This window comes from Astatotilapia calliptera, chromosome 10 (assembly GCF_964374335.1).
Source record: "Astatotilapia calliptera chromosome 10, fAstCal68.1, whole genome shotgun sequence".
NCBI lineage: Eukaryota > Metazoa > Chordata > Actinopteri > Cichliformes > Cichlidae > Astatotilapia > Astatotilapia calliptera.
Window position 1 is genome coordinate 21483104 of NC_137431.1, and position 144179 is coordinate 21627282.

The window sequence follows — 144179 nt, forward strand, 5'->3', positions numbered from 1 at the left end:
AATCTCATGTTTAAATTTATATTCAGGCTCAACACGCCTGAGAATGAGATCACTGGGCTAAATGGATATCAGGTTTGGCAAAACATGAGTCTTTATTGGAGGCACTCCTGTAGTCTCTTTGTGGGTGTATTTCTTTCTATGGACAATGAGTGCTGAATAAAGATTGACTGATTGGGAAACATTGAAAAGAGGAGTCTCTAGCCACCTGACAAAAATGATAATGCTGAAAAATACTGCAGAGTGCAGTGGCCAGTGTGAAGAGGACGAGGTTTGCATTTAAGTTATGCATGAAAAGGAACACCAAAACGACCACCAAAAAAAACGATAGCATACCTCCTTGTTTCATCTCCACACAACAAATGAGCTAGGGATCAAAAAGCCCGAGCCAAGGATGCGCTTTTACTGAAGCTTTGGTGGGGGGGTTGGGTTTCTCATTTTTCTCACGACCTGATATAGGCTGCATCGTGGAAAGACAGGATAGCGATGGGAGGAGGGTTTTTTTCTGCCCTGAGTGGGCAGGCCCTTAAAGCACGGCGTGGTTATATTATTGGCGCATAGCTGTTAAATGATGAAGAATTTTAGAGAGGTTGCCGGTGGTCCAACCAATCGCGTACCGAGGTGTGGCCCCGTGAAGGCGTGGTCTAAGCGAAGAGGGGCCGTCCCAGAAGCGGAAGTGTGTCTCGGCTGATCTTTCGCTGTCATTCGGCCACGGTCGGTTCCAGGAGAGAGGGGCAGCCAAGAAGCAAGCAAGCACACACACAGAGGATCGGCTGGCTCTGAAGGAGAGACAGTTAGTGAGAAGAAAAGAAAATAAAGCGAACAATGAAACCGATCGAATAAGGCTTTATGAACGAACCGAGTATAAGTCACACACTGCCACGTTAACAAAGCTCTTCGATGATACGGTCCAGATTACAGGCAGCAGATAGAGAGCTGTGTCATTGAGCAGGCAGGACACGTCAGGAGAAGGGAGAGAGAAAAAAAAGAGCTGACCGACTGCACTGTACGAGTCAGCTACTAAAACCGCCTCTGAAAACCTTTGCCTGCCGCACTCATTGTTTCAAGGACACCGTCTCGCTCTCAGCCCGAGGGAAAGGATCTCGACACAGACGACGCCGAGGTCGAAAGGTGGTGATCAGAAGGTGAGGAGATGTTTTATTCGCTTGCCTTCAACCTGTCCAGCTAGCTAGCATTCGTGCTAACGGTCGTTAGCTAGCAAGCTAATGTTAGCAACGGATGGAAAAGTTAGCTGGTCAGCTAACAGCGATTTAAACTGCTTCTCCGTCGACGCGTGAAACCGATTAATTAACAATAATTTGCCCGACTGATAAAAAAGCCGTATTAATATAAACGTAATTTTGATAGTGGGCTCTTCCCAGGGTGCTGACAGCTGTCAAACAAGGTCGAGTGTTTTATTTTTGACGGTTTTGTTGGTTTTTTGTCAATATTTTCAGCCTTCGTTGATATTTTGTGCTAATGTGCGTTTCTTGGGTGATAATTAGTTGCCTGTCAGTTGGTTTTCGTTAGTAAAACGTCCCCAAATGGAGACTATATGCTCGACACAGCAGTGGTTCTGGCTTTACTGGTGGCTGCCAGCAGCTCAGCTGTAGACAATCTGGCAACGTCACGGGGTTATAATTAGCTAAAGATGTAACGTTAACTGGCTGGCTTTTTTTTAAGGATGAGCTCTAAAGCCACAGTACAGTGAATGTTATATGTGTGTAGGATCTCATTTAGAACCTACACATAAAGAGATTTCCATGCCTCTGTGTCCCCTCACTTCGTTGTTTTTTTTTTTTCTAAATCCCTTGATCTGTTGGTTAATGTGAGTGGGTGACTGCTAACTCAGTGCATGCCATGCTTGTATGCTCTTCTCTCTATAGGACCAAACGATCACGGGATAGCACTTGTCTGTGGGGGGAGAAAACAAATGGGGGATTACGGGTTTGGAGTTCTAGTTCAAAACAACACTGGCAACAAGTCTGCATTCCCGGTCCGAATCCACCCGCATCTGCAGCCCCCTCATCATCACCAAAATGTGTCGCAGAGCCCTGCCGCTTTCATAAACAGCACCACAGCCGCAGGGAATGGCACCACGGGAGGCTCTCCCTGGCTCTTCCCTGCCTCCGCCACCCACAACAGCGTGCAAGACGAAATCCTGGGGGGGCCAGAAAAACCCAAAGCACAGCAGCAACAGGAAATGCAAGAAACGCAAGAAAAGCAGCAGTTGTCTCCTGGGAGTCACCAAGAGGGTGGAAGTGGCGTTGGGATAATTTCAGAATTGGAAAAAGCCAGGTCCGAGGAAGGCAAGACAGAGAATGGCACATCTGACAGCAGTAATGGAAAAGAGAAGCAGCTCCGTCTTGAGTCACCTGTTCTGACAGGCTTTGATTACCAGGAGACATCTGGTCTCGGGGGTACGGGCCCAGTTCAGTCCAGTACAACCTCGTCATCGCTTTCTGGCTTTAACAACTGGTCACCCGCCATCCCACCTGCGCCATCAACAATCATCAACGAGGATGTCAGCTTTTTCAACCCGGCGTCTGCCAGTAACGGGCCTCTGCTGTTCCAGAACTTCTCACACCACGTCAGTCCAGGGTTTGGTGGGAACTTCTCCCCCCAGATCGGACCAGCTGCTGCCTTGTCCCAGCACCACCCGGCTCCCCCACCTCATCCCCATTTCCAGCACCCCCACAGCCAACACCAGCAGCATCGGCGTTCTCCAGCTTCTCCCCACCCACCACCGCCCTTCCCACACAGGAATGCAGCTTTCAGCCAGTTGCCGCATTTGTCCAACAGCCTGAACAAGCCCCCGTCTCCCTGGGGTCCAGCCAGCTACCAGAGTCCCTCTCCCTCCCCCGGCTCCTCCACTTCCTGGAGTCCCGGAGGAGGATATGGTAGTGGTGGCGGCTGGGGAGGATCTCAAGGCAGAGATTATCGACGCGGGCTGAATGGCGGGATGACTCCCATTAACTCTATCTCCCCATTGAAGAAGACCTTCCCTAACAACCATGTGGCATCCCAGAAGTACCCTCGAAACAGTCCCGCAGGCTTTAACCCCAAGTCCTGGATGGATGATGGAGTTGGCCGCAGCGATAACATCTTCCCCTTTCAGGTCAGTTTGCCTCTAAGATGTTTATTCAGATGGTTGAGTGGGAATTTTCACTAACTGTATGGAATTGTCCTCTTTTTCTTCCCAATTATGTTGTATACTAAGCATGAATGTCCAGCGTATATGTCTGGTTCTGAATATTTTTCAGTTGTAGCTGCTCATCACCTGAATTATTAAACAGCAGGATGTCATTTATGTGAACTATTAATATTATAGCATTATGTGGTACAGCTTCTATTTTTAGACACAGCAGGAGGGCACAGATTTACACGATGCTTTTGCTACTGTGTTAAACCTGTTATTGGACTCTGTACTTCTATAGCTGAGCGTCCTTTGCGATGACTAATGTGGCTCTGTCACTGCAGTGGTGTGTGCCATGTGAATTGGGGGGGGGGGCGCATATAGGAATGGGGGAGAAGACGGCATGGACAGAAAAAAAATGATAAGATTTTATAATGGGAGACTGGGAGAGCGAGGTACAAAATGAAGACGGCGATGGAGGGTATAACGACAGACAATAGTGTCAAAAACTATATCTGCATTAAGTGATGAATAACAATACATTATGGTTAGATTGCTTTTGTTCCAGTCGTAAACAACCATTAGCAACAAACGGTGATACTGTAGATCCATGAACCTTGCTCAGTTCTTTATGCTTTGCATATATTAGGCTCTTGACCTATTACACTGTGTAAAAGAGAGCCTGATGATTTATAAGATTTAGAGTTACATTAATCACTTACTGTATGTCATGGCATGGGTGGCCACCCCTTAATAAAAAAAAAAATCCAACCTGTTCATTCATTTTAAAAGCTGGGTCCACATACAATGAAGACTGCTTAAATAATTGTACTGTCACATGTAGAAACCAGCTGTAATGGAAAGAGGTAGAGGGGCCTGGAGATAAATTCATTCTATTGATCTAGCCCGTGATTGATTGTGCTGGTCGTTATAAGGAGGAGGGGAAAGAGACAGAGGTGGCTATAGACCCATCTGGGCCTATCCAGTGAAATGTTTCTTTAAGTACCCTACATATCCTTTACTTTTTACGTTGTGACAAAGTCCCTGCAAGTTGGTGTCAGTCGTAGTCGTCGTCATGGATGAAAATAGATCGTGTTAAATAGTCCTGGTGGCTGCATGTCTTTTTAGATTCAGCAGCCTGTCAACATCATAACTGAACGTATAGATTGCAGATTTCCTGGACACGTTCTTTACCAGTGAATCCAAAATTCTCTAAAGATGCAAAGTAACTTAAAACTGTTAAAAGTGATGCTTGTTGTGACCTTTCTTCTTGTCCATTAGCAGTTAATGACTCAACACTCCACAGGCTCAGCAGCCAGAAGGTTGTGCGGACATGTCTTGACATGTATTAGAGAGGGAGCACATGCTTCTCAGTAGCTATTTAGGATTAATGTTGTTAACAGCTAATTGCTGTAGGTAGTTGTGCGGCCCAGGTTCGTGTCTGACCTGTTCCAGTTTGCTTTGATGAGGAGACTATTTAAAGGGGGCCTGTTATTCTCATTTACAGTTCCATATTTTTATTCTTGGACTCCACTAGACTAGCTTTGCATGATTCAGTTAAGACATCCTCATTTGTCTTGTACAGGGTGTTGGTACAGTTCATCCAACGTTTGAAATGAGCTTTTTTAGCTCCCACCCCATCATTGCTTAAAGCCACTAAATGTCAGTGACCTTCTGTGGTCTCTGATTGTCACCACACTTGCTGTGTGGACTTCCCTTAAGAGGACAATATTAGGAACATCCTCTCTCTTTTAGCTAGTTTTCTGGCAGCATAATTACAAGGATGGTGGCTCACTTATTTAGCATTGTAGTTTAAAAAAAGATAACTAAAATTGTAACAAGGTAGTTAGCTAATTTATAACTTCATCCTATTGCTTCTATTAACAGTTTTTACATGTCAAAAAGATTTAAAAAGCTTAAATTGATTAAATAACTGGGCAAATGTTGTGACCTAGTTCTGTATTACCTGTTCAGCTAATATCCGTCCTCTTAAGTTAATTAGTTACTGTATGCAAAATCATTTGTTGTGATATGTGAACGGGGTCATCAGTGATAGAATACTATAATGATCTTATAGAAGCATCACTTTCGGCTCATGCTGGAAGGAGGGAGGCTCTCCTGTGTCTCACTTTGTCTCCATCCTCCTCCCTGCTTTGTGCAGAGGTGCACATACGCAGCTGTTATGTCTTCATGAGCACAAAATTACAGATTAGCATGGTTGGATGGTACAAAAAAAGCTGTTGGCTTAATAAAAAAAAAAAAAAAGACCAGAAAAAGTATAATGAGAAAGAAGTTCCCAACATGCTTTGTAGATTTAAATGCGTTAAAAGCATTACAACTGGTGTCAAACAGCCTGTAGATCAGATTTGGGTTTCTGCAACAATTTTGAGAAGCCTGACTGTTACATCCCGGTGTTAGAGTTAAGCTAGCTTTCCTGTAGCTGCAGTATGTTGTTCTTCCTTGTGGTTGAATCAGATCAACTAAAGTAGCATTGTCCTCTTGCCCCCTTGATACTGCAAGGGCAGATGGAGGATGGGCGTAGAATGGCCTCCCTGTCGGTGTGCATGTCTGAGAGAGGGAGAGGGACTGATTATGTAAGTGTAACTCCTTTTTTAAAATAACAACACATTTAAAATATAGGTTTCAATAACAAACAAAGGATAACAATGACTGTTAAGAAATTGCTGTGTATATTTATAGTCCTCAAGCTCATTTTGAAACCTGCCGCAATCTCCACTTTTGCTTCTTTTCTTCAAGAACATCTCCTTCGTGAATCTGTACTTTTCAAGCATATGCACGGTGGCGTAATGGCAAGTCGGACACGATCAGTTCACGCAGATTTGTTTTCGCCTCGCTTTGCGTGGATGTGGATCGGTATTGTTTTGCCCGTAGTTACATCTTCCACTCAGATCTGTATCAGTGCTGCTTGTTGCATTGTGTAATGCAGCCGCTTTGGAACATTCACTTCATATGCACTTCATGTGGATATTAGGATTTGTTCCAACTGAGATAGTTTACTACATGTAAATGAGGATTTGCTTATAAGTCTGTCAAATTCTGAATCACATCAGTTGTTTTTCTTCTCTTTTTTCTTTTTGTCAGTTTCGATCCACAACAAAACAACCGAATCTTGAAATGTTTCATTTTGGTGTGAGCATGTACTGTAGGTCATGATGTTGTGGTGAAGTGATTACTGTAGAAACCATTGTTAAATTACTGCACAGCCAACCAAGCGTCACATTTAATTGCCAGTGCCTTCTCTGTATATTTCACTCTTAAATACATCTATCCAAGTGTTGTTTGGCTTTCATTATCCATGCTTGCATATACATGTGACATGAAAATTGCCACATCGGTCTCATCAGTTGCCTTAAGCAGTTTCCTATCCATTTACTCCCGTAGCTACAGAAATACTCCAGAGGAAGTTATGGGAAAGATGGCTTTGTTTTGCTTTCTTTAAAACTGTTTTTAAAATGGTTCTTGTCAATGTTTGTTGAGATCAGGCATTGTTCAGATGACTGATTACACAAGTTGTCTTACACAAGGCACTCCCGGATTTGGTAAATGAAACACTGTAGTTTGTGTAACTGTGAACTAAACAGACCTGTGTCACATCCCTTCTCCTGTAAGCCTCAACTGTTGGAGTTTTAGCACACACAACAGATGAAGGATCAGTTGGGCATTATTCAGGTCTTCTGTGTTTGGTGAAATAACTCCTATTTCATCACAACATCTGCTTCTTTGTGCATTTTTAATGTCGTAAACATGTAATATAGATGATTTCTGTAAGTCAGTACTTTTGTGACCTTTGCACTATAAACTCGCTGCACATAAACACAATAAATCAATAGTATGCAACCAGTCAGATATGTTACAGTGGTTAACTATCCAGACACACTGCTGCTAACTGCTAGCACACAGTTCACTTAGTAAATAACCTTTGACCAGAAATGTGTACTTTTTAAATGTCAGGGAAGTCTTTATTTTCTTCTTCTTCTGTCTGTTATTCTTTCCTTCTTTGTCCTCTAATTCTTCACCCGTGAATTTCAAGGTCAGAAGCCTGCTGCTGTGTCAGGTGTACTGAGTGGTTTCAGACTGGTAAATCTGGCCAGTGACCAGGTCAAGACCTGCAGGGTCTGAGGTAGAGAAGCCAGCACAGGATATTGCCTCAGTAAGCCACCTGGGTAACTGTTGGTTACAGCGCTCCTGACTGTTTGTGCAGCTTAGAAATAATGATGCTGTTATCTGAAGGCACATTATTAAAACTGTCTCTGTGTATGTCCAGAAAATCTTTGCAGAGTGTGGTTTTACATATCGCTTTAACCAAAACAACGCTACTTTTTATGTAAAATCAGACCTGTAAATGACCAGTACACGGGGTTGTAAGCTGGTTTGCGTTACGAATATTAGACTATTAGGCCGTTTGTTTTTACTCGATAAGCCTGTGCTTTAAATATTTGTAGTTGGATGCCCTGCGTCAGCTTACATGGGCTCCAGCTCTTCTGTGACCCTGAATTTGATAAGAGGTTAAGAAAATGGATGCATGTTTGGAAAATACTGTAGCTCTGGAGTGGGCGGCACAGTGGTTAGAGCTGTCGCCTCTCAGCAAGAAGGTCCTGTGTCTGCATGTTTCCCTTTTGCCTCCAGATACTAAATCTTCCTCCTACAGTCCAGTGACATCCATGTTAGGTTAATTGGCTGTCTCTGTGTTAGTGCTGCTATATACTGGCGACTTGTCGAGGGTCTACCTCTCCTCTCACACCATGACAGTTGGGAGAGTCTCCAGACCTCAGACCCCACCCCCAATCCTGAATCAGATTAAGAAAATGGATGGATGTATAACTGGACGGATGGTGCTCAGGAGCCTAAAGATGATATTCAGTATTTACATGAACCTTTGTTGGTTATATTCTACAAAGGCCAAGGGTGGCAGTACATGCGTGAAAACTGCTAACATCTGAATCTTTAATGAAAATATGATGCAGAAAATATTGAGTGTGAACTAGAGGAAGTGCAATTGGGTAAACTCTATCCTGTCCAGAGTTAATTGTCAGTAAAAAAGTTAGACAAACAAAGCCATGGAAGTGGCTGAAAAAGCAAGGCCTGTTGCTTTGTGCCTGATAAAACCGAGAGTAAAATGCAGCTATTTATTATGTCTGGTAATGGCAGACAGAAAACATTGTTTGTAAACTCCGGTTGAGAAGAGATAAGAAAGGTATGTGTGAACATCCGTTCATATATGTACTGTGAACTCCTGAAATAAAACTTTCACTTTACAGCAGAAGTATAAGTTCTGGATTAGCAAGTAAGCAAAGCTAAATGTTATTTTATTATTGCCTGAATTTATTCCGATAAGTAATTTTCTTCTGCTCATTTTTATTTGTTCATAGCTCATTTGTGTCCTGGAGCGATCTGCTTATTCTTAAACTGATATATTTTTGTGGGATCACTAGGATGTCAGGTGTGGCAATGGCAAATGGTTTGCATGGATCAACCCCTTTTTTGGGGGTGAAATGGTAGAATTATTGCTGCGGTTTTTCACAGATGTATTAATAATATATTTCAAACAAGGCAAAAGTACATTTTTAACTCCCTAACCCCAAAGCACACACACGTATATATGAGTATGAATACTCACGTATAGGGCTGCTCAATTAATCGAATTTTAATCACGATTACGATCTGGGCTTTCAACGATCATTAAAAATGACTGAGCCGATTATTAGCCCCTCCCTAATTTATTCGCGACACCTTAAAGGCCGTTCCGTGAAAATATTGTCGGGCATAAACCGGTCCGTGGCGCAAAAAAGGTTGGAGACCGCTGATTAAGAGGACCCGAGGGAAGCTCGGAAAGCTAAGCAGAAGTTATTTGGAGAGTGACTGCCGTTGGTTGAAAAGAGAGTTTAAAAAAAAAAACTTCAGTGGTGTTGCACACTATTTTATATTATTTTTTTAAAGTCATTGTTAACCCTTTAAAGCCGGTCAGAGCAGCACGCTCCGTTTTGCGTAACTATTTTTAAATCCCTGTAGAACCTGAACCGTGTAAGCTAGCGCAATAATTTGTTTTGCATATGAAACCGGAGGAGTTGTACTTACATCTGATTCCATCAGCTTGTCCTCGGTCACGGTTTCGTTCCACATATAGCTTTGCAAAAATTGCATAAAAAGCGCTTGCAGGAACAAAAACATAATATTCCAGAAACATGCTTTGCCGTTCCTATCAGCTGTTCGTAACACTTCCCACAGTGAAATGATGCACATGCTGTTTTCTTTGCAAATCTGCATCATAGGATTGTTTTTTGTTTTTCCTGCAGTATATAAAAATTGGTGTATCTCCAAAATAAAACTATGAAGACACTCAAAATAAATTTCCTGTTGTTGTAAACTATTTTTTGCAACTTTATTGTATTTAAAGTTTTGAGGGATAAGCCTCTTAAATTTCTCCAAGTAGAAATATATGTAAACAAAACAAAAGCGATTTTCAATTTTTTTTGTAGTTTATTGCACTTTTTTGCAATTTATGTAATTACTATGGACTTAATGCATACATATTATTAAAATATGGGCTATAACAGTTGTATTGATGTATAGCAACTTGAAATGCTCCCACAAATGGCACTACAGCATGTAAAAAAAAAAATAATATAAGCTCTGGTGGACTTTGTTCTATAGTAGGTCTTAAAGGGTTAAATAAATATCGTCAAATAATCGTGATCTCAATTTCAGTGAAAATAATCGTGATTATCATTTTTGCCATAATCGAGCAGCCCTACTCACGTATCAGGTAATTGAACTGTAGACCTGCCCATTTTCCTGTGTTAAACACAACACCTTATGGTTCCTGTACACAATCACGCTGACACTGACAAATTTGCTTTAAAGATAAGCCTCAGGCCTTTCAGGTACCCTTCCTTGCCTACCTGTGATGTTCTGCATGAAAACTGTCATGCCATTTCAGACAAATTCTCTCGGTCATTTGAAGCCCAAGGTTAAAACCATTAACACTGGTCCTTGTGACAGTGTTGTTAAATTAGAAAAAAAACTTTCTTTTTTTTTTCTTTTTTTTTTAACTAATGAGCGGTGCACCGGCAAGCACATAACTCTCCTGCTCATACAGCCTCATTGTGCCCTTCTTACGCCCTTGACAGACGCTCTGCAACAGGAAGAAAGGGCACTTGTGTATACGTGTGTGCATAAGCCCTAATTAGTCACTGAAATATGTGTTCAGCAAAATTTGATATAACAAAAAAGAGTTGACAAAGGAAAGTTTATGTTCAGGTGTCTTATAGGGCTGCTCGATTATGGCAAAAATGATAATCACGATTATTTTCACTGAAATTGAGATCACGATTATTTGACGATATTTATTTAACCCTTTAAGACCTACTATAGAACAAAGTCCACCAGAGCTTATATTATTTTTTTTACATGCTGTAGTGCCATTTGTGGGAGCATTTCAAGTTGCTATACATCAATACAACTGTTATAGCCCATATTTTAATAATATGTATGCATTAAGTCCATAGTAATTACATAAATTGCAAAAAAGTGCAATAAACTACAAAAAAAATTGAAAATCGCTTTTGTTTTGTTTACATATATCTCTACTTGGAGAAATTTAAGAGGCTTATCCCTCAAAACTTTAAATACAATAAAGTTGCAAAAAATAGTTTACAACAACAGGAAATTTATTTTGAGTGTCTTCATAGTTTTATTTTGGAGATACACCAATTTTTATATACTGCAGGAAAAACAAAAAACAATCCTATGATGCAGATTTGCAAAGAAAACAGCATGTGCATCATTTCACTGTGGGAAGTGTTACGAACAGCTGATAGGAACGGCAAAGCGTGTTTCTGGAATATTATGTTTTTGTTCCTGCAAGCGCTTTTTATGCAATTTTTGCAAAGCTATATGTGGAACGAAACCGTGACCGAGGACAAGCTGATGGAATCAGATGTAAGTACAACTCCTCCGGTTTCATATGCAAAACAAATTATTGCGCTAGCTTACACGGTTCAGGTTCTACAGGGATTTAAAAATAGTTACGCAAAACGGAGCGTGCTGCTCTGACCGGCTTTAAAGGGTTAACAATGACTTTAAAAAAATAATATAAAATAGTGTGCAACACCACTGAAGTTTTTTTTTTTTAAACTCTCTTTTCAACCAACGGCAGTCACTCTCCAAATAACTTCTGCTTAGCTTTCCGAGCTTCCCTCGGGTCCTCTTAATCAGCGGTCTCCAACCTTTTTTGCGCCACGGACCGGTTTATGCCCGACAATATTTTCACGGACCGGCCTTTAAGGTGTCGCGGATAAATTAGGGAGGGGCTAATAATCGGCTCAGTCATTTTTAATGATCGTTGAAAGCCCAGATCGTAATCGTGATTAAAATTCGATTAATTGAGCAGCCCTAGTGTCTTATTATAGGTAGCTTTGCTGAATGCATACAGTAAGTGAGTTGTTTTAATCTAATCCCCAAGCAGTTCAAATACTGCTTGAACGCCTCCCTTTGTCACTTGTTTTAAAACCCAAACGCACACACTGTTCAGACAACACTGTGTATTTGGTTGTTTTTGGCAGCTGGGAGTAGTTAATATTACTGTTTAGTACAATCACCAGAGCTGAGCAATGTGGAATTTTTTTAATTTTTTTTTATCACAATTCTTTTCTTTAATGTCAGTCTATCGATCAGTATATAATTTTGACTTTTTACTTGTGATGATGTAAGGTTGATTTTGATTTAAATATTTATTTCTGGTCTGCATTTTAAAACAAAATAGGTATATAACAAAGTGACAATCTAATCAGTTAAAGTTCTGTGACAGAAGAACGCAAACAAATGTCTAAATTCTTTGGTCAGTTCCAAATAAATAAAATGGATCCACATTTAAGAATGGAAAATAAATCACTAAAAATGGCATCGATACTTTTCTGTTGATTCAAACCGTTCTGTCCCAGTCTTCTGAGCCTTGGACTGTGTCCTCTGGGGTGTCGTGCTCTGTAATGCATGAGTTTTCGTTAACATTTTCTGGTGTCATTTTGTCCTTTAGCTTGCTCATACTCCTGACGTTCTACTGTACGTGGTTGCAGGAGCCCAGACATTAGCGCATGTGCCACTACCTGCTGCTCTTCCTACGCTTTGCAGGTCACGTTAACCTGATATGGCTCAAACTCTGCTATTCTCATTGTCATTGGACTTTTGTGTTGCCTGTCAAAACATGGATGGAATGAGTTTTATCAACTTTATATTTATTTTGTGATAATTAAATAATCACAAGCGTCAAAAGAACAACTTGTTTCCCTTTCCTGTACTACATTTTTCCTCTTTTTATGATGAATTACCTCACTATTCACTTTTGCTCTCCCCTTTCTTTAACAGCTGTATCTACCTTCCTTCTTTGGCCTTTCTATCTTTTACAAATCTCAGGGATGTAATTAAAAGCTCAACCTTCCGACAATTGAATATAAGCGAACTATTAAATAACCTCCAAATTCTACAGCCTTGACAAATTACACATCACCAGTGTGTAATTTAGTTACTCTTTTTTTGCCTTTATGTTGTGCATCCCTTTACCCTGCCACAGCTTCCATTTTATCTTAACAGCCAGATGACATTGATGATTAATGTTGAGAGTTAATCACCCACAGCATGTTGGATTTAATCATTCTTTGATGACTCTACATGCCATGAAAATCTGTTGGAGGTTGCTCAGTTTGGTGCTGCTAAAGATTAGATTCTGTTTAGAGGGAGCAGTCACACAGTGGTAGCCAGGCCCAGCCCTGGTTTTGTTTGCTTTTTTGTTTTTTTCCAAACATGCTTGACTTGAGCTTTTATGATATTAAAGGCAGCGTGTTGTCGGTGGTCTCTGTTATAGACGGAGCCGATGATAGGCTCTCCTGTCCAAATAAATATCTCCTGTCAAAAATAGACATTGTTTTTTATAGATGTCTAAAATTGATTGGAATTGACTCTGTGTAAATATACCAGGGAGCCCAGAATGGCAAAGCCCAGATCTACCTAGACTACTTTTTCAGTCAGTGTTAAGCAACTAGTGTGTGCTGTGTGCAGCACTTTATGCACTGGTTGTAAAGCTAACCCATATCATAATTTAATGAACCATAGATTGAATGACAGATGAACCAATTTCTGATCATGTGTGACCCAGTACGCTTTTGTCAAGCATTTCAAATAAGCTTCTTAGACAATGCATAGGTCCCAATTTAAACAAAAAAAGAAAGAAAAGGGGGAAAAAAAGGAATTGATTATTAATTTTAGATTGATAAGAATTACTGGCTGAAAAAGTCAAATTATCTGAGAGGTAATTGTAATGGAATAATAAATAATAAGCCCATTTTTGTGTGTTCCATAATCCTTATTCTGGATAATAGTCCAAAATTTTTAAATGATTAGTTTGGTGCATAGTTTTTAATTCAGTGTCAAACAAACAGCAAATGGCACCGGGCCTGGTAGAGTAAGGTTGCCTTGCTGCATACAACCAACAATTCACACCTATCATGCATAGTAAAAGGAAAAAACCCTGCACTGTCACTGTTTACATTATCAGCTTCAAATAGACTGCTTCAGGGTTACACGTTTCTGCAAGAGATGATTTTGCAGTGTGAATGGGCTGCATGCAAATTTAAGTGTATGCATTAGGCCGTGTTCATAGATTACAAGAACTACCATATAAACCGTCATTTTTCTTGCTTGTGGCTAATGTGCGTGCATTTGTGCATGCTTGCAATCTGTCAGGGATAAGCTCTTTGCTGGACAGCTGGCCAGTTGTTGAGAGCGAGTGAGATGCAGAAATCTGATGATTAATCACTCTCCAGGCTAATGCTTAGCAACTGCAGAGAACCAGCCAGGCCTCAAGTCCACCATACTGAGTCCATCTCAGCCACAAAATGAATTTGTATTATCCAGAAACAGTATAATAGAATTACCCTGTCATACTACACCGCCCACATATGATGGTAAATAAACTGATGCCACAAAGCGTGCGAATCCAAAAATGCGTACAGCATTGTCCGCTTCCTATTTGTATGCATTTGTCGTCATGTTGGAATATACTCATTACCCTTGTATACTTAAGGCAGAAACCAAACCTGGACTCTGTTTCTGCTTCCCTTGCCTTGGAGTGTTTGACTTATTTGTCCTTAGGCAATAGCGCAAGTGCACATATTATACTGAAGCGGATATGAGAAAATGGTGGACACAATCTGGCCTGTATCCCCATGTTGATATTTGTTTTGAGGGAGAGAGAGTTAGTGCATTGGGTGTGTTCTGCCACAGTGTTGTTTCTGTTGTAGTCAGCTCAAATGCTGGTAAGAAATTTGGCTACAGCTGGGAAGTTTGGCTGTTTTACCAGCCAAGTGTGCCAGATACCCAACCACGCTCTTCAAGCCGATCAGATAGTAGATATTGAATTTTGGTGAACAACTCCAGACACCGGACGGTAGATTAATGAGGAAAAAGAGAAAAGGTGTGTTGCCCTCCTAGTCAACCCTTGAAGTGTAGTTCACTTGGATAGGTGTGTTTCTTCTGAGCCTTTTAGCATGGTAACACAAAGGACAATGAACATTTCTTAGTCTTTTCTGACACTGCCTGCAGTTTGCCGTTAGGCTTTGAATTGGTTGCTGGTTTAACAACAGAGATCTTTGCATAGCTGCTGCTGAAGAAACAACATAGTAAATTTAAAGAGTGACTGATAATGCAGCCTTAGTGACATGATGGGTAATTCTCTGCCCATTATCAGTCAGGCCCAGGGCAGAGCTGACTATGTAGTGTTGTTGTCAGGATGTTTTCTCTGTTTTGTCTGAAACGGTGAACTTGTTTCTGTGTCATGCTTTATTTCAGTTATTTAACACTTTTCTCTTCCGTTTTTCTCGAGGCAGAAGTTTTCTGACCAACATTCGAACTGTTGCTACACCTGAACTGTATGAGTTTACTGCTTACTTTGCTTATAGTTTTTAAATTTGGATTTAGAGTTTTCCACATTTCATCTGAACTGTCCGCCGATTAGGTTTAAAAAGAAACAGACCACATTGTTTCACACTGATGCTTTTGTTATTTTAACACTGCGTTGCTGACATGGTTTGGAAGTCTGATCTGTCAATCATCCTGTCAGGTTCAATTGCTTCGAAGTGGATGTTTTTACAGCGTTAAACCTGAACACATCAGGTGTGTTCTGGCATTGTTATTTTAGAAGCATGACAGTTAGTAGTTAGGCAGCCATTCCTTCTCCTGTCTTTTTTTTTTTTTTTTTTTTTTTGTTAAATTGTAATAATCTATTTTATGTTTTTACATATTTACACAAAATGCTAACGGTTGATTTTCTTTGAGTGCCGCTCTACAAATTAGTTGGAGATTGTTTCTCATTTAAAAAATCCCTTAAATAATCAAGTAGTCGATGGACTAGATACCAAACTGAAAGTAGGACATGCATATTCAGTCGTGACCAAGTTTTGAGAGAATAAACATGACTAAACTTTTTAGTCATAGGGTACAGCCTATGAACAACAACTTCTAGCTAGAACAATTGCTGCCTTTGTCAAGTATGAGATCTCTGACACATGCATGAGGAATATAAAAGGTTTTTTAAGGCATTTCTACTTTTGAAGTTGGTATTTGTTAGAGAATGGCTTGGAAAATGGTGAAGGAGGAGGAAGGAAGCAATGAGACATTGAAAAGCGAGATGCGAATAATAATTATTTCATATTTAACTTTTGGTTCTTTCAGAGGAAGGGAAACCCAAAGAGTTGATCACTTTCTTTAGAAGTTGTTGACAAAGACTGCATATTTTGTCTGGCTGAGGTGGAGTCTGCACTGAAACCTTATCAGCATGCCACTTGGAGTGTGTGTGTTTGTTTATGGGTACATGTTTTTAGTGTGAGAATATTTTGTATATACACATCGTATGGGTGTGTGCGTGTTAACACGTATTTGTGTGTGCATACAATTATATCCAGTGTGGCTGGCTGATATGCCAAGGATGCCCTTGTTGTAGGTGACGAAGCTTTTGCCCAGGAATTTGCTTGGCTCATGCTCCATTTGACTGCTTGTTTTTCTCTTGACTTTCATTATGTTGCCTCATTGAACGAGTCTGTTTATTGCTTGTGTTTACTTTGCAAGTTGCACAGCAGGAAAAGCACACAAAAACATGCAAGAAAAGAAATTAGGGTTGAATTAAACACATAGTAATTAAGCACATAACAGCATCTTATAAGATGAGAGAAATCAACTGCTGAGAGCAAAAGCTAGATTTAATAAAAGAAAAGAACAACATTTAATTCTTCTTCCCATTGGTAGATACACACCTACAGATAATTTTTAAGCTACTTTGGGATGAGTCCTTCTGGACCCACACAATAAAGCTGAACACAACGTGAGCCAAGAAAATGCTATAACTTTTTTTATTTCTCATTTCTTACTTTTAAAACGATTTAAACCAATACTAAGTCTATGTGTACCTGTACAGTCTCTCACATTGAGAGAAACAAAGCTTTCTGTCAAGTCTTTTCTTTGAAACAAGCTCAAGTGAGGTGAGAAGAAACAGGAAAGCATGTGACTGTTCCCCTTTTTTAACTCTTTTTGGTCAAAAGTCTTTAAGTATTGCGGGAAGTTTTCACCATTGTGTAAATTTTCTAAGTTAAGAGTGAACATGTCTGTCTTGTGGCAAGACAGTCTTTGGCAAGCTTAGATATTAACCAAGTCATTGTCGCATTAATAAGGCAATTTCTTCATTGCTCCGCTTTAACAGTTAACACCATTGGTTACCACATTTCTTTTTATAGTTGTGTTAACTGCATGTCTTTGAAGCAGGCTAAAAATGTGACACAGTGTTTCTTTTTTCTCTCCTCTGTTTAGGAGCGCACCAGGTCATTTGACAGCTTCAACATGAACACTCTGGAGAGCTCCCTGATTGACATCATGAGAGCTGAGCAGGACAGTCTGAAAGGTAAAGATGCCAGTTGTCAATCAAGATCATGAAACACTAAGCAGACCAGTAGCATTTTTTTTTCTTCCTTTTTTCTGTTTTTAATTTGACATTGCGTTAACAGCAGAGCTGTTTTTTCATAGAAGGCCACAGGCCTAGACACTGGTTGGTGAATGTCTGACAACCACCAGTCGCTAGCAAAAAGTGAGTCTCCAGCATAAAGGTTTCGCCTTTTGAAATGTGTTGGTTGCGGCAATATGTTTCAATCTGTTTGTGACCAACGAGGAGGTTTTTGGTGCGACAGATGTCTCCCAGCATCAGCCTACAACTTCCAGCAACCATACATTTTTCCCTATTCTATAGGCAGGGAATTTTCTTTTTTTACTATGGATTCGGTACAGGAAATGAGTGTATATGCTGAAAGTGTATGCTTCCCATTTAGCATGTCTGTATTTTTAGAAAACCTGTGATGCGCTGGAGGTAGTTGTATGGACCTTTATCTTTAGATGCATCATATTTTCCCACAGATGGCACACATACTATGATACTGATCTTGTCATTATTTGTCCAGTAAATGGCTGGTGTGCAATAGTTATTCAGTGCATGTCAACTGATCTCGCTGAAAATGAGTTTCACAATATAACATGCAAACACTTTGCAGTACACTCGTTATTTTGCATTTGGCAGTTTTCCTCATATAAGGTGTGCAATACAAGAGGGGAAAAAAATGTTAATGTGCAAGCAGGCTTTACCTTTAAACACTTGTCTTTGTTATGGATTGTAGCTTATTTGGCCGCACAAAGGAACAACAGCTCACACACAATAATTTATCAGTTAACGCCTCAGTTTTTAGCAGAGAGGTTTCACCTCCTCCACAGGTCAGCCATGTAGAGGCTTTGTCTTCTTTTTGTGCTATCATCGGCGATATTATGAAAGGCCACAGTGTGTAGCAGTCAGCTCACACCTCTGTCTTCCTTTTCCTTCTTTCTTCTTCCCACTCATCATAAAAAACACAAACCAAGACAAACAAAAACAAAATTCTCCTTGTGGCTTCTATTCTTCTTCTTTACATTTTCTGTCATATCCATATATGCGATTATTCTGGGTGCGACAAATGCAGCTGGGTGAGACTATGTTGCATTCTGGCTTATGCCAGAGCTGACGGCAGTGGATTTCACAAGCAGCTCTAGGCAAGGCAAGGCAAATTTATTTGTATAGCACAATTCAACAACAAGGTGATTCAAAGTGCTTTACAGAGACATTAGAAACAAAAACAAATAAAAAGCATGATTTAAAATTGATTAAAACAAGCAAACAAACTAACTAAACACACACATTTCACACCTGTACGCGCGATCTGAACCCTTATCGTAAGGGGAGCTACCAGTCCTTCTGTGGACGAGCTACTTTCTATTTTAAATTCCCTGAATTTAAAATGGCATTGCTTGAAACTGTGTCTAATAGTCTGTTTTTGCTTGGAAGCCATATCAGGCTGTACAGAGCAGGTCAGGAGGAGACAAAACCACACATGTAAATGACAGAGAATCTGGTCATTTATCAAAATAAAAGACTAAACCTTTTGAAATGCTCTCAGTGTGATTCGAAGCATGCATAAAACTGCATCAGAGAGGTGCCTTTCCTGTGCAGCTGTTAATATTCTACTTGCTGTGTTACATATGGTATTCCCTGATGGCAGATGTTTTCCACGTCAGTTAGCGTTTTCTTATGCAAGTTGATTCCCATGGACCTGTATAGCAATAGTTGACTGACCTGCTTTTCCACTGTTATATAACACAATAAGGAGTTAATGAATTTAATATTTACAAAACACAGACGCCCAGCCATAGCCATCGTTGCTGCACATATTTGTGGTGTCCACAAGTTGCAGTTTTCAAAAGCACTTTTACCCACTATTGTTTTGAATCTGATGGTTTTTATATTGACAGATGACTGCACGATCAGCATAAAGTGAGCCTTTAGGAAGAGGGGTCCATTTAAGTGAGCTTGTTTCATAGAAACGGTGATGAACTGAGGGGCAATGCAAAAAGAACCATAAGATAAATACTGTCAGTTGTTTTAAATGTAATTCTCATCATCATTTTTATACTATTTTATTATTGTTTTTGCTATTTGTGCTAATTTTATTATTTTAAATGTTATTTTAATAATCATCTTATTTATTTATTTTTTAAATTAATTTATTTTATATTATTTTTTTATTTATTTTTTAACATGTTCAATGTATCGTTTCTGGCATGTCAAGTGTACAGCACTTTGTGTTCAACTGGGGGCTGATCTGAAAGTGCTATATAAATAAATTACTTGCTTGCTTCAATCAAAGCTACTTCTGTGGCATCCCAGATTTAAAAACACAAAGTGTACAAACTGAACTGAAGGATAGCTGAGCATGGTGCAATAGGTATAACCTCTTTCTCATGAATTTTAAGAAGCAGATGCAGAGAGATTCATGAGGGCTTAGGCTTTATTTAAATGGGAATTATGAGAGATGGGAGAGCCCTCGCTGAACTGAACTGACACTGTCGTTGTTTTCTAATGATCGCTGCTGCTAAGCTTTTCATGCAAAATAGTGTTGTGAAATAGTTTTGGTCCAAAATGTGTGAAGAAGTTGCATGCTAATTTTTTAACATGTTGGTGTAGACGTTGCCAAGAACAATGATACTTTTTAACATACAGTATTGGTCTTAGCATTAAAAGGAAACATTTATTTGATAGCAAACAGTGCTGCTGACCGGTTATCATAACCCAGAAATTGAATATTAAATTAATTCTACAGGAGTCTAATGATCATTGTTTTAAAGGGTGACGCTCACAGAAATAATCTGACTACAGAAAAGTTAGTCAGTGGCCAATAGTGAGTGTTGGCTAAGAGGATAGAGCTGAAGTTCTTAGTAATGATCATTGTTTGAAAGGAAGCACATTTGATTTCTCAAGGCTTAGGCTAAGTGTAAAAGGTAACTAACTATACAGTTAAAGTTGACTGTTATATTTGATAGTAGTTTAATAGGACAGAGGACTTAGATAATGATTATGTTGTTTTTGTTAGGTTGTACAAGTTTTAAGTCAAGGACCAGAAATTGATAGGAGTCTTCTTATGAGGTAAAAATGTGGTATAAAAAATCTCTAAATGGGAGCGATGTCGTGCGTAATATATGCATAGCTTTATGTTCCATAAAAACGCTTACTATGCACATCAGTTTATTAGCAGAATAAATACAAAATAAAAGTTTTAAATAAATTTTTAAGTATGGGATGCTACAGTAAGATCACTTCTTTAAACCTCGGACCTATCGGGCTCAGTGGCGGTATAATGTTGTGCTGTCAAATCTTAGTAAATGTTTCTTCAGTATTAGCAGAAGAAAACTAGAAGTCTGCCTCATTAAACATGTTTTGGTGCTTTAGCTCCACTGATGGATCCAAGAAAACACAGGAAGAGAAGTCAAAATTCTCTTCTAAAAACCACAAAGCTTCTGCTTTACACAACTTCATCACAATTTCAAAATACTGCATAGTCTGGTTTGCAGAAGTGATTTTTAAGCCCAACTTCCTATGAATATGATAGAATATGATATGTATACATCCTATAATACATGTAAAGTAGATGTTCTCTGCTTCGTTGATGCTAATATTAGCTCAGTGGTAGGGATGGGTACCGGTGTCCGGTGCCATGATGGTACCGGTGTCCGGTGCCATGATGGTACCGGTGTCCGGTGCCATGATGGTACCGGTGTCCGGTGCCATGATGGTACCGGTGTTCTGACATAAACGGTAGTAACCAGACCGAAAAGCAGCGCACATTTCGGTGCTTTATTTCGGTGCTTTTTTTTCCTGAGCTGTGATACACTTCTAGCCAATCATTTTACGTTTCCCAGGATAGTAGGCGGGTCCAGGTACATACGTTCTTTTAGAGCGGAGCTACAGATTAAAATGCCCAAGGCGAAGCGGTCAAAAGTCTGGCTGTACTTCACAGCAAAATATGCAAACTCAGCAGCCTGCAACAAGTGCTTTAAGCTGATACTGTGATACTGTCAAAGGAGGTAACACCTCAAATCCGATGAAACACCTGGCGACGCATAACGTTTTTTTTTAAAAGCCCAGAAATGCGCCGTATGATAGCTTGCTGCGAGACCTCACACCGAGCGCATCTACTGTGCGTGGGTTGCCTGTTATCTGACCCGGAGTTAGCAATATCCCCCAAAAACCCCGAAGAGGAGAGTCCTGGCCCCTAGCCCTGCCAGTGTATCAGAAATGATGAGGATGATGATGCAGCAGCAGCCGTTCTTCTCTGCGTGAGTAGCTTAATGTTCGTGTGTAATTTACGTTGAGTAGGCTAACCATGTTATTACATTAATGCAGGTAAGGTGAACTAGCAAACATCATCATAGCTACATGCAGCTGTCTTCTTGTTTGATGGCAGATACTCCCTTCACCCTGGCCAAAAAGGCTAAAATGACCAAAGAAAAAGTGGAAAACAGTTAAACATGAGAGGTTTTGGATAAAGTTTGTGTTTTTTCCATTGATTAAGCACTGCTTCCAGCCAAGAGTGATACCATATATGCCCCATAGCTGCAGAAAAGGCTAACATTGTTATCTTTTTACAAAAAACCAGCTGAACATGAGAGGTTTTTGGACCAATTTTGTGTTCTCCATTCTTTAAGCACCGGTTTGAGCACCGTTTGAGCACCGGCACAGTTTCAAAAGTACTGATTTGGCACCGGTATCGGATAAAACCTAAACGATACCTATCCCTACTCAGTGGCATTCTCAGAACCTTTTTCTGTGTGGTCAGGTATGTTTACATTTTTCCGTTGTCTGCAAAGCTTGTCTGAAGAAAGATGACAAAAAGTAAATAATTTTAGACAATAATTTGATGCATAACAAATATTATATTATAATTACAGCGACTCTTCTCCGGGCCAGTTTTTGCTCTTTCTCTCCGTCACATGCATACATGCATCTACATAACAAACTGTGGCAGAATTCATACACAAGCACATTTAGATGCACATAAGCAGGGCAGCAATTTCTCATTCCGGCTTAACATATTGCACAAAGTGAGAGCAATGAAGCAAGGGAGCGGGCGAGACAAAATGTCTACAGTACAAGGAGCTTTGAATCCCTTCCAGCATTGTCCTGACTGACAGAAAGGATCCCTCTGTTCACCCGCCCCATGCATGCACACCCCCCCCCCCCCCCCCCCCCCGTCTTTTGTGTGCTCTGCATGCATGTGCTTTAACTGTTACAGTACTGTACTCACATGTAGCCAGGAGCATGCAAATCAGGTTCACAGAGCGGGCATGCACAGTCCTGCAGACACACAGGGATATGGTGATCCTCGGAGACCATTATAGCCCTTTAAAATTCAGAATAGCAGGTGGTGCTCAGATGGACTTTTACCTTAGTGTCATCACATCACTAAGGTCTGAATTGTAGTCCAGAGGATTTTAGTTTGGTTTGGTTGCCACCTTTGAGCTTATTTTGATTAAACTGAACTCATTTTATTGCATTTTTATTCAGATAATGATGATGGGTGCGCTACACAGTCGAATATTATCATCGAGCGGCGTGTTTCAAAGCTGCAGGTGGTCTGTCCTGATTTCTCTGCTCTGTGAGTCGGGGTTCTGTTTTTTTTCTGTTCCCCCCCCATAGTTCTAGGCAAACTATGGGGGGAGGAGCCAACACATTTCCATGTGACCAAGGCGTTGGAATGCACCAATCACAGGGCACTCATTACCCACTCAACAATGGTCGTACTATTTGAGCTCTTTCATGTCATTATCCCTCTGCAGCAAGTGGGCCTTGCATAACTTCGAAGCTTGTTTGGAATCATAACATGTTTGTGTAGGCGCGGGTGTGTGCATATGCAAGAGGGTCTTGCCAAATGGCTAAAATCTATAGCATGAGGCTTGGAGAATAACGAGGTGATAAGAGGGAAAGAGATAGTTGATGTCCCATAGATGTAGGAGAAACATGCAGCGAGCGGTAACAAAGGTTGTGGTCATAGTTGTCCCAGCTAAAGTCTGCTCTGGATTAACACTTTAAAAAAAACTTATAACAAAGTAAAGTCACCAACTGTTCCTATATTATGCGCAGAATAGATCAAATAGTGCCCCTCGGCAATTTAATTAGTGCACTGCTGTAATTGTCAAGAGGATTATTATGGTAACAGCCCTTTTCCAAATACAAAGTACTGATTGATAGTGTTAGTGGTGCTGTCTTGCCTCACATTGTTTTTAGCTGGCTGTAGCTGGTGTGGAGGGCAGACATCGCATTAGTGACAGCCATTTTATTACTATATCTTTCATATTCTTAATAAAATACAGATTTTTCTTTCAACTGGTCAGTGAAAATATAATAATAGCTTTATAGGAAGGTTTATATGATATAACAAAAGATTTTTTTGTTGTGTTTCCCTATGTAGGTCGTCTTGGTTTTCCTCACCCAGGAGGGGACAACCCTCTTCCCCTCAATGGTACGTATGGTAACCTAAACACTCAAGAGTCTGCTAAAATGACAAACTGGGCAATAACAAACTAATTAAAAAATTAAATCATAAAATGCTGATATCTCTGATAAATTTATTTATTGCAAGCTGGCATTCATTTTATTTATTTATTTATTTTAAAAAAAGGGCCTTTATCGCTTAAAAACGCCCAATAAGTTAAAATGGACAAGTGGACAGTAGATCGACGTGAAGAAGAGTCAGATGTTTCAGATGGTTTTTTTGGAGACGTAACAAGGTGGGCTTCATCAGTCTGAGGAAATGGCAGTAATCTCTCATTCAGACATGGGATGCTTTTCCATTAACGTCCCTCATAGCTTCCCAGCCAGTGCCATGATGGAGGGAGAGAGTGATGGCATGCCTGTATTGTATCGACTCTAGCGAAGCGTAACTGCACTTGAAGGTTTAGTTGTTTGCCGCTGTTGTTGCTAAGAGCGGTGTTTCTGTCTGTGTACTGTTCATTGCAGCAGCTGCTCCTGCCCCTTGCATGCAGGATCAGAAAGTAGGCGATCTCCCTGATAGACTGAGAGAAGCAGGAATACATATTTTATGATTGGAAAATAAGTTAGTTAGACACAAGACACTTGTGCAGTTGTAATCTTGAGTGTGTAACCATTAGTGTGACTGGTTTCAGTTAAAAACTTGTTGGTAAGAGTGCCATTGTGACTCTTAGAGGAAGTAGCCACGATATTTATGCAGACACAAAGGTAGGGTGTTTAGATGCCGTCAGATTCTTGGAGAAGAGTGCACATCTTAAAGGAGGGAGGTAGGCTAAATATAGCAGGTGGAGATGCAGATCTTTCTGTTCGTCTTACCTGAAGTTAAATACAAGCACATCCCCACATGCCTGCTTGAAATTAAACTAACAAGCATATATTTTTGTGCCCTTTCTCCTAGCTTGAAACTAATGTGGGGCTCTTCCCTTTCTACCTGTTACTGTTGAGATTGCTTAGTCCCCAAAGCCAAGCGGTAAAGAATGGATTGAGAAATGTGGACAAGTGGAGGGAGCGAAATGGTGTTTTTTCACCACTCTTTAATAAGTGGATAGAAAGCAGCAATGAAAGGGAAACTGCCTTTGGTTTGAATAATTTGCTAAATACCAGAAATAGTTTGATAGGTAGTTACACTAAAGATGAACCTCTTTGCTGTTCTCATGCTTCTTAAGGAGGCTCTTTCATCTTATGTTTGTTTTGCTTTTAAATGCATTCTTTAATCCTGGTGCTTCTCAAAAATAAGATATGGAGCTCGAAATTAGAATTGGCTTTATACTTTATTTCTTTCCTCAGCGGGTAGGAAAAAACCAAACCATTCATGTCCACATGATATGTGGAATTTAGTGGCTTCTACTTTGCCCTTGTACGCTACAGTTTCCTTTATTGTCCTTTTAGCTTTTTGCTTCTGGGCTTGGGGCTAAGATGTAAAACATGAAAGGCCAGCAGTTTCTTCAAAAGATTGCCGAGTCACATGGCAAGATCACATGATCAGGAGCTGTCATCAAGCCCCGAGACAGATGGTGCCAGCGGATAGGCAGCAGATAGAGGATGCACACTAGCCAAACCCTCCCTTCCATCCCTCTACCCCCACCTCATAAGAACACAAAGATTGCATTCCTATCTCCTGTTCTTTCACCCTTTCATTTTCTTTGACCATTTTTTCTTTTTCTCCTGTTCACGCACTTCTTATAGCTCTGTGTGCTTCCTTTTAGTCTGCTTTCTTGACTCTCTTGGGCTCTATTGCTAGCCTTTGTAGCCCCCCCCCCCCCCCCCCCCCCCCCCCCGGTTGATGTCCATCTGGGTTGGAAAATCCACTGAGGGAGGCCAGGATTGTTGCTCATGCGCTCTTCTCCATGTTGCTCTTTTACATGGGTTGAGGCCTGGTTCACTCCAGTGTGCACATTTGAACATTTGTCACTTTAGCTCAAGGCCAGTATAGTCCCCCCCCCCCCCCCCCCCCGCAATGATGTCAGCATCAGAGAAACCACTGCCCTGGGTAAAGTTTGGATAATGACACACTGGATACATTTTCTTTCTGTTAATGAGGCTAGATTGAAACTGCTGTTGTCAGGGGTAGTGCTGCTTGACCTTCAGTGATGCATTTGATGTCTTGGAGAGTTCAGATTTAGTCACTAAATTACTGAGGTCATGCTTATAGTAGAGGTCTCAATTTTATTTATTTTTTAAATAAATAAACGTCTTTTACACTTATTGAGCCTAAGGCAATATTTATCTATTTGCAGCATTACATTCCTGGAAAACATTCTAGTGCAAACTAACATTTTCTTCAGCTCAATGAAGAAAAAAAGGTTGTAAATTGACTTTTATTATGAAAGAGTCACACAGGAAGTGCAGTGCATTTATCAGTGAACTTGTATCTTAATGCCATTATTCACTGTGATGTTTTTTTTTAAATTTTATTTTGGATAACAGATGGGTTTGAAATATTGCAGGGAGTAATGAAACAAGCAGGAGCAGCCACTGTGAACCATTAGATAAAGAGCTGCAGGCAAAAGGCTGTAACTTCCCAGCAAAGTAACCAACTCACTCTGCCATGCTGTTTGCAGGTTCATGCTGTGTGGAGCACACATGCAGGTCAAATATGACCTACAGTTTTAAAGCACATTTGCTGTTAGCTATAGGTCTTGCTAAATTAGACCTGAAATCCAGTTTAAGGTTCAGCCCTGGGATCAAGTCTTCGTCATCGTCTTTCCGTTTGCATAATTATGCAGACTTGCTTAATTTTGGTACTTTGCAGTCAAGCTAGGTGAACTGGATAATTCACACGGCTGTTTGGCTGGCATTGAACATATAATTATATCTGGCACTTAACTTCACACAAAGCTGCAGTTGTTCCGAAACTGGTTTCTATTCATGCTTTTATTATTTTCTTTTTCCTCCTTCCTCCTCTTTCATTTTCTTCCCCTCTTTTAATTGAAGGCTTCATTTGATTTTGATAGATGTTCCTGATGTGCTTCACTTTCAAGTTTCAATTTTTCTGCCATTTCTGTCAATATTCCTATTCAGAGCATCCATACATGTAGCGTAACACTTCATGTTATCCTTCAGTTTCTTTGTTAAAGGTTATCCCAGGGCTTGTATTGAATTACAGAAATGTTTTGCTGTTGAACTGAGATGTCCTTTTTTAGCTGTGCGCCTTTAGATTGTCTCCTTTATCCCCTTCTCATAATGAGTCAGCATTTTATTTTGAAAGTGCTATATTAATAGCGAGGTGACCTTTACAGCGTGTCTATATAAAGTGTCCTTTATAAAAAATACAGCAAGTTTAAAATGATTGTCTGCAACCTTTCAAAATGCACAGTTCCACAATTAAAAAACACAAAACAAAAACCTGCTTGATAGTCGGTGTGCTGACAAAACCACAGGGTGTTTATGATTCATCGGTGATTAATAAAATCAAGGGCCCGCAGGCTGAAAGTGGATCGTCTCTCCATTGTCGTGCACCACCTGGCACTTTTATTGGTATTATGTGTATTATGGGACTTTTGTGAACATCCTCTTCTTTGATTTGTCCTTATTCCACATGCAGCCAGGAATTATAGCAGGAGACGAGGTAAAATGCAATCACAAATACATCATGTCTCGTTTTCAGCATATTTTCCAGCCCTATAAGCCTCAGTGTTTAACTAATCTTGTAATGTTAAGCAGTGTTATGATTTTATTGACTGTGGTCTGCTTGTTTGTTGTTACATTAACGGGCACGTGCATTTAGTTTTGGAATGGCCCTGTGCTTTTTTAAAACTTGTTTTCTTTTTTTTTTATACGTGCAGTGATGTGACGAGTTTGTCTGCATGATTGTCTTTAGTCTCAAGCCTTGTTACTCGTCGTCAAGTGATCTTGTGCATCTTTTATCCTCAAGTTTTTGTTTCTCTCATTATGCTTCACTCTGCTCGCTTTTCTCCATCTTTGCTTGCATATTGCAAGATTAACTCAGACAATACAAGACGGTGTCACACTTAGCTACAAGTTAATGAGGCAGGGAGACGCGCAAAGTGTAATTCCTGATTTACACTCATTGCAAGAGGAGCCCGACACATGGCGAGGCACACACACTGTCAGTTAAGGCTAACGTCCTTGCATAAATCTTCATAAATCTTCATAAAGCAGCTCAGGGCAGGTTGTATAGGAGCAGGGATAGAGCAGGGAGAGCTTAACCTTTACCACACACAGTGCACTCTGAAAGTGTTTATACTTTCTCACTGATGGGACTAATGTGTGCGCGATAACCTTTATGTTCACAGGCAGCACAGTTCCATGTGTGATTCATGGAAGCTAATTAGGAATAAAGAACAACACATCAAGGACATTTAATTCGGTCAGACTGTGATGTGGTCCTTTCAGGCTCTAATATCTCCATTCTGCATGCACATGTTTAACTGATTCTCTTCCAATTTGAATCAAATAGTTATATTTTAGTAAGTAAGATAAAAAGGTTAATGGTTTGTTTACTGTTGTTAGATCAAGAAAATTAAAGTAGTAGGAATTGAGGTCAGATAGACAAAGGGATGAAATTAAAGTGCTCATTTACGGCCATCTTTATTGTAGTGCCATTACCATGATTTACTGTTTTCTTTAAAAAACAAAACAAATGTCTAGTTTTCTCTTCAAAAGATAAATCTTTTCCACCTTCTTCTTCTTTCTCAGGCCACTCTTCTCTCTTCCCCATAGAGGATGGTTTCCCTGATGATGAACGTGGAGACCAGGGTCTCGCAGGCCTAGGTTCCCCACACTGCTTTCCGCACCAGAACGGAGAGCGCGTGGAACGCTACTCGCGCAAGGTCTTTGTTGGAGGACTGCCCCCAGATATAGATGAAGGTGCAGTAGTAACATGATTAATATCAAAAGGATTGAATTCCTGGGTTACTTTTAGCCTTTTATGTAATCAAACTTAGAACAAGGGAACTTGAGGGAAAATGTAAAAAGTTAAAAATAAATAAATAAAGCAATCATGCCTGAAACACACAGGGCTTCTTACAGTACACCCCCCTGTAATTTACTGTGAAATCTGAGCAGGGCCTCTGCTCTAAATCTCCCCTGGTGTTTTCTTTGAAAAAGCTATGGGCTGACGATGAGGACGCATTATTATTATTTTTTCATTTCAGATGAGATAACAGCCAGTTTCAGACGCTTTGGACACCTGTTTGTGGACTGGCCTCACAAAGCTGAGAGCAAATCCTATTTTCCTCCCAAAGGTATCTTAAATTCCTTAAATTCACAGCTTGTTCACACTATGCTGTTTTTTTTTTGTTTGTTTGTTTTTTTTGGCAACTGACTTCAGTATTCCTGGGTAAAGCAATGAGTGATAATCTGCTACAATCGATATCTATACATCTGAGCAATCTGGTTTTGTCTTCAGGCTGTTATCTGAAGCATTTGTCATCTCTGCTCAGATTGTTTGTATGTTTGTAAAAGCTTATGCCTTCCTGCTGTGCGAGCAGAGTGTCGTGATCAGACATGCTTTCACAGTAATCAGCAAACTAAATTCCAGCACAATCCTCTGTCAGTACTCTGCGGCCCCAGCAGCGAGAATAACCCTCTTGTGTTCTGTGCAGGCTATGCCTTCCTGCTGTTCCAGGACGAGAGCTCAGTGCAGGCTTTGATCGATGCCTGCATCGAGGAGGATGGCAAGCTGTACCTCTGCGTGTCCAGCCCCACCATCAAAGACAAGCCGGTCAGTGGGAACACACACACACACACACACACACACACACACACACACACACACACACACACACACACACACACACACACACACCAATATGCTTAAATCTATTGGTAGTCCCTTAGTAGACTAGAGCTAAAAAAACCCAAAACCCACTTGTTGGTTTTGTGTGTGACAGGTCCAGATCCGCCCATGGAACCTGAATGACAGCGACTTTGTGATGGATGGATCTCAACCTCTTGACCCAAGGAAAACCATCTTTGTGGGAGGAGTTCCTCGCCCACTCCGTGCAGGTATCCTTCTTTTTTATGCTGGTATTTTTCCGCCAGCTGAATTAACAACAAATGAGTGTTTATAATACAAACATCTGAGGAGTATTCTGTGCATATGCTTTGCATCTCAAGTGTTTTTTTGTCAAAAGCCTTTTAAAGGTTCTTATTTCCCTTCCCTTTGATTCAGTAGTCTAAATATTTTTATAGCATAAATGACCAAATGAGAACAATAAGTAGTAGTCTTCTCTTACTTCCTTTTCTTTCCCAACTGTTGAAATATCAGCCGTAAGCAAAATGCTTCCTTCTGTGAGACAAAATGTGATCAGCTTGTGCTTATAAAATTAGACCCGCTACAGGGTGAGGCTAAAGAGACACTGACCTACACTGGTTATTTCAGGAAGTAGTCTCTATGACACACTGTGCAGTGTTAAAAAAAATAAATATTTTTTTTCCCTTGATAATAATGTCACGTGTACTGTGTGTTCAAGTTTATGCCACCTTTGTGTAACTGTGTCTTAAACCTCTGTGCTGCCGTTTTAGAAAGGAACAAAGACATTAGGCCCAGCAGTGCATTAAATATTTTATGACCGTGTGTAATAACTGGGTTTAGATTTGCATTTTAAGAAAATCCACATATTAAAAAGGACGTTCAGACTTTTTAATGTCGTAATAAGTAAAGCTGAAATGTAAACTTGCAGGGATTTTTTTCCACAAACTGCATGCTTGTTAAAAAAACTGAAAAACAGTCATAAGGACGGTCAGTAAATTCAGGGCACTGCTTTCATATTTACCCCGTGAAACTCTGCAGGACTTTAATCCGTCCACGTTAATGGTTTAAACTCTCAGATGAACAGTTCTCATAAAGTATGTGTTTGTGTTTTCTGGTTACACTGGCATGAGTTTATGTGAACCTCTGTATCCACACAGGTAATTGCTGGATTTCTGTGTCCTGCAATCTTTGTGTCTGTGTGCTGTCTCCATCTGTGCATCAAACTTGTTTTTGTGAATGTTTTGTTGATCTGCTTGTGTGCGTCTTCCTCACCCTCCCTCTTTGCAGTGGAGTTGGCCATGATAATGGACCGCCTGTACGGTGGAGTTTGCTACGCTGGCATCGACACAGACCCCGAGCTGAAGTACCCCAAGGGAGCGGGGCGGGTCGCCTTCTCTAATCAGCAGAGCTACATTGCTGCTATCAGTGCTCGCTTTGTACAGCTGCAGCATGGAGAAATCGATAAACGGGTGAGTGGAAAGAGGAGAGAAAAAAAAAGCTCAGTGTTTTTCTGTCTTCCCCCTCAGCCCCCTCCTTTCTTCAGCTTGCTTCCTGCTCTTACTCGTGGTGTTTCTTTCAGTTGCGCAAAGGTGATGCAAAGTTTTAACAGTTTTTCCTGGAGTAATATAGTCATACTATACTGCATTTTATACAGAAATCATCTAGCATATGAACAGAAGAGTATAAATGACTGCTGTTAAATTTAGCTTCAGATTTTACATCCATTTTAACCTTTATCCAGGCAGAGTAGTTATAATAGGCGTGCTGTGTTTGTGATGTAACTGGAGCAGAGAGTGATTTGTGTAACAGAATAATGTAGGTTCACCAGAAATGATTGGATGTTTTTAGCTGAAATATATCTTGGTGTGGTTGAACTGGGCTTAAGATTTTCATGTCTTCGCAAGCTGTAAAACTGCTCTAATGACGACTCTCCTGTTAAAGCAATAATTGAGATTTTTACTTGTAGAACTGCCTGAAATTCAGACTTTGTAACTGAGTGGACTGTTTTTTTGGTCAGCAGTTAAAACAGCTATTTTGACCAGTTTCAGTAGTAAGAGTACAAATTTGTTAACAAGTGCTTTTTTTTTTTTACATTCATACTGTATGTGTCAGTGAACCAGCATGCATAATACCAAAAACCCTGAAAGTGAAGCATCTAAATGGAATTTGGCTTTCATTGAGTTCATTTATCAGTGCTATACCTACTGTGACCTGAAAACTATTCTCTATAAAAAGGCTATGAACTCCAGAGCCTCACTCTTTCAGTATCAGGAACCCTACAGATGGTGCACAGTCTATTATTTATTACATTTTTTTTATTAGCCTTAATTCATAAGAATACTGTCAGTAACTTAGCCAGCGCTGTCAGCAGCAGAAGAATTACAGTAATCTCTACAGGCATGCTAATGAACTGTATATGACACAAATTCTACTGACAATAGGTGAGTTAAGATAACGTGAGACTCAGCAGATGCATGTAAAGTATAGGTAACATTATAAGATAAGACACTGGAGTAATGGTATGCTCTTTTAAGATTTGCATAATTGTGATGTTGTGCAAATTTTGTGTAATGACTGCCTTGGTAACGTTCACCTCCCAATACTACAGTCATTCATCAGTGAGCAGGAAAGATAAAGAAGCAAGAGGTGTTCCAAAAGGTCATAAACAGGAAGTTTAAAATGCAGAAAATTTTTAGTATTTTAATAACGGTGAAGTCAGCAGTGCGATATTAACAACTTTAAACATTCTTTTGAATACTGATCAGGAATAGGAGATTATTCGGCTTTTTATTCATTCTGCTTTTTATAAACAAAAACAAGTGAAACACATTTATGCAACAAAACAAATGTCAAGTGCTCAGATCATTTTCCAACATGTTTAAAAATTCACCAGACAACAGGACATCAACAATTTATTTATTTATTCCTCCCCCCCCCCCCATCTGACTTCACAATTTTCCTCATAACTGCTTACATCCTTTGCTCATACTGAGGCTGTTAGCTTGGATAGCTTTAGCATTTACCACTTTGGCTTTGTTAGCTTCTTTCATCTGATTAGTTTTGTTGTTAAAAATGTTTGTGTGGTCATTCCCGTTCTCATGGGTCACTTTGGCTAAATTTGCGTATTTACTCACAGTGAAGAGCTTTCATGCTAACGACATGTTTGCGTGTGACACTGAGTAAACCTGCAACTATTTGCATGTGCCACTGTGTGCATGTTGCACATGCATGGACTGGGCCTGCTCGTTGCTAGTCAGGGCCACAAACAATAAAAATGGTCCAGTTCCTGTCACTAGATGGTCAATCAGTGCATCTTTAGTTTAATTTGTGTATGTTGAAGCATAGACTGAATAAAGAAAGCACACTGTGTGGGGTGCTAAGTTAACAGCAAATCCTGGCTAGCTTGGTTAGGAGGAGGAAAGCTCATACAAACACCTGCTTCCTTATTCACAAGGGATCGCGATGCCCTTCCTGAGACAAGCCCACAGGGATTTGTGTCTCCTCCCAGTCTCGAACTCTGGATTTCTTTTTTTTGTCTCTCAGGCCACCACAGTATGGAGCCTCTCACACACACACATCTGCTAATCACTGGTAAATAACGGATTGAGAAGATACTACAGTCTTCCTCACCAAAAGTGAAGCTTCGGCTATTCCACTCAGCACGTCATATTATTTGTCAGCTAAATCAAGATAATGTTTTTCCAATAAAAATGGTAGAAAAGGCAAACAGCCTAATCGTAGCAGATTGTTAATCAGCTATAATGAAAATAAACTGTGCATTGTGGCCAAAATTGAGGTCTGTGGCGTCTGCAGTGAATGAAAGTTCAATTTTGAGCCCAGGCTGATTCTGTGACACTTGAGATTGCTTGTCATAAAAACAAATGTGGTTAAGAAATGCTGAACAAGTGCAAAAAAAGAGACCTTTTTTTCCCTTTGTGGAAATATTTTTAATGACCAATTGCTGAAAAGAATTACAGCAGTAGGGCACCCGGGATTTTTTTATTCACATTAACTTAAAACAACGTGATGCAACAGTAGGAAAGGGAAAAGTAAACGGTGAGACTCGTATCAGAAAGATGGAATTACAAAGTAACAGTAAGCTGGGTTATAGACATACACTCTCCCCTGTGCATCACTCATGCGTGTGGAATAGCAGACCCCTCAAATAACAATGAAGGCTGTTACATAGAGGTGTAAATGCAGTGAATTATTGATTGGATTAATTCACGGTATTAAAAACAATATTTTCTTTCCTGCTTACTGTAATGATTCCAATAATAAAAGCAGCACCTGTTGTGGCTCACGTTGCACCCTGCTCGTAGTATGTATGGATTTATTTATTTATTTCTACCTCTTTTGCAGGTGGAAGTGAAGCCATATGTGCTGGATGACCAGCTGTGCGATGAGTGCCAGGGAACTCGCTGCGGTGGGAAGTTTGCGCCGTTCTTCTGCGCCAATGTCACCTGCCTACAATATTATTGCGAGTACTGCTGGGCGGCCATCCATTCGCGCGCCGGCCGCGAGTTTCACAAACCCCTGGTGAAAGAGGGAGGTGACCGACCCCGTCACATCTCCTTCCGCTGGAACTGAGCGGAAATTAGAGAGGGAGAGGCAACAGAGGAGCAGGAGGGCAGGTAGTGCAGGAGTCGCAAAATCATTGTACAAATAAATGCACTTTTCTGTTGCTGGTTCCTTTTTGCTCCACTTTCACCCGACATTTTTTGCAATTTTTTTGTTAAATTAATATTTAAAGACGGAAAAGAAAGATTGGATTTATATCCAGATATGTCAAGGAAGCAAAAAAAAAAAAGATGTGTAATATGATTTTATTTATGTTTGATTTTTAAAATATTTTTATTAGTTCTAAAAAAAAAAAAAAACTTATATAGAAAAGTTTGAGGTGTGATATGGTACTCTGCTATTTTAATTGGGATATTTTTCTAAACAGTGTATTTTATTTTAATTTTGATACAAGAGGCCCCGAAACAAATACTTGTCATTTGACATTCAGCTGACTTGTTTTGTAGCAGAGCTCTTACATTTTATTTTGTATCGAGTCTCCAGAGCAAATGCTGTTTGAACAGAATATGATTGGCTATTTATTTCTGAGAGGTAGGATTAAAGTGCCCCTATTTTGCATATTTGCATATGTTTAAAGTCTCAGTGTTTCATGTGAGGGAGGCGAGTGTTCACTCAAATAGATTTCGTGAAGTCCAAAAACAAGATTTGGGTCATACTGTTCACTGCTGCAGTGCCTGTCTTTAACCCTCTGTGTGAAACTCTCCGTTTTGCCTCCTGTCTCTTTAAGCCCCCCCCCCCCCCCTGACATAAGTCACAAAACAAAAACCTTTGACAGTTTCAAACAGTACAGCAGTATTTTATATATAGTTAATATATAAAAAATCAACACACACACACACACACACACACACACCAGACTAAAGGATATGGAAGAACCCAAAAGGCATAATAGGGGCACTTTAAGTTTGCTATTGATAGCTGAGGCTCCAGAGCAAATGTGAATTAAAAAGGGTGTTGCTAAAGAAGAGTGCACTTATTTCCAGTTTAAGTACTGAAGATACACAGTACGTAAGACCCTTAGTAGTTACCAAAGCTGAATCTTAATTCACTCTGACGAGCAGAAAGAGCCCACTGCAGAACGAAATGGATTCGTTTTCCCTTCCCAGATCAAAAACGTTCGAACCTCTCGTTATGATTTCCAGGACCATACAAACATTTTGATGTTACTTGAAAATCTAAACAAAATTTTAGCAACACTGATTAGGGTTTCGATCTCCATTTTGACATGCAAAAACTAATACCTCAAACTCCGCTGCTAATGTGCCGAATACAGAGAGAGAGAGAGAGAGAGAGAAAAAAGAAACCAAGAAAGAAAACATCATCGCTCTCTGGTGTTCTCCTTTCCTCAGAACTATAATCAGAGGGAAGTGATACAACAGGCAGAGAGTGATGTAACTGGCACAGTTTTCTACTCAACTTGCTTCATCACCTCCTTATTTTTGTAATCAAACCCAGGGTTGTGCTAGTGACAGAGCATCGTAAAATATACAGTGTATTATTGGAATGTATGGTAAAGGGAGGCTACAGGAGAGACAGGCTTAGTGGTGAAGAGAGAAATTCAGCCCCAGATCCCCTCCTCGTGTCTGCCTGCGGCCTCTGCTGCTAAGCTTACAGCTAACAAACAGAAGGCCTCATTCGTGGATCACAACCTGCTCGAGGCTTGAATCCACGTCCTCCAGGACCGAGGTTAAGGCAACGTGTCACTGAAGGACGGTATTGCAGTTTTTAATGGGGCTACCACCAAACAGGAAATACCTGTCTGTGTTAGTTTTGTTTTAATGCATTTGTGCAATTCTCCCAAGTCTTTAATGGAAAAAAAAAAGTTTTACTTTGCATCCAAGGGTTAGTTACATTTAATGAAAGAAGCAATTAAAAGTTTATCTGACTTTGGAATCGTCATCACATGTAGGGATCTGCCCTTGAAGCCAGGTCCCTGCCAAGCTAATCCAACTCAGCATCCAGTGTTTTTGAAGCATAAATGAAGATAGTCTCTGAAGTGTGCTCTACTACTGCACACTTGTGACCCACATGCAGTTTGCTCTCCATAACGAGATTGCAGGTCCAGTCGACTGTAGCCAGCGGCTTTTGGGAACCAAAGATGGCTGTGCAGTAGTGGGTCATACTGTAGCTTGTTACTTGTGTGGAAGTTTTGGTTTTTCTTTTTCATTTTCTTCAAGGACGTTTTGCATATATATATTTTTTGTTTTCCTAAATCTGTGATTTCTACCCAGTTTTGCTTAACTGTCAAGCCCTGATAGACTCCAGCGAACCAAAGATTGGCCTTGAACATCGTCTTTACAGAATGCATTATGCATATGAACGATAGTGCCGTGAAAACCATCAGAACATCAGTATGGGGGGGGGGGGGACAAAACAGGGCTTGCGAGACATGCAAACAAGGCCTCACACTCCCTCCGTAGCTCAAAATGGAGGTGTGTGCTGTCAGTTAGGCGCTAGTTATTTTTATCTGAAATGGATTTGTGCGTTTGGGAAAAGTAACACAAAAAGTACACCTTCCCACGGCGAAAGTAAAACTAATCCTTACCTTTGTTTGAGTCACTCAGTGGTAACCTTATTAGCCGAGCATTTAAATGTCAGGGAGTTAGTACAGAAACTTGATTATTACACACACTAGTGAGAATCCTCATATCGGCGCGGTGTTGTCGGCACCAGTTTTGCACCCTGGACATTAGTTTTGTGGGTGTGGTGGGTGAGCATTTTAGAAGTTAAAACACTTTGTGAAGAATTTGCTGTTAAATGAGATGAAAAAAAAAGATTATTTTATACATGGCCTGCTGATTTTTGGTACAGTGTTTTCTAGCTAAATTATTTTGTCATGCACATATAAACATTTATTATGCACTACTTTTCTAAATATTTTTTGTTTCTTTTTCCAACAGTCATTTTAGGCACATTTTTCACAAATGGGGAAACTCCTTTTTGCAATACCTCAATTTTTCACATTGTGAAAGGTAGCTTTTGTACTTTTGTTACTGAAAGATCTGCATATATGGAAATGTTCATTTTAGGAAAAACAAAAAAAGTTGAGTGATTTCAATATATATTATTTTCAATTATGCTTTTTATACATTTCAGTGCTGAGGAATCTTTACAACTAAGTGCGCACTTGTGTTGATGCGACTTCAGATGTGCAGAGGAGAGACCAAAGTGTATCGCTCTCTTGGTCTTAGCTTTTCTTACACTAGATGTTTTCCAGTCGATCTGGTCAATAAGAGCATGGCGAGAAAAAGAAAGAAAGAAAGACATATAATTTGGGATTGATGTTAATGTGTCTAAAAATGGCTATACTAGTTGGAAATGGTAACTTCTGTCTTGGTTTCCTCTCCATAGATGGAGCATAACTTATTATATAAGGAGAATGCAAAATTTGGTTCACGCTTAACGCTGAATCTCGTATCACAAGAATGGATGTTTGGTGTTTAGATATTTTAATATTTGAAAAAAAAGTATATATATATATTCTTGAACTTGCCAACTAGCACCTATTGTAATCCTTAGCATGCATGACGAAAAAAAAAAAGAAAAAGAAAATGACAAGTACAATGAATTAGCTATTACAATTAATTGTTGTGGTGTGCACCAAATGTTTCTCAACTATTCAGTTAAGGACACCCCGAACCCGCTCTCACCTCACCCTCTTCCCATGTTCCCGCCCCACGTGTCGATTTCCTCGCTTCCCCATTCGCAGACCTCTGCAGGATGCACGTGACAGAGAGATAAAAGAAACCTACCTTTGAATTGATTTGGCAGTGCAGGACTTTGAGCATCCTTTATATAGAGAACACTGTTTAAAAAGACTTGAGAACCTGTCCCCGCTGTCTGTCGAGGTGATCTTACATAGACCTATCTGGAGGAAAGGGGAGCTTAAAGACTTGAATGTGGTAAATGTTGCAAGTTAACTTCAAGTTGTTATGTGCAATACTTCTTTTGAACCTTTTTCCAGATAAAGACTCTTTGCAATGTAATTCTTTAATGCCATTTTTAATTGCAGACATTTAATTAAAGAAGATGTTAATATGTTTTTCACAGTCATTTTCTACTGTTATTGTAATCCTTTTCATGCTGGTGTTTGTAAAAAAGAAAAGAAATCAAACTATTTGTACTAATATAAATAATTGAAGTTATTTTTAAAACATTAAAGGTTTTGTGCTCATTTGCTTATTTTGTTTATTTTAAGCTACTGTGATTGATTGCATTGTAATTATTAGGTCAACAATGTATTTAGCTGTTTATTGGTATATTTTTAATTGGAATGTATAATTGATTTTTATAATTTTGATCAGATTTTTGTTATATTTTTGAGGTGAAGCTTTTAATATGTTAAAGTGTCTAGTTTTTACTAATTGCTATATTGTGCTCCACAATATATGGTTCACATTTTCTGAAGGAAAATAAATATTTAAATATTTGTCTGTTAATGATGTTACTTAATGGCAAGATTTCAATAGTTTTTAACTGTGTATGGGAAGGTTGTTGTATTTATTAATAGCATTTTTTTACTTAAGATATCACCTTAATTTTTATTGTCATTTCACTTTATAAGTTCCTATTTTTGTATTTTCCTTTCTAATTAAGTTATGTAATACGGATATGTCCATATTTCTAGGAGTTGGTCTGTAGAAGTGCTAGTGAAACGAAAAAGAAAAATCTAATGTTATTTAATTGTTTGCAGCCAACTATTTATAACAGTATGCATAATTTTTAAATATTTGTAATGTGAAATGTTGAATGAAATAAATCTTAACTGTGATGAAAGCCTGTGTGTGATGTGATTATTTATGACTGTTGTGTTGTCACAGCTTTAAACCTTCAGCTCCTTAATCGGTGTTCAAATCTGGCTGAAAGTTGAATAATTAAAGAGGAGTGTCGATGCCTTGTCTGGCTAAAGGCATCCGCTGTCCGCCTGATCTTCTACAATTCACAAGAATTCCCACTCCTAGAGAAAACTGCACACGACAGTCATCTGATGGCTCAAGGTCGTATTTGTTGTTTTATGGGATTTTTCTCGATGACGAGAAAACTTTGACGTTCCTTCAGTTTTTCACGCATTCAACAACTGAGAAGAAGAATGAGCTGAATGAAAGAATATTTTCCTTCTTATTTTATTTTATTTTTTATATCAAACAACGATAACCGGAGAAATTCAACATGCAGGATTTTAAATTGTTAAGGGAGCAAAGTTGTCTAAACCTACCTGGCTCTGTGTGATAAAGTAATAGATGGTTGTGCCTTGGCAACATGAACTGCAATCATGGCTTTCAGTAACTGGTAATTAGTCTTTCACATCACTGTGGAGGAATTTTGGTCCACTTTTTTTTTTTTAATTTTTTTTTTTTAAATTCAGCCACATTGGAGGGTTTTCCGGCATAAATGGTTTTCACACCAGATGTAACTGGTGTAAAAGTTATACTTTTGTCCCATCAGTCCATGGAATTCTTTCTCCAGAGTCTTGAGGATCATGAAGACGTTGTTTTTGTTTTTTTTATATATATTTATTCATACAAGACGAGCCTTTGTGCTCTTTTTGGTCAGCAGTGATTTATTTCAAACTCTCCCATGGAGGCCATTTTTGCCCAGTCTCTTTCTTATTGTTGAATCATGAACTCCTTAACTGAGGAAAGTGAGGGCTGCAGTGCTTTAGATGTTGAACTGGCTCCTTAGTGATCTCCTGGATGAGCCACTAGTGCTCTCCTGGAGTAATTTTGGTAGGTCGGACACTCCTGGGAAGAGATGGGCAGTAACGCCTTACTGTAATCTGATTACTTTTTTCAAGTAACGAGTAAAGTAAGGGATTACTATTGCAAAAACGGTAATTAGATTACCGTTACTTTCCCGTAGGAACGCTGCGTTACTGCGTTACTAAAACCGTGATTTTTTGCGAGAATGTCTCATGACAGTGACGTAAGCGAGTGCGACCTTAGTGACAACAGCTGTGTGCAGATCAACAATGGATAATATATCGAGTGCGGGAGAGAGTATGAGCGTGCAGCGTTTAAAGCGTGGAAGTACTGACCTTACTTTAAGTTTGATTCCATAAAAAGTGACAAAAACATTAGCGTCCGCTGCTCACGTGGGAAGAAAACTTCTTTTTACAGCGAAAAAAAACCCCCCTAAACTTCCGAGCAAGCACCGAGTAGCTACGACGTAATGGGAAATTCACAGAGAAACTGCCGTATCCTTCCACTGACCGCTGCGGCACACCTGCACCAGGGTAAACCTCCGCCTACCCCACTCCTGCTTTACAGGTGAAAATAGAGCAACAGGACCGCTGAGTCTTTGACTTTATTTATTTTCTGCTGTGTTTTACTTGCATCGATTTGAAAGAGTGAGTGTAAACACAAAAAAAAAAAATTATTATTTTATGTGCTGGAATGTGCAGAAAATAGGTTTAAATATTAAACAAATTTCTTCCAGTCAGAGAATGTTGCATATAATTAAATTTTTGCTTGATGCATAAAGTTAAAAGATTAAAACTGATAAAACAAGTTAAAAAAAGAGACTTTTCCATTTGATTACATTTTGTATGATGGATTATGCAGAAAAAGTAGAATTGGGCTGAAAGATCTTTCGCTTTATCACCTATTCAGGTTGTAAATCGTGTTTTTAAAAAGTAACTAAGTAACTAAGTAATTACCTTTTAGTTCATGTTTGAGTATAAAAGGAGCTGTCTACACTTTTTCTTTGTGAGTTCATTACTACCTATCTAATAACCCAGACACGACCTGTTCTTTTGTTTTCTGAACATGTGTGACAGCTCGGTAACACCACCAGCTGGCTGCATCTTATTTGTAACAGAAGTCCTCTTTCCATGTAAAGTGTGATTTTTAGTCAAAGAAATGTAAATTTTGTAGAGATGTTTGATACAGTTAGGCCATAAATATTTGCACAGAGACAACTTTTTCTATTTTTGGTTCTGTACATTACCACAATTAATTTTAAATGAAACGACTCAGATGCAGTTGAAATGCAGACTTTCAGCTTTAATTCAGTGAGTTGAACAAAAAGATTGCATAAAAATGTGAGGAACGAAGACATTTTTAACACAATCCCTTCATTTCAGGGGCTCGGCGTAATTGGACAAATTAAATAACTAAAAATAAAATGTTCATCTCTAATACTTTGTTGAAAGCCCTTTGCTGGCAATGACAGCCTGAAGTCTTGAACATGGACATCACCAGATGCTGGGTTTCCTCCTTTTTAATGCTCTGCTAGGCCTTTACTGCAGCGGCTTTCAGTTGCTGTTTGTTTGTGGGCGTTGCTGTCCAAAGTTTAGTCTTCAATAAATGAAATGCATACCCAACTGGGTTACGGTTAGGTGACTGACTTGGCCAGTCAAGAATATTCAATTTCGTTGCATTAATAAACTCCTGGGTTGCTTTGCTGTATGTGTTGGGTCATTGTCCATCTGTATTATGAAACGCTGCCCAATCAATTTGACTGCATTAGCTGGATCTGAAAAGAGTGTATGTCTCCGTCTCATTTGGCTTTTGTCCTGTGTCACATCATCAACAAACAGTAGTGTCCCAGTGCCGCTGGCAGCCATGCACACCCAAGCCATCGCACTGCCCCTGTCCTGCTTCACAGATGATGTGGTATTATTTGGATCATGAGCTGTTCCACAGCTTCTCCATACTCTTCTCCTTTTTCTTGCCATCATTCTGGTAGAGGTTGATTTTGGTTTCATCTGTCGAAATATTTTTTTTCCAGAACTGTGCTGGGGTTTGGCTTTTTTTTTAGACGTTTTTATTTACTTATTTATTTTTTGAGCAAAGTCCAATCTAGCCTTTTTATTCTTGAGGCTTATGAGCGGTTTGCACTTTGCAGTGAACTCTCTGTATTTACTTTCATGCAGTCTTCTTGGATATTGATACGCATACCTCCTGGAGAGTGTTGTTCACTTGGTTGATGTTGTGAGGTGGTTTCTCTTCACTGTGGAAATGATACTGCGATCATCCACAATTGTTGTCTTCCATGGACGTCCATCTTTTTTTGCGTTGCTGAGTTCACCAGTGCTTTCTTTCCTTGGATGTACCAAACAGTAGATTTTGCCACTCCTGTTATTGTAGCAGATGTTTTTTTTTTCTGTTTTCATAGCTTAAGGATAGCTTTGTTCACCTTCATGGAAAACTCCTTTAACCACATGTTGTCTTTTCACAGCAAAATCTTCTAAATGCAAGCACCACACCTCAAATCAACCCCAGGCCTTTTGTCTGCATTACTGATAATGACTTTGAGTTAATTGTCCAATTACTTTTGGTCCCCTTTCTCCAATTTGAATGTGGATACCCTCAAATGAAAGCTGAGAGACTACACATTCTGTCCATTATATAATTATAAATGGAAAGTGTTTGGATAAGCAGGTAAAAAAACAAAACTTGTGTCAATGTCCAAATATATATGGACCTAGCTGTAGTTGTTAGTGTGATACAGCCTACCTTTTCAGGTGAGGGGAGGGAAGAACATGTTGTTATCAGGAAGACAAGTTTAGAATAACATAAAACATATCTCGTCCACACCCAGTAATATGAATATAACAAGATGACTGCAGTATTAAACTATCCTGGTGCTCGGCTTATAGGCTGAAAATCAATACGTCATCATCTGATTCCCATGGACAAACAAACGGAGCTTGTTAGATTGTGTCAGGAAATTGTATGAAGAAATAATTTGTATTACCTCATACCACAGGGCAGCTGGAGGATGATATTTCTCCACTGCAAACAGAGCTCCATCTTTGAGGTTCTCACAAAAGGAGATGATGCAATGGCTGAAAAAAAAATGTCTGCAAAATCACTTTAGGTGTATTGTGTCTCGCTTACAGTCAATTATCCCATTTTAGTCGGTTCCCTGAGAACCATAAAGGAGCTAATTCCTAAACCTGAGAGGACGCAGTAGGAACATTACAGTAAGTATACAGAAACAGGCATCAGATTATATCTCTGTTCAGCTGCTGAATAATCAGGTAATCACCCGTCACAAAAGGATGAAGGGTGGTCATGCTCAGCTAAACTTCTAAATACTTTCAATACGTTTGACGGCAGGGAAATAAATGGAAGCTCATCTTTAATCATCTGATGTGCTATAAAAAATATTATATTTGATCCATGGAGGAGTTAGGTGTTTATGTCAGCTGACTTGATAACCTCAGGAAGATCTGCAAGCACAGCAATGAAGCAGAAAAGTGCATAAAAGATTACGTTTCCCCTGTTGTGCCTCTATGGAAATGCGCTTCCTGGCCAGGAGGGTAGAGAAGGTGGTTAAACCACGGAGAAGGTGAAAAAGCATGAAAAAGTCACCACCTCTGTGAAATATGGCTGCCTACATACCGACTCTTGGGCTCCAAATGTCCCGTTAATGCTGCATACAGGTTACACGTCCCCACAAACTTGTGAAATATGATTATGATTATTATTAATAATATTAATGATTAAATAATAATGAATACCATTATCATTAGTTGTATTATTTGCAGCATTTGTACCTTTCAAATTGTCTCCAGCAGCATTAGTAGTCATATTATTATTTTCACTCATTAGTAGAAGCAGTGATTATTTGAATAATGCTAGTTTTAGTAGTAATCGTATTAGTAAGCAATAGTAGTAATAAGTCAGATTAAGTAATAGTAATACCTTTTGCAGTATTTGTACCCTGCCAATTGTCTCTAGCAGTAATGCTAGTAGTATTGGTATTTTCATTGGTAGGATTAGTAGAAGCAGTGATAATTTACAGTAATGCTAGTTTTAGTAGTAACAGGATAGAATGGCGCTTTATTGTTATTGTATATGTACAATGAAATTAGTAGTATTACTTGCAGTATTTGTAGGTTGCCAGTTGTCTCCAGCAGTATTAGTATTATTCATATGATAAGCAACTGTATTTGATGTAGTGTTAGTTTTAGTAGTTTTAGCAGTAGTAGTGTTTCTACCTTGTGCAGCCTCCATTACGGACACGCCCTCTTTTGAAATATCAGCTGCACTGTTACACTGGCTGCGTGTCACTTGTTAAACCACCAGGTGGCGCTGTAGGACCAAAGAAACCAGTTTGAGTCCCGCATGTTTCATGCTGCCTTCACGTGATGCGTGTAATGTTGCTTCTTTATGGAAAATGTCAGTTTTAAAACTGGGGAAATGAGAATATTAAGCAACTTCTAAGTGATCGGGATGTCATATTCAGGGTGGAGAGCAAAATCAATCCGCTCCAAGCAGTCCACTTTTATTCTTCGGGTTAGATCTGTGTATTCACAACGCTAGATCCGGACCCGCTTTAATTCATTTAACAAACAAAAGTGACCAAAATGCTCTAAAATATGTTGGTGAAAAATCGGACTTTACCAGGTAACTTGAAAGGCAACGACAGTCCAGTTTCCACTTTGGCAAAACAAACGAGACTCTTAGAGGAGGAAAAAAACCCCAAACATCCCCCTAGTGGCAACTCCAGCGGCTTGGCGTTAGCAGCTCGGAGAGGAAGAGGCTGTTTGGATTAAGGGGGTTGGGCTGCCTGCTGGTAGGAAACCTGCCGCCAGACATCCAGTTTGTCTCCGGCGGTGCAGCGCAGCTTTCCCGCAGCATCAGCAGCAGCGACGCCGCAGAGCATCCTCCAGCCTCACCTGCTCCTCATCTGCGCTCCCTCCGCCTCTGTCCACACAAACAGTGCCGCAGCACGGAGGAACCGGGCGGACAAGGACGAGCAGCTGTAAGTATCAGCCTATTTTTTTTTTACGCGTTATTCGTTCATTTTCTGATGGTTTTGTTGTGATAGAAAGAAGGTGCTGAAGACAGAATGCATATTTCCTCCTCCCCCCCCCCCCCCCCCCCCACCTTGTTTTTCGGTAGTTTTCACTCAGATACATGTTTCAGTGTAAACGAAAAAAATTCCCCTCCCTCCGATTTCCTGTTTTTACTCTAATCATTCACCAATCAATCATTCAGGCATTATTTGAGCACCTTTTTGTGCGTAAGCTGCCTCACAGCTACACTCCGCTTAATTCAACATTTTTATTCACCGTTTCATTAAAAATCGTCCCCATCAATCAACCAGCGTTTGCCAGCTTTCATTGACCTGAGAGGCTGTAAAGGTGCAAAACTTCCTCTTTTCAGAAGTAGGCTTCGGGGAAATAAAGGAATACTAAAGGCTGAAGATGGTGAAACTGGGGAGTAATCTGCAGGACAAAGGCGCCAAACCTGTGAGCGTGGAGGACGGCTTTCAGAATGTGCCCCTCATCACTCCACTGGATGTTGGCAGCCTCCAGAGCCAAGCACCTGACAAGGTGAGAGACTGCCCACCAGCTTCTGTGCATCTTCTTCTCAAATCTGCCTTCGCTGCCATTGCCTCAGTGCTTTTGACCTGTGCCATCCTCCCACACACAGACAAACACAGCAAAGGGAAAAAAAAAGGTGATATGATGGCTCTGTTAAGCTGTGGGAGGCATTTTGCTGTTATTGTTTGAAACCACTTGCCCCCCCACCCTCTTGAGGGGAGGATCATTGCAGATCAATACAAAGTTGATGTGAGTGTTCACCTTTATCTGGTGAGGAAGTATTTCACTCCTGATGGAGGTGATCTCCTGTTATCCCAGGATTGCAGGACCTCATATTTGTAGTTCACAATGGGTCACTAAATGTCTCAAAATCACGTTGATTTATATTATGTCGATTTTTACTTTTATTTGCCATCCGTGTGTGTGTGTGTGTGTATTATGTTTTCTTTCTCCATTTATTCACACATTCATTCATCTTATCTGTCTCCCAGCCATGTCCTTTGTCTTCCAGCTGAGATTAGGAGACAGATTTGGTGCCAGACAGACTGTCATTTGTCATCTTGACATCCCATAGTAACTGCGCCGCCGCTCGTTAATCCAGTTACCATGGTGGCAGTGCAGCGCCGATTGGTGTATGTGCCGGGTTGGAAGAGAGAGCAGCACTGATTGCGCATTATAAGAATTAATGGAATTAGGCAGCAAGGCGAGCTCATTGTCACTTTTTGCACACATGAAAGCTTTATTGTGGATTGTTTGTTTCGCTGTTTGGATGTAAGGATGAACATTTTTCAGCTATATTAATCCATATTTCTCCTCTCACCAAGTGACCAATGACTTGTAGAAGTAAAAACAAATCAAATTAGATACATTTTGAGAAATAAATCCATAACTTTGGACTGTAACGCCATATTTTTGTATTTTATTGGAGTTGGTAAACCAACAGAGAGCTATCAGCTTCATGTGTAGCTGTAAGAAGCTTTATGGCATGATTAATCCCCCCTATTTAGTTGCTGTTTAGCCATTTTTAGTGAAAAGCCTCTAACAACCAAATGTACTTTATTCACATCACTGAATGACAGACACGAAGCAACTAACTGGTGGTAGAGTGGAGCATTTAGGAGCTGGATATTTCCCTCTGGAGAACATCTGAGCTCAGAGAGAGTCAATATTGGAGCTACACAGCCAGCAATGGCCAGAAATACGATGACAAATGAGTGAAAATGTTGCTGCATAACAGCTGACGATGTTAATAAGTGTCTGGCTTCCATAGCTGGAATATTCCCATTAAGGGAGATGTCATTTCTCCGGACGTTTATACTGTATGTGGCAAATTTAAGAGGCTTATGCTGTGTGTTTAAATTTGAAGTTTAGCTGTGCTTGTGTTCTTCATATCATGGTCACCCCGTTTTTTGAAAAATGCGTTAACAAAGGGTTTAAATTTTTGAGCGTACACACACAAAACTCCACCGTATGAAACGAGCTCCCGTTTGGCCTGCTGCGAGGCGAAACAGATAGCACAGCCTGAACCCCACAGCGCGGATTCTGCTGAGGGAAGCACAGTCGCTTTCCATTTCATTTACCTGTTAACTCAGGAGACCTGCCATTCACTGTGCTAACACACACACATGCGCACACACTTGCAATTTCATTCACGGTTGTGCTTGCGGGAATTCTAGCAGCGCATACTTACAACAAAGGCGGCGCGTGCGTGCACGTGTGCGTGAGTGACAGGTCGTCTCTGTCACCAGTTTGTGAAACGGCGTTCTTAGTAGAGCTGTCAGTCATTTTACTCTGATTAAATCAGTCCCAGCAGATTCACCAACACTGCTACGTACTGTAGATGAAGCTGCCTTTGCACACACACACACACACACACACACACACACACACACACACACACACACACACACACACACACTCACTCATTGCTGTATTACTGTACTGTGTGACTACACAAATATGTCTTATATTGATTACCTGAAAAGGGAGACTGACAGAGAGAATAACCTGAGTTGAGTATAAGTCCCCATCCAGTGACTTATTGCTGTTGACATTTAAGAGGAAAAGAGGTCAAACAGGATGGCTTGCAGTTTTTTGTTTTTTTTAATGTAATTTTTTTTCTGTTTGGCTTTGTTTTTGAGTTTTTACATGCCTCAGGAGATGCATCCACAAAGATTGCATTTGCTTGCTGCTTTTGGATAAATCTGCTGACAGCTGATGCAGATTTTGCCGGCTTGCTCCCAGGACTGGGAAATTGTTAGTTCAGCCCCTCCGTGTGCTCATTTATTTTGTGCTCATTTGTGCATTCGGACACTAAGCAAACAAAACCGTGGCAAGTTTTTTTTTGTGTGTGTGTGTTGCTTTTAATCTATCACTATGCAAACGAAAGTGGATCCGTTTGTTAACAGTCAGGACAGTGTGGGAGTCGGAAAGGTCAATTTGCTGCTTAATCTTAGCATTTGTTTGGAGCTGTAAGTGTGAGAATTTTCCTCCTGGTAAGTGATGCATGAATGCAAGAGAGGCCAAGAAATAATGAAATATTTAATTAGACATCAGATTTTATGAAATCTCTAGAAAATTCATCTGTTTATATTTTAAGCTCTTATGCAACAACTTTATAATTCATTTGGAGTCCCTTTTCTTTGGAGTTCCTGATTTGAATAAAGCCACCAATCTTGCACATGAGACCCAAAGCAGTCAAACTGTGGGTCAGACTGATAACATTAAGCTGAATCTATGCTATTCAGCTCTGGAAAGCACAGAGGACCAGACAGCTTGTTTCTCGTTGTTATCACCAGTGTCGGGTGTAATAGATTACAAAGTAATCACATTGCTATTTTTTTCAGTACCACACGTTGATTAAATAACATTACGTTATTTCACCATTTGCACACAAATACATAAAATGTGCCCTTTTCTTCCTGCACACCTGCACTATAATAGGCTGTTTTCAGTTTAGCAGGGAGGAAGAAAATGGTGGAGCAGTGTTTGACTTTTGAGGAGTATAGGTCTGAGAATTACCTTCATTTTCATTGTATAAAAATACCAGAGCATGATGGTAAAATGTAAGCTGCACCCAGGAAAGAAACAGCGGCACTGTACTGCTAACACAGCGTTGGCTCTTTGCAAGCATTTGCACGGCATGCTAACACAAAGCTAGCAAAGAACCCAAAGTGACATTAAAGCTGAGGGTATGCAGAGTCTAGCCCAGCAGCCAGAGCTTGATCATAAACAACAACAGTGATGAGCAGTCTGACTTGTAGCCATGTAGCATCCATTTCTACCTTTTTTTGGACAGAGTCACTGTAGCAATCACTTAAAAGTCCCTTTAGGCTGATTTTCAATGTTGTGTCAATGACTTTGGTTTAAAAGTTAAACAATCAAAGACAGACCATGTGTATGTCCTCATTAGGATAGGGATTTGTACCAGCATGTCATGCTGTAATCGACAGTTTATATTGTTAACACACCAAGTGTGCTGCAAAAAAGCAACATAAAATTAAACATAAAACAAGAAAAGGAAGAAACCGAGATTCTGGGTTCATTTAATTCTCATGAGAAGGCAGCAGCATTGAGAATTTCATGGTTTTCTCCAAGAGTTGAAGCCGAAACACGGTTGCTTTCATGCATATTTCAGGATGTCAGTGGGGCAGTTTGAACTCTTGTTGGCAGAGCTGAGACCACATTTTAGGAGGGAGAAAATTTTTTTCAGAGAGCTGATTGACCCGGAGCAACGTCCAGCTATGAGTCTGTGGCAAAACTGTGTTATTTTACTATTTCCATGTCGCCAAGTCTGAGGCCATGGTCTTCAGCCGGAAAAGGCTAGAGTGCCGACTCTATGTCAGGTACGAGTTACTGCTCCAAGTGGACCCTAACGTAACTCAGAGTCTTGTTCACGAGCAAGGGGAGCAGGAGATCTCGATTTAACAGTCGTTCTACGTTCTTACCTTCACCTATGGTCACGAGCTTTGGGTAGTGACTGAAAGAACGAGGTCGTAGATACAAGTGGTAGAAATGAGCTTTCTCCAAAGGGTGGCTGGCCTCGCCCTTAGAGACAGGGTGTGGAGTTCGGCCATCCAACACTCAGATTAGAGGCGCTACTGCGCCACATCAAAAGGAGCCAGTTGAGGTGGTTTGAGCATCTGACAAGGTGTTCCGGGCATGTCCCAGTCAGAGGAGGTACTGAGGCAGACCCAGGACACGCTGGAGAGATTATATCTCTTGGCTGGCCTGGGAGTGCCTTGGTCTTGGAGTTGCTGGAGGATGTGGCTAGGGAGAGGGAGGTCTGGGCTTCTCTGCTTAGGCTGCTGCCCATGCGAATAAGCAAAAGAAAATAGATGGATGGATGAATATTCAATACTGGTGTCATGAGGTATGAATACACATGTTCCCAAATGCAGTGGTCTGATTGGTCAGATCTGTTTATTTTGATCTGAAAAATTGAGCTACAAATGCTGTAAATTTGTGCTGCAGATTTATGCAGTTGATGTGAATGACTTCATTAATAATAAAATATTCACAAAGATTTAAAAGCCTTAATCCACAGTAATGCAACAAGTAGTGTAAAGAATTACATTATTCAGGGAGTCATTAAGTAATGTAAAGTTTAAAAAATGACAGGAAGTGTAATACATTACCTTTTTTGAGTAAGGAACCTATACTGGTAATCATTTTGTTATTTGACGTTGATTGTGTCTGTAGGAAAACATTCCTTTGTCTAAATCAGAAACTGTAGACTCGTTGCGGCGACAGGCTTCATAATCTCACTGAATACTGGGTTGCTGTTTTTGCCACTTGCCCTATCCAGAAAGAGATCACTGGTAATCAGCTTTTATCATTCTCTCAAAATCTGATCTGAGACCAGTTTTGTTCTCTTTGTCCTTTAAAGCCAAAGCGAGGTTTTAGTAGGCCATGTGACCCGACTAGTACCCCACATCAGCGGTGCGGTTGTGAGCGGCTTTACAAATACGAGTCCAGCTGTTTTCTCCCTGATCCCTGTCTGATGAGTATGTGACCTTGCCGGCTACAGGGTTACTCGGGGATATTTGCAGATTTTTGCAGGGGTGGGGTAACTTTATGACAGTAAAGTTCATACACTTACAGGCACACCAACGCATGGAAGGAAAATGCTGCTGAGGCATTAGAAAAGCATTAGATTTGATTTCATTTGGGCAGAGATGCATCACGGCCTCTGCTGCGCCACCAATATCTTGATTGGATTTCTGGTAGTTTGAAAGAAAATCAACAACAACAACCAGAGGAGGGTGGCAAGAGGTGGACTGCCTCTGAGAGAGACACGCAGATCGTTTCTGTTTATCATTCCTCTAAGAACAAAGCTAAGCTACCAAGACTTGCTTCAAAGGCAGTAAGAGACTTACAATCACTCTCGTCCTGTTTAACACACATCCTCATTCTTTTATTGTTCTCACTTCCCTCAGTTACTTCAGAGACGCTTTCAAGTCTTGTTCTTTCTTTTTGCGATTCTTTGTTCTTATCCTCATAAATTAAAGAGGAATTCCTAGTATTGAGAACCCTCCATCAGGCAGTCAAATCAGTAATGGATCAGCGGATGATTTCTTATGCGTTGTGACGGCTTTGGGCCTCCTAACCAGATGAACCATCGCTCATGTTAATTTGCCAAATCGCCACAGATTCTAAATATATTTTTTATACGTTTATCTGGCTGGATGTGCACAGAGGCTGTAGGCCAGATCAGATGAAACGCAAAGCCTACACAGTCTGTTTTTTGTTTAACAGTTTGAATAGCGAGCTTTAGCGGGGGATCATTTAGATAACTTTTTTTGTTTATGATTAGATTTAGATTCCATATAGAGTATTTCCCAAATGAAGAAATTAATCGTTTTGTCAATCATCTGTCATAACATGTTGGGAAACATGCATAAAAAAGGATAACAGTGAGTTTACCATCACTATAGAGCGAACAGCTGGTATTGCTTTGACTGAACACTAGTTAGTTGATGAATACCTTAAGGAGACCTAAGGACCATTAAATTCATGCAAAATAATAGACAGTGTCAGTTTATCTTCAGTATTTAAATGAATGAAATACATGTATGCATGTTCAGCCTTCAACAGTTTTGTGTTTATTTTATACTGTAGCAGCCATTCAGGGCTCATGCTTTCTTTCCACTGTGTAATCCAACAGTACTGCAGTGCTGCTGGTTGGTTGGAGTGTTGCACCTTTGGATTTAAAGCCCTGCTGGTTTATATTCTGTCTGTGTAGCCACAGATTGATTTCTACCTCAGATGCTGGGGAATGCAAATAGCTGCTCTTACTTTCCTGATAAGAGGACCAGCAGTACTCACTCTGACAGGCTAACAGAGACTTTCAGGATTGAGCCCCAGTAATTGTTGGGTCATGGTAATGGTGCAAAGCTTTTCTTTCATAGGTCGCCATGATTAAGATTTTTATTTTCATATGAACTAAACAGCTGTGGTGATAAAAGGGTGGATACGGTCCGCAATAATGCTCAGGTAGGCTGTGGTGTTAAAACCATGCTCAGTTGGTAGTAAGTTTGCCAAGAACATATCCCCCCATGCCATTACACCACGAGCCTGAATTAGGGCTGTTCGATATAACAATATATATCGGATGACGATATAAAAACGTCTATCGTTTCATTTTACGCTATCGTTTGTTTCGTGGTGTCGCAAAATAAACTGTTTACGGCAATATTTTTTCATCCTTTTGATGGTCACTGTAGTGGCTATATTAATTTCTTCTTTCTCTCTTTCTCTTATATTTTATATAACCACACTACTGACGGGCAAGCGCCTGTTTTTATGCGTTGTGGTTAGCAACAACGACGGTAACAGCATCACGTGTCAGCTTGTTTATGTTCCACATAAACCTTTCACAATAAAGCTCAAGATCCTGTTGAGACTTTTCAAAATAAACTGAATCACGTGAAAGAGCAGATTATTTATGGATGAGAAGCAAAAAAAAAATAAACCTTAGACTCAAACTTTAGAACAGGCTTTTCCCCGCAGCACGCTGTGTAATAAATACTCACAAAGAAAACGGCGGTCGTTACAACTTATGTCTAAAAATGTATCGTTTCATGCATCTGTTAAAACACTCGACTCCAGCTACATGACGCGCAGCTGGAAACACTTCACGCAAGTCGAGCTGCCCGAGATTCACAGAATTTACAGAAAATGTTACATTTTTGTGATTTATATCGTTATCGGAACGATAGAATTCTTATATCGGGATATGAGATTTTGTTCATATCGCACAGCCTTAGCCTGAATTGTTTATAAAAAGCATGATCCATGCTCGTTACCCGCCAATTCAGATGACCCCACCATCGTCACAGCAGAAACTGTGACTCCTTAAACCAGGCAACATTTTTACATTCTTCTGTTTTTTAACTTTGATGAGGCTGTGTGAATTGTAGCCTCAGTTTTCTGTTTTAAGCTGACAGGAACAGCACCTGGTGTGATCTTGCCCTTCCGCTTCAGGGTTCAGTATGTCGTGCGTTCATAGACGTTCCTCTGCATATCTTGGTTGTAGGGTCACAATACCAGAAATTGAATAGTTAGTACCAGTAGTTGAATTAATGGACAGCCAATTCGATATCAAAACAAAATTTGTATCCCACATACTTAAAGATGAACTTCTTGAAGTTCTTTTAAAAACACTAACATGATGGCGGGTCATTTATTTAAAATCTTAACATTACATTTTGTTGACAAGACACTGACTGAAATATTAGAATATTTGCCATGTAACCTACTAATGTTAGAGTTACATCACGTTATTATAAGCATTTAATATCGCATCGCACAAAGCTGATTTCACAATGTTAGCTGTCAATCTAAATAGCAGCGTGCATTTCAGGATAACAAAAAAAAGATAACACTTAAAAGTATCCAAACTTTTAATTTAAACTGAAACTCACTCACCTTCAATTCTCTGAACAGATCTGGATGTTCTGCTGCCTCTGTACCTCCAGTGCCAAATAAAAACAAATGCAGTCACATTTAAAGAATTTTACTCTTAAGTTCTGATGACATCTCTACATGGATGTAACAAGCGGTTATTTGAGTTTCTATTGGCTTTTTATTAACTTGAAGTAATCTGGCTATTCTCTGTTGACCTTGGACATCAATAAGGCTTTTTCACCCAGAGAACTACTGCTCACTTTTTCTCTTTTAATGGATCGTTCTCCATAAACCTTCGAGATGGTCGTGTAGGAAAATCCCTAACAATCACAAATTTCTGAAAAACTCAGCCAAGCCTGTTAAGTACCAACAACCATGCTATGTTTACAGTCACTTAAATCACCTTTGTTCCCTATTAATTCCCTTAATTCAGTTAAAATTTCAGTAGGTTGTCTTAACCATGTCTGGAATTCTTATATACTTGAATTCCTGCCATTTGATTCGCTGAATACATTTTTGCATTAGCCAGGACTTGGACAGGTTTAAGTAATGAAGTGCATTGTAGTATGAAGTACTCAGATTAGATTTGCAGAGATCCCCGTATTTATGTGTTGAAGACCATTATTTAAAAAAATTTTTTAATAGATTTAAAGATAATATAGGCTGATCCAGCAGGTAAAAAACAAAAGTAACGTTATAACAGATTTACCTTATTTTAACTACCGTATTTCCTGGACTACAAAGCGCACCTGAATATTAGCCGCACAAGCTAAAATCAGGGGAAAATCCTGTTTTGTACATACATTAGCCGCACCTGACTAAAAGCCGCAGGTGTTTCAATGTTGACTTATCATATGTAAGAGAATATGCACAAAGCTAATTGTCCGGAAAGAGATGGCTGTTTGTACCCATAACTTGAAAAACAAGTTATGGGTACATATTTGCACATGTAGTACATAACAGTAACCTACAGCACACCAGAAAAATAGATTCGGACTACCTTTTAGGCTCAGGTGCAGTGACACGGCTTTAACAAGAAGAAAAGTCAGTCATTCACCACCATCTTTCTCTTCTTCCTGCGCACTAAAACCACCAAAGTCCTCTTCTCCAGTGTCGGATACAAACAGGCTCAGGATGGCTTCGTCATCCACTCTCCGCTTCTCTCCTTTGTTGTCACTTTCAAAACCAAAGAAATCCTCATTGTCAGTGTCAGAGTCCTCCTCTCCATCATGCAGCAGTCCAGCCCTTCAAAATCCGGTGGTGATCGTGGATGTTTTCACACTTTTCCACGCTGTCAGAATCCACCGGTGGAGTTGAGCATAACTTGCTTTTCGCAAGTTTATCGCCGCTCATCATCCACGACTCCCGCTGAACGCGTAGCGCTACTTTGAAGTTTGTTTTTCGCGCTACTTCGTACGGCACTACGTTGCCTGGCGGATGGACATGTGACTAACATACCACTCTTGAACCCCGATCCTTCCGCCAGGCAACGTAGTGCCGTACAACAGCGGAACAAACAAAACAAATCGTCTTACGATATGACAAAAATCATGGACAATCCATAGAAAAGCCGCACCTGACTAAAAGCCGCAGGGTTCAAAGCTTGTGCAAAAAGTAGCGGCTTATAGCCCGACAATTACGGTAGTTAAGATAAAAAATGTGCCAACGTGAATGTCTGCTGTCATTTAAATTAAATATTAATTGTCTTGATTTTAACATCAGTTCATCCTGTTATAACTCATGTTGTACAAATGTTCTTCTCTATTTTTAATGGTTTTCATTAATTATTTTTATCACAAGGAATCCCGAAGAATCAAAGGTGTCAAAAATGTATCTACAGCTGCTTTCCACGCTAAACTTCACCAAAGACCAACTCTCTCCCACAGCTCAGTTCTTAGGGATGAAAAACGAAACAGCATTCACTGCGATAACAGGTCTCACATACTGGGAAGATGGGCAAAGAAGAAATGTTCTGACAGCTTTTCCACAGGGGATATCAAATCTGAAAAAAAGAAAAAAATAATAATACTGTCACGGTCCGGGGCAGTGGCCGTGTGGAGAGTGGAAGGAGGACTCAAAACGCAGCACTTATTCAGGTGTGAGGGTGATTTATTGATAATATCAAATATAAAGTGGGGATGGTAAAACAGAACTAAGGATGAACTAACTGGGAGAAACTACACAAAGAAATAGCAAACCTGAACATGAAGGGAGAACAGCAGGGAGAGCACGCAGGGGATTTCACAGGGTATGAACACAGACAACGCGACGAGGAGCAGAGGAAATCACACACTATAAGTACACAAAGAGACACTGGGAAATCACACACAGGTGGGGGAAACAGCTGGACCTGATTAACCTGACGAGACAGGGGAACACTAACACCAGGGACCAACAGAGGGAGCACAAACCCAGAACCCAGTGTCTAAAATCCCAAACACAAACCATCCCAAAACAGCCATGAATAATAATGAAAGTAATAACAATAAAGAACATAAACATAAAGTCACTGAGTCATGGTCGCAGGACCATGACAAATACTGTGACTGGAGATGGAACGATGGAGAGACACAAAGAGAGAATGGCAGGCTGAGATTGATGAGCTTAAGCCATCTTTTCTGAAATGCACTTCATATACTTCTTCATGCCTTATTCAATCACTTGCTCCTTCACTCAAATATAGAAACGTGTGTTTTCAAAAAAACCCACATATCTATAAATTCTGTTGGCAACCAAAGTGTCCATCGTCACATTGTGAGGCAATCATCAGCTTACTGCACAGAGATATATTACAGATCTAAAAGTGACTCTTGAGTCAGACACAGAAGTATTAAAAGGTCACAGTGAAACAGGATGTTTACATAAAATATACATGACTAATTTGATATCTGTAAATAGACTCTCAAAGGAAATTGCTGGAGAGGCTGTACCCATGTAGGTGGGGGAATCATTAACCCGCCTCTTTCAGATGTAGAAGCGCTTGCCAGTAATATATTAAAGCAGCTACAGAAAACTCATGGTGATGTATTTTTAATACGGGTGGTTTAATTTGAAATTTTATTCACAGATGCAGTAGAAGGAATGAAATATTAATAGCTAAAATAAATATTTTTTATATACAAACTGATAAATATGACTCAAAATTTAGATAAAACGGTGTTAACGTGCAACGCTGGTATTCTGGAAATTAAAATTGTGTTTTCACACTTACAGGAATATGTTACCAAAACTGCAGGATGTGCTGCACCACTGCTGAGACAGAGAAGTACCACCATGAACAGTAATAATAGTACAATAGTACAACTACAGGGGACTAAATGGGTTGTGTAATCTCCCACTGAATACGTTTTTTCATGTACCAGCTACCTGTACCAAATATTTGACCCCTTCCTGATTTCTAAGTCACACTTAAATGTTTAAGATAATAAAAGAATAATAATAATAGAGGTTAATCTGAGTGAATACAAAAAATCCTGGCCATATGTGGAAAAAGTAATTGCCCTCTCTTGTCAGTTCAATGTTATGAGCCATGTCCAACTCTGATTATTGCCAGACCTGTTCAATCAAGAAATCCCTTAAATAGGCTAAAAGAGCAACAGATCGTACTATGATTTAAAGAAACAAAGTAATGACTTCTATTATTCTGGAAAGGGTTTCAGGGGACTCTATAGTGAAAGCCTTTATCTACAAAAGGAGACAACTTGGAACAGTGAACACCTTCCCAAAACAGCCTATCAAGTCATGTAAAAGGCCTCACTTGCCTCAGTTAAGGTCAGCGTTCTTAGTTTAATATAAGAAAGAGACTGGGCAAAAATGTCATAAATGGAAGAGATCCAAGGCAAAAACCACTGCTGACCAAAAAAGACTTCAGGACCTGGAAGTCTTGTTGCAAGTGATGAAACCATTAATTCCACTCTCTACCAGTAACTCCTGAAGGACAATGTCTGATCATCAGTTCGTGCCCTGATGCTATAGTTCACTTGGGTTATGCAGCAGGACAGTCCACCTCTGAATGGTTCTTTGCTTGTTGAAAGATCTTCTGATAAGCATCCCTACAGCATTTTGCGGTGTTCCACTTTATAGCTGTCATATTTATTTCTTCAAATGGAAAAAAAAGAAAAAGTCAAGGCTTCACCAAAGCCACATTGGTTTATGTGCTGGGTAACTAAAATAGCTTTAGCAGCCTTTCATGAAAATCTGATATTTGCTGAGATATTTAATTTTGGCCACCTACCTGACTTTCACTGCTATCGCAAACACTTCACTGCAGGCTTTGCCAAAAAAGTGCACAATCATACTACTAACATAAAGAAATAAAAGGCTGCTCATGCACAATGATAATAATGCAAGCTGCAATTGCTTTTTTTTCAGTCTTCATATCACATCTGCATTATTTATACACATTTACATCCAGTGTTAGTAATAAGAGTTTTCTGTTCATAAATTTAAGGTTTCCCAGAGAGTATTTAGACCTGTCTGATCAGAGATGGTGCCACTTTGTTCAGGGGATATCTACGAGCTGGCTGACAGCTAACAGCTGTGTAAATGAGGCAATGTTGACTGATGGCCACTTCATTAGGTAATATGAAATAAAGGAGTGAGATTTAGAGAAGGGGAAAGAGTAATGAAGCAAAATAAAGCGCTGGTGTGTTTGAGCCTAGAGGCTGCGAGCATGTTATTGTGAAATGAGTTGGAGAATGGGAAAGTTGAGCCAAAATTGAGACATTAGTTACAACTATGGCAAGCCTGACGTCTGGTGTTACTGCGCGGAAAGCCTTGGGGCACCAGCGCCTCAGGGGTCCAATCAAATGCGCAGTATTCAGTACACCTACTGCGGCCTTCAACTGTTAGATAAGAGGTTTCTACAGCCAACTGACAGCTTTGTTATTCATATAGTGGAGCCAGTTTGTGTGCGCAGCAGTTTCTGGCTTTGTCTCAAAGTGACGGAGAGCCGCTCAGAGGCAGCACAATTAGCCTCAAGGACACTGAGACATTGTTCTTCTTTTTTTTCCTCTCCATCCAGCTCTCCTCTGCTCTGTCATTTGTACTCTATTCCCTGCCCTGTCTTCTGTGCATTAGTATACAGGAAACGCACAAAAACAGTAGGGACACTTTGTCTTTTTAGTAATTGCAGTGGTGAAGTGCACGCAACCTGGTAAAAAGCACCTCTTTTGTTGTTCATTTACACCAGGGCCACAAAAAGCACCACAGAGGAATCAAAACTAGCAAGAGGGGACTGTGCAAATATAGCCTCCAGACAATCTTAAGAACTGCTTATACATGTGCGTGCAGCCAGACACTACTGCAGAAGTGTGACTTGCAATGCAAACTGTTTTTATGTTTGAGTGTGCGTGGGTTGATATCTTCATCAAGAGAAGCTCAGCTGTAATTCCTATGTTACTAAGGAAATCCCATCTGCTTTCTCCTCCCACGTGTTTTGAACGTGGACCTCCTACAACACAACTGGAAGTCGGAAAGCAAACCAGAGCTTTGAAGACTCTGTGTTTGGACTACAGCTCCAAACCTGTTTGCTTGAGGAGTGCAAAATTGACACTACTGGGACAGTTTTTTGCTTCTTTTGTTTTGCTCTAGCTGCCAGCAGAAAATAGCAAGACAGCTTAGTAAGCGGTAACAGGTGTCTGATATGAGCTTTCCAAATCCAAGGTTTAATTCAGCGCCAAAATAAGAGAGCTAACATTGTTGCCTTAGAATATAATTATTGAAAAGTTGACTGATGTGCTGTAATCTCATACACTGTCTAATATCAGCTGACACTCTTGACCCCAACTGGTCACAGCAGATGGCCCCGCCCCTCCCTGAGCCTGGTTCTGCTGGAGGTTTCTTCCTGTTAAAAGGGAGTTTTTCCTTCCCACTATCACCAAAGTGCTTGCTCATAGGGAGTCATATCATTGTTGGGTTTTTCTCTGTATGTATTATTGTAGGATCTAGCTTACAATATAAAGCGCATTGAGGTGACTGTTGTGTTGGTGCTGAATAAATAAAATTGAACTGAATCGAATTTTCTAACCCTTAAACCTGCTGCTGGTTAGAAAGATGTGCCTTTGTCCAAACTTCCTATGACAATTATGCCTTTTACAGAGGAAACATAACTTGGGGTGAGGGGTGACTTCTTTGTCATATCTTTATACAGGAATAGGATTTGTTTGTAGAGGAAGCGCTAAGCACAATATTATAATGTTATTACCATAAGATTTGTTACTTTATGACCAAGAAAATGTCTCCTGAGAAATAACTGCACGATGCATCAACGCAGCCCCCAACTACTGTGATTGGCCTGTTCAGCACAGTTGATTCCTCATGTGCATTTCTGACTACTCGCCACAGTTTTTGAATTTATCAGTGAGAGAATAACAATCATCAGCCCAGTATAAGGAATAAAAACCACAGCATCAATATAAGGACTCACAAATGTCTGTAGATTCCTGGAGGGAGATTGCTGAAACTATCAGAATGGATGTGAGGGACTGAACAAAAACGTGGAAAAAAAAACGAGGGACAAATATCTTTACCCCTAAAAGAAAAAGAAAACTGACCACAACAAACAGTAAGGACCCAGCATTTTATTTTTGTCTGTTGGCTGGCACCACGTATGAAGCATCAGGACATGACCACATGGTAATGAACATGTAACGAACCTGCGCAAGCATAGACAACGTCGACCACTTACAGAGGTTACATTGTAGACTCTACAAAGATTCCCCACAGAAGTCTGAATCAGGCTTCAGTCTGCAGCAATATTGAAGGGGGTGCTACGTGTCCTGTTAATATGCAGATGATTTTCAGGACCACAGACAGGTACAACACTGCATTGTAATTAGATGATCAATGATATTCACGCCATCTGTCAGCTGTTTGCTCATGCGGCCAAAGGACTGATGAACTTTTGCTATGTCAAGGCATCACCACTCCTCCTACAGCGTTGGTCGTATTTTAGTGAAGTGACATTAATTTAATAGCATTGATCCTCGACTTTTCAAGTCTCCTTGACTTCTTTAATTCTCAATAGTTTGTGCAACAAAACCAACCACTAGTAAGAAAACACAACTTTCTTTCTGCACGTTACATTAACCTTTGAATTCAGCTACAATGTTACTGAGCTTCTGGTTTCAATTGGTTTTTATTTTGAAGGCAGTGGGAAACAAACAGAATATTAGTAAATGAATGTTTCCTACTGGCTATTGCACATTTTTTCTGGACAAAATATTTCATAATGTACATTACAGTCTACTGAATGTGGATATGTTTTGATACAGATTGTTAACCAAGGATGATTCTGCACTTTGGCCCAGTTTTTATTAAGCCAACATGTTTCCTCCGTCACCTTTTTTTTGCACTTGACCTGAATGAACTGATTTTGTCAGGTGAAACCTCCTGCCATTTAATGCAGTTTGTAAGACCTTTGTGGCAACACGCTAAACGTAAATTAACCTTTCCCTTCCACGGTAATACCCATCAATCCTTCGCTGCCTTCAGCATCTTTGAGTATTTAACTGCTTTAATTTCGACTCTTCTTCTGCTTCCAGGTGGTGGTGAAAACTCGCACGGAGTACCAGACAGAGAAGAAGCGGCTGAAGGTGCCCAAAGTGGAGGAGTTCACCATCAGTTTTACTGATGGAGTGTCTGAGAGACTTAAGGTAAGAATTTACATAATAGAAACTCACAGTGTGCTTAATTATCTTCGGGGTCTGTGATGCAGAAATAACAATTCTAATAATGGGTGTCCGGTGGGTTCTTTATCATTGCAGCTATAATTGCATGAAGAATATTGATTCATCTAACATGTTCCCCTTTGGCCTACCCAAATGAAATCCATGTGACCAGTTTGAACTGCTCATTACATTTAGAAATGCAGCTGCAGTTGTAGTGTAAATACTCAGGAAGTAGACAAACAAATGAATGAATCTGGGTTATGATCAGCTCATGCAGACATGAGACTCCTGCTCTTTCTATAACAATCTTTCTCACTCACTGGCATGCAAACTCACAGTCTTCCCCGGTGACTGAAATAACAAGTTAGGTTCTATAAGCCAGAGTTTAAAAAGAAATTGTGTGTATCATGCAACAAGCTATACAGGCTTCATACAGTACATTAACATGAAATTGATTTAGCCACAGTTGCATCCGTGCTATTCACAACACTCAGGATAGTCATTTATTTCTTGCTTGTATAGCTGTAACTCTGCCTAGCAACCACTACACAAACACACAAATGTTCCAGGACAATAAAGTTAGTCAGGTTAGCTGTCCTGGGGAAGTTTACAGTAGTAACACGATGCAATCCCTGTTCTGTCATTAATCTTTGCCAATACTAGTATTTGGTGAATTTGCGTTTATTATTATATTTGCAAAATACCACCATATGTCTTGGTCATATTATTTTATTTAGTTGTATTTATCTGCGACACCTTAATGGCCGGTCTGTGAAGATATTGTCGGACATTAAACTCCGTGGTCCATGGCGCAAAAAAGGTTGGGGACCGCTGCTTTAAAGTATTCGTATGTCATTTATTGTCTTTGCAGAGTAGGCACTTCTGGATTATTTTTGGAAAAGTGTCTCTTCCTGCAGGGCATTGCACCACCAAACCAAACTAAGGGATGTTTACAGACACTCTAATTGTGGAATAATTATAAACTTAGCACAAAAAGTAAGGACATTTGTGTTTGGTTGATTATTTTTTGTATCTTATACTGCTGGAAAGTCTCTTTATTCCGCTTAAATTGTGCCACATTTTTCAGGAAAATGTATTTGTGGGTTGAGCAGCAGAGTAGAGTGTGTGGGTTGTGCCCATGAAAGTCTTCTCTGCCGATGCCAGACAGCTTATTCTGCTACTGATTAGAGCAGGGCAATATGGCCAAAAATATTTATCACGATATATATTTGAAAATTTGCAATAATGATATAACTGACAATATAATTGACACTGGACAAAATATTTTACAACGCCACAACTTTATAAGTGAAAAAAACCCCCATCAATGTATTTTTACTTAAACAAGCAGCTGTTTTTTATGTGCATTAAAGCTATATAAAAATTTAACAGTGCAAATGCAAATTCCTTGCTGACAGTTTAACCAAAAGGCATTTCCTGTCATGGTGAATGGATTAAAGGACTCAGGTGCGAGACTCCTTGCAGAATAACAGTGGATTTATTTACAGTGAAAAAGGTGAGTTAATAGTTCAAGTCTATAATCCAAGAAGGGCAGTGCAGTGATTCGGCGATCTCTCCTCACGGTGACAGTGCAATAATAATCCACAACAACTCCTGGTGCCGGCTCCTCCTCCAATCCCTGAATCCTGGAGGCAGATGAGAAAAAATACACGCACAGTAACGAAAACGTTCTCTCCTTCACAAACCGAGTATGCTGATCACGACTACGCTACCCGGTTTAGTTCAACGTTCCAGCGTTGGTTGTGACTCAACCGCCCCGTTAAATAGGTCTGAGCTGGCAAGGTAATTCTGCACAGGTGCGATGATTCTAGCTCAGGACACTCCCCTCCGGTCAACTGCCGTTCCGTGCCACGGCTTCCGGAAGTACATGTTCCAGCAGAAAAACACATGCACAGGATGGAGAGGAGAACACGACACAGTACACACAAACACCACAACAAATTGGCAAGACGATCAGTGAGGACCGTCTAGCCATGACAGTACCCCCCCATTAACGGGAGCCTCCCGGCGACCGACCAAATTTGTCAGGGTGCCGGCGGCGGAATTCCTTCACCATAGCATCATCCAGAATCGCAGACCGCGGCACCCAAGCACGCTCTTCCGGACCATACCCCTCCCAATCCACCAAAAACTGGAAGCCCCTACCGCGACGCCTGGCATCCATAATCCGCGTGATGGCATAAGCAGGAGCGCCGGCAACAACCCGGACGGGCGGCGGGGGCCTGGAAGGCGGGCACAAAGGGCTGGTCCGGACCGGTTTCACCTGGGAAACATGAAACACATTATGAATCCTCATGTTGCGAGGAAGGGCCAAACGAACAGACACCGGATTCAACACAGCTTGGATCGAAAAGGGCCCAATAAAACGCGGGGCCAACTTCTTGGATTCAGTTCGTAAGGGAATATACCTGGAAGAGAGCCACACCTGCTGTCCAACACGATAGGCAGGGGCCGGAGTGCGGCGACGATCGGCCAACCTCTTATTCTGCGCCGTCGTCCTCAACAGAGCCGCCCTGGTGGCGCGCCACGCCCGCCTGCAGCGTCTCATATGATGCTGAACAGAGGGAACGGCCAGCTCACCTTCAGTGATGGCAAGTAATGGTGGCTGGTACCCCAGCGACGCTTCAAACGGAGACACACCAGTGGCCGCCGACGTGCTGGAATTGTGGGCGTACTCAATCCAAGCCAACTGGTCACTCCAGGTGGATTGGTTCGAGGAAACCACACAGCGTAACATGGTTTCCAACTCCTGATTCGCCCTCTCCGCCTGACCGTTCGTCTGAGGATGAAAACCTGAAGACAAACTCACACGGGCCCCTAGTCCTGAACAAAACGCCCTCCAGACCCGGGAAGTAAACTGGGGGCCCCGATCAGAAACAATGTCTTGCGGAATCCCATGTAACCGAAAAACATGCTCGGTAAGGAGCCGAGCCGTCTCTAAGGCAGTCGGGAGTTTGGGCAACGCCACAAAGTGCGCCGCCTTGGAAAAACGATCTACAACAGTTAGTATGGTCGTGTTACCTGATGACGACGGTAGACCAGTGACAAAATCCAAAGCAACATGCGACCAGGGGCGCTTGGGGACTGGCAGAGGGTGCAAGAGACCGGCCTGGGGGGCACTGGGGGTCTTATTGCGAGCGCAGGTAGGGCAGGCCGCAACGTAGTCCCGAACATCCCTGAGAAGAGAGGGCCACCAAAACAAACGTCGCAGGAAACTCACGGTGCGGTTCTTACCAGGGTGGCAGGAGAACTTTGCTGTATGGGCCCAGTGTATAACCTTGCCCCGGACCGTTGTGGGGACGAACAGTCGTCCGTCAGGGCCCGTCCCTGGGTCCGGCTCCTGTTGCTGGGCCTCTTTAACCATCCTCTCGATCTCCCACGTGATAGCTCCCACGATGCATGTGGCGGGCAGAATGGGTCTCTGCTTCTCTCCGTCATCCGTGTGTGGTGCAAATTGGCATGAGAGAGCATCGGGTTTCGTGTTGCGTGATCCTGGTCTGTAGGTTCTAGTGATATTGAAACGTGTAAAGAACAGGGCCCACCTGGCTTGACGTGCGTTAAGACGCTTAGCTGCCTGGATATACGCCAAGTTCTTATGGTCCGTCCAAACCACAACGGGGTGTTCACTTCCCTCCAACCAGTGCCTCCATTCCTCCAGGGCCAGCTTGATGGCGAGGAGCTCCCGATCGCCCACGTCGTAATTCTGTTCCGCTTGGGTCAGCCGTCGAGAGAAGTAGGCACATGGATGCAGCTTGCCACCCACCCGCTGGGAGAGAACGGCCCCCACCCCCGAATCCGATGCGTCCACTTCCACCACAAATGGTCGGGTGAGGTAAGCCTGGATCAAAATGGGAGCAGAGGAAAACAGTTGTTTCAAACGAGCAAATGCCTGCTGCGCGGAACTAGACCATAGAAAGGGCAGTTTGGGAGAAGTGAGTTGTGTGAGGGGAGAAACCACCTGGCTAAAGTTCGTGATGAACCTCCTGTAAAAGTTGGCGAACCCAATAAACCTTTGCAGTTCTCGACGCGTCTTGGGTTCGGGCCACTCCACCACTGCCTTCACCTTAGCAGGATCGGCTCGTAGCCGCCCCTCCTCCACAATAAACCCCAAAAACGGCACAGACTGAACATGAAACTGGCATTTCTCACCCTTGACGATAAGTCGATTTTCCAGCAGACGCTGCAGCACCAGTCGCACCTGTTTCACATGTTCGGCTCGAGTCTTAGAGAAGATGAGAATGTCGTCTAAATAGACAAACACAAAATGATTAAGAAAGTCACGCAGCACATCATTAACCATTGCTTGGAAGACAGCGGGGGCGTTGGTGAGTCCGAATGGCATGACCAGATATTCGAAGTGCCCCAAATGGGTGCTAAACGCCGTCTTCCATTCATCCCCCTCACGAACACGAACCAGGTGGTATGCATTACGGAGATCGAGTTTGGAGAAGATAGTCGCCCCTTGGAGTAGTTCAAACGCTGAGACAAGAAGAGGGAGGGGATATCTGTTCTTTTTTTTTTTTTTTTTTTTTTTTTTTTTTTTTTTTTGGCCTGTCCCGTTTGGCTCTTTTGCCCTCAGAATTGTTGTCTAAAGGCAAAGAAAGATGCCCAACGGATTTACTTTACCAAACTGACCATCCCAGCCTTGCCGTAATGGTCCATTTGATTCACCTTTTATTGTTTATTTTATTTTCACTCACTGAATACGGGACAGACTTGACTGGGGGAAAGAAGGGGAGAAAGAAAGAGGGAAAGAGAAACAGCTGAGAAGAGGGACGGGGGAGAAGGGCAAAAGACAAAAACCAACAGAACGGGCAGAGAAAAAAAAATGCATATATCAATCACCTGGGTCACCTGCTGAGAAAGAAAAAAGAAAGCAAGCAGAAGAGAACAAGAGTAATAGAATAAACAACATCACAATGATATATGGGAATATGACAGTAAATACTAAATGTTAAACATTATTGTGCAGCACATAAGATCAACAGAACACAGTGTGCTTTGAGGTAGGAGCCAAAAAGGGTGTAGTTTGTGGGTGTGATCACCCGTGTGTACACCTGTGAGCATGGACGCGCTTGTTTTTTGTTTTTTAAAAGGTTCCTTCATGTAATAATCTGCTAGAGGGTGTGGGGGGGCCACAGCCCCGTCCTCCAGGGCATGAAGCAGGTGTGGAGGAGATCAAAACTCCAGACATCCAGAGGCCCCCAGAACACAAGAGACCAAGGAAGACCAACAGAGGGGCAGCTGCGCCACTGTCCCGGAAAGAGCTGAGGAGAGTCCCAGATGAGGGCTCACTCAGCAGCCGCGGAGCAGAAGCCAGGGGGAGTTGCAGTGACGCGCCCGTGAGCTCCGCCGGCAGCCAGCTGCGCCTGAGTGACCGAGCCCCAGGCCGAGAGGCCGGGGGCACCCCACCTCCGAAGTGGCCCGAGCGAGCCCCAGGCTCCAGGCCCCGATAAGCGGCCGCCAAGGAGTGAGCCGGTGTGTACCTGGACGCCCATCCCCGGACACAAAGAACCACCAACGCACCGATGTCTGAGGGGGTCCGCCACTGGCAGGGGAAGTGGTGGTAGGGGGAGATAGGCCTCCAAACCTTGGAGGGCCTGAGATGTCCCCAGAGAGGTGGCGCCTGACACCCAACCTGACATATAGACACAGACATACAGGCACACACAGATACAAACATCCATTCCCACCCTCATGCTCTCATATGCACTTACTCCACACTCAACCAACGTGGAGACAGACATAAAGAGACGTTGTACACACGATCACACTCCCCAAGCGTACTCTACAAACCGGGTCTAGGTGCCCCCGCCCCTGGAGGGGGGAACTGCACCCAGACCCAGGTGGTGTTTCCCTTTTCCCTGCGGTGGGGGGAGGCAGACCGCCCCCACTCCGTAGCAGCAGGAAGGCTCCACACTCCAGACCGCAGTCGGACGGCCAACTCCTCCTCCTAGCCCCCCTGCTCCAGCAGGTCGCAGAGAATGGGGGTGAGAGAAGACTCCAAACCTCCCTCCACCCGCTCATTGTAGTGTTGATGCATGTGTGTTTTAAGGTGCATTTAAAACCCAGGAGGGCTTGGAGCTACCTGCCAGAGAGCAGCAGGTAAGCGCATGGTCCCTCCTGCTAGCCCTCAATGTCTATGTGTATTTAAAATTGAGAGGTGGGCAACGATGCCAGGGGTGGGGTGTACACCCTGATGGTACTTTGGACTCCGTGTATCGTGCCCACCCCCAAGATCCTATATGTATGTGTAATGAGAGTGTGAGTAATGTGAATGTCTAAGTTGTGGGATAAAATTGAGGCAGAGGCAGCCAGAAGGGGACAGAGGGGGGGGGGGGGTAGCCTCCTCTGCACCCTGGTGACATACCCCTACTCCAAGGCCCTGCATGTGTGGGTGGTTGTGGTGGAGCGGGAAGAGGGAGGCAGCTGGAGATGGGGAGGGAAGGAAGGGAGGGGCAAGTGACCCCTCCCTGGGGCCAGCTCCCCCGCTGACCCCAGTAGGCACCCCCACACTCCGCGACCCGCCAGGGAAAGGGGGCCCAGGCCCATCCAGACCGGGGCCCAGTGCAGGAGTGCCGCCCGGCCCCACAGAGCCCGGGACAGTCCACCCAACCCCACCACAGAGAAAACTGCACCCACCCCACCATCCACTCATCTTCCAGACTACATAAGACAATAAACACCCAGGCTGAGATCTTCCTCCACCTCTCCTGTATCTCCCCCTCCTGCAGAGGGAGCTCCTGAGGAGAGGAAAGCTCCTGCAAGATGTGACAATCTCCCCCACCAGTTGAAGAGCCCCCCAGGTGGCTCGATGCACCGGCGGCACCCTGCTCCAGGGGGATATCTGTTCTTGACGGTGATCTTGTTCAGGCCCCGAAAATCAATACAGGGGCGGAGAGACCTGTCCTTCTTCTGTACAAAGAAGAATCCAGCCCCCAGAGGGGACGTAGATGGGCGAATTAGGCCGGCAGCGAGAGAGTCTGTAATGTAGCGCTCCATCGTCTCCCATTCAGGCTTTGAGATGCTGTAAAGCCGGCTGGTGGGTAATGGGGCGCCAGGGTGCAGATCTATCCCGCAATCATAAGGGCGATGAAGCGGGAGAGACACTGCTAGGTCTTTGCTGAATACTTGAGCCAGGTCATGGTACTCCGGAGGGACGGCTGAGAGATCGGGTGCCTTCACCTGAGCCGCCGGATTCAGGGGCACTACACTAGGCACCGCTGCACGTAAACAATGTTCATGGCACCACTCGCTCCAGCCTGTCACGCGTCCCTGAGCCCAGTCGATCTGCGGATTGTGCTGTTTAAGCCATGGGAACCCCAAGACCAATGGGGTGCCGGGGGCTTTAAACAGAAACAGGGAAACTCTCTCAACATGGTTACCAGAAAGAACTAAAGTCAGATCGACAGAGCGATGGGTTATTGCCGCTAACGGGCTGCCGTTAAGAGCTGAAACCTGAAGAGGCTCCTGGAGAGGAACCGCGGGGAAGCCCAACTGCCTAGCGAGCGATTCATCCAAAAAATTTTGTTCAGCTCCAGAGTCCACTAATGCACGGCACTGGTGAGTGTGAGATTGAAAAACCAACTTAGCAGAACAACTCAGATGGGGAGCAATGTTCATGGTCGCACCCGTCAGTACTCCCACAGCTACTGACGGGCCTGGTCGTTTCCCCGAGAGGGGCATGCGTCAGCAAAATGTCCCTTCTTTCCACATGCAAAACACTCACCCGTCTGGCGTTTCTTCCTCCAATCTGTGGAGCTCAACCGTGCTCCGCCTAACTGCATCGGCTGCTCCTCCTCTCCTGCTGACCGCGGGTCCGTCCCCTTCCACTCCAGGGCCGGTAATCCAGTCCGCCACCCAGCGCCTCCCAGTGTCCGCTTGCTGAACTCCCGAAGGTGATCGTCCAACTTAATACATAAATTAATCAATGCACACAAGGTCTTAGGCAATTCTTTGGAAGCCAACTCACGCTTCAGTCCCTCGTTCAGACTGTTCAAGAAAGCTCCCCGGAGCGCCATTTCCTCCCAACCAGTCTCCTCAGCAAGAATCCAGAAATCCACCGAAAAGTCAGCGACACTCCTCCGGCCCTGTTTCAAAACAAACATCCTATGTGCCGCACTGTCAGGGTTAGTTCCTTTATCAAAAACACTTCGAAATTTGCTCAAAAAATCAGTGTAGGAAATCTGAGGCTGGGAGTTTAGGACCGCTTGTGCCCACTGCAAGGCTCGACCTGTCAACAGCTCCACCATCAGGGTGATTTTAGAACAATCAGTGGCATAAGCCTGAGGCTGCTGCCTAAACGTGAGGGCACACTGCATTAAAAATCCCCTACTCTTGTCCAAATCTCCAGAAAATTTTTCTGGGACTGGCAACAAATGTTCACGCCGTGGCGGAGGAGGGGAGGGGGGCAGTGGGCAAGCAGCAGCGACGTTGATCGGAGGTGGTACTGGTAAAGGCCCCCCAGCAGCTCCAGGTGGAGATAGCAACATACCTTTTAGCTCGGTCACAACCTGGATTAGCGCTGATTGCTCCTTGGAGAAATGTTGTAACATATTCTCATGGCGTTCTAGTAGCGCCGCCTGAAGTGACAGCTCGCGCCGCCAATGCGCCGAGTCCGCTGAGTCCACTTGGCTGGAACGTTCTGTCATGGTGAATGGATTAAAGGACTCAGGTGCGAGACTCCTTGCAGAATAACAGTGGATTTATTTACAGTGAAAAAGGTGAGTTAATAGTTCAAGTCTATAATCCAAGAAGGGCAGTGCAGTGATTCGGCGATCTCTCCTCACGGTGACAGTGCAATAATAATCCACAACAACTCCTGGTGCCGGCTCCTCCTCCAATCCCTGAATCCTGGAGGCAGATGAGAAAAAACACACGCACAGTAACGAAAACGTTCTCTCCTTCACAAACCGAGTATGCTGATCACGACTACGCTACCCGGTTTAGTTCAACGTTCCAGCGTTGGTTGTGACTCAACCGCCCCGTTAAATAGGTCTGAGCTGGCAATGTAATTCTGCACAGGTGCGATGATTCTAGCTCAGGACACTCCCCTCCGGTCAACTGCCGTTCCATGCCACGGCTTCCGGAAGTACATGTTCCAGCAGAAAAACACATGCACAGGATGGAGAGGAGAACACGACACAGTACACACAAACACCACAACAAATTGGCAAGACGATCAGTGAGGACCGTCTAGCCATGACATTTCCAGTGGAAATTGGCTGACATATCCTCAGCATAACCAGGTATAATATCCACAAAACTTAAAAAGAGGTTATACACACACAATACAGTAATATTATGTTGAAGCACAGTACGTATCACTCCATGAGGCTCCTGACTACGGTAGCTGTAATGCTCAGACAATCCATTAAGCGGTGCGGCTTCGTAGCTTACCAAAGTTGTACTAAAACATTTTTGACAGATTTTTTAACCGTGTATCACATAAAATCGGTTCAACGTCAGTAAGCACAACAAGAATTCATACATAAGGCGCACCGGATTATAAGGGGCCCTGTCGATTTTTCATCAAATCAAAGGATTGATTTTAAGTGTGCCTTATTTTCCGAAAAACACGCTAATAACGACGGCCTGCTAGCATGCTCTACCAAAAATTGTGCTTTGTTGTGTATCTGACGGACGAAAACCAAACCAGTTCCACACCACTGAAGTTGCAGCATTTTTACAAACCAATGTTAGTTCATTCAACGATCCACTTTCGGCCTTCTCGTTCTCCATTACCGCCATGCTTTTTCCGCCATGTTCGTATAAAAATAAATGCATTGCACATGCACGTTTTACCCATATTCTATCGCGATATTTCACTTTCTTATCATTGCCTAACATTATACTGGTGTTACCGTGAACGGTATGATATGGCCCAGCCCTACTACTGACTCTTGTTTTAAGATGGTTGAAGAATGGGATGCCATGCCACAGCATTGTGTGACCAAGCTGGTGACCACCATGAGTAGGATGTGCCAGGCTGTTGTGGTTGTGTTTGGTTTTTTCATGTATTTCTGAGGCCCCTGTTTGTTAAATAAATGAATAGTGAAATTACCAACATGTCTTGTTTCTTTAGACTTCGATCATCCAGTCCAGTAACGACACCTAAAAAGAGTCAAAAACAGAATAAGCTTTTTGGCATTGGCAGAGATGATTTACCACATTTTCATGAGTGCAGCCCACATGCTCAACTCTGCTGCTCAACCCACAAATTCATTTTCCTTACACATGTGGCACCATTTAAGGGGGAATAAACAGGTTTTCCGGTAGTATAAGATTTATTGTCAAGAAGCATTGTTACAAGAAAGAAGTAATCGACCAAACCCAAATTTCCTTATGCACATAAGCTTAGAATTGGAAGGCCAAAGTCTACAGTAATAGGTAGATCTTTGAAAAGATGACAGTATAGCCATCTCACTATGCTGATGTTATATCCTAGCCAAGTCTTAAATCCAGTGCTTCTGGTCGGGGCTTTATGTCACGTTTCTATAGGTGTCAGCATTTATAACAAAAACAGACTTACTTTCCATCCCAGAGAAGATTTGTCTTCATTTACATTTATCAATAATCTAATAATCCAGACGATTTATTGAAGTTGGTAACCACTAGACAAACTGCCTGGCTGTTTGCATTTTTTCCCCTTTAATCTATACAGTGGGGCAAAAAAGTATTTAGTCAGCCACCGATTGTGCAAGTTCCCCCACCTAAAATGATGACAGAGGTCAGTAATCTGCACCAGAGGTACACTTCAACTGTGAGAGACAGAATGTGAAAAAAAAATCCATGAATCCACATGGTAGGATTTGTAAAGAATTTATTCGTAAATCAGGGTGGAAAATAAGTATTTGGTCAATAAGAAAAATACAACTCAATACTTTGTAACATAACCTTTGTTGGCAATAACAGAGGTCAAACGTTTACTATAGGTCTTTACCAGGTTTGCACACACAGTAGCAGGTATTTTGGCCCATTCCTCCATGCAGATCTTCTCGAGAGCAGTGATGTTTTGGGGCTGTCGCCGAGCAACACGGACTTTCAACTCCCGCCACAGATTTTCTATGGGGTTGAGGTCTGGAGACTGGCTAGGCCACTCCAGGACTTTCAAATGCTTCTTACGGAGCCACTCCTTTGTTGCCCGTGCGGTGTGTTTTGGATCATTGTCATGTTGGAAGACCCAGCCTTGTTTCATCTTCAAAGTTCTCACTGATGGAAGGAGGTTTTGGCTCAAAATCTCACGATACATGGCCCCATTCATTCTGTCCTTAACACGGATCAGTCGTCCTGTCCCCTTGGCAGAAAAACAGCCCCATAGCATGATGTTTCCACCCCCATGCTTCACAGTAGGTATGGTGTTCTTGGGATGCAACTCAGTATTCTTCTTCCTCCAAACACGACGAGTGGAGTTTATACCAAAAAGTTCTACTTTGGTTTCATCTGACCACATGACATTCTCCCAATCCTCTGCTGTATCATCCATGTGCTCTCTGGCAAACTTCAGACGGGCCTGGACATGCACTGGCTTCAGCAGCGGAACACGTCTGGCACTGCGGGATTTGATTCCCTGCCGTTGTAGTGTGTTACTGATGGTGACCTTTGTTACTTTGGTCCCAGCTCTCTGCAGGTCATTCACCAGGTCCCCCCGTGTGGTTCTGGGATCTTTGCTCACCGTTCTCATGATCATTTTGACCCCACGGGATGAGATCTTGCGTGGAGCCCCAGATCGAGGGAGATTATCAGTGGTCTTGTATGTCTTCCATTTTCTGATGATTGCTCCCACAGTTGATTTTTTCACACCAAGCTGCTTGCCTATTGTAGATTCACTCTTCCCAGTCTGGTGCAGGTCTACAATACTTTTCCTGGTGTCCTTCGAAAGCTCTTTGGTCTTGGCCATGGCGGAGTTTGGAGTCTGACTGTTTGAGGCTGTGGACAGGTGTCTTTTATACAGATGATGAGTTCAAACAGGTGCCATTCATACAGGTAACGAGTGGGGGACAGAAAAGCTTCTTACAGAAGACGTTACAGGTCTGTGAGAGCCAGAGATTTTCCATGTTTGAGGTGACCAAATACTTATTTTCCACCCTGATTTACGAATAAATTCTTTACAAATCCTACCATGTGGATTCATGGATTTTTTTTTCACATTCTGTCTCTCACAGTTGAAGTGTACCTCTGGTGCAAATTACTGACCTCTGTCATCATTTTAGGTGGGGGAACTTGCACAATCGGTGGCTGACTAAATACTTTTTTGCCCCACTGTATATACCAGTGCACAGTCAGAAGGCAGAAAGCACACTATTTCATACAGTAATGACATGACATATGAAATCCTCAACAAAAACAACAATTGCCTTGTTGAAAGAAAAACAACCACATGCAAATTATTCCACTGAAAAGCAGCTCTTTGAAGGTGGAAGCTACCCGAGCTGACAGGTACAGGGGTTCGATTTACCCAGTAATGCTTTACAAGTATAGATATTATATTCACTGTCAATATAACTAGCTACAGCATAGCAGTCTACAGTGCCTACACAGTGTGGATTAAAATCTAATAGGACACATTTTCTGGCAAAGCGAGGACCTTTACTTGAATATTCAAGTACAAATAATTGATAATTCTTCATCTTCGGTTTTATTGGCATTTTAATCTAAGCAAGGGAGCTGTGTGCATCTTCCAACACCACCCTTCTTTGCCACAGGGTAGAACAGGTGACTTGAGCAGCACGAGTGTGGATCACAGCGCTCCAAAATCATCCACGGGCGCTGTCTGCTCTGTTTCGCTGTCGTTAGGGGAGACCAGAGAGATCTCACGTTGTCATGGCAGCAAAGAAAACCTCCCTCCATGGCAACCCTGACAGGGAGCAAGAGAGGAGGAAAAAGTGCACGAGCAGAGGTGTGTGCATGTTTAGGTGTAGGTGAGGGTGTGTAAATGAGGTGTAATACTGGTCTGAGATGTCCTTCGAAGCAGGAGAGAAGAGAATCGGATCCTGGAAAACATGAGATGTGCTGTGTGTTCGGACTGTACTGAAGCTGTGAAGTTTGAGCAGAAAAATGTGTCTTTAGATTATCCCATAGCACATGGGGTGAGCTCGGTGCCTTGGTAGAACATCAGACATAAGTTTTGTTCATGATATCGACGGAGTGCAGCTGCCTCTGGGTTCCCTTACTAGTTCCCAAGAAGCCAATTAAAGGGCTTGATCCCTTTTGTGAGTCCCGTTTTAAGTGCTTATTGGCTAAGCATGTTTAGGAGGTGGTTTGAATAAATTTTGTGTGTCAATATAGTCTATACAGGATGCCATTTTTGTTAAAATGTTCTCTATCTACATATAGCATACAGCACATTTTAGGAATTTCATTGAGAAACATTTTAAATGTGAGACGACCAAACAGACCCATCTAAGTATCTTTCAATTACAAGTAATTACCTTCCTTAACAACTCTTTGAGGAGGGAAGTTTTTAGGGCTCGAAATACATTACAATTGAATGTTGTATAAAAAGGTTAAGGAGTGTTTTTATTGCACCACTGGTAACAAAAAAACGTTTTTAGCATGGTTGTCCATTGATTTTCCTACACTTATCCAATTCACGGTTGCGAGTGGGGGCCTGAGCCTATCCCAGCTGCCATAGGTTGAGATCCTGGGCGGGTCACCAGTCTATCACAGGACTAACACAGAGAAACAGACGATTATGGCAATTTAGATTTAGCAATCGGGCTAATTCCCTACTAAATTTGTGTTTTTGGCCTGTTGGAGGAAGCCGGAGTACTGGGCGAGAAAGCCATAAAGACACAGGGGCAACATGCAAACTCCACACGGAGAGGCCCAGCCAGATGTTGGAGTCAAATCCAGAACCTTCTTGCTGTGAGGCAACAGTGTTAACCACCATACTGGACTTTTTCCATATTCCAAAATCATAGTTTAACCATGGCAGACCTACAAAAATAACATCTATAGTTACATAATTAAGCAGCCTAGTGAAATTCCCTGAACAGTCCTGTTTTATTTTCATTTGGAATTCCTTGGAATTCTCATTCACAGCTTTCCTTGACCTTATATCTTTTATCAAGTACAAGGAAAAGTGTGGATTTAATATCACACTGGATAGGTCTTTTGCACACGTTCCAATGTGTGGCCCCTTGTCGTATAGAGGAAACTCAAAAATGTACACAGTGAGAGTGTTGCTCCTCTGAGCTGGCCAGAATGCTGCGGCAGACTCTACAGTCATCCCTGGCTTACCACACTACGTCAGCTTTTGTTAGCTAGATATGCGTTTCAGTCCGTGGGATTTTTATGGTATGTCGGGTAGTTTTGGGTGCTCAACTGAACCGACTCGCTTTGTTTGACTGACAGAGCCGATCCTGCAGCCGGGCACACATGCATATATGCAGAACAGAGTGCTGCACGCTGTGCAGTGCAGACATTTCTAGATGAAAAGCTTGCACATCTCTTCCCCCTTTAAAGCTCTGCAGATTTTGTTGATGGATGAAGAGCTCAGAGTGTAAAATGCTCTCTAATCTGTCCCCCCCCACCGCCTTGTTTCTGCTTACCACTCACCATCCTGCTTCTTTATTTCCTCTCCTTGCCTCTTTCTGCTCGCAGCACTGATGTTGTTTTCTGGGTGGATTTAAAAAAGCTTTTATTTATTTTAGAAATTTGAAAGTGTTACTTGCCTGGACAGTGAATGAAGGATAGTCGATCTGAAAAAGTGAGTCGAAAGAATAGTTGATTCTTTTGTTACCTAAAAGGGAAAAAAAGCATAAAATAAATTTCATTATTTTTTGTGTCATGAGCATTACAGCAGATACATTTAGTAATTACTTTATTCTCCCATTATTCTTTCTCCTTGTCTGTGTCGTTCAATCCTCCTTTTTCTTAAACATCCATCACTTTAGAACGGGTTAATGTGACATTGATTCCTGTTTCCTCGCCTTCTTCCCTCCCTCCTACTCTTGTTCTGTCCCTCACCGTCTGTCTTTTACCCTCCTCCCTCCCTCATTTTTCCTGTCCTCCTGATTACTCACAGTACAGATGAGCTGCAGTGTATTCCCTGTAGTTGTTTTGTTCCATGAATGAACCGAGGAGTGCACCTTTCCCACCTCATTAGCTATAATGAAGACGGACAATAAGTTTCTGAATTTCACTGCATGCCCCTGATAGGTAGAGAAGGAAGATTAAAGTTGATACTGCAGGCAGAGAAAGAGCTCATCATATTTTAGTATATCCAAGTATATTCCAAAAAATAAAACATACAAAGTACAAGTAAAGTATTGGGCCACACCTTTAATTTTAAGTGTTTTAGGTATATAAAATATCAAGCACCTAGCCAGCTTCTGTCGGTGTAATGTATAGGTGGCCCAGTATACATATTTCTCCCTATAGTAAGGAAGCCAGCTCCTGTATTGTGTTATGGTATATTGCAATATATTTCGTGTCTTTTTTTAATCATTTAAGCAACATCAATCATCAAGTACTAATTGATACTGTCTTAAAGGCTCCTGTGCAATCACTTTAAAGAAAGAACTTTAAAAAAAAAAGTTAAAATTCTTAGTTAATAGTGTTTTACTTTGGTTGCTGTGGATCTTTGGTCTGGCTTCCAGTTTTCCTACTTACTCTCAGAATGACTGTGGAAAATTATGACATCCAACCAGTCTGTTTAGCATATTTGTTCAAATTAGAATCCAATAATGGAAATTTTCTCAGGAAGTGATTTTGTCTCAGTTCAAAACAGACACTGGATTTTATATGCATGAGGAATGGTAGTTTATTAAAGCCTAATGTTTTAAGATCATCTTTTGTGTGAGTTATTTCTATATATTACTCTTCTTAAATGCATTTTTAAATCATTTTCACATTAGCTCCCAGTATACTAATTAGGAGTTGTACATTTTATGGTAATATACTGTCTATGGAGATTAGTAGGTACATAACAGCTGATCAGACACTATTACTATGGGCTGTTGTTCTTGCTATGCTTTGCAATAGAATATCTGTGCAATACTATACCTGTGTGACATCACCTAAGATAGTGGATTTAAACGTGTAGTGAAATATCTCATCTGATGCACAGTTTTAAGTAAAAGTGATGATTGACGGGATCATACAGCCTTAGACAGGGCTTCTTTTATAGCACATGACACAGTAACATGACCACACGAACAGAGATTTGTACACAGAAACAAACACCTGTGGTCAAGAGGGTGGTTTGCGAATTTAAAAATGTATTTACAGCGTTTTGGATTTGAATTCACCTTACAGCCCTTGCTCCAAAAGATCTATCATTCTCAGCCACAAGACTGTCTCATAAAATGATAGTACGGAGATCATCTCTGGCACTGTGGATTGGAAGAGGGGGGAAAGATTAGTCTAGCACAGCAGGGCAGGGATTGAGAGATACAGGTGTATAGATTGATGAAGGGGAGAGTTGTGTTGTCCAGCTTGGTTTCTGGCTCGCTTGTTATTCAGAAAACATGGTGTAGTTGGCCAGCTTTTTTCCTCTTTACACACACTTCAAACCCACTCACATACATCAAGTGCTGACACACTCACACACCCAGATAAATGCCAACACAAACTCGCTCGTGCGCAAACATACACATGCATAGACACGGGTAACATGACGGTGCCACGACTGCCAAGCCGAACACGCTCGGTGCCAGCAGAATTTAGCAGGTAGCAGTGGGAGAGGCAGCTATCGTCCAGAACAATTATCCCGTTATTACCTCCATTTCGCCTTCAGATAAAAGCTTTGCTGCATTCTGCCGCCTCCACAGAAGGCCTTCACTGTTTGTCAGGTTGGAAGTAATTACTGCTGTGGTTTGACGCCTTACATGGCCTCCTGTTCCACGTATTGCTCTTCCTTGTTTTGTACGGATGACTAATAGTGCACTGATTGTAGGGAGTATTTGCAGCCTTCTTTTGATTAAACACCCACACTCATGCACTCGCGCACATTTGAACGCCAAACCTTGAACGCCGGACCTTTAGTACTGTTTAAGCAAAAAAAAAAAAAAAAAAAAACAAGAGGGAGGCAGGCCAGATGCTTTTTTGTTGATTAGGGAGAAATTTTCCAAAGCACACATAATATTGTATAGAATCATCAAAAATATCTGCAGTACAGCTGAGGCCAGAAGTTCACATGCACTTGACATGGGCATGAATTTCTTGGTCATTTGGGGCTTTTAAGGATTTTTTTTCATGATTGTGCAGCGTACACCTTTAAATGAATTTAAAAAACACGAGTCAAGTGCACAAATTTGAATTTATTTTCGATTGTCTCCAATCCGCATGGAGTCAAACATATACAAACACTCTCTTAAATATTTTAAGCGAGTAAGTAGTGCTGAAGTTTTGCAGTGTCTTTTAACTTCACAAGGCCTGTTAACGTCTGGTTAGTGATCACGATTGATCGATTAGAACAACGGGAAAGTCCAAGGAGGTCAGTAAAGATCTATGATGAAGAATTAAGTAATTGTCAGGTACACAGTTCCTCCCCTCGCTGACACCTGAAGTAGTTAACATGACACTGAAGGACACTTTAGGAGGAATTTAAAGAAGGTCACTGACGTCTTAAACAGTTAGAAATCTTACCTTGGCCAGCGTACACGTTAGCATTAGCAACTTAATTATTAGCACGTACCCGTTAGCCGCCTTAGCCACCTGTTATCATAAACCTAGCGGCTAGCGGACTGACCGCACATGGAATATTGAGCTGCAACGGAGCAAACTATGGACACATGGAGAACCGGGCGGGTTGCTGGCTGTGCAGAGCCAACTACTTTTTCTACTATTACAATAATTTATTTTTAATAATTTGTTTCTTATTTTGTTGTTGTTTGCTGCTCCGTTTTTCTTTATTTTAGCAAAACTATACCACACATTATCCAAAGTTCATTTTTAACATTTCCATAATGGTCTTCTGTATTAATTAAACTATTTATTTTGTTTATTTATTAGGAGGTAATAAGCTGTTTGGCATTGGCAGAGAAGATTTGGCAAGTTTTTCATGGGTGCAATTCAAATACTCTGCTGCTCACACACATTTTACTTACAACTGTGGCACCACGTAAGGGGAAATAAACAGGCTTTCCAAAAGTATTTATTACAAAGGAGCATTGTTTTAAAACCAAACATATATTTCCTTAGTTTCTGGGCTAAGTTTATATGATACAGATGGGTCTAGTCATCCTTGCTAAGTCGGGACTCCGCTACTGGCTCCACATTTAGGCTCCAAAAAACCCTCAGAATTTCTTTTTCTTTTTCTTTTCTTTTACATATATATATATATATATATATATATATATATATATATACACATATATATATGTATAGAGGCAGACTAGGAGTTTGTGCTCTTGTCCTCCATTTGCCTCGATACACCAACTTCCTCTTTTTTCTCCCCTTTCCATCGTTTCATAGCTAACCAACCACTGGCACCAGTGTGCTCACACTCTCAGCAAACTATGCTGGGAAGTAATTTTCACCAGTTCTAACACAATCACACTCACACTTCTAACTGTGCCAGTTCCCACTGGCAGATTATCACAGACACATTATTATTTCAAAACTGGCTTCTGATAAAATAAGCCAGATGTGATACCTAGATCTTTAGTAGACACACATACACACACACCTGAAGTACTTACACTCTGTCATTGTTAAATTATGAATTGGATCATGCTGTTGTATTCACTTTGGACCTGAAATGAATGTGTGATGGTTGTATTAGGTTAATGTGAGCTGAAAAGTCAGTTATTAGTGTAAAATAGTTTGGATACCTCTTTATGTCTAACCTTTGCACAGCTCCACGGGGGTGTACGTAAGTCTTCATATGCCACTGATCAGGTCAGTCTGCTGTCTCAAAGGCCTCAAAGTTGACTTGAGTATGAGTTAGTTGTCACTGCAAATACTGTAGGTCCCCTGTGCCAGCTACCATATAAAAGACTGACAAACAGGCTGGACAGACAGACAACTCCACGTCTGAAAGGCAGCAGCAACGAAAGCCACGTAATGGACAGACATCGCTGCCCTGTGAGTGGTATTTAGGATGATTTAGAGGTCCAGATGGCTTCCCTTGTGCTCTACTTCTAGTTTCAGTTCCCATATCAATCAGTACCTCAAGGGAAGGTATACTTCAAATGCTGTCTCCCTATCAATTTCAGCAGATATAAGTATATATATGCATAAATCATCTCTCTTATTTAATCAGTATACAAGGAAAAATTCAAAGTGCGTGCCCTTTTTTATCTTAAAGGTCAAGGCGAAGAATCAATCCAATTTGAGACTACAGAAAGCAAAAGTGAATCCTGAATCCATCCAACCTTGACCATCCTGTCTTGTTTTTATTCAAGGCTGCAGAGGCAGCTGCATTCATACTCTGTTGTTGGACATAATAACTCAGTTGTAAGGGGATGCCAAGACGAAAAAGGATGTCTGAGGCTGATCGATGGCCAAGTGCATGCAGTCTGACACTAATAAATCTCTTGGCATTCATATTGCGGTTTCAGCCTGACTTGTTTAAATGTTCTGTATCAGTTGGTTTTGTTTTTTAAGTCCACCGTGGTACAAAACGGAAATCCACGAGTTCATTGCTATGAAATCTGATTCAGTTTTAGATGTAAAATTAAGTTTCTTTAGGCTTAATTGGTTGGTTAGAGATTGCCTGCGAATGCAATTATCATCTATCTCTTTTGTTTTGATAAATGGGAAAATGTGTCAGAGTATTATAACAAAATTTGGCTGAAAATGTTTCCATTGCCCCAGGAAAAGTCCTCAGTGTTTAGCGCTGATCGAGTGGCTTAAAAGGATTTCTTTGTATGGCAAAGAAGATGACATTCTTTTAAAACCATGAATCTAAATCTGCATCTGAGTGTAAAATTTAAGATTAGTAAGTCAGATTTTTAACTGCCAGTGCAGACAGCCGCTAATGCCTCGGGACTATGCAAAAGCAATTAAAGGTGAGCATCAAATAAATTTGTAATGTATCAGATTTGTCCCCAAAAGAGTAATTTGATGAGGATACACAGTTGTTCCTAAAGGATTTGCTCACAACCCTGGCTTTCTCTTACCGAGACCATGTTATTTTGGTGCTTAAATTTAACCACACATTTACCATAATGATATCAGATCAGAAAATCTTTTAAATTAGCTGCAGGAATTTGTTTGAGTTCTTGTCTTTCACAAGAAATGCCAGATTTTAATGTAATCTTTACAACCAGGAATACAAGGCCTGTAAGACTCCTCCAGCGATCGCATTTCTGCTGCCTCTTAACTTCTCAGTGGCAGCTGATCGAGTTCACGGGCTGCCAATTTCTGCAAATTGTGCAGCGTTAAAAACTTAAAAAAGATTAAATTGGAGAAAAAGCCAAGCTTTGATGTTTCCATGTTGGGGAGGCAAAAAAAAAAAAATCAAGTGGAGGAAAAAAGTGAGTGGCCAGTGTGCTCCCTGTCCTCAGCCTGAGTTGTCCTCCTGGCTGCTGGTGTTCTGACAAGCTGAGCCATGGGAGCAATTAGGAGACAGACAGACTGCGGATGACTAATCTGACCCTTCACTTTATACTTCTCTGTTGCTTCCTCTCACTTTAACATCTGTCCTCCAAATTGATCCACCTCTCACTTCCCTATGTCTTCCTCGTGGTGTTTTCAGACTACAGACACCAGTGGTATCACTCTTATCCGGTTGTTAAGTGATGATGTGACGAATCCTACTTCCGGGCCTAAAGTAGTCTGCGTTTAATATGGCTTTTGTGTTGTTAATAGGGCTGCTCGATTATGGCAAAAATGATAATCACGATTATTTTCACTGAAATTGAGATCACGATTATTTGACGATATTTATTTCGTCCGCCAGAGCTTATATATATATTTTTTTACATGCTGTAGTGCCATTTGTGGGAGCATTTCACGTTGCTATACATCAATACAACTGTTATAGCCCATATTTTTTAAATGTGTATGTATTAAGTCCATAGTAACTACATTAATTGCAAAAAAGTGCAATAAACTACAAAAAAAAATTGAAAATCGTTTTTGTTTTGTTTTGTTTACATATATTTCTACTTGGAGAAATTTAAGAGGTTTATCCCTCAAAACTTTAAATACAAAAAAGTTGCAAAAAATAGTTTACAACAACAGGAAATTTATTTTGAGTGTCTTCATAGTTTTATTTTTGGAGATACAGCAATTTTTATATACTGCAGGAAAAACAAAAAAACAATCCTATGATGCAAATTTGCAAAGAATGTGCATGTGCATCAAAATAAACTATTTCCAGCAGTGCAATTCGAGTTCTAAGGCCTACAAGTAAAAAAAACTACATTTTCCGCAAAAATGACGTCACTTGCGATAGTTCGCGTTGACGTCTTTTTCAATGTGGGAAGTGTTATGAACAGCTGATCGGATCGGCAAAGCGTGTTTCTGGAATATTATGTTTTTGTTCCTGCAAGCGCTTTTTATGCAATTTTTGCAAAGCTATATGTGGAAGGAAACCGTGACCTAGGACAAGCTGATGGCATAAGATGTAACTCCTCTGGTTTCATATGGAAAAAAATTTATTGTGCTAGCTTAGCGGTTCAGGTTCTACAGGGATTTAAAAATAGTTATACAAAACGAGCATGCTGCTCTGACCGGCTTTAAAGGGTTAAGAATAACAATGTATTGAATAATGACTTTAAAAAAATAATATAAAATAGTGTGCAAATACTGATAACAGTGCAAATGTTTGCAATATAAGAAATAAATGAAAAATGTGAACTTTGCAGTGTTGCTCTGTGGTGCAGCTACGACACCATAGCAAAGTTTACACACTGTGTCTACTTGATCCACATCTGACTCCGCGAACCCATAATGTTTCCACACCACTGAAGTTTTTTTTCTTTACCTTTCTTTTCAACCAACGGCAGTCACTCTCCTCTCCAAATAACTTCTGCTTAGCTTTCCGAGCTTCCCTCGGGTCCTCTTAATTGTTGTGACCCGTGTTCGAAATGCAGAGCAGTGCGCTTGATTTGCCACACGGAGCAGCGCGAGAGTAAAGCATGAGGGAGGGGCTAATAATCGGCTCAGTCATTTTTAATGATCGTTGAAAGCCCAGATCGTAATCGTGATTAAAATTCGATTAATTGAGCAGCCCTAGTTGTTAACATGTTTAATGTTTTGTATTTTCTTCTATTTAATCTCAAAAAGCTCCTAAAACAGTCAGTGATCACTGTTGATCTCCCTCGGCTTTTATTACTGCTAATCATTTATTTAAGCTCAGTTTTTAAAACCTTAGGATGTAACTACAGCCCAGCCCATGCAGCAGTATATGAATGACTAACCTCGTATTGTGGATGGATTATCTCAGTTGTTCTCCTGGCTGAAGTTTGGTCCTTTTACAGCATCCTGCCATGCGATTACATTTGCTCCTGACCACCGAGAACACTCACGTTAACTGTTATCGAGTGGAAAAAAAGTTAGCTTGTTTATATTATGCTAACATAGCTGTGTCGCTAGCGGTCACGTAGCACATCATTAAATACCAGCTAGCCAACTTCAGTAACACTATACAAACGTCACTGCTGCTGCTTTAGTTTTCTGTCTTCATTTATGTTGGAAGTGATAGCAGAGCTGTACGTTTTAATTTGTTTCCAAAACCCTGCAGTCAGGACATGCTATATTGCATTTAGATAGAAGCTAGCGAGCTAACTTCCTGCTAACTTCTAACTCCGTTAAATGTCATAAATTCCGTTTTCATGGATGCCTGGATGTTAAACTCAATTGTCACACCTGGTAGAGCAGAACGCTGATCATTTTTATTAAAGATGAAAGACTTTAGACAGTTTTTCAACTCTCAGTAATGCCATAGTGATCGTTTGATATATGGACCTGCAGCGGAGTTTAGGCCCAGACACAGCTAGTGATGTCAGACCTAATGACCGGATTGCATGATCACTGTAGGACACACAGGACTGTAAACTACAAGTGAGGAAGTAATTATTTGCTATTATTCTCTGGTAAAAATTTCTTAAGATAAGATAAGCAGAGCTCTGTGTAATAACAAAATTATTATAGTATGGGAGATATATAATAAAAATACTACTGCTACTACAGCTCATAGATTTATATACTGCTACTGAAAAATTAGGACAGTGACTTTTTACAAGAGATGTAGAGAATTCAATTTAGGTTTATTTATGTGGCACTAAATTGTAACAGCAGTCACCTTAAGGCACACTATATATCACCAGGTAAAGACCTAAAGTATTCTGGAGAAAACCCTTTAAGTCAAACTGTTGTCTATGAGCAAGCATTTTGTGATGTGGGAAGGAAAAACTCCCTTTTAAAAGGAAGAAACCACGCTCATCGATGGGAAGCCATCTGCTGTGACCGGTGTGTGGGATGAGGGGAAGGAGAAAAGAAAATAGAGAACATAGAGATGGAAACAAAACACTATGGGAGAGTTTCACTGTGATGCAAAGCATTGAAAGAGAAAGCAAGCAAGTACTTTAGGAAAGTAATCTCTAATAGAAGATAGAAATTTACATACAAAACAAGAATGGGCTAATGACTTGTGATTGACAGCTAGTTAGCTAATCAGCATGCAGTTTCATACCACAGATAATCCTTGATTTTGAAATCGGGTAGATGTAATTTTAATTCAGTGTTGCCCAAAATGTGGGTGTGAGACCATAAACCCAGCAGGAAAACGTTTACAGAGGACAAACCAGAAAGGCTCGATTAATGTTTAAGCCACTTCTGCACTGGCTTCATTTTTCCTTTCTCAGAAGCTACGTCCACATTTTATATTGTTGTACTCAACAATACAAATAAATATATACTCAACTCCATTTTCAGTACTAAGAGGGGCAAAAATTGCAAAAAAAAAATGAAGGCAATATTTGCTTGCTCATAGGGGGTTTTGTGATTGTCGGGGTTTTTTCACCTTGATGTGACTGTTAATAAATAGAATTGATCATAATGCTGATTATCTTTCATGCCTAGCACCACGTTACCATTTGATTTATAGCCATAGCTACTAACCACTACCATAACCATATCAGGCTGTTAACGTGGCTTTTGAGTAATTTAAGCGTGTTTAATTTTCGTACCAGACGTGAACGACTCTACAACTTTGTGTCATGGCTGAACGGGTCGTCCTCAATGTTTTCTGCTTCTGTTGGGGTCCCGTCAGTGCGTAGGTAAAGCATGTAAATCACACCCAAAGATCTCAAATAAATTACTACAATTAAAACTGTTTGAGTTACTGTATGAAATCCCAAACTAAATCAAAATTAAAATTTCTTTGGGTGAACATTTTCCAAAGATGAAAAATCCCAGGACACATGGATACATTTTACTTTCACTGTGTTACACGTACACACAAACGCGTTCATGCACACACATCCGTGCGCATGCTGAACAAATGCAGGAACATAAAACGTACCCAGGAGACTGAGAGCTGGGGATACATTAGAGTAATGGACCTTGTCTTGCGAGGTAAACAGCTGTTTAGAGGTGCGCTGTGTGTTAGCAGGCAGGTCCCATCATTAATAATATCTCCTCTCCTGCAGCATCTTCATCTAGCAGAGTAGGAGCTGATTAGCAAACCTAATCGAGAATTTCAGTCTCCTCAGGGATTTACTACGGATTCATGATTAGCATTTAAGTGTTTTTGTGTGTTCATATTATTGAGGGTGCATTCAGATTTGTTATCATTACTGATTAGTGGCTCTCTTTCCGGTGGACTGTAGACTCACATTTTAGGGAAAACAGGTTTCTGGACTTTTATTCAGTTGTTTTTTACGTTGTGGGTTTGTTTGTTTTTTTTGGCCTCTTTCACCCTTTCTGTCCATTTTTATTTCTGTCATTTCTTTTTATTCTAACCCACCTGCTATTTGATTTGGACTCTATACTCTAAGAACCTTCTCCTCCGTGTAACATCTCTAACTAATACGCAGTGCATACAGGCAAAACCTTTGAAGTTCTGTCTCCATAGAGACCTCGCCTAATTGGGATGCATTATCATAATTAGCACTCATCTCCCGCTGAACATGCACTGTCACACTCGCTGCTGAGCTTGTGGATTCTGAGTGAGAAAAGTTTGATGCTCTCTAATGACACATCTTACAGCAAACAGACGAGGAGGTGAAAAATTAACAATGACATTGTCTATAGACACACATCCAAAAAGAATAACAGATTAGTCCTGAGAAAGGGCTTTATCATCGCTAAAGTTAGCTTGCTATAATCCTAAATGTCCCATTTAAATACCAGTGTGTAAAGACGCTGTGCTTGTCTCCATAAAAATGGGCTGTGGACACTGCTACGTTATCTTTTAGTGAGCAGAACATAAGTCTTCGAACACAGCATGAGAGCTGTTGGATCCTTTGAGATTACATCAGAAATCTTTGATTATTATGAGTGGAAATGACTAATATGCAAGTGTGTCCTGTGGTTTAACATGATTAAAAGATGAAAATTTCAAACTGTGATGACTACAATCTGCATAAAGCAGTTGTTACACATGTGATGTTCTTTTCATGGGCGAGGAGGGGGGGGGGTTAGGATTTTAAAAGACTGCTAGTCTGTGCTTGGCTTGTGTACTTTCCTTTCAGCACATAATCCGAGGGATGCAAAGCCTTCTTCATCGTGTTCCTGCAATCCGTTGCAACCGCCAACCTGGTTCAGTTAAAAAGAAAATTCAGCAACTCTTGCTGTGCTTTAATGCAGGAGGCCGCAGAGGACATTGCAAGTGCAAGATGTTTGCAGCTCATTCACCCCCGGATATGCACAGTCAGAAAGAGGGAGATTATATTTGTTCATACCAGACAGAATGCAGGTTTTAATCAGCGCCGTTTTTGCCATATATTTCTGTAAAACTTGAGTTTGGTGATCAAAGACTGCTGTCATGAATATACAGAATAAATAAAGTGACCTTTATTTAAAATTTGTAAGAAATTCACCTCACATGCAGAGAAAAACAGCAGGTTTTCTGCATGAATAATCACAACGCAGATGTTCTAGTCATTGTTTTTGAGAAAGAGCGAACAAGTGTAACTTGTTGACCTCCCTCAAGGAATCTGGGTGCTCTGGGTAGGGGGACTTGCTCCTCTGTGCAAACCTCAGCTGACCTCAATTCAGGGCAAAATCGTGCGTTTTCTCAGGTTGGCATTTTAATAGTTTGTGTTTTCGTCTGAGACATGATGCAACTCGACAGTGGAGTGTTTGGGCTCTGCTGCTGAAGCTGCGCTCGTCTCAACCGGATAACCAGTTCTCGAGAGCCCAAATCCGCCTACATGGTCTCCTTGACATCCCGCTGCCCTGTCTCAGATACTCCCCAAACAGAGCTGGCTTTGAGGCTTGCCTTTGTTGTATATACTAAAAACAAAGTGAATTTTTCACCCGAGTTTTTTTGGAGAGAAAAACAGCGTGCAGGATTAGAAGGCACAATTGCCAAAATCCAAGTAGAAGAAAATCCATGAAAGAAGAGCTGTTCTTCCTAAATACTGCACAACATGGCTCGACTGTAGTTGGAAAAAGAGTTTTAACAAAACCTTAAAAGTAGAGTGGAAGAAAGAAAGTGAGGATTTATCCATCCATCCTGTTCCACTTATCCTTATCAGGCTCACTTGGGGGCGGGGGATACTGTAGCCTGTCACACCTTCCATAGAGCAAGAGCCAGGGTACAGCCTGGATACATCGCTGGTCTATCGCAGGGCTAACACAGATTGTGTCTGTGGTGCTGATAGTATTACTTTATATATGATTAAAAACAGTATTTACCTTAAAGTTTAATAAAATGGCCTGAAGACTAGACGTCCGCTCCTATTTTTTCTTTTTCAATGATTTTAACCACATCACCTACCATCCTTGAAGTGACAAAGTATTCCGGTAATTTTCTGTCATCATTGTAATAATGGCCATGTCCACATTTATATCGCATACAGTGAAAGAGTATGTTTGAGTGGTGTATTTTGCATGAGGGTCCAACCTGTGATCTTTCAGTTATCAGTGATAGCTTCCAACCAAATGCCTTAAAAGGTATCCGTTCACACATTTCATTAGTTTCTGCCTTACTGAACTGCCTTAAGAGGATAAGAGAATATTTAATTTAAAATTATATGTAGCTAGCTGATCCATGGCTTAAAGCATTGTGCATGTGACATATAGGTGAGGGTTTTATTCTGGATTAGGCACATGTTCATCTCTGCTCTTATATCTTTAGGCTGGATTGGATCGTATGTTTCCAAAGACGGCTGAAATGTTAATATATGAAAAAATATAAAAATAAAAGATTAGCTTTGCTAAATTGTGTATTTTTACATTCTTAACGTACTTACTTATCAACGGAGCATGATCAATAAACAACAAAAATTCAGCCCTCATTGCAAAAATACCGTTTTTCTTTTCCACTTTGTTGCCACGAGTCAGTGTTAGAAGTCCAGTTCCAGTCGCACTTGTTCTGACCTTACTCATAAACAAAATGTTACTAAAGTTCCGATGATTCTGGATTTAATCTGAAAATTCTGTAAAGATTTGCATTGTGATTTTAGCTTTGTAATAAACTTTTAGTCACCGAGGTGATAAAACTTCAAGTCTAGAAGGATTTGGACAAAGACTACCTGTACTTAAATCCTATTAGTTGTGCCGCATGTGTGACAAGAACACCACATCAAATAGGAAGAGCAAGCCGAGTTTCAAAGAGGATTTTGATCTGGAAACTTTCATGGATATTTATATTTGACATTTAAGTCGTCTAATTGCTCTTTTTTTGCCTCATCTGATTTCTTTCTAGTGATGTAGTTTCAGAATTTAACCCACGGGCTGCGTTACGATGGATAAAAAGCACTGCTCAAGTTTATAGTCAGACTTTTAAAGGGTCCTTCCCCACATCCTTTATTTTTGGATGTTGAGTCTGATTGACATACTGGCATTTGCCGCTGACCAGTGACCTTTAAGCTTTTTAAAAAAAAATAATTTATTTTTGTAGGGGAGGCTTTCACTCTGCACTAACTCAGCCTGTCAACAACATAATTAATCTCATTAATCAACAAAATTTCCCTTGGGGCGTTTGAGATATTACAGCTAAGGTGAAACTTTTTAGCATTCGAACAGTCCTCATTCGATAGCGTGGCTGTTTTTAATGCTTGTAGCGCCACATGCCCGTGCGAGCGCAGATTCATTCAGCTCACTGCTGAACGGAAAATAATAGTTGAAAATTTAAGAGATTGAGCTTCCTTTGTGCTGCTCTTGAGAAGATGTCAGAGGGGTAATAGGAAGATGAATGAAAAGCAGTTATTCATGCTTTCTTCAGCACTGTATTGATCGATGCAACAACTGATATCCCATTGCGTTTGCTGCCCTCCCGCCTGCCTCTCTGTGTGTCTGTCTGTCCCTGCCACCTGCTACCAAAACAGGGAACAAGATTCTCCATCTGCCCCTGGATCTCTGTCATTCGCTGTCTGCCTTTTGCCTGCTGCTTTATTGCCTTTGTCATCTCTTTCTTTATTTCTCGCTTTGCTCCCTCTGTCACTTAGTTATCTGTTTTATCAGCGCCGTTTCTCTCTCCTGTCACACACCCACCTTTCTTTTCTCTCCTGCTTAGACGCGCACTTACATATTCTCCTCTGTTCCTCGAATGTGAGGAGGTGTCTGCTCCCCCCATATGGCCTGTCAACTTACAGCAGAGAGTGTGGGTGGTGTGTTGCATTTTAACCTAGCACGGCGTCGGGAAAAAAAAAAAAAAAAAGGAGAGAAATCATATGTCAAATGGTGGGAAAACACACTGTGAAGAAGCACATCTATTTAGAAAACTCACTGCCTTTGAACTTGTGATGCACCGTGCAGCCATAAATAATAAAAGAGAAATGTATTTTGTGGAAAATATCTCACTCGCAATCAATTATTTTCTACAATCCAAAGGGAGTTTGAGAAAATAAGCATGTGGTGTGTGTGTGTGTGTGTGTGTGTTATGAAAGATGTGGTAAACAACAGGTAAACTGTAGATGTGTAATCTGCAGTCAGTGATGAGAAAGCCGGGGAGCAGAGGAACAATCCTAATGGATCTTTTATAATCTGCTTTGTTTTTTGTCTTTCTCTGAAATTCACAACTGTCGACAGCTGCCTGTTGTAGAGAAGAATAAAAGGCAGATAGGGAAGTACAAGATTATAGATATATAAATATAAATATCTTTAAGCCTGATTGAAAGAAAAATGACCTGCAGGCCATTTTGAGCAAAAATGCCAAACAGGTCAACAGATTGAGGAAACTATCTCAAGTGGATGGTCTTAAACTACATTCTAGTTTATTCTTTATAATAACGTTTTTACCCCTCTGCCATAAAGGCTGATGAGGTATTGTCGTCACCCAACTGGGATGACAGGTGGGCAGGCACCCAAGTTTGTGAACACAGTAACCCCAGAAGAACGAGGCGATGAGTTGAAATCTCAGTGACTTTGTCAAGGTCAGAGGTCAAATTTTCTGAAAATCACCTATAGGATTTTAAAATAACTATCACAGGCCGTCAGTATTTTTGAAATAGATTTACCAAGAAGATGATGCCGATAGCCTTCGCTGAGTAGTTCCATAGTTTCTGACTTCATTCGTTTGATTTGATTTTGAATGAACAAATTAAATCTTTATTTAAACATGTAAGTTGCAAATGCTAATAAACATGAAAAAAGTCATCTCAAACTGGGTGATGAGCATGACATGAGTTCAATGTACTCAAATGGCCTCCACAGTCACCAGATCTCAGTCTAATAGAGCAACTCTGTGGTGGAGGTCCGTCAGGTAAGTCTACAGCAACTTTTTTTTTTTTTTGTTTTGTTTTTTTTTTGTTTGTTTTTCTCAACATTGTTGTACTTACTTTACTCATGAGTTCTTATTAGTCTTTCATGTGAGCAAACAGTGTGGATCCACAGGAAGCCTGTGATGCTTGTCAAATCTATTTTTATTTATTTATTTTGCTTTGTGTGGTTTTAAATGCAGACAGTTTGAGGTCTTTTTCCCTCGGCCCCACCCCCACGGTGGATTAGGTGAAGTGATTAAAGCCCCAGCAGGCACGGTTACCTGTAGCCACCCAGCCTCTGCTCATGAAGCCAATCCTTGTTAAAGACACGCTGTTCTTTATTCAAAGCGCAACAACATGCTGCGCCTCTACCTGCATCCAAGACAAACAAGCGTTTGTCTGTTATCTGTGTTGCACAGCAAACGGGATGGTGGTTGTGTTGGTGGTGATAGTAGTGTAGTATGACACATACTGAAGTGCTAGTGACAAAACAGTCACATTGAGTATACTGAGAAGAAAATGGGATGACGCTGATGTGGGTGCCTTGCTAGAATAATTATAGTTTTGTAGTGATCAAATCAAAAAAAGCCTTTCTCTGCTCTGTTATGTTCTGGTGTAGCTTGTTCTGTTCCATAAATGCGCATTTTGTTACGCTCAGATCAGATACATGAGTACAGTAGTGTCATCCTATAGCAGCGAAATATTACAGTAAGACAGTAAATAGAAGTTTGAAGCCATTACATGCATGGAGGGAGTCGACTTCCCTCAGCTGAACCTTCTAAGGTTTACTGCAGAGTTCAGCCAGATTATGAATAATGGAGAAAGGTCAGGATAGATTTTTAATGGATTTGCACACCACATGGCCACAGCAGCTGCATCAACAGGGATTTTAGGGCGATCATTTCTGTCACCGAGGGTGGGCTAAATTCCTGCTTGAGTCATCACTCCAACAACAATTAACATCAGAGAGAGACTGAACATAAACATCAACGCTACACACTCGGTGCAAGGGTTAATCCCGCTAATCTGTTTTACGTATGTAATATGTCACGACCTAATTTTAAAAGTGTCATTTAGTAAATAATCCCCTAAATGACTATTTCAGACAAACGGTTCCAGCGCGTGGATGAAGACTCTTTAAATTCCCTCCATTTTTAGCAGCACACAGAAGTGCAGATCTCTTCAGACTCCAGCCTTCTTTTCATGCTTCAGAGTTTTTAAATTTTAAAGCCCACATGCATGAGCAACTCACATTGCTTTCTTCATGATATGAGGAGCTTTACAGTAATCCTTCTTCTTAATAAGCCCGTTTCATGTGCATCGCTATTCAGGACTTCAAAAAAAGGGGGTGGGTCCTTCGTCAGTCATTCCACGTCTGCCGCTGCTCCCTAAATACGAGTTAGCTATGACTTTCAGCGCATTCTTTTCACGTTTAGCAGTGCGGGAGATGTAATTTACAAAAAGTGTCAGCAGCAACCGAGGCTGAGAGTCGTGTCCCCCGGTTGACACCAAGTAAACAGTCACTTAGCTTGCGTGTCACTGTCCACCCGCATAACGCTGATGGAGACTGATGATTACAACCGCGCGTAATTGCTCTGACATCTCGCTGTGACAGATTGTATACACAGCAGTAAATCGGGCTTTAACATTGGTCTAGAAATGAAAAGAGAAAATTAGATACGTTCATCCATTATGGAAGAGTCCATATTTCAGCTGACTCCCTGGGATAACTCTGACTTTTAATATTAACGTTTTTCTTTTTTTTTTAGGAGATACAGCTATGTTCATTCAGCTCACACTTACCTACAGCTATCCTTTGTACTCCATTTGCATAATTCTAATTAAATGTTCACTCAGAAGCACCCAATCAGGGTGTCAAGTAGAAAGTAGGAGGAAACAAATCCTTTTATATGTTAATCTACTTTACTACAACATTGTCTAGCCTGCCAGGGAAATGAATATTTCACACATCAAACTACACATTTGCATCAGCATGCAGAAATAAATGCATTACTTCCATCATTTTCGATTAGCTCTGCTTTGGGCTGATATTTGGGCATTTTTCACACTGCATAATGTTTTTGATTCCATACAAGTGCTTGTCCAGGCTGATAACATTTCATTGGCCCTTGTTATTGAAACTGACCCAAACATTATGCTTTGTTTCATTTCTTTTCTTTTAAATTATATTTCATTGAGATCAAGAATATGCAATTTATAATTCTCTTTTGTGCACCCTGTTATTTACAGTGAAAAATGAAGGGCACTTTTCTTTCTTCTGCTTTTGGCAGTGAGCAGCTGGAGAATTTCAGAAATTAAATGGTGGGCAAATTCACTAACTCAAGTGCGCTGACAATTAGCGCAGGTTTGGTGGCAGGAAGGATTCTGATTGATTCACGTGGATGACTCACTGACAAGACGTCCAAAAACCAATCGATAGCATTTTTAACAACAGAGTGACTGCAGCATATCTCCATGGATAAAAACAAAACAAGCAAACAGAAAAAAACAATACTGTTCTACTTTAGAAAAATGGAAAATCTGGTGTAAAGAACATGAAAGCATGGATCCATCCTGCCCTGTTAAGCAATTCAGGCTGCTAGTGGTGATGTAATGGCATGGAGGAGGTTTTCTTGGCACACTTTGGGCCCTTTAGTACCAGCTAAGCATTGTTTAACCCTGGCTCTTTTTACAGGTGCTCTTTAACTAACTGTCATTCTTTTACTGTTTGTGCTACAGATTAAATTAAAATGGCTTCAGAAAGAAGAAAAGACGAGCTTTACAGGGATTTTTGATGTATCACAGTAGCATAAAGCATTCATTAGGTTCTGCCGTCTGAACACAGACGGAAAAATCAGCTCTGCCTAGATTTTACCATGTGCACTTCACATTACCGTAACTCCTCAACTATTCTGGGCTGAGGAAAACATTCAAATGGTTCCTAAAAGATTAGATTTTTAAAATAGTTTTACAGCCAAAATTACTTATACTAAGTGTAAGTCCTGGGTGATAGAGGGTGAAATGCCACAGCCTACCTGAGTGTTGTTTCTGACAATGTACAGTCCTTTATGACCACAGTGTACCCATCTTCTGATGTCTTAAACTAACTTAGAATAGTTTCTTGAACATAGCAATAGTTCACTGTAATCAAATGTTTTTCACAGTCACCAGAGGCCACCTTTTTGGTGAAATACACAATTTGTATAAGGGTTGTACAGCAACTGCGTGATGCCGTCAGGCCTGTTAGGAATGTTTCCAGCACCTTGTTCGATCTATGAAATAAGAATTCATAGATACGTATCTTTCAGGACCAATTTAATGCCATATCATTGTGGGCTAATTTGCTTCACATACAGCAGTCTAAAACAACATATACAATACATCATGCACAAACAGAACAAATCTAAATCTTCTACCCCCAACTGGGGGTGGATGGAGGAAGACAGGAAAAAGACAATGAATTCAGATGATGACAAAAATTGAAGGGGTCATTATCCCCAAATCAATTTTACCTGCTTTTCCTTTTATCTGTAACACTGTTTACCCATCTAAATTACCCTGTTGTGGGTTGACTGCCAAGTAAAACAAGCATCCAGCTCACTAACATTATACTGTAGTTCTGCAGTGTGTGGTCACTTATATTTACATCCTGTCATGAACACAGCCTCTCGCCGTGGGTAGATATTCGCTTTTTGCTATGCACTGATACAACTGGTGGGTGTAGTTTGTTAGAAATAGTTCCCACATGAAATTGCTCTCAGCATGGATTGTGGGTTTATAAACCAAGTGCCAGTTTCATTACAACCAAGAGAGGGCAGACATTTCTACAGCAAGGTCTTCGAAGGTGGGTAATTCACACCAAAGCGATCTAGATGGATATGTAGCACGACAGGCCAGGGATGGTATGTGGAGGCTCGCTGTCACACCTGTCACAGCTTACTGGGATGCTTGAACAGAAAAGAGCTTTGATTCAAACTGAGTTTTTGAAAGAAAAAAAAAAGAGACCTTTTAGTGACAAAGGTGTTGGTGCAAAATATGCATGTACTGTATCAGAGAAACACACATATATACCTGAACAAAGGTAAACAGAACAGTGATTTACCTCGCTCACTTAATGTCTTATCTTTGCAGCATTGTCACCGTGGAAACAAGGTACTTTTTAATAGTGTCACCACTTGAGTCATTCATCACACATTTCAACAGGAACACCTTGCCTTGAGGAGCTTTTGACCTCAGTCAACAACATCTTACCATTTGTCATGACTACACACACACATGTAGACACGCACTGGTGCACACGCTCAATCTTTCTCGCTGTCTAACCCTAAACCTCCCTCACGAAAACTACAATCGTCCATTATTGCTCTGACCAGTGTTTGTCCTCCCTGCAGGTGACGATTCTGATCATCCTGGCCTTGGCCTTCCTTGCCTGCATTGTGTTCCTGGTGGTTTATAAAGCCTTCACCTACGACCACGCCTGCCCAGATGGATTCATTTATAAGGTAATACCCATAAACGGCCAGTGTTTCATTTTATTGCTCAGCAGCACATTTATTAGGAGAGGTGTTTAACACAGTAGCTGGTTTGTGCTGGAATGTGGGTTGTAGATTAGCCTCTTCAGTGCTGAGCAAGCCTGCAGCACACGATAACTTATTATTATTGAGCCATTTCTTAGCATTTTTTTTTTATTAATATGTCTATCTTAATTTTTGCACCTTCATGCCTTTTGTGAATACTTGGACTACCTTCTTCCTTTTCTCCAAAACAACATATTTGAGGGTTATCAGTATTCTACAGTAGATATTTTCCTGTCTTGGAGATTTCCAGGTAATATATCAAGTGGAAACACATCTGTCACATCTTAAATAGGATCATGTCAAGAAGAGATGAATAATCTCAATAGCACTGTGGTTTTTCACTACTTCTATAGCACTTGTCTGAATTAATCTGGTTGGTCTCAAAAGGAGACACAGAGTCAAGTAAAAGCCCCACATAATATAATGTCATTTGGTTTATCATGCCTATCGAGGTGCACTTCTTCAAACTGCCCATTCATTCCTCTGTGAATATTGTAATATTTTGGATAACCTAATATCAGGTTTTAGCCTACTACAGGTAAATGAGTCCTTGTATAAAAAAAAACCCCCAAAACAATCCCTGTATCATATTATCTAAATACTTTTGAGTTTCTGAACTAATTTCTAAATAGTTAATGCAATATGTTTGTTAAACCCCTTGAATTTAGGCTTTGAACTGGAAGTCATGCTCACAGGATGTCAAGTGGGATGTACAAAATGATCTGATGTTTAATCAATCAATAAAGAGCGAGATTTTAACCATAATTCGATTAAATTTGTATTATATTGACATCTTTTTGCTGCAGTGCATTGTCATAAGAATACACTGATCAAAATATGCAGCACGTGCTCAGTCAGAGGTACCTGAAAACTCTACCTAAGTAAAATATAGAAGTATCTGTACTTCGGTACTTCCCACCTCTGTGTTCAGTTAATTAGTAAGGCACATCAGCATACCTCCAAAACTCTTCCATTGTTTAGACATTCACTCCTATTAATTATGCATGCACTAAGAAAAAAAGTACTTGCAGTGTTCAAAGCATGGTCTTCAAGTCTTAAGCATACAGAAAATTAAACCTTTTAGTAATAAAGAACAGCATGGGAGCCACTTGACAGTAAGAACAGGCCTATAATCTATGTCCTTCTTAAGATTTGGGTCCAAAGTGTCTCCCATCACCTCACATACAGTCGCTTAATTTTCTTTTAGTCCACAAAGACGCATCCAGATGTAAATAGTAGGTAACACACAAATGATGAAGCTCTGCTGTGTTTTCTTCAGTAGCAGATGTCTTGCTCTAAGTGAAATTCTCACAAGGTTTCCAAAGCCTTTTTGTTTAGCCACGTTCTTTGTTTGGATCCTGGTGTGTACTGCTTAAAAGCTTGTCTCCTATGGATGGTGCATTACCGAGTGTAGTCATGGGTGGATTGGGAAAGATTTAAGTAAGTGACGTTTGTTTATGTAGCACTTTTCAAGAATAAATGTTGCAAAGTGTGTGGCAATATAAACAACAATTAAAATGCTATGAATGGATAAAAGTAGATAGAAGCAATCCTGCATAGGTGGGTCATAAGCTTCTTTTTAAAGGTGTAGACAGTGTCCACAGAGCTGAAGTCGAATTAAATCGAGTTCTACAACTTGGGAGCCACAAACCAAAAAGCGCCGTCTGAGTTTGTCCTTGACCTAGATCGAGGTACCACCAAATGCACTGATTAGCTGACCTCAGAGGCTTATTAGTTACGCGTGGATGGAGAAGTTCACTAGGGGAAGCGTCTGACCATGAAGCGCTCTGAAAGTGATTACCAAAGTCTCACACTGAGCCCCAAACTTTACAGGGAGTCAGTGTAAAGACCACAGAATTACTGTCACACGGGACCTTTACAGGACCTGGTGAGAAGCCTCACAGTAGATGGTTTGCTCAGGCAAAGGAGTAATGATATATTTAACCTCAGACCACCCAGGGTTATCAGATAGGGTTCAATTAAATGATTTGCTTAATCGAACTGAGACGTGAGTATTTTTAGTTGCACATTGCTTTCTAAACACATCCTAGCTATTGCAGCCTCGGTTTATGCTCATAGGTACAAAATCTGGATGTTATTTCTTGAACCTGCTTTTCCAAATCTCTCATCAGCACAAAATCTTCTTAAACACTCAGCTATCCATGAGGTATATTGATTTTAAGCCCCCATTAAAAGAAACTGTGAGCCCTCAGCAAAGATTTTCTGGTTTATTGATGTGTGAAAGCTTTTTTTTTAATGTGCAAAGATAGCCAAGTGGAGAAAGTTGATGTGCTTGTTTGAGGAGTGAGAACATAAAAATGTGTGATGATGTTAATGCATCACACATTAACACTGTAAAACATTTTGGATTTAGCAATGGTAAGCTATGGATCCAGGTCTTTAAGGAAGAGATTTTAGTTATTTTTGTGATGATTGTGTGGTTTATGTCGTCTTTGTGTGTTACTGTTGTTTAAATCAATATATGTGCTGTTCTTTAACACCAAAATGTTCAATACTCTGCGGTGTCACATGTGTGGTTCTCATTTATCATTTTTTCCTCTTTGTTTGGTCGTTGCTGTTGTTTTTGAGCATCTGTGTAACTGAAAGATATCTCAGCGTGTGCAAAATCAATAGGCTCATAGGATCAAATTGTTTTGGAGGTGGAGCAGCTGTTGTTTGATTATATGCTCGCGTGCTCATGCCTCTCCTGTACATACATCCCCTTCAGCTCATTCGTGCTACATCCTGAAGAAGGCATGAGCTGTGAAGAATATTTTAAGGTCCAGCTACGACATGTCACCGTAATGAGATTTTCTTTCCATTCCTTTTTTTGTTTTTCTGTTGTTCCTCCCCTGACAGCAGGAGAAACTGGAGCATCCAAGTATTTTTCTAAAATTTCACAATAAATTTCTCTGTCATTGGCCATTCGTGTTGGCAAATATTTGCTCTGCCATATAAACTGCAGAATCCTGTCCGCTCTTCTCTAACGTCCCACCTATCTAAATCAGGAAATAGAGGTGAGCGCAGTCTCCCCTGGGTGAAGAAAAAAAACTTCTGCCCTACTTTTATTCATTTCTGAGTTCATGTTAACCGAAGAGGCTGATGAGGCTTATCTGACAGGCAATAATCCATCAATGGCGTCAATGATTTTGTTATGACCGGTGTAATTTTCTGCTTTTATTCTTTGACACAGAAGCCAAAAAGACACTTAATTTAGTCCTCTATCATATGTTAATAGCTTGGTTGACAATTAGATGAAAATTAGAAAAATCAGACATGCTGAATATTTTATGGTAATTACCACATTATGACTGACTCCTGATCATTACGGCTGAGGTCGTAAAAGAAAATGTTTCACACTGATGTCCTTATGCAACAGTCTGTTTTAGGTTTTACAGTGTATGGATACAGACAGCCTCTTTTCTGCTGATTTCTACTGCCCTCTACTTATAAGTTTTACTCTACCTTGTAAGAGGTCACCTTGCAAGTCTGTGTCTCTAGACAGATGTAGTCTTTAAGGTGGAATAAATCTAGTTTGAGGCCCACAACCTCTGCAGGGGCTCTGACTGCAGTCTGCTGAGGTATTATTAGCAGTGTCACATCCACATTCACAAGGTGGAAAGGTGTCAATAGAAAGACACGCCTGCTCACACAGTGTGCCACACACAGCACAACTATGTGAGGCTTTAAATGGGTACACACTGGAGCACACTGACCTATAAATCTTATGCAGAGCTTTAGGCGTCTTCTTGTGTCTTCTGACTTTACCTCCTTATTACAACTAATATTAGAATCAGAAATAGAAGCCTTTTATTGACATTTTACAATGTATAATGAAAGCTGTAGCTGGTCGGCTACACCATCAGATAACAGAGCAAACATACAGTTATTTACATAGAAAATATAAAAAGGTAACTGCTTAATAAATAAGGTATTTCAATGAGGTAATGTGGTAACTAAAAAATCATTAATGTGACAGAGTACACACAATTTCACTGTGACTTACCTAATAAGAGACAATATTACTGTGTGTGTTCAGTGTTCTAACAAAAAGTATTAGAAAACATGAGATAATTACCTTGTTCTTATTATATATTACAGTGGGTTTCTCATCCTTTCATAAGACCCTGATTGTATTATGTCAAATGCCACCAGAAGATTTATGTTGTGGCAATATTATTAATCTTTTTTTCTGTCTCTTCTGCACAAACTTAGTACAAATAGAGAAGAGTATACTTAAAATTTGTGGGGAGAAAGTTGTGTATATTGTCTAAGGGGCTTGGAAAGAAAAGTGTCTGGATTTCTTTAAGTTGCTTGAAGACATTTCACATCTCATCCAAGAAGCTTCTTCAGTTCTAAGAGCAACTGGTGAAGAGTCCCAGATTTTAAACCCTATGGGATTGTCCCCAAGAGTGTCAAGCCAAGGTGTGAAAACGGGTGTAGGTCACAATCAGCCAAATTTTCGGCTGAACTCATTGAGCCCCACCCTATCATGTGATTTCCTGAGGTCAATTGGCCCAGGGTGTGAGTGGGCGTTAAGGCGTCTGGAAAGGGATCTCAAAACTGGATTTTAGATGGCAGACAGTTGGTGTTGTAAACCACCGCCTCTGTTCAAGGAGGGTCGTTCACAGTGGACATAGATGGCTGCTTTCACTCCTCTTTCAAACCACCTGTCTTCTCTGTCCCATACCCATTTTCACACCTTGGTTAGTGTGATTAGGTAGAGGATCAATAGGAGGTCCATGACCCACTTGGGGACCCTCCCATAGGGCTTAAAATCTGGGACTCTCCACCAATTTCCCTTAGAACTGAAAAAGCTTCTCAGATGAGAGGTGAAACGGCTTCAAGTAACTTAAAGAAGTCCAGATGCTTTTCTTTCCAAGCTTCTGGGACAAAAGATACACCCTCTGAGAGAAAACCAGAGTTAAACAACTAGCTATAAGCTTTAAGAGGAAAGAGGAAAGCTTTAAGTCTTGTCTTAAAAGCAGAGCTGTCTCCCAGACCCAAACTGGGAGTCGGGTCCACTTTTAGATTGGGAGGCAGAGCTGTCAGCTCGTTTAGAATGTGCTATTAGGATAAAATGGGACTATGAGGTCTTTACTGGACCTGGTTATTTAAAACCTTTGCTTGTGAGCAGAAGGATTTAACGCTAATATGCTAGAAGCTAATATGGGACATCTCTGTTTCTAGTCTCTGTCAGAACTGGAGCACAAGTGATTATAGTACAGTAGCAGCACCGTACCTGTTTTTCCTTGATGTAGTGTTATCTTTGAATATTTCTGATGTGGCCAATGCTAAGTATACAATCAGTGTAAAAACTTAATAAATGTGGTATAAACACATTTTGCCTGGATTGTAATTGAAGTTGGGATTTTAATGTTTTCCTTCAGGTTTCATTGCTTTAACTCTGTAAATGATTCAGTATTTAATTCAGAGTTTTTAATTAGCATGTTACTCTCCTGCTAAATCACACCAACCTCACTGTTGTTCCCCCTACAGCACAAGCGGTGTATCCCAGCCTCTCTTGAGGCCTACTACGCTGCCCAGGATGCCAACTCCAGGGGCCGTTTCTATACAGTGATCAGCCACTACAGCATGGCCAAGCAGACCACCTCGCACTCTGTCTCCCCCTGGCTGCCTGGAGGGTCAGGAGGGCGCGACGCCAAACCCCCGAGTGGCGGTGAGGGCCACTGAGTTAGCTGAATGGTTAAAGGATGTAAAGACACACATGCAGACATGAAGACGTACATGCAGACACAGGCCGACAACATGTCAGTGAATATTTAGACTTGTAGACAAAAGAGACAGATTCACACAAGAGTACATATATAGAGTGAAATCGTGCATGCAGACATTAAACCCCACAAGCACATTTGTATTCAGATTAACTTGTCTGCTCTTTTATGTGCTCATTCTTATCGAGGGGCATCCGATCTCTTACTCTGTTGAGGTTATCATCATCTGCTGACGTACACCCACATCCACCTGCAGTCTGCTCTCTTGTTATCTTGTTTACTCCCTTCCTCAAAATGATTATTCATTGACTATCATGGTTATTTATTTTTTACTGTAATCTATGGATGTTTTGTATGTGATTACCAGGTAACTCTTTGTACGAAGGCACGAGTTGACGCTGAGATTCACGCTTCTTTGTGCGAGTCTCTGAAGTTTGAAGTCATATTTTCCCCAGTGTGTATACTGTAGTTACTGTATAGTCATTCTCAGCCCCTCTTCTTTCTAGCTTTTTTTGTGCAGACTAGGCAACCTCAGGCATACCTGTCAAAAACTACACAGGCGTATCACCCAAAATGTGTCAAAGCTTCAGCTGGTCTGTCTGAGGCCAAGGCCCGCGTCAGTTCTGACTTGACCGAACGACTTTCCCCCCCCTTCATTGCTGTTTAATCGCTCATACACAAGAAGAAGAACATTTTAAATGTGATGTGCCATACATTTTAAATCCTGAGATCCTGCAGTGAGCTAAGCTGTACATAAAGATGTGCATTCAGGCTAGGTTGTGTGTATGCATTGTAGTAGCTTTAGGGAGTTTTTCTTCTTCTCCTTTTTTTTAAAATTAGTACAATTCCTTTATGTGAACTACATATTGCTTCAGTTGCCAGTCTTGTAGCTTCATTAAACACAATGTTGCAGATGGGAAACAAGATATTGTGCATACAACTGTCTCTTGCCAAAACTCTTTATTTGCCACTGTGTATTGTTCTGTTTATGGATGGGCTTCAGCTGCAGCCAAGTTATCCTCCTGCACTCTTATTATTATTAATTTTTTTTCAATTTGGTAATGTTGGATCTGTTGTCAAGAGCGCTTTAATGAGATGTTGTGATGTTGTTAGTTGATATGTAGCGATACCTGGTGTAATTTATCCGTGTGCATCCTTGTCCCTCTTCTCTTGGTTCGAATTCAAAATAAAACAAGCTGTGACCTGTGCCGAGTGTGTCTGTCAGTCCCGCTCACCGCCGCGTCTCTTTAGCGCTCACACGGCGTCTAATGTGGGCCCGAGGCAGAGCATCGTGAAAGAGAGCGACGGCTTTTTTGCACCATGTTATGTTATTGAGATGTACATACTCAGATTCAAACCACGTTGTTAAAGTTTCCAGAGCTGTGGGGCAAATTTGTCTGCTATAATAATGAGCACCTGTGATTGACAGTAAAATAAAATTATTAGGAAAAAAATACCTGTATGAATAATAACTACTGGATATATTACATGTCTCTATAGTCTTGTAAATGGCAGATAAGGCATTTCAGTGACATGAATAGCTGACTGTCCTAATCGGAAATGTGTATTCTAATGAATCTGTCAGCTGTTTATCACTTGTGCAGAGTGAAAATGGTCCTGAATTCAACAGCTTTTTGAGAGCAAAGAAAGCTATGTAGGATTTAAAGCAGAATAAACAAAGAAATAATACATTTGGTGTTTAAAATATCCATGAAGTTTCAATACTTCAAATAGCACTGGGTTCATTTGATGATGCAAATCATGCAGGGGCCATGGTTCATTATGTAAGAGGAGAAACTTGCCATTGGACCATGTTGATGCCCAGGGAGAAAAAGGGTGGTTTGTGAAGGGAAGTGGAATAAATGTAATTTATTTAGAGGAAATAAACAAGTGCCGACTGTCACTTAAATTAATTTCTCATTTTTGTTAATAGTAAATACAGAGTTGTGGGGTGCGGGGATGTGAACTTTCTTTGCAAGGAAGGCATGCGAGTAAAAGTTTGAGAAAACTCCATTAGCATAACAGGAATTAATTACTGTTGTTGATAGTGCTGTGGGATACCAAGTAAATACAGGACCAATATTGCCTATACTGATACTTTTAACCTATAAAGGCAGCTTATGCAGGGGGAAGCAAATCAACAGGGACTATAAGCAGAATACAAACAATTGGCAATCAGTCCTCTATTGCAAAGAGATGTGTCAGAGGAGTGGCGCTCTTGGGGGCAGTTTGTTTTTAAATTAGACAGCGATTATTTGCAAATCATTCTGAGAGTGATTGCTGTCAGTGTTAGTTGTTTTGTGGCGACAGGTTTCCTGTCACCAGCTGACCTGTGAAATCGATAGTGGTCGCCCAGAGGTTGAGGGTGTTGCACGCTTAACCTCTGGGTGACCAGTTGAATGGCAGAGCTGCTTGCAGTCAGTCGCTGAATCCCAAAATATTCAATGCAGTCACCTAGCAACCACAGATTTTCCTTAGTTATAGGGAGGTTACTTTTATTCTAAATCATGAGTCAACCATTTTATACCATCATTAATAATGCAAAGTGTTTCCTCTTGATTTTTGAAGACCAAGATTAAAATTGGACATTTTCCCATTTAGAGCGAAAAATGAAGCTCTTTACAACGCAGGTCACAGGTCCTTCTTTGTCCTGTGTTCACACTACATAACTTATAATGCAAAGAGTACACAGACATACTGCCAAACACAACACTGCTTGTTGATCTAAAGAAACTGATAATTCAACCTTTCTTAATCCTCCTGTTAAACTGAAAACATATCTGTGTATTTAAAGAATTGCCCAGTGTGCATGTGCGTGCTGCCGGTCAAAATAACAGATTAACACGACTCCTCACGGTCCAACACGCAGCGTTTTTTGTTTTGCATCTTTTTCGAAGTCAATAAATAAAAGAACAGCCACCCGTTTCCAGATGAAAACAAATGGAACTTAATTAAATGGTTTGCAGGTATCACTGTCGCTCACACAGAAAGAAAGAGGGAGGTAACAGAATCATGAAATAATCCAACACAAAAAAGAACAAAACAAACAGAACAATAGGATGAAGAACGAACAACCAGGAAACGAAAAGAAACTGATAAAAGGGAGGGAAATCAGCAACACAGCAGTACTGACTCAGACATACGCATGGACAGATGTTCTTTTATGCCGTGCTTACACAACCCTGACATGTTATAAATTGAAGGGTTAAGTGAAGAGGAGCAGCTGATGACCTAACGTGTCCAAGAGACAGTAAGTGGCAATCTGTTTCCTTCACAGATCAACAAGGGTCAGGGACTAGACCAAGGTACGCCTCTGAATGACTAAGCAAGTCGGAAAAGAAGAAGTAACTGACAAGGGTAAACACAAAGAGAAAATACAGAAAGCCTAAGGGGCTGATGATCTTTTGTCACAAGAACATTTGAAGAACTGTAAACCTTGCTGACATGAGCTCAGATACGTTTGCTGCCTATCAAACTTTCCTAGATCATTAATTTCAAGCCTTGTGGTCCTGATTATTTTTAAAATGAGCAGCTGGCATCGAGATATGGGAATAAACGGTTCTTAATAATATCTCTTGCTTTTCTATTGTAACTGCAAATATCTACAATTCATCTTCCCGTGGTACAGGATGTTGGTGTTACAAAGAAATGATAGATGAGACAGGTCATATTTTTTGCGAAGGGAGAAATTGTCTGTTATAACTGATGCTGATAAAAATCAAGCTTCGCTCTGATCGTTCATAAGAAACAGGATCCAAATGAAACACGCCCAACATACAGAGGTTTAAAATCCACAACCTTCTTATAGAAGGAGGGGGTAAAAAAAGAGACAGGAGGTCATAAATGAGTAACTTACAAACTGCAATGCATGGGAAATAAAACTGACATCTGCACCGCAGACTCAAATTTGATCATCTTGTTGTCCTTCAGCACAGAGAAGAGAGACACTGAACTTCACTGAATACAGTGGATCTGTATCCACTACAGATCAGCTCAACTACTGTCATTGGATACATTATAGTAAAAAAATAGACTCTTTTTCTCACATTTAAGACAGCTGGAAGTATGCAGAGAGCTTCTGGCTGATAATATTGGGTTGAAAAATCAAAGGATGTAGTTACATGTATTTCCCAGCCATAAAAAAGAAATCAAACTGACATATTTTGTTGGATCACTTTTTTGATTTGATGATGGCATACATTCTGCATGGCACCATTTCGATGAGCTTATGCAATTTTTTATTTATTTCTATCCAGAGTTGCATTACTTTTCTGTCAGAACACTGATTTGTTGAAGAGGTCTAGTGCGCTCATTGATGTATTCCCCTTTGCTGGACAAAACTAAACAGAATGGCAGGCTATGTATGAAGCAGCTAACCAGATAACTGAGCTCAAATTTGCTCTTAAGCCCTACTGCCACTGCTGTCTTTGCCAGGGGTTTAAGACAAAACATATTTAAAGAGCATCAACAAACAAATGGGGGTCTCAGGTGTCTGCCGGACTTCTAGAAATCAAGCCGCAAGTCTATCCCCTCTTGCAAAACTAAGAAACCTCAGTGCCTGTGCTGAATAACTGTTTGTAAAGCACTGCCCAGACTCGTTATATATTCGAATAGCTGCTGCTTGCCTTTTCACATTACACATTACAGCCTCTGGAACAGGCAGAACAAAGACGCACACATATTTTTGAAATTATTATTATCACACGTAAGTTGTACTTGCAGAATTTATTCCAAACTGTCTCATTTTAAAAATCTCTAACAAAAACGTTCATTGTTGTTTTTAAATGTTGTTCAAAGCTACCGACGATCAAAAAGTCGCACACACATCCGGCCATCTGTGTAATTTTCCCCACACCTCCATCTCTCCCATCAGCCGCCTCCCCTGCTGTCACAGAAAGGCTGCCTCTCAGTAGTTGTCCCTTAGAAGTGGAGGAGGAAAACAGAAGGAAGGGAATGAGAAAAATAGTAGAGGAGGGGGAACAGAACCACGGGGAATTGCAAGAGGAGGAGAAAAGTCAGGTAAATGGTGGGGGAGTAGCAGCGCGGAGTTTCATCAAAGCTGCACTCTGGCAGATGTTGACAGCTTTCTATTCAGCCTTTAAGGTTGATCTGTCGCTTACTGCATCTTTAGGGAGAAGCAGGATGTGTTTTTACAGAAAGTAAGTTAGATACTTTTTTTGCGTCTCTGTATCCCCAAGAGACATTCATTATTTTCATTGACTTAGAGTTAAGTATTTGCTGTGACAGTATTTTAACAACCTCTCCCTGGGTTGTCTTTCAGTCAAGCCAATAAATTTGAAATTTTATTCTTTTACTCTACTGCCGTAGGTTTGCATAATTCACAGTTTATAAATCCTTATACGCTTTAAAAAAAATAAGACACCGGGTCCTAAAAGAATAGATGAAATGGAGAATCGCCCTCAGAATGTAACATGCCGGCGAGTGAAATGAATCTATAAAGGAAAAGAAAGACTTCATTTCAGTCTGCCGTGGTGATCAAAGGTCAGACAGCTTCGAGTCTCTGCCTCTCCACTCGTCCTTCAGACTCGAGGACCTTGATTTCGAAATGAAATGCAAATTTTACTTTCATCTAAAAGGACGACTTCGAATCGCTGAGAAAGTCTCCGCTTCTTTTTCTGCTTACACCAGGTAAGACGTCTCTGACGTTGTCTCTGGTTCAGGAGTGGCTTTATATTAAGAATGCAACAGTTGAAGGGGGCATGTGTGTGTGGTGGCTCTTGATCCACTGATGCCAAGTTTTTGGATGGACTTTTCTTGAGAATCCTCTCAAAAGGTGGCTCTCATCCTTGTTTCTTGTGCATATTTTTTCTATTAGACTCTGTCCTTTCATTCAACTTTCCATTACTGCACTCTGTGAACAACCAGCCTTTTCAGCAATGGGATTTTGTGGATTATCCTGTTTTTGTAGGCTGTCGATTATCTGTAAAATCAGCAGCCTTCCTTGTGATTGTGGTTCCATGAACTGAACTAGACTGAAAGATACTCAGCTGGTATTTACACTATGTAAATAGTAATTTGCTCAAACTAAAAGTAAAACATTTAAATAATTTGAGATACTGGATTTCTAATTTTAATGAGCAATGAGCTACAGGGCTAATACTTCTTTGGCCAAAAAGTATGTAGAGCAACAGATAACCCATCTGTTGCTCCAACTCAGGTGGGATTACATCTTGTTTGCGATGGAGATGGACAGACTGACAGATGAGGTCAAGCAGGAATCTCTGTGCACTATGATGTTCACAGACAACACTGTGATCAGTAGTGGAAGAAATGTGCAGGTTGCAGAGAACGTGGAGGTCTGTACTGGAGAGAAGAGGAATGGAAATCAGTAGAAACAACACAGAATACACGTGTGTGAATGTGAGGCAAGCTGGTTGAAATGTGAAGATGCAAAGAGCAGAGGTAGTGAAGATGGATGAGTTTAAATACCTGGGGTCAACCATCCAGTGCACAAGAGAGATGAAGAAGAGAGCACAGGAAGGGTGGACTGACTGGAGTCAAGTATGAGGGATGAAAGGGAAGGTTTACATGAGGGACGGCTCAGGTTGAGCAGTTAGACATGTAAAAGGTCAAATAGTGGAAGTACTGGACAAAGGATGCTGAAGATGGAGCTGCCAGGCAGGAGGAAAAGAGGAAGACTACAAGGGAGGTTCATGGATGAAGTGAAGGAGGACAGGGAGAGAGTCTGGTGTGACAAAAGTGGATGGTGGTAAAGGTAAGGATGCACTCTGTGGTGAACCCTAAAAATAAGCAGCCAAAAGAAGAAAAAGAAGATGAGCAGAAGTTACGAAAATAAAAAATAAGAACAAAACAAAACAAAAAGTCCTGAAATATTTCACTGTAATAGTTATACAATGAAAATAGAATATATAGAGAGATGCGACTGTACATGAGTATGCAGCACTCTTGGTTTAGATCACAGCAGTCCTTAAACTTAAGTGACTGCATCCTGCTGCAATCCTATGAGAGACAAACTCATAAACAGCGGTCAAAGTTCTTGGTACAGTATCTTAGGAACCACATTTAGCTGTGATGACACAAACATGCTCACCAGGTGAAATCAATATCAAGCCACTGCATCAAACCAGGTAAAAATATATTCTTCCATCTGAATCAACTGGTATCTTCAAACTGAACACAAAAGCCATGAAATACACAGACACTGTTTGCATTATAGGTTACGCCCACAAAAAACTCTGAAACCTTTTCCTGCTCAGAAGAGTTCTACATGTTTAGCAACCACAGGATACTAAAGAACAAAAGCAGAGTTATCTCGACCCCCTGAAAATGAGTCACATAACTTTTAAAAAACTATTTTTAACTGTTGGAATATAAACTGTGAATTAAAGTCTCTAGTTTTAACGTCTAAATGCAAAAAAGATATGTCATGACGACAAAAGATCACCATGAGGAATATAATTTATGTTATTTTGAGCATTTAGTCACGTTCATTCATAAAAACACTTCATGCTGTGTCTGTACACCGCAGCATATTGTACGAAGGGTGCTCTCTTTTCCTGTTTTGCTTTTATTCAGATGTTGCAGCAGAGATAGACAGCAAATGCAGGAAAGAACGAGGCGGAGCACAAACTCAGCTGCTAAGGGCATTTAAGCCCATGTGGTACGTGCCCCAACCTATCGTCTTTTTAATCTGAAATCTGTGGTGCATGTGTTGTTTTGTCTGGCTGTGTGACCTTCTGAAAAATGAAATCGAAAATCAGCTGCAGGTGGTTCCTCTGAACCGCCGGATGTGTTGGCGAGCAGCTTGAACAGCCGGCCACAATTAATTCGAAAAATATACAGTGCTTAAGAAGATCATAAAATATTTAACAGTCCACATTTGCATTAAAAATGTAAGGCTCATCCTCATGAATGCTGCGCACATAATACCGTACTAGTGCGAGTGGATAATATTTTATTTTAAAGCACCGGAAATCTCAAAGGAACATAAATTTGTGTCTCATTTGAAAGCATTATGAGACTCACCGGGCGAGCAGTCCCCTGCGTCTCATGTGTGTGTGTGACTATTATATATCTGTATATGTACTTTGCCTGGACAGCAGTCTAATTAGCTAAATCAACATATTAAAATTCAAATATCAGAGCATCTAAGTTTGTGTTTCTCTATATGAGAGCACTTTGTTCTGGCCTAGTTTCCCCTCACCCATTTAGGAGATGTCAGTTAAGTCCACAAGCCTTCATTGCTGCTGGGGTGCTCCTGCTGAGCTTAGTACATATAATATTCAAAATACCGAGCACAGTTCAATTATTTAGAAAAAAATGTCTGGGTTAAGGGATGCGTCTCTCGCTCCCTCTCTCAGGGAGCGGCTACAGAGGAAGCATAATAATCAGGCTTTCTCCACAAAACAGAAAATATGACTCAATCGTGTCCTGACCTTGAGTTTTCATTATTTACATTATTTCAGGACCTCATTAGGTCATAAGCTTACAAATAAATTTATCAACGTCTGCTTTGTTTACCCTGCCAGTATTTTAACATTGTGGACACCCACTGAGCCAAAGCAGACAGCGGCTTATGACTCCTAAGCATAAAAACATATGCGCACAGACTAACGTGAATATGTGTGGACGTTCATGCTTGAGCACATTTAAAAAAAACATGCACAGATTTGAATTGATTCAGGCATTCAGATGGTCAAACACACACACACACACACACACACACACACACACACACACACACACACACACACACACACACACACACACACACACACACTCCGATCTTTGTCTGTGCAGAATATTTACGACAAGGCACTCTCTGTTTGGCTGTCCCAGTGAAACTGGGGCAATGGGATAATCCCTGGTCAGATGTCAGTCATATTTAGGAATGGATGCCAACACACTGTGTGCTGCAGACAGCAAATTGTACTCTTTGAGAGCAGGGATTAGTGAGAGATGATGATAAATACCAGCCTGGATCTGTTACATGTGCACTTGCTGCCTGCAAATGTGTTAATTTCATGTCTTCGTGATTTGGTTTCCTTTATGGTCTGAAGCTGCCAGCATTGGCAGGATTGAGTTTAACTGTCGTTCGCAGCTCTCTGATCACTGAAAGGAGAAATTTAAGAAGTTAGCTCGAAGGGTAGCGGCGTCTGCCCATTGAATCAGATTAATACTTAGAACAGAGCAGTAGGTCTTATCTAATCAATTAATCCAATAACACCTTCACTACATCAACATCATTTTCTGTTGGATTTATTTTGGCTCATGTAACATTTAATACAACCAAGAATAATATAAAATATTAAATTTAATTGTCATTTTTCATCAAATTGGGAAAGTTGACACTAGCCTCAAACACTTTTTCATGTTATTTAAATCTCTACTCTGGGCTCGGCCCTCATTAAAAGTCAGATCAGCAGTGGTCTGAGATAATACTCATGACTTTCCACACCCATCCATTGTCCTCTTCTTCCTCTAATTATCCTATAATTGGGTCTTTATTCATCAGCATACAAGTCTCCTCGCATTATCACTTCACCTGGTAATGAAGCCCAATCAGGGAGGAAGAGGGACAGAGGTGAAGTAATTTCTCTGTCGTGATATAGTGTGAAAGACCCACAGTGGGGAAGTAAAAATGAGCAAACAGTAAGCAGACAACAATCCAAAAAACAGTACTCCAAAATGAGCACAAACAGTGAGAATATATCTTAAAGACAGAATAGACTATATATACACAAAGGGGACTGATTAGGGGCAGGAACAAGATACAAATGAAAGCAATTATCACAGGCAGAGGTGGGAAAAGTACAGTCATTTGTCACTTACAGATACATACAGATGCTTGAGAAACTGCACAGAAGCTGTTTGTGGGTTTGCTGATATTTAACTGTTTGAAATGTTGCACTTGAAATGACCTCCCACTTAAAAAATCTATGCTGTCTTTATGCTTATTCCGCTTCAGTAGTGTTACCTAGATACTGACGTGCTACGACCACAACATCTTGACATCTGCACTTTGAACACCATTGTGCAATATACATAAATTATATGCTTGGGTTTTTTGGCAGCTTTTTCATCTCTACATCTTTTAGATGCACCAATGCGATTGCTTTTTACAGTATTGTTGCTTTTATTTAAATGGGCTTGATGTCGGGAAGGCACACAGTGATACAAAATGACAACTCCCCTCAAACGTGTTAACTCTAAAGTAACAAAGCTGTTTTGAAAATGTATGAAGTAGGGAGTACTGTAGTTATGTGTTGTGTTAAAATGTACGCAGCAAAAGTAGAAAGTTGTAGGAAAAATAAATATTAAAATCAATTAAAGATACCTGAAAATTCTCCTTGATTATAGCAACAATGTATCTGTATCGTTTTACTTCCTATCTCACACAGGTGAAGACAATCAGGGCGTGGCACACATTTACACAGAGGGGAACAAACAGGAAGTAAAACTAACTTATAATTATAACTTATAACTCGTTGTTTTTTATAATGTTGGTTTTTTTTGTCAATGTTTGTTTTTACAAAGTCAGCCATGTGTTACAATATGCTTTTCTCCCATGTGAAAAAAGCATCTTCTACTTGGTTCAAATGCATTTATTCACATAGCCATAAAAGCTCTCCTACACAAACAGCACAATTTTCCCACTTCATTTGACATTCGTTGTTGTTTTAGTGATTTAGTGCATTTTTCACTTACCATTTCTTCCACCCTTGAAGATAAATAAATTCAGTGCAAGGAAGAAGCCAGACTGAATTAAAGAAAAAACAACAACACATGGATCAAAAGAGGGCAAAATGAGGGCAGGGTGAGTCATAGAAGACTTTATCTCTGAGAAGGGAGGTGGTTACAGAGTGAAAAGGTGCTCGAGTTTTACTAAAGAAAAAAGGAGAGGGGAAACTTTAAAAATTTATCACTGAGGATAGCTGTAGTTGGACTGAAATCGTGTGCGCATGAATTCGAATACGTTGTTGGGGTTTTCAAGTGTCCTTACACCAGCTACAGTCAGTATTTTTATAATAAAGTATAGTATTAAGTGAATATTTCAAGCCATGTTGTTGGACTTACTTTCATCAGTTGAATGCATATCAAAAAATAAAAAATCGTTTTATGTACAGAAAATAACCAAAAACTTTGCCGTGTTTTACCTCTTCCAAGGAGGGAAAAGGCAAAAACTGTAAAAAATAATAAAATGGCAGGTCAAAATACAAATTCACACTTATGTTATTGGATGCAGTTTCAAAAAAGTTGTGAATATTCTTGTTGCCAGGATTTAGGATGATTCATATACTTAACTGTAACGTGCTGGAGCTGCTGCTTTTTATCTCAAGATCACATATTTATTATTTTGCAAGCCTAACACTTCAACAATTTATCTGAACAAAACAACGTTTTTTCAACTTTTTCACAAATCATGAGATAATTATATACAAGCATGACAAGGTAGTCTTCTGTCTTATGCCATCTGTCTATGCTGTCATGCAATGTGTCTGCAATCCACAAAGAAAAGAAAAGATACACTTGGTTTAGCTTTTGTTAATATTTCATCCTGTGAATGAGATAAGAAATAAAATCCATCAATTTTGAGGTTCATCATCAAGCCCAAGGACACTTCCACGTGTGGACTGGAGGCAACGATGGTAAGTGGACTGGTACTTGTGCTTTTCTAGTCTATTTGAACACTCAAAGCACTTTCTTACCACAAGGCTGCCGTGGCTTTACCTCCAGAGTCTCTGCAGGCTGAGAAACTCTAGCTCAACACCAAGGCATTTTCTGAAGATAGTAGGACATCTCCTTTGGTCCATGTTTATCTTTGAACTATGCTGAATTTGTACAGCATATTTACACATAATTAAATAAAAAAAACTATGTGCATTTAAAATTATTTTTTAACCTCCTAGGACCTGGCATCCACATATGTGGACATCACATTTTGGGTTATTTAGACCAAAATACTCAATTTTGCTCTACAGGGGCCTGATATCCACTTACGAGGACATTATACTGCTACTGTTCTATCACAATTTTAAATGAATATCCTCAAATGTGACTCTTTATTTTTCTTAAAAACAAAAATAAGATAAAAAAAAATCTGGTAATTCTTTGTTTTTACATACATCGGGTCCCAATCAGCCCAAATATCAAAGAGAAATTAAAAATGCATGCTGTGGAAGAGTTCAGGTTTTAGGAGGTTAAAATAGAATTATTGTGGTTACCAAGATATTTTCAAATTTACTGTTTCACAAAAAAGCTGACAAAATACTAAAGCACATTATTATGTTTTGATTAAGATGCCACATTTTAGTTATTTACAATCATTCATGAGCTTAAAAATTAGTTTCAGTATCTGAATGTCACGGTTGGTTAATTTCTCAATGCATGCTAGCTAAAATGTGGGCAACGTGAATTCAGTTTGTTCAATAAGTTACAATTTCATTTAGTTTCAAACAAGCTTTTGACAGATTTGTGTTTTTTCGTTTTTGTGACAGATGGTCTAATAAATGAGTAAAGCACTGCAAATGAAAGAAAAACATTCTCACTCATAACCTTCCACTTTTTTGCCCCACCCACTCTGACCTGTGCCTCCACATTTCACCATCAGTTTGTAACATGAATATGACCCCCTATGAGCAAGTGCTTGGAAGGAAAAACTCCCTTTTAGCTGAAAGAAACCTTCAGCAGAACCAGGCTCAGGAAGGGGCGGCCATCTGCCACAACCGGTACGGTGAGGTTTTAAGCCTAATCTTAAAAGTAGAGATAGTGTCTGTCTCCCAAATCCAAACTAGAAGCTGGTTTCATGGAAGAGGGGCCTGAAAACTGAAGGCTTTGCCTCCCATTCTACTTTTAAATACTCTAGGAACAACAAGTAAACCTGCAGTGTGAGGGTGATATGGTACTACAAGATCATTAAGATTGTTTAAAACCTTGTATGTGAGGAGCAGGATTTTAAATTTGATTCTGGGTTTAACAGGAAGCTAATACAGGAGAAATCTGCTCTCTCTTTCTAGTCCCTGTCTTGCTGCAGCATTTTGGATTAACTGAAGGCTTTTTAGGGAGTTTTTAGGACATCCTGATAATAATGAATTGCAGTAGTCCAGCCTGGAAGTAATAAATGCATGAACTAGTTTTTCAGCATCACTCTGAGACAGGATATTTCTAATTTTAGAGATATTGCACAAATGGAAGTAAGCCATCATATTTGTTTAATAAGTGCATGGAAGGACATAACCTGGTCAAAAATGACTCCAAGTTCCTCACAGTGTTACCAAAGTCATCCAGGTCTTTATATTGTTATGAGAGCGCAACATAAACTTTGGGTCCTTTACTGTAGTTAGCGATCAGCGCAGCACATGCCGCGTCCTATGTGAAAGAGCCTTAAGCAGAAGAAAACAGATAAATGAAGTTTAATACTTACCAAAGGGAAGGTCACATATGAACAGACAAGAATTGTCAAGAATTTTACACAACATGCACAGAATTTTAAACAATGGAGCAAATTAGAGAATTTGCTAAGTACTATTATGAATATAATAGAAAATGTACAGTATATTAGCAATTGTATAAACAGCTGATATTTCAGTTTCAAGTCATAGTTATCCACTAATAAGGTAACATAGCTCTTGCTACTGACAAACATTCAGAAAAATATGTTTTCATCAAGTAAGAAAAATGATGGAGGCAGTTAATTAATGCCCAGCAGGCTTTGACGAAATGTGCTCTGACAGAAAATATCAACATCTCAGGCACGCCGGCTATCACCGTGTTCACACCTAGCAAAAGGAGACTATTTATATATTACACAGATCATTCAGAACTTATCTCTGGCATTACTTTTCACCACACTCGACTCATCAAATTATGTGATGAAAAACATTTGCGGCATTTAATTCCTTCTGAAAATAATTTATGTTCATTCATATTCAAAACTGCAGCTCTGAGAACAAACAGCTGAACTGCACTTTGAAATTAGCAGACATTTCTACTACTGTTTTTTTTTTTTTGAGAGCTTCTTAACATATCAAGTAATTTGTGGCATTTAATCACATCTGCCTTGAGGAGCTGTTCTTTTCTGATCCAATTGCCTCACTTGTTAAGTAAGCCCAAATGACCTAAATTTAGCTGAAAAGGTCTACGTTAGCGGGAAACGTCTGTGTCACTCAACTGGAAAAGCTGTAATTCAGCAGGGTAAATGATTAGTCATTGATAGGATGACTTTTGTAATTAGTTTACATTCATATTTGTGTATACTGTAGTTGTGCGTCATGTATTTTTAGCAGCTTACATTATATGATCTGGAATGGTGCACTGGGATCTGTATGTTGATGCAGCAAGATTTATGACTCAGCCAGCAGGTCTCGCGTGATAGGAGGTCATGAGAGATGCATTCTTTGATGTGAGCTGCATGACAGCTCGGTCCATCGAATAAGGACATTTTTCTGACAGCGAAAGCAGCATGCAGTGGATACAGACATGTCCTGATTTACACGCCAGGCACATGCAGGACCTTCTTTGACAGACTGCCTCTGTCTCCTGTTAACACACATACACAAGAGAGGAAAAAACCCAACAGAGGGATGAAGTGCTCTCATCAGTCCAACGGTCCTGAGGCTGACGTGACTGACTGTCTGGATGCATCCAAATAAAAACTTAAATTCACTCAGTCCTCTGCTGGAGAGTCTTGGAGGACAGCTGTATGTGACTGTTTTGTGGTACTGTTGCCCTTTCTTCACATTAATAAGTTCCAATGTGTGCTTATCTTTGCTCTTATTCTGGGAATAAAACAAAAACATAGAAGATAAAATGGTCCTGCATACCAAACAGCAGTCCGGACATGTTTTCTCTCTCTTACCGTAAAAATCCGATGTGACTGGTGCCACACGCCTGGAGTGACTGGTACAGTCAGACTCTGATGCAGAAGTTCACCGTATTTCTTCCTTCGCAAATACTTTTCATGTTACGTGAAATGTCACAGAAACGAGCACGGACAATCTCGCAGAGGTCAAGACATTTTTAAAAACTAATACTTCCTATCAGTTCTTCTGGCACAAGAGGAAATCTCTTCCCATTCCTCTGAAAATGTCAAGAAACTACAGGATATGCTCGCCCATTTCTCCTGACACACAAGCCAGCAGCTGAGGCCACTCGACAAAGTACATCTTAATTGGTTTCACTTGGCTTCACTATTAAAACGGCATGAATGCATTGTGAGGTGGTTCCTCACTCAATTCTGTGTGAGTGTCTTAAGAAAATCATTTACGCCGAATTTGCAGCTGTGTGTCTTCTTAAGGTCAGCATGTGCTATGAACTCAAGTACTCAGGGTACACCCTGAGTCTCTCTCTTTCTCTCACACACACACACACACACACACACTGAGGACTCTGGTGTCTGCCTGACCTCCTGAGGCTGACACAGTCTGCAGACTCTGAATTGGATGGGTGCATCCAAGGAGAAACTGCAGTGCAAACATTCTTGTGCTGACATGAGTGATACTGGAGAAATCACTGTCCTTCCATTCATTTATTTGTGTTATTTATTCTGTTGACATTTTCCTTTGCTGGAACAGATTCATTTATTCCACCAAAGCATGTATCAATTGATCAACAATTAACGTTATATTAAGACAAACAATTATACTCACTTGACAGTGTATCGCAGTTGCTTTGAGCCGTTTAATGCATTAATCCTTTAAACCTTATTATATGGAAATTTTGATCGCACACGGCACATATAGTGTCTGGTGTTAACAGAAAAATCAATAGAATTCTGGGACACAATGATCATCACCAATAATCCTTTTTATTTTCATTTCTAAATAAAAAAGGGATATTATTTGCAAGAGATCATGTGTAAGAATTAACATGGATGTCAAGTGGCAGTTTTTTCCCATGATGCAGATCTTAAAACTGAGATTTGTATCCTTTTTCATGCTAACATATAAAGTGAATACACTTGATTTCACTCTATCAAAGAGAAGGTGAAGAGAATTTTCTTGCTTTTGTTTTTACGACCGAAGGTGATGAAAAGGAAGCGTTACGAAGCCAGATTAATGACTCACTGATCAAAGTCAAAGTGGCTTTCATTTTACCTGGAGAAATCACCATGGTAACTTATACTAAACACATAACGTGGTCGGGAGTGGTATTCAGAGTTTTAAGTCCTGAAGTGCCACGTTTCCACATTGTTATAGAAATGTATAAATATTATTGTACTCTAATATGTTGCTAAGTCACTTTCACACTGCTATAACCCATATGGAAAAGATATATATAAATCTTATAAAGTTTGTATCTGTCTTGTATGAAACTTGTATGAAAAGCATACAGGAGTGAAAACACATATAAGATCCCTTGAAAAATTATATAATGAAACTTGTATGTTTTGTATACTTACTAAAAAAATATATGAAAGTAATGAGAAAGTGGTCACTTTCATGAGTAAATCATATATGTTTTTACTATTTCTTTTCCATATGGGAAGTGCAGCTACCTGAACACACGACATGAATACCTACGTATTATTTTCACTTTATAGTCAGCGCTCTAATGTGCAGCCGTCATCTTAGTAACAACAGCAGCATAGAGAGTGCACTCAATGATTAAATAATGAACTGGAATTAAAACATTTATTTTACCACTTTGTGATAAATCCCAAGATTAAAGATTTTCTGCAGCATTAATCTTTTGTTTTATTTGCAACAGTGTTGCATTTACAATCATCGTCTGATAAAGACTCTGATTGAAGTAGGGGGCACTCATAGGGATCAGTTTGTGTCTGCGTATAGGAATGATGATTTCCCAGGAACTGAGATGCTATTTTTCAGATAATTGACTGGTCATTTTGTACCTCTTGATGTCTACTCAGTAACCTAACCTCTGAAGCACATTAGGTTTGCAGGAACTTAATCAAGCAAGAACTGAACTGCCTTTATAGTACAGAAAACACAGGACTAACCCTGAAGTTACCTGGATAAAATGAATCCTGCTTTGTGGTACAGCCATCTGAGTAACTACTTGATGTCTTTTCTAGTTTTTATAAGACTCTCAGCAGTGAATTTTAAATTGTGCTTGAAAGGATGGAAGATTAGATGGTAAACATTCAGTTTTGTTGTATTATCTGGATTGTGGAAAATCATGTTGTTTTTGATAAACATAACCTCCATCAAGGGCATTGTGTTTTTGGTAGTGTTTGCAGGCATGTGTGTCATCATTCTGTGAGTAAACACAAAAAACAAAAAAAAGTCCCCTAAAATAAAAAAAAAGACCCTATATCATCTTACATTTGATCTCTGACCTGTCCTTCAAGGTCAATAGACTTAGTGAAGGTAATAATAATGCTGTATAGAGCTATTGAAAACTATGTTTTGTACTGCTATTGTTTGTATTGACGACATATATGCATACAGGAAATGAGCTATGAGGGTTCTAATTTGGACATCTGACCTCTTCTTCAAAGTCAAATAAGATAAAATTTTCACAAAATGTCTTTTATTTTTAAAACTATGCTTGAAATTCCACTTTCTTTGTTTGTCTTGATAAATGATTGTGGTATATGGAAGTTCTTAATATCACATTGTAGTTTGCATCCAAATATCTGGTCACATTTGCCCTCTGACCTCGCTTTTATATTTCACATCTGCCCTTTTTTTCCAAGTTAACTCTAAAATGTGTTTTATCTTTGAATAAAGTATTGTCAAGTGAAAGAGAAGGGGTTACCTAGTTAGTTAGAAATGAATTATGTAATAAGTCATGTCCCGCTATTCATAGTCAGTATCATTTATGCTCCTACATAATGTTTGTGTAAGCAGAGCAAACATCTATCTACCCTTATCAGGATTTTACTGCACTAGAAACTTAGAAAACACTGGAAAAGTAAAGTGCTTCTTGTTGTTGCTCTCTAAAATCTTGATGTGTTTCAGGTTTAACTCTATTTCCTGGAATTTCCATTGATCCATTTACTAGGGTTATAAAATACAGGATCAGGGGTTATACATGGGACAGATCACCAGAGTGTTGCACAGCTAACAGAGACAACCTGCATGTCTTTGGACTGTGGAAGGAACCCAGAGAGAACTTGTGCAGGTACATCTGAACCCATGACCTTCTTGCTGTAAGACTTGAATGTGTTTTACTCTTTGCTGGTTTTGCACCTGGTCTGTGGGAACGAAAGCTATACATACGGACCGATGTGGCAAAACAGAGAACTACAAAAGGAAAAAAAACACGTTCTGATCAGTCAAGATGTGGTTGGTGACCCCGAAACTGAAATTATTGACATAATAGCTTTTTTCTGTCTGTGTGATGAAGTGAAGATTCCTGTATCAGTTCTTTGCTTTCTTGCACTGAAAAAAATCTGTCGGTAGGACGAGACTAAGACCTCTGTAACACACCTTCACCCCTTATGAAGCAAAAAGAAGAAAAGACAGAAAGCTCCTACTTACGCACTAAAGTGCCCACAGGCACAATGTTCAACTTGCACCTTGCTTGGGAAATCCACTGCCACTGATGTCATTGTAGGTACTGTGCAGATGTTGTCCTGTTTCATTCCTACTTATCACCATCCAATACAGACTGCTGTTAAGCAACATCACAGAATGCCTTCCAGGAATTCACAGTTAATCGCCTCAAAAATGAAGGACACATTGTGGCCCATTTTCAGACAATATGCTAGAGTATGTTTATTATGTCAAATCTATGTATGTGCGCCGAGGAGCAGGGAGCTTTTTCAAATCCCCCTAATCTGTTTACTGCTCATCCTGAGAAAGAAATGTGCTGTATGAAGAATTCTCTCTCACGTCATCCTTATGTTTAAAGACAGCCACAGGCTCTTTGTAGAAATGGTAATTGCACTGCTGATAAGCCCAATCTTCCTGAAACAACCAAACTCAATGTTGGAGTGAAATATTGGAAAGAATTGTGTTTTGAATTCTGGTGTGTTGATAGCAGTGAGAACTGCTTCTATCAAAGTGTTTTTGGGGTTTGATAACAGTTTCCTCAGGCTTGTTCTCCATTCTCTCATTCAGAAATGGGGGGAAACAAGCAAGACGTCTAATTACCTCAAACTCCAGGTTGATATTAATGCTTGTTTTAGTAGAGGAAATTAATCAACTATGATCTTTAAACTGTTTGACTGCACTAAATTCAAAGTGCAGATATGCAGAACAGCCTATAGGAGATCATGTATTTTCCCATTTCAGTATATTCGCTTTTTATGATGATTTTCTTCCGCTGTAGTTTTTGAACTTCTCCTGCTTCACGATTCATCTCCACTGTCACCGTCAGCTCTGCATGCCTTGCTCCATACATCAAAACACCTGGAACAATAGTAATAAATTATGCCTTGTGGATTATCATATGAAAGCAATCTTCTGTACCAAAGAAAGTGTTCTGAAAACCATATGCAGAGACTTTTACAAACATAAGCTGAAAAATACATATACCAGCACACAGAAAGCGAGTAAATGGAGTCTATTTGGCGAGTGCGATGTACAGGGGAGTTTTGAGTCTGATTAGGAGAAGCACTAGAGGTGCAGGTAATATGAATGTTGGAAGAGCCAGGAGAGAGATAAATACATTATGGAGAGCCCTTCAGCATCTTCAGTAGTCTGCAGCTCTTCTCCGGTGTTTGTATAGTGTCTGACTCATCTACACAAGCACCACAAAACCTCTGTGACTTTCCTGCTTCATCTAACTCTGCTCCTCGCTTTCTGCAAGGAGAAAATTGTGTAGTCAGTGGTGCAATACACACAAACTTTGTAATGCAGACACATTTTGATTTTGTCTCATCCTGCGAGTTATAAAATGTATCATTGTCAAAATCCGCTGTTGCCCTTCAGAAATTAAATTTTAGGTATAATCCAATTTTGCTTTAGAGCAACCTTCAGCTTGATCAAGGTCTTATGGTTTCTGCCGCCTGTATCACAGCTAATGGCAGATGGAGGTTACTCGCTGAACGCCAGGGCTTCGTTTAAATAAATACGTGTCTTCCTGCTGATTTACATCAGCAACAATTGTGCTGCCCTGGCCCATTTTTAACTTTGAAAATCTTCCCAACCAACCCTTCAATAAAATCAGCACGAGATAAAGTATTTCTTTCTTTGAGCTTTTATTGAATCATTTTGATATTTGGGTAACTTGCTTTTTGAGGCTGATTCCCAGTAGCGTTATAGCTTGGTGGTGATTGGATTACAAACATGTCAGAAAATTTAGAATAACAGTGTTTAAACACAATTTAAACCCAGTTTCTTTTAGAAATATCAGTATTTAATGAAAACTGCTGTTTTTTTTAAGCCCCCCCTGCGGTACCCTCAAAGCCCACGAGTGGGCAGCAGTCCACACTTTGGGAATCCACATACACTCACCATCCATATTACATACACCATGCTAGCACTGGGTTGGACCCCTTTTGCCTTCACAACTGCTCTTAATCTTCATAGCACCTGTGCCATGAAGGTGCTGGAAACATTTCTTAGAGATCTTGGTTGATACTGTTCCTAATGAAGTGGCTGCTGACTTAAAGAGAGTATTGCATGGTAGTCCACTCCACACAACAACCACAAAACTCAGATTTCACTTGGAAAATTTTAACTTAAAATGAAAACCAACCCAACTCCTGTATTTACCGTGCTGTGTCAAAGATATTTGTGTATTTATAGTTATTATTTGAAATGAACAGAAATGATTAGTTTCAATTTTATTCTGCACACAGATTTTTTTCCTTTTTTTTTTCCATGGGATCCTCTGCCCCTGTACTTCCAGTTTCTATACTTGCCAGGTTAACCTCAGTGTTCTAGGTGCAGATGTATAATGAGGGCTTAGTCTTTTAAGGCCCATGCCAACCAAATGACCCTCCTGCCAGTCAGCACGAGCACAGAGGGTGGAAACATATTTATACTGCACATAGTCTTATTAGGCAAATGTTAGCTTGGGCAAGCTGGGGACCAACAGAGATATAAAGAGACAACCCAGCTGAGAGGCTCTTGATATATTTGAAATGTAGTAATTTAAATTCTCTGTGTGTTACAAGCAGTGAAAGCAGAGGCAGTTAGCTGATTAAAAAACGAAATAAAATCTGTCACATAAAACCTGCCCATCTCTTCCTATTAAAGCCCAGTCCCACGGAGACCACTGGAGTCTGCTTTCATGCCTGCAATACAGTTCAGAGCTCTTTAAATAGACGCTATCGTGCAGTCATTCTTATGGGAGACAGAGCTCATCATCTATTCAATAACCACCGTCAGAGAACTTGCCAAAAATGAGCCTGACAGCAATTTACCAGTGACGCATTGATCACAGATTTATCTGAAGCCAGGGCAAGGCAGGCACCACTTCAGTGTCTCTCTGCGTCTCTTATTTTTTTATCCAATTTGATGTTACAAGCACAAAGTAAAAACCGAGTTGTTTCTGGAGATACTAAAGTTGAGAAAAGCCTGCTGTTCGGTGACTTACTTTGACTCTCATGAAGACATCCAAAGCCATTAATTTGAAGAAACCGGCGGTTCTGTTTCAATAGATAAAATCAGCATAATTATCTAAAGCTGCAGTTGTAAATGGCATAATTAGGGTGAAGTGAAGAACCTTCTGGTCTCTACGCTGGCTTTGATAATAAGATCTCCCTCTCTCATGCAGACACCGAAGTGAAAAAAGGTCTGATAACAGGAACTCATGATTATGGGTTCTGGCCGTCACGTCCTCTGTGGTACGCCGCAATTTGCATTATTTTGCTCTTTTGTCTGAGTTTCATGTGAAATCTCTGTTCTCTGTGAAACAGACAGGCGTGAATTTGGTAAGGTGCTGTGACATTTCAATGTTCTCGAAGGACAGAGCTAAAGAAGCAACAAGTGCCACCAGTTGACATTACTTAAAACAATCGCCATTTCTCTGCCGTTTTACGAGAACAGATAATAACTCCTAATTAAACTATGTAATGAAGCTGCCAGTTCCAGAGTGGAAAAAGGACCGAAAGAAACGAATCCACTGTGATTGAGACTGAGAGCATTGTGCTTAAAATGTATTTAGTTAACTGAGATGTGTTTTCTGTCAGCATGTTAATAAACCTCTCAGACAAATCGCTCTGAATTAATCGCCACCATGTGAGTCACTCTGGTGTCCCTGTTGGTAGTTCGTATATTTATTCTATGGACTGTTTTAAGCTTTTAATGCAAATTTATTGCAACAGCTGCATACAAATTTGTCCAATGAGGTACTAAAGCATCCAAGAAATAGGGCAATGTACATTTTTAAAAAATTATTTTGCTTGTTTTGTTTTTTAAAGCCACATATTAGCATCCCAGAAAGCTTTTGTTTTTCTTTAGTGATTTTTCTAGGTTGTCAAGCGTAGGTGCATATTATGAACTTGGATATTTGTAGCCAATTATAATTCCTGAACCGTGCACTGCTCCTGACTCTGCAACAGCCTGCACAAATTATGTACCATGTTTCACTTGAAGAGTGCCTCCAGGCCAAAGACTGTACTTGTACCCCTCTCTTATAATGAACATAGGTTGTCACAGACATATACACTCAGCTGCTAGCTGCTCAAGCAAATATGATCGAATGTGGAAACGCTGTAAGCAGACGCCGTCTTGATCGTTCTTAAATGTTTGTTGTGATCACCCTGTCTTTCCCAGAGTTTCCAACCCGAACAGGTTCAATAAATAATTGCTTTGTTTAGCTGGAATTTGGTTAGAGAGGTCTTATTTCTATTCTGAAGGTTATTACTCATTGTGTTGTCATTATAAATCATGCTGTCATTACACACACACATTTATAGGGTCATATCAATTAACTTACACAGATTTTTTATGAGGCCAGGTATTGTTGTAAAAATGAATATTAATAATCATTATGCAGGTAATCATGTTTTGGTAGGTTATTTCAATCAACCTATATTAGTGTTAGATTTATCGAATAAAGTGGGAACTGTGCTCACATACTTTTCATACTTACGTGCTTTTTCTCCATAGTTCTCTATAGCACAGATTCAACAAGGTGCTGAAAACATTACTCGCAGATTTTGGTCCATATTGACATGAAAGCATCACACAGTTGCTGCTGATTTGTCGGCTGCACATCCATTATCTAATCGCCCGTTACATCACATCCTGTAGGCGCTTTACTAGACAATAACTTGGTTCCTGTGAAGGCCGTTTGAATACAAACTGAGAACTCTGTCATGCTTAGGAAACCAATTTGAGATGATCTGAGCTTTGTGACATGGTGTCATGAGATGAAGGGTACACTGTGTTTATCAAAGGATATATACCTGAAACACTCAGACCAGACTGTCTTACATCAAAAACCATGCTACAGTCAAAGGCACTTAAATCACCTTTCTTTCCCATTCTGATGCTTGGTTTGAACTTCAAGAGGTTATCTACATACCTAAATGCAATGTGTTGGTGCCATCTGATTGGCTGATTAGATATTTCCATATAGGAATAGATGAACATCTGTACCTAATGAAGAGGCTGGTGAGTGTATAGTAGTATACCTGTTCTAATATCTTCGCTACTGAAATGACTTAACCTTGATTTGCCTTCTGCTTCACTAATGGTCCATTAAATTTATGACTTCTCTGCATCAGGCTGAGTGTGGGATTGCAGCACATCAGGGTTTAGCTCATTTGATCTCCTTATAATTAAGAAAAATCTGTGAGGCTTCCTTACTCCAAACTGCAAATCCATAAAATTATTATTCACTGGAGGTTGCTCAAGGTATCCTCCGAGGATATAAAACGGACAAAATGTTGTATTAAAGTTCCATTAAATGCTCTGAATATGCACATTTGCAAAACCTTATCCCCTCAGTGAATTTCCTTAGCATGGTGGAGAAGTTTGTGTATCCCAGTGATCCCAGGGGTTATATAGTCAGGGGTCTTTGTCCTTGTTAGAATTTCCCATTAAAAAAATAGGTCCTCAGCAAGGGGCCAGATGGCAAAACTAAACAAACATTCAAGCGACCAGTTTACCGTGTCCAGGCCAGCATTTTCAATGAATGGTCGGATGTACAAAACATTATCTTTAAAGGCTACAACTACAAATATGTGGCAAATTAAAGTGAAAGAATTTACCTTAAAATCTTGAAGGTGAAGCGATCAAGGAGATCTTATGTCTCTTTCATGGTGTTTGGGGCATTTTGCTGGTAGAATTTGGGTCCCTCTTAGATGTGATGGGAGTCTCCTAATCATAAAAAATAGTTCTAAGTGATTCTATAATGAAACATTTTCATTGTTATGAGAGAAGTCTTTTCTGGGATGGGTATGCCCCTGTTTTTCTAAAGGGCATGTCGGGTTATTGAGTGGCTTGAGGAGTGTACAAAGGATGTGAATCACATCCTGTGGTTTTCATCAGCTGATCATCAGAGAAATGTTAGGCAGCACTCTCCACCACCAACCCATAAAAACATCAAATCAGGGAATAATTCAATTCAATTTCAATTAAATTTTATTTACATAGCGCCAAATCACAACAAAAGTCGCCTCAAGGCGCTTCATAGATACAGAGAAAAACCCAACAATCACATGACCCCCTATGAACAAGCACTTTGGTGACAGTGGGAAGGAAAAACTCCCTTTTAACAGGAAGAAACCTCCGGCAGAACCAGGCTCAGGGAGGGGCGGGCATCTGCTGCGACCGGTTGGGGTGAGAGAAGGAAGACAGGATAAAGACATGCTGTGGAAGAGAGACAGAGGTTAATAACAGATATGATTCGATGCAGAGAGGTCTGTTAACACATAGTGAGTGAGAAAGGTGACTGGAAAGGAAAAACTCAATGCATCATGGGAATCCCCGACAGCCTACGTCTATTGCAGCATAACTAAGGGAGGATCCAGGGTCACCTGGTCCAGCCCTAACTATATGCTTTAGCAAAAAGGAAAGTTTTAAGCCTAATCTTAAAAGTACAGATAGTGTCTGTCTCCCGAATCCAAACTGGAAGCTGGTTCCACAGAAGAGGGGCCTGAAAACTGAAGGCTCTGCCTCCCATTCTACTTTTAAATACTCTAGGAATATATTTTTTGGGAACGTTATTTTATCCCTTCAGTAGACTTGCTAAAAACCTGGCAACTCACTAAAATTTCCATCTTACCAATGGATAAAGGAACCTCTAAAACTAGTTTCTGAAGAGTTTAACATATCCACATATCCAAATATGTTAGTCACCAGTGAAATTTTGAATAAGTGAGAGGGAGCCTGGCCTTCGCTCATGAGGTTTCAGAACAACATACAGTGGTATTTGTAGCATTTTGCTGGATATCACCGAGTGTCTCTGATGCTATTTTGTATTTAAAAAGTGTGGGTGTAATAATTACTGGCTGTCCAACAAAGGCTGCTCCAAAACATGGACAACAGCTTAAATTGCCTGTTACATTCCTGCCACATAATAAACACCTTTGAGGACGCCCACCTACTTTCCTTCACTCAGTGCTTCCCTCACTTTTTTTTCTCCCTCTTTATGTCTCCTAAGTCTGTCTGTTTCCTTTTCTCTTCTCTAAAAGTAATTACCACTCTGCCGGAGCCAGATGTTCGCAACAGCAAAGCTTATCGTCACCTCTGTGCTGTAGAGGCAGCCGGCCAAACGACAAACAAACATGAATGAATTCAAAAGAAATCTGAAAATGAATTCCCTAGTCCTGCCATGTTTTCTATCTTTGTAAATAGCTAAACATTCAGCTCTACGGTTGATGTTAGTCCCGGTCTTTGATTATGATCAGCTGACGTGGACTGAAATGACCCTTCACTTGTGTTTTACCCTGATCAGCAAGGCTGGATTAGATAAGAGGATGAAACTTTAATGATTCCTGGGATATGGGATCATTGTCCTTGCGAAGACCCAAAATACTGATAACAGCAACAATTAAGAAAGTTCAAAGACCTACTGAGGATAATACAGCAAATGCATGTACACAGAAATAGATATAGAGGCAAAGACTCACAGGATGTTAATCTTCATATTTATTGAACACTGAATGGATCCCATAGAGAGGAAAATGTTAAAAAAGTAACTTAAACACTGCTGTTTCAAACACCTCAGATCTGAAGTCTGCTGTGCACTGTTAATGATTATAGGATATGTTTAAACCAATGACAATCATTGGCCATATATTGATACTTAAAAGCTTCTTTATCCCCTTTTTCTTGCTCCCTTAATCTTGACACAACCCCAAAAGGATTTACAGTACGTCTCCTCCTGGGAACAAACCGGGGGTCGTCTGCTTGGCATTAAATAAGAAAGTTTTGAAAGTTTTGAACAAGTTACTTGAGGAAGAACAGAGGCACCGACTGTGGTGGGAATCTTTGTTCGGTTGGACAGCTGGCAGAAATCAACACTTGAAGCATTGCTTTCTATAGGTGTGTGACTTCATCAAAAAGTATGGCAGGCTTTAAATGAATTATATGCCCCTCTGCAGACTCCTTCAGGGTGTCCACACTGAGTCCTGTGACTCTGCCACCCTGTAAAGGGTCAGGGATCAGAATCCTTCACAGTATACGCTGTGGTGGGAAATGAGAACTAGTTTTTAATTCACCCGGTGTACCATGGCCCCCTACAGTCTAATTTCTACAAACAATACTTCTAAATACTGAGAACTCACTGCTGCTGGATAATCATTTTAAAAAACCACAAAGGAGTCACAAAACACTTAAAACCAGAATTTGGATTGTTTTGTAATGACTGGAAAACAGTCATATTCATACAGACTATAAAACCACACACTGAGACGAGGAAACAGAAACATGCCGCAGATTAAACGAGGAAATTAACATTAAGAGAAGCGCTGTCACTGGAAATAACCATTCATTCCATCTGAGCCAAATTTAAAATAATTGCAGCTTTCGTGCTGTTTGGCAAAATACATTCACTGATTATCTTCAGATCTCTGACTTCCAGAGAATTTAGCAGTCCTGCTTTGATATTGAGCCAGATACACAATAACCCACCATATTCACATGCAAGAGGCTCTATTTAAATATGTCTTAAAGGTGCACTGAAGGCGAAGGGGTTCCTTCAGTGTTTCAGATGAAATTGCTAGTTCTTTTTCACGTGTGTCATCCAGTCTATCACAATGCCTGCACACAAATGCACATGCAGTGAACAGTCAAACAAGCAAAACCACACCAGGTATCTAGTTCCACACGCAGTTTGACACCTACCATCCTGCTTATCACAACAGGGCAGATTCAGTCTGATCCACAGTCTGTGAGATAATGAGCGTGCTCTCAGATTCAGACACAAAGAGAATTTCAAGTGTTACGTTTTCTATATTTTCGAAGAGGAATGTAGATTGTGGTCAGGCTGAATTTAGATCTCACACTAAAATGTAGCATGATGATAACTTTAAAGAGAAAAGTAAGCATAAAAGTAAGCATCAAACACTTCAATTCAATTCAGTTCAATTTTATTTATATAGCGCCAAATCACAACAAAAGTCGCCTCAAGGCGCTTCAATCATACTGTGTATTACCTTACTTATTTTTTATTTCTTTGTATTTTTTGTATTTTCCTTCTGATATCTGTACCTGAGCTGAGGTAATGCAAAATTTTCCCCGTTGTGGGATCAATAAAGTCTCATCTCATCTCAACTCATCAAATTGCATCTGGTTGAAATGACTGAAAGATTAATAGGCTCTGTTTTGTTGTTTTTGTGTTCAAAAAAGAATGACTTCATATAGGGAAAAATATATATCACATATGCAGGACACCTGCTGTATCAAGACACGAGGACTAAACCCCAATTCAACCAGACCCAGAACTGATCCGGAATTAAAACAGGACTACAACAGTTCAAAATCAGGACTACTTGGGATTTAACCAAGACAGAACCAGAATCAGAACTAGATGATAGTAGCACTGAAAATCATCATAGACCTGCACTACACTTATTTTTTAATTCTACCAAAGTCCACTATTTAGATTGAGAAAAGTTTATATAATTATTTAGCCTTGTTGTGCAAACAAGCCTGCATAACTTAATAAATGTAGAATTTGAAAAATAACAAACCTAAAAGGAAACACTAGGTACGAGATACATGAGGACCTATGATACGGTGATACTTTTGGTAAACAACCATTTGACTAACATGTGTGTCTCACCTGCTCTTGTTCCGTCTCTCTCCCTCTTTGTGCTGACAATCAAGCCAAACACCAACATCATCAAATATACAGTTGAAACCAGATATTTACAAACTCTTCAGATAAAAAACACTTTTTTAATTGTAACATCAAATCAGACTAAATGTTAATTTTTTTAGGTTGATAAATATAAAAAACATATTTGTTAACTTTAAGAGTAAAGAGAGAAACTATCTGTATTTCTTAATTGTAAATGGCACCAAATTGTATTCAAATTTGAGCCACACTTATGCAGCTCCATAATTCTTTTCCTGGTATTTTGGTTGATATCTCTTGATTTTCCCATGTCACAGAAACAGGCTCTGTGTTTTGCCTTATATCCATCCACAGGTGTGCCACCAGTTTACTCACATGGACTCTACCAACCTATCAGAAGCTTCTTCAGCTCACAATGGAATCGTCTGGAGTTTTCTTATTAATTAACAATAAGCTTAGTGTACATGTACTCCTAAATTTGATGAAAGTGATAAAAAATAGAAGCTCTGTCTCTCTTTATTCTGACATTTAACTAATTCAAAAGATATTTCAATATTTATTTATCCAAAACAAAACAAGTTTACTCTAAATTGATGTTGTACAGTAAAACAATGTTCTTGTGATGATTTTCTTTGGTACCTGGTCGAACTTCAGTTCTCCTCTGTCTGCCTGGCTCCGTTTCTCCAACAGCGCACTCGCAGGCAGCAGCTCCTCCCGCCCCCTCGCTCAGTCGCTTAGTGTCTGAGCTCGGATCATACCAATATTAGGGGGGATTTACGCACAGTCGTAAATTCCCACAGTGTGCACTATGTGCTTCGAATATTGTGTGTAGTTTTTGTTTTATACAGTTGTCAGCCAGGCATCTAACTATGAAAACATTACACTCCAAAAGACCCCGGGCTTCTGACAAAACAGACTATGCAGACTCATAGTTGGGACTTTAACTAAAAACACAGCTTTTATTGCTGAAAGGAAAAATAATACAAACCCAAACTGCGGAATTGCAGGAAACTAAACATACAGAGAGGCACATGGAGAAACACACAGCCATGAGGTAGATTGTGACACTGGACAGAGGGAAACAGAGGGTTTAAATATACCAGGAAAGACGAAGAAACAGGAAACACACGGGGAACACAGCTGAGACAAATTAGGCACAGTGAGACAGAAGAAGCAGAACTAAACACACCGAACATGGAATTCAAGACTGTCACAATAAAACAGAAAACGATGGAACACAAGACGGACACGAGCTTGACACAGGAGTGGAGGAAAGGCAGACAAAAGAGGGAGCAAGGGAACACGAGGGAGCACGAGAGAGAGGACAAGAGAAACATGACAGGCTGGGGAACATGATAAACATGATAGACAGGGTGAATGTCTAATGAAACACAAGGAGAGGAACATGGGAACAGGAAAGGGAAACAAAACACAAGGACACACAAACACCGAACACACCGGGAAGGACACAGAGGGGCAAAGACACAAGTGGAACCTAATAGACAAGAACTAAACAGGGAAACAGAGACAATTCAAAATACAGAATAAACTCGCGACTAACAAAATGAACTTAAGCATAAACCATAATACAAAATGACATCAAAACACAAGAACTCCAAATACTGGGTCAACTGACCCAGGACCATGGCATCACATACTTCTGTCATCCCTTATGTCCTCATGCAGTATCAGCTTTTCTCTTGGCACCCTATCATATGCTTTCTCTGTAGCCACAAAATGCAACTCTTTATGATGTTCTCCATACAAATCCTCTATACTAAACCTCTATATACTCTATATCAACATTCTCAAAGCAAACATTGCATCTGTAGTGTTTTTTCACTGCATGAAGTCATAATACTACTGTTAAATTCTCTCCTTCATCTAGCTTCAACAACCTTTCCCATGTCTTCATGGCATGGCTCATTAACTTCATCCGACTGTAGTTGTTAAAGATCTAAACCTTTCGTCATCACACATTTCATCAGCACCAGTTCACTTCTTCTCCAGTCCCCAGGGACCCTCTTACTCTCCAAGATTGTGTTAAACAATGTGGTTAAAAAGTCCAGCGCACTTTCTCCTAGACTTCTCATACCTCCAGCGGTATGTCATCTGGACCAGTTACCTTTCAACTTTTCATCTTCTTCACAGGAGAAAAAATAAACTACATTTATTGCCTGTTTACTGTTCATATAATCTATCTTTGAATATTACAGCTTTCATCAGGCTTTTGAAAGAACAATAATACTGCCATGGGAATTACAGCAGCACATGGGGATATCACTCTAACCAAAACTGGTATTTCTCAGCCTTTGTTTACAAACTTAAAGTCATAAATAAGCTCTCTCTACAGTGGCTGATGGCTAAACAGTATTTATATGATCTGTTGCCTTTGGGCAGGTTTTCGGAGGTGATGCATTTTCTGTGGCAAGAGATCAAGAAACATGTGGTACTGTAGATCTGAAGTATGGAACCACAGATTTACTACACAGTTCATGCCATGTGGCACTGCAACAGAGATAGCACCTCACAGGGAGCCTCTCTTGCCCTCACAGTGAGTGTGGGTAGAGAGCTAAGATTGTGGATTTTGTGCATTAAGTAGAGATCAAAGATGGAGCTGAAAGTGTGAAACAGTAACATTACTTGTTAAAGCGATTAAGACAGGCGTGTCATCAAAAGAAAATGGCAAAGATTATGTTTAGGTTTTAATACGTTGAGGGGAAAAAAAGAAGCATAAAATGTTTATTCCTCCTTGCAGCATTGTCCAGAGGATTTTTCATGGTAAGCTATGCTGACTTTCTGTATACTAAATCATATTAGACTATCTTTGAACCTTTGAGGTTTTAGAGCTGCTTTTTATGTTTGAGCACAAACAAACGATCAATCAACATTTCCCACGAACTCCGACGCTGAATGTGCATTAAAAATTTTTTTAAACACAATTTCTGTGCTTTGCAATTGAGGCAAAAGCAGAAATAATGCCTACTGCTGAACGCACACAAGCTTTCTCAGGTTGTAGTATGATGGAGAGGCCCAGGTATTTTACCCCTGCTATTAATAATGTGAGTCATCATATGAGCCAAGATGTGAAACCAGGCATGGTTCACACCTTGGCCTCTGTGACAGTAATGACCCACATCTTGTTTCACACCTTGGCTCATGTGACAGCGCATAGCTCAAGTTAAGGAGGCTTGGTGAGTCGAAGTTGGAACACTGAATAATTCTTAGAGAAAAATATGTTTAGACAGGAATACTAAAAAATGTTTGGGATTTTTTTCCACTGGTAAGGCTGTTAAAATAATTCACAGGCCAAAAACATTCGTATTTGTCACTCTTTTTAATACCAGTCAAGTACAGGTAACAGTTAGTTGTCCAAAACAAAAAGATAAAATCAGGATCAGTTAAACTGCATGTTGAAGTGATGAGAGGGGAACTGAAATTTGAATGAATAAAGAATCGAGCCTTGCACTCTGTCTGTTATAGTCATCAGTCAAGGGCAGAGCACTAAAAGAAACTAAACGGCTTTCAGCTTCATCCTTGACTGTCAACATATCTCTTCTATTAAATGGTGAAAAAATGAAAGAACCATGAAAGAACTTGTGGAGTTGCAGCACGATCTTGTAACCAGCAGTGGAAACACGATAGCAATAGATAAATGCCTCCTGTTAATAAAGGACTTTCATCGGTTCTACCCTACTATTACGTGCATACACTAAAACATTGACCATGAGAATGTATTATATAAAGATATTTCCAACATTTCTCAACAAATGTATGTAATTAACTAACATTTCCAGCACAGCAGCTCCGTAAGTTCAACTAATGGACCAATTAAAAAGTCGCAGCAGCAATGAAAGTTGAAACATCGTGTAGTAATCTGTGAAATGCATTTTGCTTCAAACGCGACACGACTTTTAGAATATTGTGCTCTCTGTGTAGGCTAAAACCTCTCAATCCGCCAATAATGAGAAGTCTCTCTACTCTTGATGTGAAGTTGCTGACACAAAGCTTTTAGAGTGATACATGGCTTATAAGTGTGTGACTAATAGAAATAGAGGGATAATCCCTCTCGCTGCTTGGGTCTGCAACTGACTGGCTTTGGAAAAGAAGAGAGCAGCTGATAGCCTTCCTTTCATCCCAAAAGATAGAGGGTGAGAGGAAGAAGGGAGAGAGAAGAAGAGTGCAGAGGAAAAATGAATACAAAATGTAAAACAAAACAATGCGGTGAGAAACCTTCCAAAGACGAAACACAGCAATTACTGCTGTGGTTGCTAAATACAACAATAAAAGCACAAAATCCTGACCCCAAAGAGTTATCTCGGCCTCATTATTGCTTTTTTGTTACAATTTTTCTTTCAAATTTCAGCACATTAACTACTCGAGTGCTAGAATTAACAAGCAAATCGTTGCTCACTCATTTGTGAAGCTGAAAAACATCTATTACACTACCCATTTCCAGATCTGCACAATCTAAATTATTTCAGGTCCAGTGAAGTTATCATTGAAACTGTTCTGCTAGTTCTATAATCAAGGGCAGATGGGCCACTTGCCACCGGGCCTTTTAGAAAACTGCTTGGGCCGAGTAGTCAGGAGCCCCAAACAGCCTTTAAACAACAGCAGCGCCAATGTGCAACGTTTTCAGAGACAGTAGGAGAGATCTGACTTCCTGGAAATGAAAAGAAAAAAAGAAGAAAAAGAGGAAGACAGCGGTATGTGGCACAGATGATAATCCAATTCAATTAAAGTTTATTTATATAGTGACTTTCAACAGAAACAGCCACCTAAAGGGGCTCTAGATTGTAAGGTAAAGACTCAACAACCATGCGATAGGGAAAGAAAAACTCCCTTCTAACAGGAAGAAACCTCTAGCAGAACCAGGCTGAACCTTGATAGGCTGGGGGTGAGGGGAGGGAGCCATGCCACACTTTATAACTAGCATCGTGTTTTGTTTTATAGGACAGCAGCGATGGAGCGATTTCAGAAATGAGTGAAAAAAAAAATCAACATGGTTGAGAGGAGTTAGAAATTAGTTGTATCCTAGTTGACCCCCCCCCCCCCCCCCCCCCCACTTGGACCTGAAAACAAAAACAAACAAACAAACAAAAAAAATCAGTGAGTTGCTTCTTTAACTTGTGAAAAGTTCAGAGTCCATTTATCTTTGCTAATTTTCACAGCTAATTAGATTTCAGAGAATTGTACCTTCTTTCACGTATCTTTTGATGATTACTAAAAGTCTTTTGGTTTTGGTCTAGGCTTGAGGAGCATAGAGCACGACCTGACTTTGACTACGTGTTCTTCTTTTTCTTTTCCCCTGTTTCAGTGATTCAATGATTCAATTCAACTTCAATGATTTCACATATATGATTAAAAGTGGTTGTTATCAGCAGAAAAGAAGAATAAAAAAAAAAACAGCTTTCCTCTCCAACTTGGACATGAGTGAAACAGACATCATTTACAATCTTATGATTAAAACAGTCAATTGAATGACCCCCGGTGCTGTTCACACTGTGAATCAACACTAATTTTTAACATTTTAATTAGCTGCACATTTTTAATATCATCTTTACTTTCTATACATTTGACCTGTTGGTTCTATGTGTCAGTGTGTTTTCGGAGAGCAGCCTCATTAAGTGTTTCTGTTGTTTTCAACCTATAAAATTCAACAAAATGAAACAAGAAAAGGTCTTGATTGCTACTTTGAGAACATCGCCCTTTAAAAGAATCGCTGTGTTTAGTTTGCTCCAAGCCACATATTAGATAACAAATATAACATCAGGGAGGCACAAATGGGTTTGTGTTTTCTGAAATGAATGCTTGGGTACCTCAAGCACTACAGTTATACAACAGCAAATAAGCTGTAATGCAATTAAAAAACAGCTACCAAAATGCGCTAAATATAAATGACCAGAGGAAAAAAAAAGTTTGCATGTGTGTATATATAGCTTATCCTCTATTTCTTACCTCTGTTGAAAGAATCTCTTGTTTCAAAGTTTTGTTTCATAATGCTCTGTCTTCGTGTTTCTCTTTCTTTGCTCAGCGGAGCCATTAAAGTGCCGCCTGAAGGCTGAGAGAGGGAGAGCTAAGGATGTTGGGCAGAACATCTCTTGGATTTGTGGCAGTACGTCTGGAAGGCAGGGATTGAGCATGTGAATGGAGGCTACAAACGGAGAGGATGTGCAGATTAATGGATTCAGAAAGCTCTTGAGTGTATGAAGAGAGGAAGTGGAGGAAGCTCCTTTGATCTGAGTTGCTACTAATCCCAGACACATCCAGTAATTAAGCTAAACTAGGATAATTTCACTCTGACAGAGACTAAAAAGTAATTCCATCTACCTTTTCTCACATTGGATACGAGCCTTAAAAGAGGCTCAACCATACAGGTGCTTCAAATTACTACTTAGACCACTTGGTTGTCAGTCACTATAAACACACTGTGTATACAGTGGGGCAAAAAAGTATTTAGTCAGCCACCGATTGTGCAAGTTCCCCCACTTAAAATGATGACAGCGGTCAGTAATTTGCACCAGAGGTACACTTCAACTGTGAGAGACAGAATGTGAAAAAAAAATCCATGAATCCACATGGTAGGATTTGTAAAGAATTTAATCGTAAATTAGGGTGGAAAATAAGTATTTGGTCACCTCAAACAAGGAAAAGCTCTGGCTCTCACAGACCTGTAACGTCTTCTGTAAGAAGCTTTTCTGTCCCTCACTCGTTACCTGTATGAATGGCACCTGTTTGAACTCATCATCTGTATAAAAGACACCTGTCCACAGCCTCAAACAGTCAGACTCCAAACTCCGCCATGGCCAAGACCAAAGAGCTTTCGAAGGACACCAGGAAAAGTATTGTAGACCTGCACCAGACTGGGAAGAGTGAATCTACAATAGGCAAGCAGCTTGGTGTGAAAAAATCAACTGTGGGAGCAATCATCAGAAAATGGAAGACATACAAGACCACTGATAATCTCCCTCCATCTGGGGCTCCACGCAAGATCTCATCCCGTGGGGTCAAAATGATCATGAGAACGGTGAGCAAAGATCCCAGAACCACACGGGGGGACCTGGTGAATGACCTGCAGAGAGCTGGGACCAAAGTAACAAAGGTCACCATCAGTAACACACTACAACGGCAGGGAATCCAGTGCATGTCCAGGCCCGTCTGAAGTTTGCCAGAGAGCACATGGATGATACAGCAGAGGATTGGGAGAATGTCATGTGGTCAGATGAAACCAAAGTAGAACTTTTTGGTATAAACTCAACTCGTCGTGTTTGGAGGAAGAAGAATACTGAGTTGCATCCCAAGAACACCATACCTACTGTGAAGCATGGGGGTGGAAACATCATGCTATGGGGCTGTTTTTCTGCCAAGGGGACAGGACGACTGATCCGTGTTAAGGACAGAATGAATGGGGCCATGTATCGTGAGATTTTGAGCCAAAACCTCCTTCCATCAGTGAGAACTTTGAAGATGAAACGAGGCTGGGTCTTCCAACATGACAATGATCCAAAACACACCGCCCGGGCAACAAAGGAGTGGCTCCGTAAGAAGCATTTGAAAGTCCTGGAGTGGCCTAGCCAGTCTCCAGACCTCAACCCCATAGAAAATCTGTGGCGGGAGTTGAAAGTCCGTGTTGCTCGGCGACAGCCCCAAAACATCACTGCTCTCGAGAAGATCTGCATGGAGGAATGGGCCAAAATACCAGCTACTGTGTGTGCAAACCTGGTAAAGACCTATAGTAAACGTTTGACCTCTGTTATTGCCAACAAAGGTTATGTTACAAAGTATTGAGTTGTATTTTTGTTATTGACCAAATACTTATTTTCCACCCTGATTTACGAATAAATTCTTTACAAATCCTACCATGTGGATTCATGGATTTTCACATTCTGTCTCTCACAGTTGAAGTGTACCTCTGGTGCAAATTACTGACCTCTGTCATCATTTTAAGTGGGGGAACTTGCACAATCGGTGGCTGACTAAATACTTTTTTGCCCCACTGTATATGAATTTGTAGACTCTGTACGCAAGGGATAAGACTTTTGCAATATGGAGCTTTCTTGTTTCTGTTTGCAGTCCAAGTGATCTGATCCGTCATATCTGAGTGGACTCTGGTTGGATGCAGGTGCATGGTGTGTGGTTGCAAAAGATACACTGAAGAAAAAAAGGGAAAATTTGTCAAAATGCTTTGGACAGCCATCAGCTATGATGTTATGACAGTTTAGCTGTTTATTAGGTTTCCTAATTTATATGCCATCATAAATTAGATATTCACTGCAAATGAAAGCCACAATTTGTCTGTTGCACTCATAGGCTAAGTCAGCACACGAGGGAAAAGTGTAGATTTTCTAGTTTGGGGGGGTTGGGCAAGCATATCACAGGGGGCCTGGTTCTTTTTGCTGAGCCTGGCAGACTGAGGATTCAATCTTCCATATTAGTTCTCCAACCACACGGGTTGGAGGAAGAATGGTCATCAGAGCATTGTAGCCTTTGAGAGAACTGTTGAGACCCCGAGTAGTAAATATTTTGTGTTTCGTTTTTTTGGAGGGGGGTTTGGTTTTGTATACCTTAGTTCTCGTATTTTGTCTACACTACAGAAATATCATGCATCAGGACCATCTACAGTGTTTATAACGCCAGTAGTTCTCACAGACATGTTACGAGGTCATGCATGAACTGAAAAAATGAGGAAAGGTGGCATTAGGAACATGATTGTGACAGCCTTATTTCAAGCTAGGCGACATTTTTCCAGGATAAAAGTGGAGACATTGCTGGTTTCAAAATGCTTTTCATTTATCTGACAAAAAGCTGTTTTCCTTAGCATCCTGCTACTGTAAATGGTTAGTCTCTGTTCAGTCTCAACTAAAGAATTAAAAACAATGTTACTGCTATCTTTAAGATCTTTTGTGCATGTTCACACAACACACAGACTGAACCAGCTGAAATTTATATGCTATGTTTATCTGAGTTGCTGTGGTTCTTCAAAGATTGTCAAAATAAATAAGAGATGGTAGATGGCTCTTAAAACTTTGACCCTTAAATTAAACTTTGCTATTTTTATGACCACATCATAGACAAAGGCAACATAAAGTGATGAATACAACCAATTAGCAGAAGAAACATGTTCAGGCCTTTGGTAGTTATTTCTTAATGGAAAGATACTTTTGCTTTGCCCTTTTCACAACTTGGCTTCTGTGCCAAACACTGGACCCCTCTAATACTTTATTTGGGTTACTGCTGCAGGGCTATTTTGTGCATGGCATCCACTGAACAACAAACACGTCCCGGACTAAGACAAACTAACCGACCTGGACAGATTGTTGACATGAACTATTCCATCCCTAATAGGTAGTGAAACTAAACCTACTGAAGAACAAAGACCTACATGCTTGACTGGAGTTTAGTGTCTTGGCTGGCAGGATATAGACTGGAGTTCTTGTGATCAGCCCAGACAGTGAAGGTTTGTTCTGTTCCCATCAACCAATATTTCCAGTCCTCTAAAGCTACCTACATCACAGTTTACTTGACTGGGGTTTTAAAAAAAAAAAGAAAGAAAGCTGATGAGACTTATGAATCTTCTACAGAAATGTGTAAATCACCCAGGACATAAAAGCTTCCTGGATGCTGGAGTTGTTTTTTCTTTCTTCATCTGCTCACTCTTGAATGTAAAGACCTGGAAAATGATACAGATGAAACACTGAATTCACTCTTTTCAGCTTTCAAATACAACTTGTTCTCAAGCACTCTGTGCAGCACTTTACTGACATGTTATTGGTGCTCAGCTGGGCTGTCATCAAAATGGATGAAAACAAAACGTATCAGATAGTCATGTAGTCGATATATTGCTGATTAAAGCCAACAGGTGAGATCTAATGGTATAATAAGTACTCAACCTGTATTAGAGGTGTATAAAAGCTGTTTTCCATTCGTCTCACTAAGAAATGTGAACTAGCTGATTCAGTCAGTTACACGAGATGGCATTTTTTTCATAGTTTTGCCTCTAAACACAATCAGAACAGTCTTCAAAGATGTGAGCAGCTTTTTATTTATGTATTTTAACAAAAGTATTGCATTAGCTCTTTAAGGATTTTTATACACAGTCCTCCACATAGATCTAACTGTATCTCCTTGGCGAGCTACACAGCTATTGAACCTATACTGACTCTAATGTTTACCAGATTGTTCTTTCACTGAAAACTCATGCAGACTCAGACGACAATAAACTTTTTAATGGTTTAAAAAAGCAGCATGTATGCAGGTGAGAGAGGGTTTCCTAAGAGAATAGTTTGAAGCTGAGTCGTTCCAGCGAGAGCCAAGAGCCACCAGCTGACACACCAAGGGATTCCTGTGCAATCTGGTGTTTTTGTTCTCCTCTCATGCCACTGTATTGAAAAAAAAAAATCCTTAAAGCCCACGGATTCCAAGATGGTGTGCCACGTCACTATAACTAAGTTGTTAAATGTGTGATACTGAACAACTTGTGTTTTATGGGGACTACAAAACTTTAAAATTGCAATTTTCCCAGCCTGGTATGTTGATTAAACAACAAGAGTGAGCCTTTGTCTCATATGTTCTGTATTTGAATGCTTTGCATGCCTTGAACCTCTTATACTATACTATACATAGACACTGGCAAACTTCTCTAAATCTCATGATTCCTTCACCCCCGCACTGGTGCAATATTTTTCTTGTGATATGCTGCTGATAGTAACATTTTCTAATATTTCTCAGATGAAAAAGCTTCACGGTTCCTTTTCTCTCTTCTTACTAAACACAGTTCAGACGGCACTGCTACCACGTGAGTACCGAACATAAACCTGAAGAATATTCAGGTTTCATTGTGCCATTTTCATTACACCTCCCATATAAGTAATGATCCTTTTTCTTTTTTTACATTCCACCCCTCCAACCCGAGGTATCTGCACCTTGTCATTAGCTGTGATCACAGCTGTGCGGCATGCTTTTTGCTCAGATTGTGCACTGTTCCTGACTGATACATGTGTAGGAAAATTACAGGAAAATTGTACTTCCATACTCATCACAAGGCCAGAGTAAAACTGACCCATATACACACAACACTGACTGCAGTCCAGAAAAAAAAAACATCTGACGAGAAGCACAACATGGCAATTTTAATAGTGGACTCACATACACTCAGACTATTAAATAAGTGTTCTGTCTTGATGATAACACCTTTAATCTTATCAGTATCACCCTTGGTCTACTTTGTGCGCATTATAAACAGATAAGGTTCCCCGAGGCTCTGCAGTGCTGATAGATGCTTGTGCTGATTTGATCTAAAGGGTGAGAAAATACGATGCTTCTGGACACTTGATCAAGGTGCCAATTAGCTGCAAGTTATCAAATTAGTTGGAAAACATCTCCACTGCACATAATGAATTCTCACCTCTAAACTGAAGTTGGCAGTTCTGACATGCAAAATGGCGTTCTGCAACTTCAGGCCCGATAAACAAGCACAAGCAATCTGGCACATGCCCATGCTTGGAAAATTAGGCTGCTGGACATGCATACTTTGCTGTACGCAATCATGTCCCTTCTAAGCCGAATGCACACTAAGAGAAACCTGGAGCACAATACTCCTGGACAATGTACAGAGATGCTATGAAGTCCTGCTGAATGGTGAGCAATTATTTCAGTAATCTTTGAATCTCGCTAGCATTTTTAAATGTTAGCAATAAATAGAATCAAATTTAAGTGAAAATCCAGCACTTCATCCTTTAGCTATCTGCAGCATATCTGGGTTTACCAAAAAAATGCAGTTGTAATGTTTGTACAATGTGCACACACAGCTGGCACTGCAGCACTTGTATCAAATTAAATTGCATTTGAGAAAAACTGCAAAGATTTTAACTCTATATGCACTGAGGTTCTGCTCAATAGATCACTTGTTTACTGTCCCTGCTCTATTACAGTTTATTGAGAGTGAATCAGCTGTGCCATAGAGGAAGAGAGAATGAAATCGATAATATCTTTGCTCTGACGCGTCAGATCCACCAACGCTTTCTGTCATTTTGCTCTCAATTGACTATTTATATTTTCTGCTTCACTCTTCGTAATCAGCACTCTAATCAACTTTACAATATGAGGGGAAAGTGTGTGTGTGTGTTGTGGGAAAGTGAATGGTCCTCCATGATTAATCATTTTCTACTCACTTTGGTTGGTGTATGCACAGCTGCATGCTTTCATGTGCATTTGTGTGCAAGTAAGTGTGTGTGTGTGTGTGTGTGACCTATATCTGCAGTAATTATTACTGAAGGAATACACACACACACACAGATTCTGCAGCTAGAGGAGAAGGCGTAAACTCTGAAGTACGTGGTCAGGGTTTGAATAACCACTGGGCTGTATTGGCCCAGACTCTAGTGCAGTGGTTGACAACCTCTGCAATACACTAGATAAGCTTGATAAGAGCTCAACGATCACACCACAACATCTCCATGTTGACAATTCGTGGTTTCAATGACATCTTTAATAACATCTTTGCTAAAATATCACTTCTTTTTAAGAGTCTTCTTTTTTTAGAACCTACAGAAGCCTTTTTAATTTAATCCTTCTGAATTGCATCATAGACTGAATCAGCCATACTTCAGTTCGAGCATGAATCACATCCAAGTAAACTGAATTATGACCGTTTTCACAGGAAATAAAAAACCCCCGCTGAACTGAAGCCTAACTCTGTCCTGCCTGCTCATTCTTATTCCCCCAATGATAAAAAATGTACGATATAAATAAACTGTTCTCATACTGAATGAGATATTTACATCGTTCTGTCCTCTATTAAAATCTCTGAAGCTACCGTTAATACTAACGTCTAGTTGTTTTAAAAAGAAAAATGGGGGGAAAAAAGGAGAAAAGATAACGTATGACACACCAGTCTCACATTTACAGTTTTATCTTCGACTGTTTATTAAGGTAGTAAAAACCTCTTCCTCTCAGTATCTTCAGAGGAAGCGCAGTGACACCTGCTGGCTATTGATATGTATCCCTGTGTGGGAACTTTGGGAAAAGAAACACACCTCACATCTTACCAGATTGCACATTTATTCTTCTTTCACTGACATGCTGTGCTCCATTTGGCGGCAAGGAGCATAATTACGTTTTCAGACTACTCTGTAAAAAGATGAAAAGTATTGTTTGTGGACATTTGCACGGGTGCTTCCTTTTTGCTCAATACCTTTATATTACCCATAAACCCACCTTTAAACACTGGACTAGGGCATCACTGAGCTTCTGCACAGTCAGAAAAGATGACGAGGAAAAAAAAAAAGAAAATCAGTAACCTGCTGTTAATTTTATTAACACCAAAGCAGCTAAAACTGATTAACAAACCCCTCTGCTCCTTAGCCGACCAGATTAATAGTTTAGAAGTTTACTGCACTTGATACTCTGAATAAAATGTGTTTGATAATTTTTGAGCAGCATACAGATTTTTGGCTAAAAGTTTGATTCACAGGTTTGTTTTGTATATTTGTCTATAAGGAAAATTACACAAAAGGTGCAAAAGGAACATGCTAGACAAAATATATGGTCATGTTTTAGAAAAACTCTGTCCAATCTTAAAATATCTAAAAAAAAAAACAGAATAAAAAACCTCCAAAACAAATCACTATTATATTATATGTTTGATTTACCCTGTGCTATTGGGTTTCTTTTGTCAGAAATGTCTTCTTTGTGTATATACTTGAACCTACTTATCATTTCATTTCACAAAATAAGTTTATGTGACAAAAGTCAAATCTTCTCTTTGTTTCTGCTCACTTCTTTATAATTTTACAGCAGGAAGCAGAGACTCTGCAAATCAAAGTTTAATCGCATTTGGCTGTGGATTAGTAATAACAACAGCAGTAGCATTGTGTTTATGTGACCTCTTTTTGCATCAGAAGATGTGTACACTGTGGTCATAAAGAGTTGGTTGTTCTTAGCAAGAATACTTGGGTAGGTTGTGGGATTTGGTGCAAAGGGGCCCAAAGTGTACCAAGAAATGCTCACCCACACAATTACATCTCCAGCAGCCGGAATTGTTGAGCCAAGGCAGGATAGAGCCATGCTTTTAAGATGTTTACACTGAATTTCTGACCCTACCACCCATCAGACCTCATCGGACAAGAACCAAGTTTGTCAGAGGAAACAAGAAAACAGTGTTTTAGTGTCTTCATACAGACACTTAACTGAAGAGCACAACCCCACAGTAATTATTTTCTAAAATAATTTCCTGGAAACTGATTCCCAACATTCATTTTCAATATATGTTGAACTGTGAACACTTTCATAGTTCAATACTTATCATCTGACTACAGAATAAAAGCTATGCAGTCAGTTCCTTGAATTTTCTAGGAAAATTACAGTTTTCCTAGAAGAAGTTACATTATTTCCAGGAAACTTTTATGACTGTTTCCAATTTTTTCATTTCTGGAAGATTAACGACATTTTGTTTGAGTGCCAAAGAAGTGCATTACAGTACAGTGACATTACAGTGCCCTATGCCTGCTGATAACTGTCTGCAGTAAAACACTAAGCAAGAAAAAGCCCTTTATCTAATATTACTTAAATTATTTTATTAGTAACTAGAATGTTGTAAAACATGCTCCAAAGAAATTCAGCTTTTTCTCTTATCATAATTACAATTTGATATGGGAAGAGTACTGAATCATTTTTATTATCTATTATCTGTCTATCTATTATCAGCTGCTGATGTAAACATTTACACTTCACGGATGGAAACAAGCAGTTTACTTTACTCTAAACAGTGCATGAGATCTAATCCATTTAGTCATGTAGATGTGATTAAGATGATTAAGATGATTATGATGATTATGATGATTTAGATGAGAAGTTTAAACTGAGCATCAGAATGAAAAAGAATGTTAAAATAAGAAGAAAGGTTGATTTAACTGACTTTGAATGTGGCATGGTTGTTGGTGCCAGATGTGCTGGTCTGCGTATTTCAGAAACTGATCTGCTGGGATTTTCCCACACAGCTGTCTCTGGGGTTTACAGAGAATGGTCAGAAAAAGAGAAAATATTCAGTGAGCAGCAGTTCTTTGGGTGAATTGCACTGCTAATGTCAGAGGTCAAGAAGAATGGCCAGGCTGCTTCGAGCTGACAGGAAGGCAACAGTGACTTAAAGAACGACTACCAAATATGTGCAGAAGTCTTCAGAATTCAGAAACACATCAAACTTTGAAGCAGGCTACAGCAGCTGTATACCACACCCTGTG

At 40.4% G+C, this 144179-nt stretch overlaps 2 protein-coding genes across 6 annotated transcripts; both read left to right on the plus strand.

Moving 5' to 3' along the window:
• The first annotated feature begins 622 nt into the window (after positions 1-622).
• Positions 623-34380, plus strand: cpeb4b (cytoplasmic polyadenylation element binding protein 4b). 4 transcript variants are annotated; one of them, XM_026181227.2, is made up of 12 exons: positions 623-1142; positions 1884-3115; positions 5659-5727; positions 17003-17093; positions 23512-23562; positions 27136-27159; positions 28251-28421; positions 28709-28798; positions 29159-29277; positions 29447-29561; positions 30598-30779; positions 33673-34380. In XM_026181227.2, exons 2-12 carry the CDS (start codon positions 1931-1933, stop codon positions 33898-33900), a joined length of 2325 nt encoding a protein of 774 aa, XP_026037012.1. In that variant the 5' UTR covers positions 623-1142; positions 1884-1930; the 3' UTR covers positions 33901-34380. The 4 variants fall into 4 exon arrangements, with proteins under 4 accessions (XP_026037012.1, XP_026037014.1, XP_026037015.1 ...); XM_026181229.2 differs by lacking the exon at positions 27136-27159; XM_026181230.2 differs by lacking the exon at positions 5659-5727.
• Positions 34381-44329: 9949 nt separating this feature from the next.
• Positions 44330-102055, plus strand: nsg2 (neuronal vesicle trafficking associated 2). 2 transcript variants are annotated; one of them, XM_026181696.2, is made up of 5 exons: positions 44330-44604; positions 45009-45178; positions 60622-60732; positions 94928-95038; positions 100613-102055. In XM_026181696.2, the coding sequence occupies exons 2-5, from the start codon at positions 45050-45052 to the stop codon at positions 100805-100807; spliced, it is 546 nt and encodes a 181-aa protein (XP_026037481.1). In that variant the 5' UTR covers positions 44330-44604; positions 45009-45049; the 3' UTR covers positions 100808-102055. The 2 variants fall into 2 exon arrangements, with proteins under 2 accessions (XP_026037481.1, XP_026037482.1); XM_026181697.2 differs by having other exon boundaries at positions 44381-44604; positions 45012-45178.
• Positions 102056-144179: the final 42124 nt, after the last annotated feature.

Coding starts and splice junctions, on each gene's coding strand:
- cpeb4b (XM_026181227.2), top strand. CDS start 1,931: ATGGGGGATTACGGGTTTGGAGTTCTAGTTCAAAACAACACTGGCAAC. Junction 23,563..27,135: donor CAACCCTCTTCCCCTCAATG/GTACGTATGGTA, acceptor TTCCACATGCAG/CCAGGAATTATAGCAGGAGA. Junction 28,422..28,708: donor GCCCCCAGATATAGATGAAG/GTGCAGTAGTAA, acceptor TTTTCATTTCAG/ATGAGATAACAGCCAGTTTC.
- nsg2 (XM_026181696.2), top strand. CDS start 45,050: ATGGTGAAACTGGGGAGTAATCTGCAGGACAAAGGCGCCAAACCTGTG. Junction 60,733..94,927: donor GAGTGTCTGAGAGACTTAAG/GTAAGAATTTAC, acceptor TCCTCCCTGCAG/GTGACGATTCTGATCATCCT. Junction 95,039..100,612: donor CAGATGGATTCATTTATAAG/GTAATACCCATA, acceptor TTCCCCCTACAG/CACAAGCGGTGTATCCCAGC.